This window comes from Lagenorhynchus albirostris, chromosome 19 (genome assembly GCF_949774975.1).
Source record: "Lagenorhynchus albirostris chromosome 19, mLagAlb1.1, whole genome shotgun sequence".
Classification (NCBI taxonomy): Eukaryota; Metazoa; Chordata; class Mammalia; order Artiodactyla; family Delphinidae; genus Lagenorhynchus; species Lagenorhynchus albirostris.
The window spans coordinates 10,434,588-10,551,336 of record NC_083113.1 but is presented as its reverse complement, the minus strand read 5'-3'; the positions used below and the strand labels follow the sequence as shown (position 1 = coordinate 10,551,336).

The following is a 116,749-nucleotide window of genomic DNA, read 5'->3' as shown; positions in this document are numbered from 1 at the left end:
TTTATAGTAAGTTTAAAATTGGGACTTGTGAGTCTCCCAAGAGTGTTCTTTTAAGGATTCTTTGAGGTATTCAGAGTCCCTTGCAATTCCATATGAATTTGAGAATACGCTTTCACATTACTGGAAGAAGGAAAAAAGTCATTGGGGTTTTGCAAGGGATTGCATTGAATCTGTTGATTGCTTTGGGAATAATCTAAACAATATAAATGATAACTGATTTGGGAGATGTGAAGAATATGAATGAGAGAATGGGAGAAATTGTGCTGGGTACTTGGTAAGCAATAGATGATTTTAGAGGTGATTGATGTGACCAAGATCGTTACCATACTAATTTGTTTTGTTGCCATTCTGGACAAAAAGTCCACACTAGATTTTAAGTAGATCTGAGGGAGAGGGGAGTAGTTTTTCCTCTGAGAGAAGCCAGTTGGGATCAGAAGATGAAAGAGCCACTCCCCTGAGGGAGGCTGACAGTGCACATTTTTGCCTATACTTCTTTTTTTTTTTTTTTTTTTTTTTTTGCGGTATGCGGGCCTCTCACTGTTGTGGCCTCTCCCGTTGCAGAGCACAGGCTCCGGATGCACAGGCTCAGCGGCCATGGCTTACGGGCCCAGCCGCTCCGCGACATGTGGGATCCTCCCGGACCGGGGCACGAACCTGCGTCCCCTGCGTCGGCAGGCGGACTCCCAACCACTGCACCACCAGGGAAGCCCGCCTATACTTCTTTTATTTTATTTTATTTTTAAAATTTTTTTTTCTTTACTTCTTTTATTTTTTTAAATTATTTATTTTTGGCTGCATTGGGTCTTCATTTCTGCATGTGGGCTGCTCATAGTGGTGGCTTCTCTTGTTGTGGAACACGGGCTCTAGGTGCGCTGGCTTCAGTAGTTGTGGCTCGCGGGCTCTAGAGCTCAGGCTCAGTAGTTGTGGCGCACGGGCTTAGTTGCTCTGCGGCATGTGGGATCTTCCCAGACCAGGACTCGAACCCCTGTCCCCTGTATTGGCAGGTGGATTCTTAACCACTGCGCTACTAGAGAAGCCACTTGCCTATACTTCTTTTCGCTTTTTTTGAGATGCATGATGCATGTATCTCAAAGATGCATTATGATGTAATGTCTATTTTTCCTAATAGATGCCGCCAGGCAGTCAGTAAAATCAAGAATAGAGAAGATTCTGAGCCCCATCCCAACTTGCTCACTCCTGGCAGGGCCCTGATGCTGTTGGTAGCCTGGGTTTCCAGCCCCCAACACAGGGCTGAGTCCTATGTTTGTGGGGTGGGGAAGCAGGGGAGAGATGGCTGGGAGGGAGATCCTTCTGCAAAGAGGGACCCTGAGGCCTTCCCCAGTGTATGAGATCCCAACAGGCCTTGCTGAGGAGCAATATTACAGGGAGGACAAGGGAGATGTCTGGAGAGAGGGAGAGATTTGAACTTCAGGCGCCAGTTCTCAGTATGTCAGTATGTCACAAAGACGTGTTGAGTTAGATACACACCTCCTTCATCCATTTATGATTTCATTCATTCATTCGTGCATTCTTTCAATATTCCCTGAGCACCTGCTCTGCCACCAGCCTTGTGCTATCTGATGATGGGGACACAGTGGTGACTTAGTCCCAGACCCTTTCCCTCTGACTCCCATGTCCAGTTGGGGCACAGACGATAATGACCCAGAGTGAGCCAAGGGTGATAGGGAGGGCTTCCTGTAGGAGGGCACATCTGAGCTGTGATTTTAAGAATGAGCAAGAATTGTAACTATTTCAGAGGGGGCTCAGCCCTGGGAGGGCAGAGGACAGGACAGGGCGAGTCACCCTGCGGGCCTTGGTGAGGATTCGGGCTTAATCTGAGTGCACTGTGAGCCAAGAACACATGCTAAACAGGGAATGAAAGTGGTGAGACTTGGGTCTGTGGAAAATCCTAGCGTCTGTCTCCTGTGAGGGGGGTGGACAGAAGGGTGGACGGACAGGAAGCAGGAAACCAGAGAGGATGCTTCTGGAGCAGAAATAATCATGCAATTACCAGAGTTCTAAAGAGAGTTCTAAAGAGGTCTACCAGACCTCTCTCAAGGGGGTGGGATGTATACCACACTCGTTTCCCAGAGCCATTTCTTCCCCTGTTCTTCAGGCCTCCCCTCCTCTTAGAGCTGCAGGGTAGAAAAGTGTTCTCCCAACTGTGGGTCCTGACACTCCTTCAGGTTGTAAAACCAATGAAGTTATCTTAATGAGTTCTTTTAAAATGAAAAGAGAATTGATGGAAGATAGAATAGCGTGCACTGCAGAGAATCTTAACTCACATAAGGATGTAATATCTATCTTTCCCAGTGAGTCACATACAATGGTTAATAAACACACACGATTGGAAAGACTCCAGGCACAGGCTTGTCTTCTGCTTTCCTAAGAGCCAGTGACTTAGCTGTCCCATCATGTCTTCCCAAAAAATAGGTTCAGCTCTCACATCCTCCATCCCAGGTGCTTCCTGGAGTGGCTGAAGGTAGGCTTGGCACACAGCCTGGCATCTATACCAAAAAGAGGGCGAGGTAGGTCTGGATACCTGCCAGTTCCAGAGAGAAGCTGGTTGCCCAGGGCAGGCTTGGGGTTGGCATCCCTTGAGGGGAGCCCAGCCCCCTCCCCTCCCCTCATCTGGAGCCTCCTCTCTCCAGGGGGCTGAGTCAGGACCTGGGTGGAAAAGTGAGAGGAGATCAGGGCAGGGCTAGAGGGTGGGTCTCAGAGGCCGTACTGGTGGGAGGACATTGAGGTCCAGGCCAGGGCTCCATGGACACTGAGAACACCAGACTCAACAGTGATGAGGCTTCAGGGTCAGAGAGCCTTGGGTTTGAATTGTTATACTTTCTCAAAGGGCCAAATAGGCCATTTATAGGTAACACTATTCCTGTCCTTGTATAAGAGGAGGACTTGCTTTCTCATATTTGACTCTGGCAGCACTTTTTTTTTTTTGGCTGCTTCGAGTCTTAGCTGTGGCACGCGGGATCTTCATTGAGGCATGTGGGATCTTTCGCTGTGGTGCGTGGGCTTCTCTCTAGTTGTGGCGCACCAGCTCCAGAGCAGGTGGACTCTATAGTTTGTGGCATGTGAACTCTCTAGTTGAGGCGCCTGGGCTCAGTAGTTGTGGCTCGTGGGCTTAGTTGTCCCACGGCATGTGGGATCTTAGTTCCCTGACCAGGGATCGAACCTGTGTCCCCCTGCATTGGAAGGTGGATTCTTTACCACTGGACCACCAGGGAAGTCCCTGAGCTGTTTTTCAGATACTGAAAGCCCCCCCACGTGGAAGAAGTTAACTATTTGCTGACTACAAGCACATAGATCCCAGACCAGTTGGAACCAGAAGGTTGATGGTGTTGACTCCCGATTACCTCACCATCAACCAATCAGAAGAATGCCCATGAGCTGATCACGCACTCTACAACCCCTCTTCCTCACCCTGTCTTTAAAAATCTTTCACTGGAAGCCATTGGGGAGTTTGGGTCTTTCAAGCACTAGCTGCCCATTCTCCTTGCTTGGCGCCCTGCAGTAAACGCTGCACTTTCCTTCATCACAACCTGGTGTCAGTAGATTGGCTTTACTGCACACAGGCGAGCAGGCCCACGTTTGGTTCTGTAACACTAGGCGATGTGAGGACACAGTGCCAACTCAGTAGCAGATCCTGTGCCATCACTGGGGACACAGATCCAGCCTCTGGCTCAGGGAGGTCAGGGCTGGTTGGAAAGCCATAGGTGGGGAAAACCAAGTGTTACCTGGAGAGAGTCTGCGATGATGATACTGGAGAAGCGGCATCTTCCCTGAGATTTCAAGGATGAGTTAGAATTGTGGCTGATTCAGTGAATCTGGAGCCTCTAAGAGCAGAGGGTGGGGCCAGGAGAGGGGCTGGAGGTGGCAGGGCTGGTCATCTCGTGAGGCTTTCAGATACTCTGGGTATGATCCTGAGCTCACGGGACACTGTGGAGGGATCATAAGCAGGGGATGAAGGTGGTCAAATCTGTGTCTGTGGAACTTCCTGGTGTCTGTCTGCTGTGAAGAAGGTGGACAGGAGAGTTAGTAGAAGCAGGAGACCAGGGAGAAGGCTTCTGCAGCAGAAGTCACCACCCTATAGCAGAGAACTGATCACCCCCTTTCTCCTGACAGAGTATGCGGTCATTTCACCTCCTCTTGCAGGACCATTTCCCCCTCTGCTCTCTGGCCCCATCTCTTACAGCAGCAGGTAGAACAATATTTCCCAAGGAAAAGACTGGGGAATCCTGGTAGGATGTAAAACCAATTCACTTGGGCATAAACAATAGTATGTTTTACTTGAATAAGAATAGACTAGAATACAGGAGAGTGTGCTCTGAACAGGATGCTGTGCTATACTGTTTAATGCACTTTCTCCTGTGACTGTGTATAAGCTACATAATGATGTAATATCTAGTGAGTCACAGACAAGTGGTTAGAACACTTGAGAATAGAGAAGGTTTGGGGATCACCTCCTCTTTTCCTACGAATCACTAATGGACTTCCCTGGTGGTGCAGTGGTTAAGAATCCGCCTGCTAGTGCAGGGGACACGGGTTCAAGCCCTGGTCCGGGAAGATCTCACATGCGGCGAAGCAACTAAGCCCGTGCGCCACAACTACTGAGCCTGCGCTCTAGAACCCAAGAGCCACAACTACTGAAGCCCGTGTGCCTAGAGCCCGTGCTCTGCAACAAGAGAAGCCACCGCAGTGAGAAGCCCACGCACCGCAACGAAGACCCAACGCAGCCAAAATAAAATTAAATAAATAAATAAATTAAAAAAAAAAAATAAGAATCACTAACTTACCTGCCCCATCACGTGTTGTAATAAAGGGGTTCGAGAATTCCCTGGGGATCCAGTGGTTAGGTCTCCATGGTTTCTACTGTAGGGGGCACAGCTTCCATCCCCGGTCAGGGAACTAGGATCCTGCATGCTGTGCTGCATGGCCTAAATAAATAAATAAATAAAGGGGTTCATCTCTTTGGTCCTCAGTATCAGGATTTTCCTGGAGGAATGCAAACCTGGTTGTCTCGACCAAAAAGAGAAGTTATGCCAGGACTGGATCCCAGCCAGGGTGAGAGACAGAAGCACAGTCCCCAGGCCAGGGTCAGGGTTAGCATCTCTGTGGAGGGAGGAATCCAGCCCACCCTCCCTGGCCTGGAGTCTGATCTCGCAGGGCAGCTGAGTCAGGCCCTGGGGTAGGAAAGTGGAGAGAGATCCTGACACTGCAGGGCAAACTCAGAGGCTGTGCTGTTAGGAGGGCAGGGGGAACCGGCCAGGGCTCGATGGACGCTGAGAGCCCCTGATTTGACAGTGATGAGGCTTTGTGCTGGCATCCTGCTTCTATCCCTTCTCAAGTGTCATAAAAGCCATTACACACAGCACTATCCAATCTCACCACCAGCTCCCTCAGAGGCCCCATCCTATTCTGCCCACCTTGGTCCTCTCTGTGTGGGAGTGGCTCTGTCTTCTGCTCCTGAGCCCAGCTTCGTGAGGCAGGGCCGAGGCTGCTGGGTGGAAGCTGTCTCAGGTGTTGGGACTCTCTGCTTCTACCATGTCTAAAAGATTCTGGGTTTCTGGACAGTAAGGGTGAAATCAATTGGCCATTTATTGAATTCTCTCAACCTGCTCCCTGGATTCAAGCAAGATAGTGACCTGAGGTCCCATGCTGGTCAGTGATGCAGGATGGAATAGATCTCAGGTCTCCTGAATCCCAGTCCAAGAGCCTCCAAGCCCTCTAGGAAGGACAGGCTGGACCTGGTCAGACACCCCTGAACAAGACCTGGCTTGTCCTTCCCACAGCTTTTAGTCCAGGATGGTGGAGCTGGGCTCCTGGATGTGAAACCCAGGAGGATGCTGTCAGTTCTTGTTTTTTTTAAAAAAAGATACTTATTTATCTATCTAGCTGCGCCAGGTCTTTGTTGCGGCATGTGGGATCTAGTCCCCTGACCAGTGATTGAACCTGGGCCCCTTGTGTTGGGAGCGCAGGGTCTTAACCACTGGACCACCAGAGAAGTCCCCATCAGCTCCTGTCTTCACATACTTCTTCGCTGGATTCCCCTTTGCCCCAGGAATAAATTGATTGAATCTTCCTCCTGGCAGCATCTAGGTGTTATTTTTATCTGGCCACAGGGAACCTCTCCCAGGAAACAGGCAGGAAAGAGGTGGACTTTCAGGATTACAGAGAGAATGTCAGGTGCGTAGGAGGAGGGGTTGGGGGTAGGAAAATGACCTAGAGAAAGGCACTTGTTTTCTAGGATTTACAAAGGCCTTTGAATGCTTTCGTTCGTTTATTTATTTATCATGCCCTTGGGTCTTTGTGTCTGCGCCTGGGCTTTCTCTAGTTGTGGCCAGCAGGGGCTACTCTTCATTTTCAAATTGTATGAAAAACTGGTTAGGATGGCACTAGATATATTTTTATATATTGCAGCATTTTATTTTTTTATTATCAAGGAAATGATATTTTATTTTTTTATTTTAATTGTTTTAACATCTTTATTGGAGTATAATTGCTTTACATTGTTGTGTTAGTTTCTGCTGTGTAACAAAGTGAATATATGTATACATGTATCCCCATATCCCCTCCCTCTCACCCTCCCTATCTCACCCTTCTAGGTGGTCACAAAACACCGAGCTGATCTCCCTGTGCTGTGAAGTTGCTTCCCACTAGCTATCTATTTTACATTTGGTAGTGTATATATGCCAATGCTACTCTCTCACTACGTCCCAGCTTACCCTTCCCCCTCCCTGTGTCCTCAAGTCCATTCTCTACGTCTAGTGCAGCATTTTAAAAAGAAATTCTTCCCATCCAGGAGTATGATCTATTTTACAATATTTGGTAAGTATCTTCCTCAGGGGAGTATTATGTGGTATTGTCTATGGAAGATAAAGTAACAATTGTCTGTCTTTACTTCTGGATTTACACAGAGGACTTTTTAAGAAAGAACTTAATTTGCATAGACATTCCACACCAATGTATGAAAGTAATATCATTTTTTAATCTTTGTATTTTTTAATTTAAATTTTATTTTATATTGGATGGAGTATAGCTGATTTACAATATTGTGTTTGTTTCAGGTGTATGGCAAAGTGATTCAGTTATACATATGCTTATATCCGTTCTTTTTCAGATTCTTTTCTTTCTTTTTTTAAAAAATATTTATTTATTTATTTGGTTGCACTGGGTCTTAGTTGTGGTGGGCTCCTTAGTTGCAGCTCCAGGGCTCCTTAGTTGTGGCAGGCAGGCTCCTTAGTTGTGGCAGGCGGGCTCCTTAGTTGTGGCATGCGAACTCTTAATTGTGGCATGCATGTGGGATCTAGTTCCCTGACCAGGGATGGAACCCAGTCCCCCTGCATTAGGAGCGTGGAGTCTTATCCACTGCGCCACCAGGGAAGTCCCCAGATTCTTTTCCCGTATAGGTTATTACAGAATACTGAGGGACTTCCCTCGTTCAGTGGTTAAGACTTTGCCTTCCAGTGCAGAGGGTGAGGGTTCGATCCCTGGTCAAGGAGCTGAGATCCCACATGCCTCAAGGCCAAAAAACCAAAACATAAAATAGAGACAAATATAAAATAGTAACAAATTCAATAAAGACTTTAAAAATGGTCCACCTCAAAAAAAAACTTTAAAAAAAGGAATATTGAGTAGAGTTCCCTATAGTATACAGTAGGTCCTTGTTGGTTATTTATTTTACATTTAGTAGTGTGCATATGTTAATCCCAAACTCCTAATTTATCCCTCCTCCCCACCTTTCCCCAGTAATATCACTTTGAAGTAAAGTGAGAGGTATTAATAGGCTCAAATTATTAAAAGTAATCAAAGTTAATTTCATGGATAATGAGACAAATCATAATCACGTGTCACTGGAAAGGATGCAATAAGAAGACTGAATCCCTTTTGCGGCATTCCCACCAGAGGTGTATATCCTGTAGTGAATGATGAGAAAACATCAGACAAACCCAAATCGAGGGATGTTCTACAAAATAACTGGCCTGGAACTTCCCTGGTGGTCCAGTGGTTACGACTCCGTGCTTCCACTTCAGGGGACGTGGGATCGATTCCTGGTCCGGGAACTAAGAGCCCACATCCTGCGCGGTGCAGCCAAAAAATAAAATAATAATAATATTAAAATAAATAATAATTGGCCTGCAAGCTTCAAAAGGGTGAAGACCATGAAATTCAAATAAGACATGACAATTAAGTGCAGTGGGTGGTTCTGACTTGGGCCCTGTTGTTATAAAGGGGGACAATTTATGAAAGCCGAATGCAGTCTGAGGCTTAAAAGGTAGTGATGTATCATGTGAATTTCCTGATATTGAAGGTAGTTATGTAGGAAAAGGGGCCCTTGTTTGCAGTAATTACGCACAAAATATTCAAAGGTGAGGTGATGAGGCATTATGTCGGCCACTTACTCTCAATGGCTCTGGAAACCAAAGCGAGGTAATAATATTTATCTGATAGGATAGATGTGAGGATTAAATGATATGATGTGAAATCTTGTAACATTCCTTGGCACATAATATTTCACTAAATTGAAGGTGTTCTTATTATGTAAAATCAAGACACTAAAAATATGTAATCAATGTGACCTTTACCTGTAGCTATTTCTTCACAAACACACACGCACACACTTTTTACGTATGTATGTTTGAGTGTGTATATCATCACATCCACCAGGGGGCGCGTCAGGCTTAGGTTACGGCTTCATTGTTTTTTAGTTTAGGTAGACCACTTGTTCTCAAATGCTTTGGTCTCAGAACGTCTTTATACTCTTAAAAAATGTTGAGGACCCCCCAGAGAGTCTTTGCTTGTGTGGGTAATATACAATATGGTGTACTGTTCAACGAGCCTTCTGAAAAAAATCCATGATATGATGTTTCTATGGTGTAAATACTTCACCATGGCCCATTTCATGCCATCAAAGTTTTAACAACTGGTACACATGATCCTAAATTTAACAATTCACTCTCCCAAGCCAGTAAGGGCTGGCACCAGCACACCACAGGGTAGTTATTCATATTTACCTTATATAAATTTAAACTGATAAATTTTAAAGATTTATTTATTCATTGAAAAGTAGCAATGATAAATCCATTACATGTTAATATCAGAGCAATGATATCATCAGACATCACATAGCTTCTGGAAAACTTTACCTTATAGTAGGAAGAAGAGGAAAGCCAATAACATCTTAGTATTCTTATGAGAATAGTATTGACCTTGTGGAGCTCATGAAAGGATCTCAGAGACTCCCAGGGGTCTGCAGACCATACTTGGGAATCACTGGCTTAGTAATATAATATAAAATAATATAATATAATATACCTTAAATCTATTCAATCCAGTACCCCCTTTAAAAATAATAGATTTTTATAGTATTCCTTTTATTACCAGGAAACAAAATTCATGCACAGCATAACTTATTTGTACATATAATCTCTAACTTAAAATTATTGCAATACATTATCTGTAGTTTAGAAAAGAAAAATACACTCTACAATCCTTTACTAGACATGTGTGTTTAGGAATGAAGCATGTGTTTGGTTTTTAGAAAGGTGGTTTGTGTATATGGCATATATGAGGTCAGCCCAGCTAGGTTCAGGGTGGCTCCTGGAATCAAACAGATCAATATTTCCACAGTGAAATGTGGGCTGTTTATCCCACCACAGTGGGATAAATATAGATTACCAAAATAGCCCGGGTCGGGTCAGGTTTTGCTGTCAAGTACACTAGACAACAATCTCTCCTTATCAGAGCTATTTGGATCCTGGAATTGTGGATGACTGATGGTGAGCCTGTAATCTATGATTAAATATGAAGTGTTCCATTAGGTCAGTGTTCTCAGACACTACAGGGCCCGACGTTCCTGCTTTTGATGAATTATAAGTTTAGATTTAAGGTGAAGAAGACAAGATTCAGTCAGATTTTTATCTTTATATTTGACATTTTGAAATAAGAGCTAAATAAAAAACATTCATATGTCTATTAAGAGAAAAACCAAAACAGGGTGACCAGCTAGATTGTCTGGGATTCAAATACCCTAAGGAGGGAGAATGTCAGTGATATGATTCTCTGACATGGTGAGCACTCGTAATACCAACTTTTGCCCCAAACAGGGTATGATCTTCCCTTGATTCACATGTAGTTGCTTTCCTGGAAAATTCAGAGTATATTAAAATCGTGTAAAATTTTTGCTGTTTATATGTAAAATGGGAGCCGCTGTAGCCTAAGATGATCCTTAACAGATTCTTCCTGCACCTACGAACTCGGGCAGGAACCCAGGAAACCCCTCCTGGTCTGGGCTGCACAGTGCATTGCAAGAATCTGGGTTCCCTGGCCCTGGCCACCAAATACCAGAAGCCCTACAGATTTACATGCATCTCCCGGGACTGCCCCAGCTACTAAGTCTTGCTCACTGAACCCTGAAGGAGGGATGTGCCAGGGAGGTGGGGTCTCAGGGCGCTGGGAGGGGCCTCCTGGCCTCCCAGAGTGGAGCGACAGATTCTCCTGCAGGGGGCGCCAAAGCGCTGAGCACGCGAGCAGGGGACTCCGGCCACAGTGCAGAGCCGGAGCAGTTACCTGCATCTACACCAACATACACATCAGCGTCTGCATAGGGAACCATGACATGCAAGAGACTTTTACATGTGTGTGATTATAGTCGTGCGTGTGTTTCACATGTTTTATTGATGACAGGTGCCCTTATTTACAGAACCCAGATATGTGTCACTATCTGTGTGTGCAACAACATGTATCCACGTGCTAGCATCAACAAACAGGCTCACATCAAGGCATGCCTAATGCCAAGACATATATCTTGACCATGGTATGTACTGACACGTCTATTTGTCAGAATCCACGTGTTGCTACTGACTTGTGTGTTAATGGCAGCCTGTTACATGACACCTATGTGTGTGACATCAAAATGCACATGGACATGTATGCATGTGGACGTGTGGGTAGTGACCGTGCCTGTCTGAGCCTTGTCTGTCCACCCTCCAGGATGGAGCCCCTTGGCTGGCAGGGGAGTGGAGATTCGGAAACAGTCATCCAGTCTACCCCAGGGCATATTATTTTTTTATTAAATGCAGTTTTCAGAAATGACTCTCTGAGCCACAGAGAAGTTAAATAACATGGTCAAGGTCACACAGCTGGCACGTGATGGAGCCCAAAGGCTGTCTCTAGAACCATATATTGAAACCACTAAACTATAGGAAAATAATGGAGCCCACCTAATGGGGCTGTCATGATGTTCCAGTCAAAGCAGAACAGCACTGGGCACAGAACGCTCGCCCTACTTACGTCCATCGTCTGATTCCAGGTTGGCCTTGGCTTGAGTTTGGAGGGATTTTCTGCCCCTGGCCGTGTTCCAGGAATGCCAGCTGACCTTTATAAACCCATACTATGAGGAGTCAGAGCCAGGGGAAGGGAGAGCAGAGAGAAAATCAGATCACAAGAGGCAGCAGTAGAGAGGTTAGGAGCAACTCCCCCCCAGTCTTGGGCAGTAGGGAGGGTGAGTCTTACAGAGGTGAACACCAGCAACTAAAATGTCTGAGCAGATGTACAGAAAACAGTAGCCGGAGATGCTGACTTGTCAGATTGGGTGTGTGCTTGGTTCTGGGGTTTTGTTGCTGAACCCTATTTCCCTGTCAATAAATCCAGCATTTTTTCTCCAATATCCCAAAGCCTAAGACTCTGTCTCCGCGGTGCTGCTCATAGCAGAGCTCCAAGATGTTCTATAAAGAGTGTGGGAGATATTTCTCCAAAATGGCGACAATAATATTTCCAGTTCCACGTGCTCTTCCTGTGGAAGCTTGACCTTTCCCACCAAGAAGTAGAGTCTGGGGACTTCCCTGGTGGTCCAGTGGTTAAGACTCCATGCTTCCAATGCAGGGGGCCTGGGTTCGATCCCTGGTCAGGGAATTAGATCCTGCATGCTGCAACGAAGATCCCGTGTGCCACAACTAAGACCTGGTGCAGCCTAATTAATTAATTATTTTAAAAAAGAAGTAGAGTCTATTTCCCTCCACTGGGCAGGACTTTGTGATTGCCTTGATGAAAAGAAGTGACACTGCATGACTCCCAGGGCTAGGTCATAAAGGAGACACAGCTTCTGCCTGTCTCCTCACTCACTCTCCCTCTCCCTTGGGGCTTGGCTGCCATGATGTGAGGAAGCCCAAGCAGCTACATGGAAAGGTCACATGTAGATGTTCCAGCCACAGCCCCCAGGTGAGGTCTCAGCTGACAGGCAGCATCAACCACCAGGCATGTGACTGAGGAAGCATCAGATCATTCCTGCCGACAGTCTTTAAGCTGCCCCAGCTGATGCCAAGTGGAGCAGAGATGAGTTGTCTCCACTGAGCCCTGCCCAGATTGCAGATTCATGAGCAAAATAAATCTCGTTTGGGTGGTTTGTTTTGTAAATGAGAGAGCTTCCAGTTCTTTCCAACCTGTGGGGAAAGAGGACTTCATTCAGACCTAACTCAGATGTCACTTTCCTGCTGAAAAGCCTTCTATGTTTCTATCTCCCTCAGAGTGAAAGCCAACACAACCTAAAAAAAACTCACCCTGCATGATCTTTCCACACCGCTGTCCACTTCCTCCCCACATCATCTCTCTGATCTCATCTCCCAATCTTCCCATCCATCCCTCTGCTCTAGCCACACTGGTCTCCTTGCTGATCCCTGAACTTACCAGGCAAATCCCACCTCAGGACACTTGCACTGTTTTTTTTCCACCGTAGATTAGCCTTGCCCATTCTGGAACTTCATGGAATTGAAATCACATAGTAATTCTCTTTTGTGTCTGTCTTCTTTCATTCTGCATAATGATTTTAAGATTCATCTGTGTTGTATGTGTATCAATAGTTGATTCTTTTTTCTTACTGAGTAGTATCCATTGTATGGGTGTACCACAGTTTGTTTATCCACATCAGTATAGTAATATGTTGATGTGTGGGTGAACCTCAATATCTTTTCAATCTGTCTCCTCTCCTTTACCCCCATTGCCCCTTCTCTGGCCCAGGCATCTCTTCTTTACACCCAGATCTGCACCCCAGCCTCCCTCCTGTTCTCTGACCTTCAGTCTCACCCCTGTTATCCACTCTCCACATGGCAACCAGAGGAATCTTTTTAAGGCACATATTGTGTTCCTGTCCTGCTCAAAACTCTGCCATGGCTCCCCAGTGCTCCCAGGATATTGCCCAAACTTCTTTCATGGCTCTCAGATCTGGTTTGATCTCACCTGCATGCACCATTCCAGCATCACTGCCCACCTCCTCTCCTTACACTCCACGTTGTAGCCACAGGTACCTTTCAAATATCTCAAGGTCCCAAGCTCTTTTTTTTGCCTCCAAGCCATTGCATTCTCTTCCCTCTGCCCAGAATACTTTTCTCTCTCCCTCTCTCTCTCTCTTTTAATAAATTTATTTATTTTATTTATTTATTTTTGGCTGTGTTGGGTCTTCATTGCGCGGGCTTTCTCTAGTTGCCGCCAGCGGGGGCTACTCTTCCTGGCGATGCGCGGGCTTCTCATTGCGGTGGCTTCTCTTGTTGCAGAGCACGGGCTCTAGGCGTACAGGCTTCAGTAGTTGTGGCTCGCAGGCTCAGTAGTTGTGACGCACGGGCTTAGTTGCTCCACGGCATGTGGGATCTTCCCAGATGAGGGCTTAAACCCGTGTCCCTTGCATTGGCAGGCAGATTCTTAACCACTGCGCCACCAGGGAAGCCCTCTCTTTACCTTCTTCACTCTTATTCATCCTTCAAGTCTCTGTTCAGAGGTCTCCTCCTTAGGAAACCTTCTCGACAACCCCCCCCAGGCTGGGTGAGGTGCCTGCACTGAGCTCCCATAGTTCCTGGTGGCTCGGATCACTCTGCATTTTAATAATGTAAAGCTCTCCCCTAAGCTTCAGCTCCAGGAACAAAACTTGTCTCTCCAGAAAAACAAGAACATATCCCTTTTTTAAAAAAAAAAAAATAATTAATTTATTTAGTTTTGGCTGTGTTGGGTCTTCATTGCTGTGTGCGGGCTTTCTCTAGTTGCAGCGAGCAGGGACTACTCTTCGTTGTGGTGCGCGGGCTTCTCATTGTGGTGGCTTCTCTTGTTGCGGAGCACGGGCTCTAGGCGTGTGGGCTTCAGTAGTTATGGCTCGTGGGCTCTAGAGCGCAGGCTCAGTAGTTGTGGCGCACTGGGCTTAGTTGCTCCGCGGCATACGGGATCTTCCCGGACCGGGGCACAAACCCGTGTCTCCTGCATTGGCAGGCGGATTCTTAACCACTGTGCCACCAGGGAAGCCCCAAACAAGAACATATCCTTTTAGCAAAAATTGGAAATCATTTCGAAAAACACATTTCCCATATCACCTTTGCTGCCAGGAACCATCAAGTGAAGTTTAACACTAACCTAGATCATAGATGCCTGGCACATCTGTGTATATAAGTTTTAGTCCTGTTTTAATGTTTGTTTAACAAATGTCAATTTTCCTTGGGCACCGTAAATCCTCAGATTGGCTATCTGCTATGACTCAGATAGCCTCTGCTTCCTCGGATAGGACCTGCTTCTCCTGCAGCCCTTCCTAATTTTGACCTCTCATTCACATGTCTCTGTACTGAGGCTCAGGAGATATTCTCTCAGTTTGTCAAGATTCTTTTGGGGGTAAGCAGCTGAAATCAACTCAACTAATCTAAGCACAAAGTAAATGAATAAAACAATATTTAACAACAACAGCAACAACCAAAAAACCCATAATGGTTCTAAGATTAAAATGGACTTCAGGTATGGCTGGATCCAGGCACTTAAGTGCTAGTGTTAGGACTGTCTTTTACAAACTTTCATTTCTGCTTTCCTCTGCATTGACATTCAGCATAAAGCCTCTTCTTTCATGGTAACAGAGCCCCATGAGCTCCAGGCTCACATCCCACCAGCTTGGCAACTCCAGTAGAAAGAGAACCTCTTTTGTGATAGTTGCAGCAAGTGTCTCAGGGTTGGTTCTCACTGGGCTAGATTAGGTCATATGCCTTCCCTGAACCAATCACTGTGATCAGAAAAACAGAATAAACTGGCTAGGTCTAGTACCTGGAGCTGGTGAGGGGAGGGTTATGGCCAGCCCTATTCAAATTAAATAGACTGAGAGGGGAGAGAAGTGGTTCCCCAAAAGAAAACTGAGTGGGACACTAGGGTGGGCAAAAACCACAGACTTCTGCTATAGTGTCCTCTTCCCTGCCCAAAGCTGCATCCTGAATATTGGTCTGTTATGGATTAGAACCCAACCACCACCAACACACACACACACACACACACACACACACACACACACACACACACACACACACACCTGTTCCTTATCCAATTGTAACACTTTCACCACTCCTTGGTGACCTTGTGCCTCTCCCTTCTTACTTCATTGGTAGAAAGATCATTTCTCCGCTCTTTTGAAAAGTGGGTGTGATTGAGTTTTACATATTTACTTGACATAAACTTGATCACTCACCAGTGAGAACCTGAAAACGGAGTTAGAGAGGCAAGGAGGTGGGGCTGGGGTACAGAGGGTGCTAGACCGGAGGAGTGGGGAGCAGAGGGATTGGGCACGAGACGGAGGGGTGAAGGTGGAAGGAAGGGGCTCGGGACTGAGAGGGAACGATGGGGTACAGAGGGGGGAGGGATTGTAGAACTGGGGTGGGGTCGGGAGTTGGGGGCGGAGAGGAAAAGCGGAGGACTCAGTGGATAGGGAAGGGGTGGAGGCGGAGCTGGGCGACTCAGGAGGCAGGGCTGGGCCACTGGAGGGGGTGGGATTGGAGGTCGGAGGGGCCCACCCGGGGGTAGGAAATGGAGGAATGAGCCGGGGGTGCGAGTTAGAGGGTGGGGGCTGGAGTGAACTAGGTGGGTTCAGAAGAGTACTGGTGTCGGAACTTGGCGGGAGATACTGGGCCAGAAGGCGCGGCCAGCCGACCTTGCTTGCACCGCGCTGGCGACACTGCTGAGAAGTCCGCGGCAAGGAGTGTGGCTGGGGGGGGGTGTATTCCACTGCACCCGCCCCCTCTACACACACACACACACACACACACACACACACACACACACACACACACACAAACACACACACACCTCTCTCTCTCTCTCTCTCTCTCTCTCTCTCTCCCCCCCCCGCACCCCCCCCACGGCATTCCAAGTCTTCGTCTCTTGTCCCGCCTCTTTCATGGAAGTGACAGACCAGTCAACCAACCAGAGCCGCGGGCCGGGCGCTGCGCAGCCAACCGCTCGGCGGGGGGAGGAGCTGGGGAGGGGGCTCGCAGGGCAGGGGAGGGGGCTAGGGGCCTCGAAGGGCTCCGGAGCGGCGACTGGCGAGTCATGGCGCTGGGGCTACAGCGCGCAAGGTACTGGGCTTTGGGGTCAGGAATGATAAGAATTGGGGGGGCCCCTCTTCCAGCGACCCCTGAGCCGGGTGGGGAAGGCGCGGGTGCAAGCCTAGGGCCACTCGGGCGCGCGGTTGGAGACACATCCCCGCCGCACCCTCCACCCTAGGGGACTGCAGGGGTGGGGGCATTTCCCCAAGTCCAGGCTGCCACGCCCCTCTAGCCAGGAGCGACATCTGGGTCGTGATCCCAGATTTCCTGCTGTTCCGGGTTCGCTTCCCCTCCTGACTGGGGTTGAAACTCGGGGTCCCCGTGGAATCGGGGGTAGTTGCGTTTGAGCAGTTCCCAGGCTTCTGCGGGAGGCATTCTCCCTCCACATACTGACCCTTCTGGCCTCCGAGCCCCCAGAATTGAGGTTGTTCTTTGACACCAGACCCCTAGAGTCCTAGGGGATCCGGGGTACCCCCAAATTGAGCCTTCCCAGATATAGGGAGTCCCTTGGAATGCGGAGTCAGCTTCTGAGTTCAAGAGAAGAGAGAGCCTCTTTAACTGGACCCTCCCTGACAGTCTCCCAAACGTTGAGTTGCCTAGAAATAGGCAGAGATGGTCACCTTCCAGAAGCCACCTTGGGACCCTTCCCAGGGGCCTTTTGGAAGGTAGGGTCACCCCCTTTAAGAACAAGAAAACAGCCTGACCCACTTCCCAAAGTCTAGCCTCTTATCTGACTCCTCCACTCCCACCCAGTCCCTGTGACAGTGGGAAGGGGCACCCAAGCCTTATTTGGGGAAGACTCCAGAGAGGGAGCTGTGCCTGATTCAGTGCAAGCTGTGGGAAGCGCCCCCTGCCGCAGAGCCCAGCTGGGGTCATCCCGGACAGGTGGTGGGTTTCTGTGTTCCCTTCCCAGCAGGTGCAGATTTGCTGGGGCAGCACAGGGAACTCGTGCTCTGGGTCCACTGCCAGGGGGTCCTATCTGGCCATGTTTTCATGGGACCCCGGAAAATATCCCATGCCCTTGGTTTCTCCTGTCCAATCTGAGGCGTCCAGGAAGCCTCACCCCCTTCCCTCCTCCCTGGCTTCGCAGGTCTGATTGGATCCTTCCCCACCCCCATGTTTTCACTCCCCCCACTTATACACCCCCCGATTCTATTCTAGTCTCTGGCTCTGGGCCTGCCAGGGAACTCTATCCCACCCCTTCTAGGCCAACCCTGGTCTAGCCCCTCCCAGCACCCCTTCCTGCCTAGGTGGGGGCCCCTCTTGGCGGAGCTGGGGCGCTCCCCCTTCCCCATCCAAGGCCAGCCCTCTCCTGCGGTGTCATCCGAGCCCACGCACCACCCACTCATAACTCGCACCCAGATCCCGGCCACGCTCCATCCCCTCCTGCACCCCTAGGATGGCGCTAGGGCCAAAGAGGGTCAGGGTGATGGTGAGTGGGCCCCCCATACTCCCTTGCCCACTTCCCTTCTTCCATCCTTGCCATCCCATCCCAGGCAAGGGTGATTCTTGGGAAGTCCCTGATGGGCATTCGGCCCAGGGTGCCCCTCCGGTCAGAGGGTTCCCAGAAAACATAGGGCTTTGGGTACAGGCGCCCCAGAGGATTATCATGTCCTTAGGAAGGAGCAGAGTCAGGGGTAGAGAGACTCCCACCGACCCCCACCCCAAGTCCCTTCTCAAACCCAAACCCTCGCAGGCCACCTTGGCGCAATGCCAAGAGGAGTCCCTGCATGTATTCAACCTAAGCCCCCACCCAAATCCTCTACACTTTTTGCAAGACCCCCAGTACCCAGCTGAATATCAGGAGAGAGAGGCCCAGGAGCAGCCCTGAACGTGGGGAAGGGTGTCCCCGCTTCTCCATGCCTTTGTTCTGGGGTGGCAAGTTCTTCAGGGCAGGGAAGAGGTGGGCTTCTCCCTCTCCTGGTTGGGGGGGGGGCACCAAGCCCTAGTCCCCATTCCCAGGCCTTACCCTGGGGCCTCCCAGCCTGGCTCCACCCCCGTTCTCTACTGGAACTCAGAGGAAGGGTGGCAGGGTTCCAGCTGCACGTCCCAACCTGGGCAGAGTGCCAAGGGGACGGACCAGGGCTGGCATGGGGCCAGCTGGGGAGACTGGCCAGCTGGGGAAACCTGGAGGCAGCAGTGGTGGGACAAGGGGAAGGGCCTGGGGCCAATGGACAGAGGAGGGGCAGGGCAGGGGTCCGTTGGGTGGCATGCCCACCAAGGAATGGCATTTAAGAGCACAGGCCCCCAGATCAGGGTTCAAATTGCAGCTCACCCGCTTCCTGGCTTGTGTGGCTTTGTGCCAGCAATTGCTCTCTGAGCCTTAGTTCTGTAGCCTGGAAAATGAGGCTTATACCTCCCCTCCCCTGCACCCGCTCAAGATGAGAAGCAGTGAGGGGACAGATCTTCGGGGCAGGATACCCGATAGGTGAGCAATAAACTGTGTTCAAGTCCGACAGGGTTCTGGGTAGAAGCAGATACGTGGTTAGACTCACAGAAGCGTTGGGCATGGTTGCGCATTGGTGGAGGGCCCTGGGATTACCAGCTTGGTTACTTGGCTGGGCGATGCAATTGCTCAGAGCCTTGGTTTCTGACTCTGTAAAAGGGAGATCACTTTTCCAGGTTCTTAGGGTTTGTTGAAAGGATTTAATGGGGTCTCTAAGCTCATGAGTGTTTGATCCACCAAAGCTATCATTATTAGTAGTATCACTATGATTTCGTTTTCTTCCCAAGGTGTTGTTTAAATCACGTGTGTACTTGCACACATACACACACCACACCATGGGGTTACCACTGAAGCCCGAGGGTTTCTCCAGTGCCTACGATGCTCCTAAGCCTTCCCTCCCTGATGTGGACAAAGGGGAAATAATAAAAGTTGAACCTTTATATAGCACCAACCAATTGCCGGGCCCGGTTCTAAGCCCTTGACATATATTAACTCATTTAATCTTCACAACAGCCCCATGAGTTTGTGCTGTTCTTAGGCTCAGGGAGGCTGTGCAACTTGTCCAAAGTCACACAGCTATTAAGTAATGGAGTTGAGATTGGAACCCTGCACCAGAGGAACTAGCCCCGACTCTGTTTAAAGGGAAAGGCCAGAGACCAGGCCTCTGTGGAGCAAGTGAGAGGCCACACTTCCTGTCAGAACATCCGGAGAACAGGCTGGGAGCTAGAAGGAGGGTCCCGCTGTAACCACCAGCTAGCTTCTTCTATGGAGGGAGGAGTCATTTGGCCACAGAGAGGATTATAGAGCCCAGCTGCCCAGGAGGTGGGGGGCCAACCCCACCCCCCAACCCCGTTCCTGTTCCTACTCCCTGTTCCCTCTGTCTGGGCCCCCAGCTCAGCGAGGCCCGCCCACCCCCACCCTCTGGGCAGGAAGACAAACAGGGCTGGAACAGAACGGGACAGGAGGACGGAATGTCCCCTGGGCAGAGCGGGACTGGAGGCCCCTGCCCCCCATCAGCCAGGAGGGAGGGGATGAGGGCAACTGCTGGCTCCCTCCACCCAGCTGCCCCCTTCTGTGCCTCCCACCCACTTGCACTGAGGAGTTCCTTCCCATCTGGAGAGTCAGAAGAGTCCACTCCCCTCCCTCCATCATGCCTGTGGGTTGGGCTGCAGGTCTCCTGCTCGGGGGTGAGGTTGATGCCCCAGAAGTGGCCTCTGGCTTTTAGGAAGGGGCAGCTTCCCCTCCTAGAGTTTTGCGTCCATGGACGTCAAAACTCTTGTGGCGGGGACGTCACAAGAAAGGAATTAGAAGAATAAAGGCTTTGGAACGTCACTGCCTGACTTCAAATCCCAGCTCCACCACTTAATGGCTTTGTGACTTTTGGGGCAAAGGACTTCACTTTCCAGAGCCTCAGTTTCCCCTTTGTGAAGTGGAGGTTTAAAGTGCTCTCTGCCTAGGGCTTTCTTAGGGCTGAATGAGTACACATAGGCTGAGTCCTTACTTAGTGCAACGCCAGACGCATAAATGCTTAGCAACTTATAGCTGCTTATTAATGGTTTTACCAATAGTATCAATATAGATAAGATTACACATACTATACTATATGTAAATACTCTATAATTTTCTTCCCCAAAACTATAATTTGGATTCAGACAGACCTGGAGTTTGACTTTTAAGACAGTGGCAGAAACAGGGAGAAGTACTGAAATCTGGAGATAAACCCAGGGCCATACAACAGAGGAAACTGAAGAGTTTAGGAAGACCAGCGTTCAAACGCTGGCTTCACTCCTTGTGGGCAAGCACTGCACCTCTCTGTGCCCGGGCTTCATCTGTTCAACGGGGAAAATGTTACTACCTTCCTTCTAGGGATGTCTGAGCTAAACGGGTTAATGTAAGTTACACACTCGGCACGGGGTCTGACCTAATAGTAAAAGCTGGATAAGTGGTAGATATTTCTGGAAAAAAATGACACTCATCCTCTCCTCCCAACCCCACATGCAGAATTCAGGCATTTGAAGTGGATTAAAGGGCTGAGATGAGTGGTGAGCCGTTGGCCCTGGGGTTGGTTTGCTGTGTCACCCTGGCAGGGCCCCTGTTGGTGGGTCGTTGGACTTTGAGATCTGTACTCCAAGATTCTGAGGACTCAGCTCAGCTGAGGAGGGGAAAGTGCAGAAGAGGGGGTTCTGGGAGGCTGTAGGGCAGGGGGCCTGGGGGGCTGGAGGCATCTTCTTGCGCCCTCCGTTCCCTGGCTCCTGGCCAGCTCTGCCAGCCCCCTCCCAGCCGGAGGCCTCCCTGTTCCCCGGTCTTCCCAAGCCCGGAGAATAAACAGCAGATAAGTCAGGGAGGGGACAGAGCGGCCCTGGGCACGCCTTGGAGAGGAGTGAGGCACCGGAGGGCAGCACGGGCTGGCTGGCGCCGGGACAGATAAAACCTGAGGCAAGGAGCGACTCCACAGTATAATCCACCCAGGCCCAGAGAGCTCCGGCAACTCGCCCGGGCCACACTGCGAGGCCAGCACAGTCGCGGCTCTGCCCTCCCTGAACCCGAGACCCATGTGGCAGCAACCCACGTGCTTGTCCCATCCAACTCTTTCCCTTCCCGGGGCGCCGCCAGTGAACGCTGCCCATGCCCGCAGGTCGAGCACGGAGCTGCGCAAGGAGAAGTCCCGGGATGCAGCCCGCAGCCGGCGCAGCCAGGAGACCGAGGTGCTGTACCAGCTGGCGCACACGCTGCCCTTCGCGCGCGGGGTGAGCGCCCACCTGGACAAAGCCTCCATCATGCGCCTCACCATCAGCTACCTGCGCATGCACCAACTCTGCGCCGCAGGTGAGGCCCGCCCCCGGGAATTCCCACCTCAGCAAGACCCCGCCCTCGGAAAGGTACATCCCAGGGAGGCCCCTCCTCCGGGAAGCCTCATCTCCACAAGACCCCGCCCCCCATGTCTTCCCGGCGAAGCCCCACCCCTCTAGAATCCACTCAGTGGGAGAGGCCCCGCCCCTTCAGGTTCTGGGCCAATCGGAACCAAGTTTCTTAGGAGTCCCCGCCCCCTTAGAAGTCTATCATTTGTGAGGCCCCGCCCATTGGAACGCGCCCTTGGGAAGCTCCGCCTCCTTAGAGTTAGAACCCTAGGGAATAGGAGGCCGGCTAACTCCCTAAGGCACCTGGACCCTTAGGATTTGGTCTCCTGAGAGATCTCGGCTAAGCTTCCTTCCCTTATAATCAATATCCCCAGGAGGCTTCACTGCCCAATATTTAATTACTTGAGAGAGTCCCGCTCCCCCTCCTCAGATCCCTAGTTCTATTGCTTGTCCCCTTAGTAGCCATCTGTAGGACGCCTTTACACACACACACACACACACACACACACACGCACGCACACACACACACACACACACACACACACACACACACACACACACACACACACCCTTGGAATCCCAGGACCCTGAAAAGCTTTTATTATGGGGAAAGTGGACTCATGCTCTGGCAGACTCTGCCCATTAGATGAATTCTGCCTCCTTAGAATTCTGTTGCTTGGGAGTCCCTGCTTCTTTAGAATCCCGCCGATCTGGAAGGTCCTGCTCCAAGAATTCTGAACCCCTGGGAAGCTTGGCCCCCTTGGAATTCTGACTCCTCCTAGGCCCTGGCTTCTTAGAATTTTGACCCCTGGAAATTTCATCCCCTTAAGATTCTGCCCTCCTTAGAGTTCTGTTCCCTTAGGAAACCCCTATCTCCTTAGAATTCTGTACCCCTGGGAGGCTCTGCTCCCTTAGAATTCCAGTCCTTGGTGGTCCTGCCCTCTTCCTTGGACTCCAAGCCACTGGGATGTGCCCCACTCACCTGGAGGTACCTATAAGTTCCTCTGAGTGAAGGAAAGCAGAGGGAGGCTAGCCAGGGTGGCCTTACCGCTGACTAGAGATGCCCCATCCTGGTCCGGACACCAGGGGAGTGGAACCAGGTGGGAGCAGGGGGCGAACCACTGGATGCCTGCTACCTGAAGGCCCTGGAGGGCTTCGTTATGGTGCTCACCGCCGAGGGAGACATGGCTTACTTGTCAGAGAATGTCAGCAAACACCTGGGCCTCAGTCAGGTAAGAGGAGCTGCCTGCTTTGTGCAGGTGATGCTGGGATACAGAGGTGACCAGAACCACCTTAGCCCTATTTTTACAAGGCCCACAGTGCAGAGGGGAGACAAATATGTCACCAGACAGGAAGATTCAGAATGGTCAGGGCTGGGGTGGGGCAGCCTAGGGGGCTGTACAAGCCGGGGGTGGAGGGTGGTACCTGACCCAGCCTGGGTGGGAATTGAGGGCTTCCTGGAGGAGAAGACATCTGAGCTAAAACCTGAAGGGCTTAGCCATTCAAAGGGTATGGCGAATGGATGGGATCAGAGAAGACTGGCAATGTACATGGCCAAGGGAACAGAATATGCAAAGGCACAGATGTGAGATAAAACAGCATTTGGGGGAAATAAAGACATTAATCCAAGCTAGGTGCAGAGTGCAATGGGAGAAAGTGAGAGAGAAAAGGCTAGAGAGGACATAATTTAGGACCAAAATAGAAGGTTTATCTCTAGGGCACTGTGGAGCCATGGAAAGATTTTAAGCAGGGGAGAGGTTGTGTCAGAAAGGTGGAATCAGAATTTCATTTTATTTAGAAAGATCCCTCCAGGTACTGCACAGAGATAGAATTAGAGGGAGTGAGACTAGCGGCTGGAAAATCCATAAGGAAGTGGATGCAGGGCCCCAAGTGGGAGAAAAGAAGTAGGATTAGGGGCCTGGGGATGGGAGGACAAACAAGAGACACTTAGAGAGTAGAACTAATTTCAGCTGATCCTTACAGCAATACCATTCTTCTTCTTCGCTCACATAAATGGGCTCCACAGTTGGCATCCCTTCCTTTCCCCTGCCTTGTTATCCCACTCTTGGTACCAATTTCTCTGTTAGTTTGAGCTCTTGGGCTCAGATAGGTGAATGTCTCAAGATCCCAAAGCTCGGAAGTGGCAGGGCTCGGATTCAAATCCAACTACAAGATCTCACTCCTCCCCTATTCAGCATTAGCTCTGGACTGTGGGCTCTGTGGGTCCCCTTTCATCTGTGTCACCTCCTCCCAGCACCAGTCTCATTTCCTGAATTGAAATAAGGAGTTGGGTCTTCGGCTTGCACAACAAATGGAATTTGAATAGGGTCTCACCTCAGGGCCTTTGCACTTGCTGTTCTCTCTTTCCAGGACACTCTACTCCAGAGAGCCACCTCACTGGCTTTGTTCAGCAATTTGTGTAAATGTCACTTCTTCAAGGAACTGTCCCTGACTACTGCCTCTAAGATAGCGTCCCATCATTTCATCATCTTACCTTGCTTTAGTTTTCTTCATATCACTTAGTATATTGTTTTATGCATGTGTGTTGTTTTGTTTGTTCATTGGCTATCTCCCGCCACTAGCCAGTAAGCTCTGAGAGGCAGGGATTTTGTCTTCATAGCCACTGCTGTGCCCATACCATGTAGAAGAATGCCCAGCAAATTATATGCCAAAGGAAGGAATGAATGAATGAATGAATGAATGAATAAGGAGACTGGGGAAATAATCCAGGCTCATGAATTAGGGCAGGCTGATGAGGATGGGAGGGAGGAGATGGGTCAGAGGCCCTGGTAAAAATGCTTTTCCTCTAAGACACCCCCTGCTTCCCTCCCTCCCAGCTTGAGCTGATCGGACACAGTATCTTTGATTTTGTCCATCCCTGTGACCAAGAGGAGCTTCAGGACGCCCTGACTCCCCGGCAGAGTGAGTCCCTGGAGATCTCTGCCCCCAAATTACAGAAACTGAGGCTCCATCCTTTCTTTTTTTTTTTTTTTTTGCGGTACACGGGCCTCTCACTGATGCGGCCTCTCCCGTTGCGGAGCACAGGCTCCGGACGCGCAGGCTCAGCGGCCATGGCTCACGGGCCCAGCCGCTCCGCAGCATGTGGGATCTTCCCGGACCGGGGCACAAACCCGCGTCCCCTGCATCGGCAGGCAGACTCTCAACCACTGCGCCACCAGGGAAGCCCTCCATTCTTTCTTCAGCATATCTTCTCCCCCTCTGAAATACTGGACTGAGAAAAATGGGATGAGGATGATGTGGCCCTGCCCCAGGGGAATACAGGGACATGGCTGCACCCCGGGGGTCTAAAGGAGCATAGCATACCCCGTGGAGACCCTCTCCGGGTCGGAAGTCTCAATTTTGGGGATGAGGCTGGGGAGAGGTTAGTAACCAGGGTGCTGGAGGGACTGGGCCCTGTCCCAAGCTGCCCGGTGACCTGCTCCTCCCCCCCCACCCCCGGCCCTCCTCAGGCCTGTCCAAAAAGAAGCCGGAGGCCCCCACCGAGCGGTGCTTCTCCTTGCGCATGAAGAGCACCCTCACCAGCCGCGGGCGCACCCTCAACCTCAAGGCGGCCACCTGGAAGGTGGGCAGGGCCTGGCCTGGAGGAGGGCAAGGGACCTGCTGGGGCTGGACCTGAGCCCTAAAGTTCTCACAGCGGGTTGGAGTCCGGGAGACTCCTGGGCCGGGGATCCAGTGCGGTGTTCTCAGGCTGGGTCTAGTGCATCCTTTGGGTACCTAGGAGGTTGGGGATCTGGGGGTCCTTGTATCCTTTCTTAGTCTGGGTCTCTGTGAGCCTGGGGCTGGGGGTCCTCATCATCTTGGGCCTGGAGTCTCCATGGGGTTGGAATCTGGGGTCCTCGGAGCTCCCTGAGTCTTAAGAATCTAGAGATTGCCAGAACCTTCTTAGGTTGGGTCTCTGTGGGGTTGGGGTCTGGGGGTCCTCAGAGCTCCCTGAGCTGGGCCTCTAGAATCCTCAGGGGTTTCTTCTTCTCAGCTCCCTGAGGGGAGGGGCCTACAGGGATATACCTCCCCGCCCCTTGGGTAGCCCTAGGCCCAGGTGCATCATTGCCTCGCTCCCTGCCCACCAGGTACTGCACTGTTCTGGACACATGAGGGCCTACAAGCCCCCTGCACAGTCTTCCCCGGCCGGGAGCCCCCACTTGGAGCCCCCCCTGCAATGCCTGGTGCTAATCTGTGAAGCCATCCCCCACCCTGGCAGCTTGGAGCCCCCGTTGGGCCGGGGGGCCTTCCTCAGCCGCCACAGCCTGGACATGAAGTTCACCTACTGTGATGAGAGGTGGGCAGGAGCCAGGGGCCCACCCACCACCTGCCAGCCTGGCTCCTCTTCTTCCTTTCTGCCCAAGTTCATTCACGTCTCCTCTCCTACCCCCCAGCTGCTCTCTCTGCTCTGTTTCTATCTCTCTGACTCCATCTATCTCTGTCTTTGTGTATCTCTCTGTCTCTGAGTTGTCTGTGGGTCTTCGTATCTGGGTTCAGACTGCTTGGGTTCAAATGCTGGCTGTGCACCCTTGGCCAAATGACTTCACCTCTCTGTGCCACACTTTCCTCATCCGTCCTATGGAGTGATAGCAGAACCTACTTTGAACAGTTGTTCTGAGCATTCAGTGAGTTGCCTGGTACAAAGCACTCTAGAAGTGCCTATTTTTTAAAATCATTATCATCATGATTACTTTTTATTTCTATTCATTCTTTTTTATCTTTCTTTTTGTGACTTTCTTTCTTTCTCTTCCCCTCTCCTATTTCTTTCACGTTCTCTTTTGTCTTTCTTTTTTTTTTTTTTTAAATATTTATTTATTTATTTTTTGGCTGCCTCGGGTCTTAGTTGTGGCACCCGGGATCTTTCACTGTGGTGTGTGGGCTTCTCTCTAGTTGTGGCAGGCGGGCTCCAGAGTGCGTGGGCTCTGTAGTTGCGGCATGCAGGCTCTTTAGTTGTGGCACACAGGCTTAGTTGTTCTGCGCATGTGGGATCCTAGTTCCCCGACCAGGGATCGAACCTGAGTGCCCTGCATTGGAAGACGGATTCTTAACCACTGGACCACCAGGGAAGTCCCCTTTTTTGTTTTTTCTTTTCATCACTCTTCCAATTTTTACCTTCTCTCTCCTCCCCTATTAGTTTCCTATGGCTGCTGTATCATGTTACCACAAACGTAGTGGCTCAAAACAATACAAATTCTCTATCTCAGTGTTCTGGAGGTGAGAAGTCTGAAATGAGTCTTATGAGGCTGAAATCAAGGGCTGTGTTCCTTCTGGAGGCTCCAGGGAAGAATCTGTTTCCTTACCATGAAAGCTTCTGGAGACCTCCTACATTCCTTGGCTTGTGGCCCCTCTCTCTACCTTCACAGAGCATCACTTCAGCTTCTGCCTCCATCATCACATCTAGTCTCACTCTGATCACCTACTCCCCTCCTATAAGGACTCCTGTGATTACACTGGGCCCACCCAGATGATCCAGGATCATCTCTGCATCACAAGATCCTTAACTTCATCACATCTGCAAAGTCCCTTTTGCCATGTAAGGTAGCATATTCACAGGTTCCGGGAATTAGGACGGAGACATCTTCAGGGGCCATTATTCAACTGGCCACACCCCGTTTTCTATTTCTTACTCTCCCTTTCTCTGTTACAACCCTGTCTCTGTCTGTCTTGCTGGCTTCATCCCCGTGTCCCCCTCTCCTTCCTTTCACCCACCCTCCACTTTCGCCAGTTGAACTGACCGGGGTCCACTGCACCCACTTCAGGATTGCGGAGGTTGCTGGCTACAGCCCCGATGACCTGATTGGCTGTTCTGCCTATGAGTACATCCATGCGCTGGACTCAGATGCAGTCGGCCAGAGCATCCATACCTGTACGTGTTCAGGTTCCGTTTCCGGTGCTGCATGGCCCCAGCCAACACCAGCCGCCTGCTTCCCCAAGACCCCCAGAACCTTCTCTTCCCTGGCCCCTTCATACCCAGCGCCCTGCTCCCACGGCCTTCTCTCCCCAGTTGCCCTAACCCCTCCCCATGCCCCTCCCCAGTGCTGAGCAAGGGCCAGGCAGTAACGGGGCAGTACCGCTTCCTGGCCCGGAGTGGTGGCTACCTGTGGACCCAGACCCAGGCCACAGTGGTGTCGGGGGGCCGGGGCCCCCAGTCTGAGAGTATCGTCTGCGTCCATTTCCTGATCAGGTAAGCGGGAATGAGGTGGGGTGGCTGTGCGTGGTTCTCTTCTGGTCTGCATACGTGTGAACAGGTGTGTGTGTGTATATGCACAAGTGTGCATGTGTGTGGTGCACACGTGTGTGAGAGGGTATGTGCACAGGTACACGTATGTAGAACATGTGTGACTGACCACACATGTATCTGCATGTAGACACCAATGTGTGTGAGCGTGTAATTTAAACTAAAAGGATTCTATATTCAAGTTAAAATAAGAAATCTAGCTGAATCTTGGGGGCTTTTCTGTGCTTTTTAAAAATTGATGTGTAATTTACATAGAGAAGTTTCATTCTTTTTGGTATACGCTTCTATGAGTTTCGACAAGTGCATGGAATCGTGTAACCCCGACCATAATCAAGCTATAGAGTAGGGAATTCCCTGGCGGTCCAGTGGTTATGACTCCGCACTCTCACTGCCAGGGGCCTGGGTTCAATCCCTGGTCAGGGAACTAAGATCCTACAAGCCATGCAGCGTGGCCCCCCAAAAAGAGCTATAGTGTAGTTTTATCACCCAAGAAAATTCTTTCATAGTGAACCCCACTCCACCCCCCAGTCATCTCTGGCAACCACTGATCTGTTCTCTGACTCTAGAATTTTGCCTTTTCCAGAATGTCATGTACACGAAATTCTGTAGTATGTAGCCTTTGAGCCTGGCTTCTTTCACATAGCCTAATACATTTAAAATTCATCTACGTTGAGGTGTGTATCAATACGTTCCTTTCTGATGCTAGGTAATCTTCTGTGGTATGAATATGTATGGACCACGGTTTATCCATTCACCAGTTGGAGGGTATTTGGACTGTTGCCTATATTGGGCAATTACAAGAAAAGCTACTGTAGACATTCTTGTCCAGGATTTTTTGAGATCATATGTTTTCGTTTCTCTTGGGCAAACACCTAAGAATGGAATGGATGGGTCATATGGTCAGTGTATGTTTAGCTTCCTAAGAAACTAGCAAACTGCTTTCCAGAGAGGCTGTACCCTCTTGCATTCCCATCAGCAACGTGTGAGGGTTCCAGTTCCTCCACATCTTTGCCAGCATTTGTATTGTCTGTTTCTGTCTTGTTTTGTCTTCATTGGGTGACATTCTAATGGGTGTGTAGCGGTGAATCGTAGTCTTTCCCGCCGCTTCCATCATGCACCTTAGAAGTTTTTCACCATGACAACATTGTGACGGGGGCAGCAAACGATCACCCAAGACGGAGACTTACAGCTTTTCTTTGAAGATTATCTTCCAGGACATGGCATTCATTTCTAAAGCCAGAGGAGTTTCCCTGGGTCTTTTTGATCAAGAACAGATTCTGTTAGAAAACAGAGGTTGGTAACAGGAATATTCATCTAAGTCTTCATACACAAGAAAACAAGGCTGAGCGTCCTTGGAATGTTCTCTCCTTAACACCCTTTCAAATCAGAATCTTTGAATAACTTGTAGCCTTGGGAAGAAGTCTCCTCACTGTGAGAGCTAAGGAGAGGGGACCCGCCCCCATATCTTGCGGCAAGCTCCTTTCATTCATTATGAAGATTTGCCTTTTGGTGGCCAGTCCCTGGAATTTCAATCTGCCTCGAGTTCGGTTTTACTGGCAGAAAATGGGTGAAGAAAGAATAGGTGTTTACTTAGTAACGGTGAGATGAGAAGCATATGGTATGAATCGTGCTTAGTGCTGTGTACATACTGCGTGGCGTGCAGCTGCGTGGCTCTTTGTGCGTGCCCAGGTGCTGACACTTTGTAGAATCCATCCTGCCACACCTAAGCCTCCTTCTGTTGCAGTGAGCACCTGCTCCATAAAAATACAACTCACTTGCACGGGGCACTTACAACATTCCAGGCCCTGGGTTTTGTGTTCACAACCACCCCATGAGGTATAGCAATTATTTCGATCCCCATTTTTGGGGAGAGAAAACTGAGGACCAGAGAGGGGAAGTCATTTGCCTGATGTCACACAGCTAGTAAATGTCAGAGCTGGGTTTTGACCCAAGGTTGGTCAGGAGGCTACACTAATAACCACCAAACCACACAATCTCTTATTTGCTCAAGCCAGAAACCTAGGAGTCTCTCCTGCATCCTTTTTCTCATTCCCTCCTATCCACATCCACTCTATCCACCTCTGGGATAGATCTTGAATTTGTTTCCCTTCTCTCTGTCTCCATGGCCACCACCATCTCACACCTTGTTTATAGCATTAACCTCCTAACTGAGATCTAAAGCTGGTTTGGATTCCACTGATCACACAACTGCCGAGGTCAGGGGGCAGGTTCTGAAATACGAATTGGTTCATGTCTCTCCCCTGCTCAAAGCCCTTCTGTGGTTCTCCAGTATCCAGAAGAGAAAGCCCCAAAACCTTAACATGGCTCTTCAGGCCCCGTGTGACCTGACTCCTGCATGCCTCCCCTTATCACTCCAAACTTCAGGACCTTTGCACATGCGGATTCCTCTGCCAGGATGCTCCTCCCCCTTCCCTCCTCCTCTTTCTCCTGAATGACGCCCACTCATCCTTCTGGTTTCAGGTCAGACATTACTTACTGCGAGACCCTTTCCTGAACCCCTACAGGAGGTCATATCTCCCCTTTTTCCCTCCTGGTCCTGTCCTTTTGCTTCAGAGCAGTTAGAACCATTTGTGTGTTTAACCAGGCCTTCTTCCTTGATGGCCCTTCTCAAAATTGCATATCTCCTTCTTCGCCTTTCTTTCCCCTAATACTTACTGTCCTATAAAAGTGTGACGTGGGAATTCCCTGGTGGTCCAGTGGTTAGGACTCTGCACTTTCACTGCTGAGGGCCCGGGTTTGATCCCAGGTCAGGAAAGTAAAATCCCTCAAGCCAGCCCCGTAGGAAAAAAAAAAAAAAAAAGTGTGACATGAGCCACATATGTTATTTTGAATTTTCTAATAGCCATTAAAAAAGTAAAAAGAGGGGGAAAGTGGGGGGTGAGGGGTGGGGGGTGAGATGAATTGGGAGATTGGGATTGACATCTATTCACTAATATGTATAAAATAGGTAACTAGTGAGAACCTGCTGTATAGCACAGGGAACTCTACGTCACTTCGCTGTGCAGTAGAAACTAACACAATATTGTAAAACAACTATACCCGCCCCCCCCAAAAAAAGTAAAAAGAAACAGGTGAAATTAGTTTCAATAATACTTTATTAAATACAATATCACATCAATAATACATTGTTAAATCAGTAATACATTATTAATTAATGTAATTAATAATACACTATTAAGTGTATTGTACATTGTAATATAGGTATATGTGTGTGTATTCTAATACATCCAAAAATGTCATTTCAACATGTAATCAATATTAAAAATTATTAATGAGATATTTTAGATTCTTTTTCATACTCAATTTTTTCAATCTGGGGTGTATTTTATACTGACAGTACACCTCAATTCCAACCAGCCATGTTTCAAGTGCTTCTTCGTTAGTGGAAATATATATTTTGTAACTAGATAGATACATTTACCAACAAATAATATCTTTTATTGAAGGTCTGTCTTTTCCCCCTAGCATTTAAGCCCCATGAGAGCAGGGAGTTTTGTCTGTCTTGTGCGCTGCTGAATCTCCAGCGCCCAGAACAGTGTCTGGAACACAGTAGTTGCTCAATAAACAATGATGGCAAATACTTACATAGAGCTCACCCCGTGCCAGGCACGGTTCTATGCATTTGACATACACTAACTCATTTAGGCCTCACGACAACCTGGGGAGGAGGTACTATTATTACTCCCTCTTTACAGAAGAGGAAAATGAGGCCCAGAGAGGTCAGCCATATGCTCAAGGTCACACAGCTCATAAGTGGCAGAGCTGGAATTTGAACCCAGGCTGCTGGCTGCAGAGCCCCTGCTCTTAACCACTAAGTATTACTGGTTGTGTAGGAAATGTCTGTGGAATGAATGAACGCGTGCATTTCATGTGGCATGTATGCATATGTGCGAGCCCAAGTGTATAGAACATGTGTGCATATCTGATGTATACACTTGGGTGTATATGGGAGTTCCTGTTTGTGCCTGTGCCGAGGGTGCATACACGTGTGACTGTGCGACCTTATGTTTTTCTAGAGGGGTGGGGTGGCTTTGGATCCAGCCTAAATTGGGATGTTTCCAGCTCAGAAGGGGTGGGTGAGGATGGGGAAGGATCACAGCTTCTCAAAGAGCTGGTAGAAGGACCACCCACATTCTGACCTGGATAGTGTTCTGCAAATGAGATGCAAATGAAGGTCTGGTCCTCCATCCCAGACCCATTCTCCAGAAGCCAATTTGCAGAGAGAACATTTGAGTGGCTTCTGCAGCTACAGACTGGGGAGGGAGGGGGCGGCAGGAAGGCACGAGGGACGTAAGGATGTATTTATAAATTCGTTCCCTTGAATGTGACAAATGCCTATGAATAGAAGCTTCATAAATAAAATCTCTTATTCATAAAAATATATCCCCATAAATTCTTCCTATTTGGCAACATAAGAATACAGTAAGTGCATATTCCTCATCAATACATTTATAAGAAAATATCTATAAAGAGAATATTTAGTTCTCATGCCTTTCACTCTCCCTGCTCTCTGCCCCTCACGGCCCCTCAGACTCTCCTCTCTCTCTCTCCCCAGGCTATGCTAAATGCCAACTCTTTTTTTCTGCCTTTCCTTCCACAGAGGGAGCTTGGGAAGACACACTTCACTTTCTTGTCAATGCTATTATAATAAAAAGCATTCAACAAAATTTAAATCTTTAAAACAAGTCAATGTGGCAAATTATTTTCTGCACAATGCCCACCAGCCCCCGGATGAGACTGCCCTCCTCTAACAGGACATCATATGTGGAGGCTGCCAGGCACCCTCCCTGACTCCCACTCCCCTTTCTGCCCTGTACCCCAGCCGGGTGGAAGAGACCGAAGTGGTGCTGTCCCTGGAGCAAACGGAGCGACACTCTCGCAGACACGTTCAGCGGGGCACCCCCTCTCAGAAGGATGCCCCTAATCCTGGTGACAGCCTTGGTATGGGGTAGGGCTGGGGCTGGGAGGGGTTGTGTCCCCAGGATGCTCGGAAGAAAGCCCAAGTGCCTTAATGCCACTCGCTTGGCCCTGTGTGACCTGCTTCCCTCCCCTTCTTACTCTCTGAGCCACACCAGCCTCCTTAGTGCTCTGGGAACAAACCAAACTCTTTCATGCCTCAGGGCCTTTGCACATGTAGTTTCCTTCGCCCAGAATGCCCTTCTCTCTTCCCTCCTCCCTCTTCTCTGTCCCCAGGATGATTGCTTCAGTCTTGTTGCTCTCTGCTCTGAATCCTGCTGTGGCTTCCAATCGCCCCCACTTTCCATTTGTTCAGTGCTCCCACTTCACTGTTCTTTGGCTTCCGGTAATCTTGACCCTTCCACGTCTGGCTCCTTTCTACCTCTTCCTTCTCCTCTGCTTAACACCCCACCCCCTCCAATCCTGGATGGATGAGTTTCCCTCCCTGTTTGTTCTTCAGGGCCTCACCGTCTCCAAACTGTTGCTGGCAACCCATGCTCCTGGGTGTGGTAATGAGGTCCCCCATCTCCTTTCCTTTTCTGGCTTAGAACTGGCTCAGGGCCACATCTTGACCTCCAGGGACCTTAGAATCTCCTTGAGGATCACGGGCCAGTCTTTTCTCCTAACATGACAGCCCCCCAGGCTGAATGTTATTCTGTGCCACCAGGGAACCGGGTCAGTCACGTGCCATGGTCCAGCCATGTCAATTTTAAATATTAAAACATTTCCCCACCATTGGGCAATTGCTACAGTCCCCAGCCTACTGTGTGCCCTCACCCCACGTTAGCCCCTCCAGGGCAACTGAAGGGACAGCAGAAGTTCTCCAGGACTCGGCAGCACTGTGAACGGGGTCTATGCTGATTACCTAGTCAGCTGTGCTCCCGGGGGTTGGCAGAGGGCTCTGCCCCTCAGCCCTGGGTGACCCTCCTGTGTCCTCCCCATCTTGATGTGTCCTGCAGACACCTCTGGTCCCCGGATCCTAGCCTTCCTGCACCCCCCTGCCCTGAGTGAGGCCGCCCTGGCCGCTGACCCCCGTCGTTTCTGTAGCCCTGACCTCCGTCGCCTCCTGGCACCGATCCTGGATGGGACTTCAGTAGCCGCTACCCCCAGTGCACCCCCAGCCCCACGACGCCCCCGAAGTCCTCTTCCGGTAAGCAGTCCCCTCCACTTCAGCCCTCAGGATCTAGGCTGTTTTGGCCTTTGGCTTGAACCTTGCTATTCTCTGGGCCTCAGTTTCTCCATCTGTGTAGTGGAAAGGCTGGGATGAGATGGAGTCGGGGGTTCCTTCAAGACCTAGATTCCAGATTCTTCAACTGTTATCTGGACCAAAACCTAGGATGTTTGGGACTGGCGTGGGCGACCCCCTCATTGCTTGTGACCAAGCATCCAGGTTTTCTGAGGTTTGAATTCAGAGTCCAGAATGTCTAATGTCTTAAACTGCACAAACCTGGATTCAAATCCTGACTCTGCCATTTATGGCTGTGTTACCCTGGACAAGTGGGGCCTCGGCTTCTTCACCTGTAAAATTCAGATAATAGCAAGTAGCCACCTCACTGGTTATTGTGAGGGTTCAGCAAAATCATTCATGAGAAGCACTCAGAAAGGCTTCAAGAGACCATAACGGTTACTGTTTTCACTTAAGAGTCCAGATAGTCTGACCTTTCACTCAGGGGTCCATATTATCTGGTCTTGAGTTTCCTTATTCCCACCTTTGTGACCCCCCCCCCAGATATCTTCTCTCCACCGGAGAAATAGACTGTGACCTTTGACCTCACCCTTTACCCTTGGGAAGCTGGACCCGGCATTGTTTTCCTCCAGACTCCAAGACATTTAACCCCAGAGGGCCAGAATATCTTGGCCTCAGGCTTTGGTCTTTCGAACCTTTGATGTTTGCTCTGTCAATCTACACCCAGAGGGACTTCCCTGGTGGTGCAGTGGTTAAGAATCCACCTGCCAATGCAGGGGACACTGGTTCGAGCCCTGGTCCAGGAAGATCCCACATGCCACAGAGTAGCTAAGTTTGTGCGCCACAACTACTGAGCCTGTGCTCTAGAGCCCGTGCACCACAACTACTGAGCCCGCGTGCCGCAACTACTGAAGCCCGCACGCCTAGAGCCCGTGCTCCACAACAAGAGAAGCCACCACAATGAGAAGCCCGCGCACCGCAATGAAGTGTAGCCCCCGCTCGCCGCAACTAGAGAAAGCCTGCATGCAGCAACGAAGACCCAACATAGCCAAAAATAAATAAAATTAAATAAATAAATTTATATATAAAAAAAATTTATACCCAGGCACTCAGACTTTTGAACACTCAGGTGCAGAAACTCACATTTGCTATTTGACCCCTTTGGTGTCCCAGCTGGCTGACATTTGACCCTCACTTCTACTCCTGAGGTCAAATGTTTAGACTGCCTTACTGCTTAACATCTCCCAGGCTCAAGATTTCCTTAAGTCTCTTATTCTCTCTCCCCACAGGCTGATCTCCCAGATGAACTACTTGTGGATGTGGAGAATGCACACAAACTCTTCGCCTCTGGGAAAGACCTTGAGGCAGTGGAGACAGATCTAGATATAGCTCAGGTAAGGGCTGGCATGGAAGGAACGGTCTTTACCTCTGGGTTCTGGGTGACATATCTAAGTTTTAGAGAAGGATCGTGGAATGGTTAAGGGGATGAGTGGATGGATGGATAGATGGGTCATTGAATTCACTAGGTGGATGATGGTAGAGAGATGGATGGGTAATGCTTAGGTATTTGGACGATGGATGGATGGACGGATGGATGGATGATGTATGTTTGGATGGGTAGCTGGATAGATAGACCGTTGGATGGATGATAGATGGATAATGTTTGGATGATTGATGGTCTGGAGAGATAAATGACAGTGGCATGGATGTATTAGCTATATATCACTGTGTAACAAATTACCCCAAAACTCAGTACCTTCAAACAAACATTTATGGGACTTCCCTGGCAGTCCAGTGGTTGAGACTTCGCCTTCCAATGCAGGGGGTGCAGGTTCAATCCCTGGTCGGGGAGCTAAGATCCCACATGCCTCGGGGCCGAAAAACCAAAACAGAAAACAGATGCAATATTGCTACATATTCAATAAAGACTTTAAAAATGGTCCACATCAAAAAAAAAAAAACTTAAAAAAAAAACCCCAAACATTTATTAGGTCACACAATTTCTGAGAATCAGGAATCTGGGAGCAGCTTAGCTGGATGGTTTATTCTGAGTCTGTCATGAGGTTGAAGTCAAGCCCTCAGTCAGGGCCACAGTCATCTGGGGCTAGAGGATTCAATTCCAAACTCGCACACATGGCTGTTGGCAGGCCTCGGTCCCTCACTGGCTTTGGCTGGAGGCCTCAGTTCCTCACCATGTGGGCCTGCATAGAGGCTGCCTAAGCAACCTCACAGCATGGCAGCTGGCTTCCCCCAAGGCAAGTAATCCAAGAGACAGAGAGTGAACCTAAGACAGAAGATGCAGTCTTTCATAAGCTAATCTCAGAAGTGACATACCATCACTTCTGCTGTATTGTATTGGTCATACAGACCAACCCTGGTACAATGTGGAAGGCAGCCACAAACAAGTGGGAACACCAAAAGGTCAGGGTCATTGGGATTTATGTCTCTCCTTCACACAAAACTCACTCACCCCCTCCCAAGTCCCCCAAAGTCTCTTCCCACTACAGCATCAACTTTAAGTCCAGAATCTCGTCACCTCAGTCAGGTCTGGGTGTGGCAAAGCACCTCAAATACAGTTCCTCTCAATCTGTTGGTCTGTGAACTAAAGAGACAAGTTGTCTGCCACCCACATACCCAACATCCAGTGATGGGACAGGCATAGAATAACTGCCAAAAACACTCCTATTCAAAAAATAGGGGAAAGGAGAGCACACAGGTATCACTGGTCCACAGCAGTTTTGAAATCCAGTTGGGCAAATATCAAAAGTTCCTTGGTCAGAACCCATTCTGACTCAAAAACGTCCCAGGAGTTTTTCTCCGTGGTTCTTGGCTCCACCCTCTGGGCTCTTGGCAATTCACTCTGAGTCATCCTTCCTTTTTCATAAAAAGGTAACATGTATTTGCAACTGAGTGGTTTTTGTAACCTGCTTCCTGCTTTTAGAACTTTGATGGCCCGAAGGTCTCTTTTCATTTTGTACCATCTCTGTCCCTTTCAGGCCAAGCTGGCAATGCTTCTGTTCATATAATTCTCTTTAAAAAAAAAAAACAAACAACAAAAAACATTGTATGTCTTAAATGAATCTCTTTGGAGTTCACTCCATTAGACAAAAGCCATACCCACAAATCTCTGAGAGAAACCCTTCTCTACCTTGGGCTTCTGTTGAGATGGCAGAGTGACAGTGCCCTGAGGTTTAATAGAAGCCCTATTGTTTGATTGAGAAGACCTGTGAGGCACATCCTTAAACCCTAGAGTACCTTTTGTCTGACTGAGGATATTCTAGGCACCACCTTTTGTCTTTCTGGGGTCTTAACAAGGAATTTTATAAACACACCCTGGGCTTAATCTTTAGACCATGCTTTCCTGAGAGTGCCCTTCTTTGCTCAGAAACCGTTTCTTAATTTTAGCATCACTTGCTATCTGGTTCCCAGAGTCAGCCAAACCCAAGGTGAGGGGCACAGTCCTCCAGACTCTCAAGTCTGCCCAAGACTTCTGACATCAGCCACAAGTTTGGGGGTCCCCAGGGCTACCCTCATTTCAGAGCAGCTGCCTGCAAATTCGGAGACTCTCATGGGCTCCCTCAGGTTTTATAATTTACTAGAACTAGTCATAAAACTAAGGAAAGCACTGTATTTATGATTACAGTCTTATTATAGCAAAAGAATATTATAGCCAAAGGAAGAAATTCATAGGGTAGAATCTGGGACTGGGAAAGTCCCAAGTTCAAAGCTCTCAGGTCCCCAGGGATGGTATTACCCTCCTGTCATTGATGTGTGGAAACATGCATATGGAATACTGCCAGTCCCGGAAGCTCACCCCAGCTTTGGTCTCCAGAGTTTTTATTGAGGTTTCATTGTGTAGGCATGATCAATTGAGTTATTGCCAATGTAGTTGAGTTCCATCTCCATCTCCACCTTCCCCAGCACACACACACATTTTCCTTGGAGGTCAGGCTGATTTCATGGGGCCCAAAGCCCCAGCCCTCAAATCCCATGGTTGGCTTTTCTGGCATGGAGAGTCCCCATCCTCAGTTGTCTTGTCAGAGTAAACTATCAGGTGTGGTCCAAGGGGTCCATCACGAGTAGCCAAGACACACCTATCACTTGGGAAATTCCAAGGGTTTAGATGTCACCTCCCAGGAGCCAGGACAAAGGCCGAACCTCTTCTTGGGTAAAATTCTTCACTGCACAGGGAGGTTGAGAATTTTCAAGCCCTTCAAGCCCCAGCTCCTTCCTGTTTAACATTTCTTCCTTTATCTTTTCTCTCCCTTTGCCTTTCACTCCAAGTAAGCAAGAAGAAATCAGGCAGCCCCTTCAACACTTTGGCTGGAAATCTCCTTAGCTGGATCACCCAGCTTACTAGTTACATTTTCTACTTTCAACAAAACTGCAGGTGACAGTGTTGCTAAACTTTCAGCCACTTCCCAGCAAAAATCTTTCCTCCAGCCTCGGATAACGTGTTCCTCACTTGCCTTCAAGCCCTCAGTGGCAGGCTCCTCGTGGTTCAAATTCTGACTAATGCCTTGTTCAAGGCAATCCAGGCCTCCTCTGACGGGCCCTTCAAAGTCCTCGAGCCCTTGCTCACTGCCCAGTGCAAAAGCCCCTCTCCCATTTTAGGTTTTTGTTACAGCTACACCCCACACTCCTTATCAAAATCTTATTTGCTATCTATTTCTGGATAACAAATTACTGTAAAACTTTGAAGGTTAATACAAGCGTGTATTGCTTCACATACTTTCCGAGGGTCAGGGGTTTGGGAATCACTTAGCTGGGTGGCTTTTGCTCAGCGTCTCTCATGAGGTTGCAGTCAAGATGTCACGCTGGGCTGCAGTCATCTGAAGGCTTGATTGGGACTAGAATATCCACTTCCAAGATCCCTCCCTTGGCTGTTGGCAAGAGGTCTGTTTCTTGCCATGTAGGCCTCTCCAGAGGGCTCCCCTCAAGAGCCAGTGACCTGAGAGAGAGAGAGCACAGCAACAACGGAAGCCACAGTATCGTTACAACCTAATGTTGGAAGTCACACACCATCATCTCCTCAATATCCTATTGTTACCAGGTCAGCCCTAGTCACCATAGTAGGGGAATAACCTAGGGTGTGAATACCAAGAGGTGAGGATCCTTGGGGGCCATCTTGGCAACTGGCTACCACAGAGTCCTTCTACCCATTTTACAGATGAGGAAACTGAGGCTCAGACCCTTGACCTCAGGCACACAACTCAGAAGTGGTGGAGCTGGGACTCTAGCCCGGGTCCACCCAAGGCCAAGGCTCATGCTCTTAACTCCCTCCTGCCCTCCGCAGGACGTCGATGCTCTGGACTTGGAGATGCTGGCCCCCTACATCTCCATGGATGATGACTTCCAGCTCAACTCCAGTGAGCAGCTACCCAGGGCCTACCACAGACCTCCAGGGGCTGTTCCCCGGCCCCGTGCACGGAGCTTCCACGGCATGTCGCCCCCAACCCCTGAGCCCTCCCTGCTGCCCCGCTGGGGGAGCGACCCCCGGCTGAGCTGTTCCAGCCCCTCCAGAGGGGACCCCTCAGCATCCTCCCCCATGGCTGGGGCTCGGAAGAGGTGAGCCACAGTAGAGGTGGGATATAAAGAAGTGTAGAGGGAACTCCCTGGCGGTCCAGTGGTTAGGACGCCACGCTTTGACTGCTGAGGGTGTGGGTTCAATCCCTGGTCGGGGAACTCAGATCCTGTAAGCAGTGGCGTGGCAAAAAAAAAAAAAAAAAAAAGAAGTGTAGAGAAGGTCCCTGACCCCATCTTTCTCCTGCCTCCTACTTCAGCCTCATCCCTCATTATTCCTCCTACCCTGACCTCTGCTCCAGCCAGGCCCGCAGTGTCCCCAGCACATGTCATGTTTGTTTCAAACTTTGTATCTTTGCCTAGGCTGTGCCTTCCTTCTGGAGTGCCCTCCACTGTTCTCATTGTTTATCCAAATCCCACCAATCAACCACGGCCCTCCCCTTTGGAATTTGTTTCTATCTGGCCTAGTAACAATTTTTGTCATAGTTCAGAGGACATTGCCACAGTGTCAGAGAAACTGTCTAGAACTAAGTTCCCTAACACCTTTGAATATCTGTTGAAAGCCATGGACCCTTCCCAAGAAGATTTACATGCACATATAGACACATGATCTCGCGTATAATTTCAGAGGATCCACGTCCCCCTTCCAAAGATGTTACACTACGAATACTCAAGTTTTTGCTCTCCAGATTGTAGGCGTGTGCCCATTTAGTCTCCAGGGTGGTCTCGTTACTATCCTTATAAGGCTTTCATGGATACATCTCATTATTTTCCAAGGCTTTCAGTGGATATACAGTGGGTGCCTAATAAAGAGTTGTGAAGTGAGAGAGGGAGGAAATTAGTGAATCTAGTAGTTGGGTGGATGGATGGATGGATGGATGGATGAGTGGGTGGCTGAGTGGATGGACAGATAGGCGGACGAATGGAAGGATAGACGGATGGTAGTTGTACAGGTGGGTGGGTGGGTGGGTGACGGATCACTGGGTAGATGAATGGGAAGATGGATTGGCAGATGGATGAATGGATGGATTGGTGGGTGTATGAGTAAAGGAATAAATAGGTGCTTGGGGGAGTGAATGAACACTCATCACCTGCTCACATTGGTGCCCACACCTGCCCAGGTTTGCTGGGTTCTGAGATTCTTGCCTGTCTTCCTCCAGGGCCCTGGCCCAGAGCGCAGAGGACGAGGCAGAGGGGGTGGAGCTGCTGGGAGTGAGACCCCCCAAACGGTCCCCCAGCCCAGAACCCGAAAACTTCCTGCTGCCTCCCCTCAGCCTGGTATGTGTGGGGATTCGTGGGATTCTCTGGCCCTCAGAACCCAGCAGGCTTAAACCTAGTTTTTATAGATGGAAAAACAAGAGAGGCAGGGAGGGCCTGGCTGAAGGTCAAATGCACGGTCAGCCATCCAGCTAGGGCTAGGACCTTGATCTGCTGGTTCAGGCGACAGGTATGGAAGGGCTTTGCAAATAGACGTAAGTTGGTGGTAGGTGCTAAGAAGAAAAAATAAGCAGGGTAAGGGGAGAAATGACAAGGGTGAATATCTCTAGGAATCTTCTCTGCTCCCACGGAACACTCCCTCCCAAACCTAGCACAGGTCTTGGCCTTTGATTATTAGTGTAGCTTTAAGAGTACAGACACTAGAGTCAGACTGACTTGGGCTCGAGTCCCAGGTCCGTCACTCAGTAACTGTGAGACCCTGGGTGGGTGACGTCACCTCTCAGCCTCAGTCTCCTCATCTGGGAAGTAGCAGATGGTTACATTTCACAGGACTGGCATGAGACGGCCCTTAGCTGCTCTTAGTGGGCTATTGACAAGTGGGCGTATAAACACCAACCGAACAAGAGCAGCACCTCGGGCTCCTCACTCTGAACAGGGCTGGGTTTTTGTTTGTTTGTTTTGTTTTTTGCGGTACGCGCGCGGGCCTCTCACTGCTGTGGCCTCTCCCGTTGCGGAGCACAGGCTCCGGACGCGCAGGCTCAGCGGCCACGGCTCACGGGCCCAGCCGCTCCGCGGCATGAGGGATCTTCCCGGACCGGGGCACGAACCCGCGTCCCCTGCATCGGCAGGCGGACTCTCAACCACTGCGCCACCAGGGAAGCCCTGAACAGCGCTGTTGGAACATGAGAGTGTGGTTGAGAATATCAACAGCTCTGATTTATTGAGTGCCTACCATGTGCCAGACGCTGACTGCACCAAGTGCCTTGCATGATTATTCAGTCCCTACAGCCACTCTTGAAATATTATTATTATTCACATTCACACACAAGAGGTTAAGCAACTGTATCAGTCAGAGACTGGACAGGAAACAGAGAACATGTTCAAATGGGGTGTTGAGGAGAATTTAGTAACAGGACTGTTGGCAAAGGTGTAGGCATCACCCTGGGGCTAGCAACACCATCCCTAGCCTGAAGGCACAGGGCAGAGGGGTGGTCACTGGATCCTGGAGAGAGTAGGGTCCACCTTGCAAGAGCTGAAACCTTCCATGGAGGGACACAGCCAACCCAAGATGACCCAGCAGGGAAGCAGCTAGAAGATCAAATACCCCTTGTCTTCCTCCTCCCACCTGCTGGTATCTCCCATCATGTGAACCTCAAAGGAACACACAGAGCAAGGTTGCACGTTGGTGGAGTCCACACGCACAGGTCAGCCTGCTGGGGCACTGAAGAAGGGGAGAACAAGGCTCTGGAGGGACCCACAGAGGACATCTGGGACAGTGACTCACCCTAATTCACACAGCCAATAAGCAGCCACTGAACACCACAGTGCCCGTAACCACTGCCCCATCCTGCCTCCTTGGATATGATGATGATGGTGATGATGGTGATGATGATGGCGATGATGATGGTGGCTTTGTCTGTGTCCCCTAGAGTTTCCTTCTGACAGGAGGACCAGCCCCAGAGAGCCAGCAGGATCCCAGCACCCACCTCCTAGAACTGAATGAGCCCCTGGGTGAGTAGCAACCTGGGTAGACAGAGAGGCTCTGGGTCCCCATCTCCTGTGGGAGGTGCCTTAGATGGCTGAGAGAGGGTGGGATGATTCTGAGGCTGGTGGGGGGGTCTGTCTGTGCCTGGACATGACCTTAGTGGAAACAGGCAGCCCCTCCCTCTTCTCGGGGACACTGTGGGAGGAAAGAGAGGCCCTGAGGGAGGCAGGGGCTGGCCAAAGCTGTCCCTTGAGGTGGAAGCTGAGCCCGGGCCTGAGTCTAGGTCTCCCGAAGCCTGTGTCTGATTGTCCCTTGGTCATTCCCAGCTGTGTGGCTTTGGGAGATAGTTTCTGCTTCTGGAGTCTCGGTTTGCCCCTTCTTGTCAGTGGGGGCCTATTTTCCATAAGGAAAAACCCCAACGAACTTTTTGGCCCACCCAATATAAGAGTTCATACTTTAAGGAGATGTTTTGAGGACTTGTGGATATGCTGCCCAGGAAGAGCTTAGCACGAGACCTGTTTCACAATAAATGCTCAAGAAATGTCGCCCTTAAGGTGATGCTGGTCCCAGACCACCCCACCCCCGCAACGCTGCAGAGTATGAGACAAGCTGCTTTGTCTGTGTTGCTCTCATCATCTTCCAGCACAACTATGAATAGCCATAGCTCCATCTGAAACCTGCAGGCACTGGCCATGAGGGAGCTTTCCAAAGCACGAATCTGACCCTGGCCTTCCTCTGCTCAAAGCTCTTCTATGCCTCCCTAGCGCCCTTCAGAGAAAGATCAAGCCCCTCATCTTGGACTCCAGTCTCTGCGGGGTCTGACTGTTGCCTCGTCTCAGACTGCACTCTGCTTCACATCCTCCGTTTCAGCCACAGTCACTATCCTTTAATTCATTCTTTCCTTCATGTGTGTAACAAATATTCACTAAACACACAGTAAGTGCCAGGCACTGTCCTAAGAGCTGAAGACAAAACTGGGAACAAAACACGGAAACCCCTGCCCTCTGACAGGGGTCAGAGCTGACATGCTAGTGAGGGAGACAGTCCAGAACAAAGAAACAAATGCAATAAAGAGTACACGTGATGAAAAATAGTGCTACTTGGGAAAATAATGTGTGCAGAGGAAAAAGGAGTTCTGTGGTGGGGGGATTTCCATTTTAAACAGTATGATTAGGGGTGGTCTCACTGAGAAGGTGCCATTTGAACAAAGACCTTAAGGAGGTGAGGGAGTGAGTTGTGACAATTTCTGGGGGAAGAGCATCTCAGGCAGAGGGAACGGCGAATGCAAAGGTCCTGAGGTGGGAGTGTATCTGTCTTCTATGGGGAAAAATCAGGCCAGTGTGGCTAAAACACAGAGAAGAGAGGAGAGAAGCAGATTCCACAGGGCCACTGTGGGGCATTGTGAAGACTTTGAAGTCATCTTGCTTGAGGAGGCTGCCTCAGGGCCTTTGCATATGCTGATCCCTCTGCCTGGAATGCTTTTCCCTCCATTCTTTGTCTAATTACTACATCCTTTAGATCTCAGATCAAATACGACTCCTTCCACAGAGCCTTCCCTCATTTCCCAAGCTATGGTTTGAAACACTCATCACAGTCCACGTTCACGTAGGAATTTGTAACATTATTTGATTACTGTCTGTCTGCTCCTCACAGGGCAGGGGCCTGGCCTGTCTTGGTCATTGTGCTTCACCGTGTGTGCAAGCCTGGGCACAGAGCAAGGCCTCAGTACATATTTGTAATTGAAGAGCTAACGTTTATCTAGAGCTCATTCTGTGCCAAGCTTTGTGCTCAGTCTGTTACATACGTACATGGTCCAATTGACGTCCCTCACTGGAATGTCAGCCCCACGAGGGCAGGAAGTTTCATTTATCCTGTTCACTACTGTGTCCCCAGTGCCTGGCACACAGTAGGTGCTCAACAAATATTTTTTGAATGAGTGAATTCTCATGAGTGAAGTAGGTCTAAGTATCCCTGTTTCCCAGATGACCACAGCTCACTGGGCGCTGTTCAAAGCGCTTTACGTGGATTCACTCATTTACTCCTCACTGACAGCCCTGTGGGAGGCAGGGGAGGTATTGTTGTTAGCCCATTTTACAGATGAGGTAACTGAGGCACAGAGAGGTAAAGTCACCTGTCCCAGTTCATACAGCAAGTAAATAGCAGAGCCTGGATTCAAACTCAGGTGGCATCTGGCTCCAGGCTTCTTAACATCAGGACACCTGAGATTCAGAGAACAGCACTTGCCCAAGATTTCAGTCCTATTTGAATCCGGGCATGCCTGCCTCACCAGCCATGCTCTTAACTGTCTGAAGACGGGTTGGGGTGATAACTCCCCACTGGTTTACCTTCCATCTTCCCCCACAGGCCTGGGCCCCTCCCTGCTCTCTCTCTACCCGGACGAGGACACCGCCCAGCCCAGGAGCCACTTTCAGCCAGCGGCAGGCTTGGCCCAGGCCAACTGAGCCAGGTCCTCTTCCCACCTCCCTTCTCCCCCCACAAGAAAGGACGTCAATCATACTCCAAGCCGGCAGCCAATGCACAGGACGGAGGTGCCGGGAGAGGGGCTCCCTCTCTCCTCTCGGTGACCCCCGCCCGCCTCAGGCCTACCTCAGTCCCCACCCCTCTGCCCCACCCCCACTGTCTGGGGGTGCTCCGGGGTGGTCTCAGCTCAGTGACCTCTGGGAGGGGGTCCCTGGCCCCCTCCTGCTTCTCTCAGGACTTCCCTTGGGGTTCTCAGTACCGGTTACCTCATCCTTTTCTCCAATTCTCTTGGCTTTATTTTCGGTAATTAGGGGTGGTGGAGTTTGGGGCTCAGGTCTGCGTTTCTGGGCTTGGGGGAGTATTGATAACCAGAAGCACCTTGCTTTCCATCCATCTTTCTTTCATTCTTATTTTTATTTTTGTTGCTTTCATGATATGTTTTTCATCGCTACGAACTGCCTGGGGTCCACAAGAATGTGGGACCCTGATCTTCCCACCAACTCAGGTGTCAATGGGGACGGCAGGCCTCTGGGCCAGACCTCACCCCTGGCGACTCCTGATTGAGCCCTTAGCCTCCCAAGCGGCCACCCAGCTCTGCCCACCCCTCCGCTCTGGACTTCTGCTGGCTCCTGCCTGACCTGGACCCCGACTCCATAGGTGGTCTTCCTATCCCAGGTGTAGCTTCCGACCTCTGCTTCCAGACCATACCACCTCCAACCCTTTCTGGTTCTAGACCTTGCATCCTCCAAACCGCTGTGATTCCGGATCTCACCGTCTTCTCCTTCTGGACCCCACAATCTCCAACTCTGTCTATCTTTCTACTTCATGCTTTCTAAAGTTGTCTGGTTCTAGGCCTCACAACCTCCAACTCCCTCAGGCCTAGGACCACCAGAACCCTCTGGTTCTAGAGCTCACTCTCCGCCTTGCTCTGGTTCTAGAGCTCACTCTCCGCCTTGCTCTGGTTCTAGAGCTCACGCTCCACCTTCCTCTGGTTCTAGAGCTCACTCTCTGCCTTCCTCTGGTTCTAGAGCTCACTCTCCGCCTTCCTCTGGTTCTAGAGCTCACTCTCCGCCTTCCTCTGGTTCTAGAGCTCTCCCCACAGGTCTCCCTTCTTCTCAATGGCACATGCTCCTACTCCTGCTGATTCCAGCTCTTACAACCAGATTTCTTCTGATTTTGGAACCCCACATCCCCAAGCTTGGAATTGGTTCTAGTCTTCCTGATCTGTAACGCATTTCGTTCCAAATCTAGACTTCGTGATGTCTCAATCATTTTGATTCACGATGCCCAGCTCATCCCTTTTCAACTCTACACTCGAGACTTGCTTCTCCCATCAAAAAGAAGTAAAATGGGTTTCATGTCTTGACCTTATGGGTTTCGTGTCTGGACCTTTCAGAACCAGACACAATGTTCCAGTTCTCTTTTGCTCTCGACCTCATCATCGCTACCACTGGCTGGTCCTGGACTATACAACCTTTACACTTTGCAGTTTCCAGGGCCCTCTGATTCCAGATCTGATGATCTCCCTTTCTTCTGGTTCTAGTAATGGGCTTCAAATGTCTTCTGATTCCAGACCTCGTCCTATAAATTTCCTTGATTCTAGACCTCACAATCTCCAATTGCCCCTCATTCCACATCTTATGACTCCAAACTACCACGTATCTAGAACTCAGCCTTCAAACATCTTCTGATTACAGACCTTGCCTTATAAATTTTTCTGGTTCTAGACCTTACAGCTTTAAATTCCTGATTCTAGACCTTACAACTCCCAAATCCCTCTGGTCCTAGAACTTGGTCTTCAGACTTTTTCAAATTCTAGTCCTTACTCTGTATCTCTGGTTCTAGACCTCACAGCATCCAAGTGCCTCTATTTCAGATCCACATTGTTTTGGCTCTAGAACTCAGCCTCCAAAGGCTTCTGATTTTAGAATCTGGACCTTGCCCTGTAGATTCCTCTAGTTCTGAATCTTAAGACCTCTGACTCCCTCACTCCAGACCCCACCCTCCTAACTCTATTCTGGGCTTCCCGCCCAACTCAACTTGCTCTAATTACTACTCTCTGCCTTAAGTCTTCCCATCCCAGATCCCTACCCTCCAGGTCCTTGAGCTAGTGGACTTCATGTTCAAGCCTTTCCATTCTCAGTCTCATATCCCTAAAAGTTCTCTGTCCTAGAACCCCCTCCCTCCCCACCTCAGCCCTCAGATATGTACTTACTATTACTTAACCCCAGGTATCTGGGGAACCTGGGGCTCCCTCACAATCCAGGTGACTTCCCCAGCCGCACAGGCACACGCACAGCCCTATCTGCATATCATGGGGTGGGGAGAGAGGCCAGGACTCCTCAGTACTCCACCACCACCTATGTGTCCCCGTCCCCTTCCCCCAACCTTCTTTCGACGATGGTGCTATTCTCGGTCTCCCACAGGAAAAGGCCTCCCTCTCTCAACCCAATTCACCCCCTTTATGGAAGGCACTTCTCACTGTTTTGTCAAGGGATGGCCTGTCCAGATCGGTGCTATGAGGGGAAGGGTCTGACCCCTCCCTCTCTCAGCAGGTGACCTAGGCCCTCTATGGAGGGAACTGTGGGGGCTGGGGGAGGGGAAGGGACTGGACCAGCCATGCTGGCTGTGAAACCCACTGATCTCTAAACCCCCATAAAGATCTCACCTTGGTAGGCACCAGAGCTCTGTGTGTTGACTCATCTGTGGGGTCGCTTCAGGGGGTGGGGGTGCACCGGCTGACTGGGTGTCCATGTCACTTTGTGATATAGGTCTATGTAACGTTGTGTGTCTGGTGATGTTTTCATTCTGTGTGGGTCATTGTGACATAATTCTGTGAACCTGTGTGTGGGGAGGGTTGTAATTCCTCCTACATGTGTTACTGTCTGGGTGAAATGGTTCAGCCTTATGTGTGTTTCTCATTACTGTGGATTTCTGTGTTCCTGAGTGTAGGAGGCATTGCGATTTTTTTTTTTTGTACCTGTGTGTTGTCTGTGTGGTGGTGTGATTCTAGATGCACGTATGGGACTGTGTGACAGTATAATTCTGTGTATTGTCTCTGTGACATGATTCTCTGTACTTGAGTTTGTGTGTGTGTGCGCGTGCGCACGTGCCAAAGAGAGATTTTGTGTCTACAGCTTCCTGTGTGGACGGGTGTGCCTGTTCTGTCATGTCACCCTCATAACCCCTCTCCTATGTTCCACAAAGTAATCTTTTCAAAGGAAGAAAACCACTTTTAGGAACTCCCTGGTGGTCCAGTGATTAGGACTTGGCACTTTCACTGCCATTGCCCGGGTTCAATCCCTGCTTGGGGTGAACTAAGATCCCGCAAGCCACACGGCGTGGCAATAAATAAATAAATAAATAAAAATTAAAAAAAAGAAAAGAAAGCCACTTTTAAGCCTTCGCACTTGCTGTTCCCTCTGCCTTAAATGCCCTTCTCTCTTCTCCCCTCTCTTCACCTGATTATCTCCTACTCATACATTAGATCTTGGTTCAGACATCCCCTCCTCCAAGAAGTCTTCCCTGCCTACCTCAGCTGGGTGAGGTCCTCCCACAACCTGAGAGCTGCCCGCCCCACCCCCCCATCAGCTCTAGGTACTCTGTCCCACTTTGAGTACTTCGGGGTGGATATAAAAAGTACTTACACTGTGTCAGGCCCTCTGTCACTTTACTTACGTGATCTTATCAAACTCTCCTCTAATCCTATACAATAGGCAGTTCTTATCCCCATTTTGCAGTGAATGAAACTGAGGTTCAAAGAGGATGATCACTTGCCCGAGGTCACACAGCAGGGAAGGGCTGTGCTGGACTCCAATCCAGGATTCAAATCCATTATGGCATTCTTCCCACACACACCAAAAAAAAAAAAAAAAAAAAAAAATCTAACCTCCAGCGTAGGCTCTGGAGCACACAGGAACAGTAGAGTAGGAATTAAGAGCACAGGAATTAGGTGGGACAGGTTCAAGTTCTGGCTCTGCCACTTTCTTATTGTATGACCTTGGGCAAATACGTTGACCTCTGCAAATCTCAGTGTCCTTATCTGTAAAGTGGAGACGATACTAGTATTTACCTTCTCGGGTGATTGTCGGATGTGGTAGGGTCAGATTGCCAGGACAAGAAGTTTTGGGGGTGGGAGAGCTTGTGCTATCTCCAGGAGGGGAGCCAGAGCAGGGCCTTAAAGGATTTAGTGCTACAGTTCGGTATTGAGTAGCGGCTGTGGGTTTAGGAAGGATAGTCGGGAATGGTGTACCGTGAATGAAGATTGGGGTTGGGAGTGGCATCTGGAGATGTTGCCTGAGGCTAAACTACTCAGGGTCTCTTAGGTCATCAGAAAAAGTCTGGGTTTTCTCCTAAGGGCACTGAGGAGCCATGGAAGGCTTGGTGACTGGGGCGTGAGGAAGGAGAAAGGAGATGGTGCAACAAACTTCTAAGCCTAGCTCAGGGCTAGGGGATCCAGGGCACCTTTAATTAATAACTTAGAAACACTGGCCCTTTCTGGTGTTGGTTTGAGAAACCGCCCATTTTTCAGAGAGGGGTAAGTGAGGCCCTAGAGAGGAAGGGAAGATTTCTTTGTTTAAGGTCACGCAGGTAAACTGACAGAAGGGCTTGACCCCCGGCTCCGGTTCCGCGTTGGGCATGGTGGTGCCTCGCAGAAAAGCCACACCCACCAGCAGCATTCGCAACCCACCTACCAACGGGAGAAGACGGCAGGGAAATCCCACTTTAAGACCCCGAGAAACTTCTGCGGCTCGGAACATGGAACTTTGGGAGACGGGGCCACGCCGGGCCTTTTTTGCCCGCGCGCCCCTTTTCGCCTTCCCCATTGGCTCATGCTAGGAAGGGCGCCGTCAGGGGGCCCTCTGGTCGCCTTCTCCGCGCGCTCTATGGCTAAAGCGCCCTGCGCAGGCGCGCGAAGGGAGCCTTCAGGGCCCGCGCTTTACGACACTTGTGCAGCAGCGGCAGCGGCAACTCGGCACTCCTTCGCGACGATTCGGCCGGGTGCCGCTGGCCGCGGTTGCCAGGGTGGGGGGTCGCTTTGCGGCATGGCGATGGCGGAGGGCGAGCGGACTGAGTGTGCTGAGCCCCCCCGGGACGAGCCCCCGGCTGATGGCGCTCTGAAGCGGGCAGAGGAGCTCAAGACGCAGGCCAACGACTACTTCAAAGGTACGCCCGCCCTGGAGGGAGCGAAGGAGGGTGGAGAGCGGCCCAGGTCAAGGGGTGCCGGGCCCGCGCGGAACCATGGCAACGAGGAGCGCCAGCCTGGGCGCGGGGCAGGCACTACCAAGTGACTGGGCGTGGGGAGGCCGAGGATGGCGCTACCAAGGGGCGACAGAGGGGCCTTCTGAGAGAAGGGGTGACATCTAGAAGTGGCGTACGGAGCGGGTGCTAAGTGGGGAGACTGAGGAAGGCGCTTCCAAGTATGAAACGGGAGGGGGACGGGAATGAGGGCACTACCAAATGTGAGACCCCAGAGGTGCCAGCTTATGGTGAGACCTGAAGAGGGCGCTACCAAGTAGTGACATGGGGCGGAGCAGTGATGGCGCTACCAAGTGGAGAGACACCAAGTGGGGGGGAGGGGGGAACTGTCCCAATAGAGCAGGAAATCATGGGAGTGGAGGATAGATAATTAGATGGGAGGGAAAGGAAGTAGGAGATTTGGGGTTACACCAGGAGAAAGGTTCTGGGAGTAGAGGTGAGGCAATCCCAAGAATAGTATGACTTAGGATCTTGGGAAAGAAAGGTGTGGGGGCACCCATTCATTCATTCATTCATTCATTACGTTTATTGAGCATCTGCTATGTGCTAAGGACCATGCTCGACGTTAGGGATGTAGCAGTAGATGAGACAGATGTAGCCCTACCCTTATATAGCTTGTAGTTTAGCAGAAGACTCAGACATTGAGTAAACACACAGATAAATATTAAAATACTTAGAAGCTGTGATGAGTCCTTTGGAAAAACCCCAACGTAGTGTGAAGTAGAGAATAAGGGTTAGAGGCTAGTACTTTAGAGAGGGCGGTCAAGGACGATCGTACTGAGGAAAAGGCATTTAAGTTGAGAAAGAGAATTGGGAAGGAGTGTCCCAGGTGGGTGGAGCTGCCTGTGCAAAGGCCCTGAGGTTGGGAATGAAAAGAGACTGGCTGGCTTGGCTGGAGATTTAACGAGTTAGTAGGGAAACAGGTACAAGATAAGCTTAGGACAGGGGCCAGTTCCTGTAGGGTGTCACAAGTCACTGCATAGATTAGTGTGGATTTGACTCTGCTATCCAAGAGGAGACATTGAGTAGGTAGACGGGCCAGTCTGGAAGTCTTTGGAGAGGGATTTGGGTATGATCAGCCTATGGGTGGACTGGAACACCCTGGGAATGGATGAGGTCACCTCAGAAGAGAAGGGGCCTAGTACGGAACCTCAAGGGATTCTAATGTTTAGGACAGAAGAGGCTGAGTAAGAGTGGTCAGTGAGGTGGAAGGAAAATCAGGAAAGTTGAGAGAAGAGAGTGCATCTAGAAGGAGGGGCTCTACCTGAGGTCGGATGCTGCCAAAGCGAGCACCGAGCATTGACCATTGGATTTGCCTCCATAACATGTTGGTGGTCGCCTTGACCAGAGCAGTTTCTAGGGGATGATAGCGATGGTAGCCAGAGGGAAGGGCGCTGAAGAGTGAATGGGAAATGAGGAAGTGGAGACAGCAATTGTTGACAAGGGTTTTGAGAATTTTGGTTCTGAGGGGGAGTGGAGAAATGGGGGGAGGGTGCTTTTTTTTTAAGAGTAAAAGAGACTAAGAGTATGGTCCTACAGAGAGAGTTGATCTTGCAGGAGAGAGAGGAGACCTACAGCAGCAGAGCCCTGGAGGAGGGGTGGGGCATGGGAGGAATCCAGAGCATTAGTGGAGAGCTGTCCTCTGGTGGGAGCACGAACAGATTTTAAGAGTGGGAAAGTCAGGTCAGGCCAGAGCAGCGAGAAGGAGGTGGGGCTGGTGAGAGGTGAGGCTGGAAGGTAGAGCCCTGGAGGCAGGTCAGGGACGTGATCCCAAGGGTGGTAGGAAGCCAACGAAGGTTTGAAGAGAGGAGCAACACTGTCTGATTAGTGCGTTTGAAGGCGATCCCCCAGCGGCCTTGTAGAGACTGGACCCAAGGGCAAGGCTGGAGACCAGGAAGGAGACTAGAATGGAGGACAGGTGAGTGGGGAGGGGGGTGGTGCCCGCTAGGCTGGAGAGACGGAAATCGACTCAAGAAATGTTTCAGAGGGAGAATGACAGCGGCCGCCTGGAGAGAGGGAGGAGGGAACCCCAGGCAGGAAGAGCTGGATGACAAAGGCCCAGAGGTGAGCCTGGCACCAAGGAAGTGAGTGGGGCTGGAGTGTAAGGGGCCAGAGGAGTTTATGGTGAGGCTGCAGGCAGGAGCCCGAGCTTTCCACCTGAGGACCCCGAGGAGCCGTGGCTGGTTCTGAGTGGGGAAGGACTGGATTGGGTTTGTGCTTCAGGAAGGCCCCTCGGGAGCGGCAGGAGGGGGCGTACGCTGGGAGAGCTGGGAGGAGGCTGGGGCAGGAACCTGGGCAGGAGAGGGTGAAGGCCAGACCAGGGCAGAGAGGGGTTCTCAGGGTGGAAGTGAGAGAATGGATTTGAGGGATGTTCCGGAGGCTGACATGACAGAACAGGGTGACTGCCTGGCTTTGGGGCTGGAGGGATCAGGTGTCCAGGACAGGGTCCAGTCTCCAGCTGGGGGTGGTGTGCAAGGTGGGGCTGTTCCTGCAGTGGGGCTCGAGAGGAGCAGCAAGTATGGGGGTGATGCTGTGGCGAGGGAAGAATTCTGGGAAACAGTAGGCCGTCGGGAAGGGCTCCTTGCCCTCCAGGACCTGGGATCTGAGCTCTTAGGAGGCCTGAGACTGGGCAGGTAGCCAGCGGTCCTGGCACTGAGCTGGAACGGAGGGGAATGCCCCTTCTGGTCCAGGTCCCTCGCTGTTTGGCAGGCAGCTGCAGGCGCAGAGCCCCAGTCTCCACGGCTGGGGGAATAGCAATGAAAAGAATAATTACAGCTCGCCTGAATTGAGCCCCCGTGGTGGCCAGGTACACCACTTTGTTTAATCCTCCCCCAGGTACTAGGTAGGAGCGGGCCTGTTTGTTTATAGAGGAAGCTGAGGCTCTGAGAAGTGAAACCGCTTGCCCAAGGTCAGGGTGTGTGAGCAGCACAGCCCGGATATCCCCCTTCCTCACCACGTGCTTGGCACCCACGTTCAGAGTCCTTAGCCACAGCCTCACCTGGAGCCGTCCTGGCCCCAGTGGGAGAAGAGGGGCCCCAGGGGCTCAACATGGTGGGAGAAGAGGGACCCAGGGGCTCAACATGGTGGGAGAAGAGGGGGCCCAGGGGCTCAACATGGTGGGAGAAGAGGGGGCCCAGGGGCTCAACATGGTGGGAGAAGAGGGGCCCAGGGGCTCAACATGGTGGGAGAAGAGGGGCCCCAGGCCCCCCGCCCCCATCAGCATGGCTGGATCACTTCTGTGAACTCAGGCCCATTCCAGAGGCCCTGGTGGGGCAGAGCCTGATCCCCAATGTCGTTCAGCTCTCTTCCCCTCTTTCTGGGCCTCATTGCCCCCCACCCCCTTCTGTAAAAAGAGAGGGGTTCTGTGTGACCCCCCAGGAGGCCTCTGAGTCTAAGAGTTTGTAGACAGGCTTAAGAGCTCAGGCTGCCTGGGTTCAAATCTTGTTTCTTCCTCTTACCTGCTGTGTGGCCCCTGGGCAAACCTTAACTTCTCTGCGCCTCAGTCTCGGCCTCTAAAATGGGGCCTCTCCTGAGGATTACATGCGTTCGTATTTGTCGAGCACACAGAGCAGGGCTGGGATCCGGTGCCGCTGGGTGTGTGCGAAGCACAGGCCCCTCCTGGTTGCTCTAGTCTCTTCTTCCTTTCATCTGGTCGTTTATTCACTTCTTTTACAAGCCTCCGCTGACCTCTTTCTCTGCTGTAGCCGCATTTCAGCCAGGAGTTCCTTTCACCCTCACAACCAGCCCATGAGGCAGGGCCGATTGTGGTTCCCGCAGTTCAGATGAGCACGCTGAGGCTGAGAGCGGGGAGGCTGTCTGCCCACGGTCTCGTGGTCGGGATCCTCAGAGCCAGATGTCCGGCTCCGAGACACCAGGCTCCCCACCGCATGCCGAACGGCCCGGCAAGAGCGCTGGCCAGTCTGCCTCTGGAGCCCAGCCGGGAGGCTGGAAGGAGCCCTCGAAGGTGTTGGTGTTCCAGGGAGGGTCAGTCAGACTTGGGCTGCCTGCTTCTGCCCTTGCGTGTTTCTGGGAAGTCCTGGGCTGCCCTCCAGCGCTCACCATCCTGGGGGACACACCCATCACCTAACGGTGCCTACCCAGAGGGGGCAGGGCTGGCATAGGGAAGCCCAGGAGCCGAGGCAGCCGGAGAGGTGCCTGATCCAGCCTGGGTGTCAAGGGAGGCTTCCCAAAGGAGGTGACACCCGAGCCATTTGAAAGATTGCCAGACGTCAGCCTGCAGGAGGAATCGCTGTTATGTTGTTCCTGGCATCTCCCAGCACCTGGCTTCTTTCTCTAGTGTAGGTGTGTCCTGTCTTTCTCTTTCTTTCATTCCTTCCTGCCTTCATTCAGGAACCATTCATGAAGCCTGGAATCCTCTTCTTCCATTCTTTTCACCTGGCGCACTCTTTCTCCTTCTCCAGGTCTCAGTTCCAGCATCCCCTCTGGGTTGCCCCAGTTGTAAAACACTCTGGGTCATCACTGCCTGGGGGTGGATCTGTGTGTGCTGTGTCACTCCCACCCCGCAACTGGACTGTGAGCCCAGGAGGGCAGGGCTGGGGGCTGCTGTGTCCTCAGACAGGGCAAGGGTTCAAAGAAGTAAGACAATCAGGGCCCCTGCCCTTATGGGGCTTAGGTTCAAATTGGGATGATGGATTATAAGCAAACAAAGGAAGCCATGGTTTATCAGATGGCTCTGGAGAAAAGACTAGTAGAAGTTAGGGCAGGAATTTTCATTTTAGGCTCAGTGTCTGGAGGACTCTGAAACTTTAGACCAGAGAGGGCACATAAGTTGCCCAAGGACACACGGCTAGTAAGGAGTGGAGCCAGCAATTGGGCCCAGGCTACCTGCCCCTGTGTCTGTGCCTGTCTCTATGCCAGGCTCCCACTGAGAGGCCACCTGGTACGGAGGATGAGAGTGGGAGCATTTGGGTCTTGGCCTGGCTCACAATTCCTGCCTGCCACTTTGTGTGTTGGGGTTTCCCTCTCAGAGCCACGCCTGGAAAATGGGGCTAATGCAGCTGTCCTCGGGGTTGCCGTGAGGGTTCGGTGAGGCGACTCATGCACCAAGAGCCCCACGTGGCACCTGGCACGTCATGGCCTCCGCAGTTCGGGCACACCTCCTAGCTGCGGCCTCCTGCCTGTTGAGTGGCCGTATGGGCAGGACCCAAGACAGCTCTGCAGATACAGACTGAGTGTTTGACCTTGAGCAAGACCTCTGTGGCTTGCTGTAAAGTGAGCACCAGACGGTGCTTATGCCGTGGGGATGTGAGGATTCCACAGGCTGAGATGTAACGTGCAAGGCATGGCCGTAGCTCATTTCAAATAAAATTGACCTTTCCCCTTGGCCAGATGTCACATCCTGTCACTCCACACTTAGAACATTGATGTCCACACCCAGCTCTGGCTGTGGTCTTTGGGATCTGTCCTGCCAGCCTCCCTGCCCTCATATCCTGCCCTCCCCCAGCTCACTCCACCCCAGCCACACCACCCTCTTGCTGGTCCTGGAACATAATGCGCTCTCCCCCCTTCCCTCGCCCCCCCAGGACCTTTGCACCTGCTGTTCCTTCTGTTGGGAATGCTCTTCCTCTGGTCTGGTTTGTCGCTTCCTTTGGGTCTCTGCTGAAGTGTCCCCTTCTTGAGACCTAAGTAGGTTCCTTTTCCTTCCCCACTTCCTGTTCTCCTACTGGAACCCCTCTTTGGGCTTGTTTACTTGCTTGGGGGGCTGGACAACCAGGGGGCTCAGGGAAGACTCACACTTGCTGGTTCACAGCCCAGGTCTGGCACTCAGTAGCATATCCTCTCCAGGCCATGGGGAACATTCAGTAAGACCCTCCTGAAGTCCTGGAAGAAGTATTGTCCACCTGGGGCCTTGGGGGGTGATGGTTGGGTGGGTGGGTGGGTGTGTGGAAGTGATTTGGGGTCTTAGGGATTTGGGCCTGAGGAGATAAGGCCTGTGCTAGGGTGGGACAGGTCAGGACAGGGAAGAGACGTTTCTGAGCTCAGCTGTGGACCTCAGTTTCCCCATTTGTAAATTGGGAAACTGGGCGAGTACCCAGCCCAGGGCCTCTTCTGGCTGGGCGGTGGCAGCCTTGCCTCATGCTTCTCCTCCATCTTCACAGCCAAGGACTATGAGAACGCGATCAAGTTCTACAGCCAGGCCATCGAGCTGAACCCCAGCCATGCCATCTACTATGGCAACCGCAGCCTGGCCTACCTGCGCACTGAGTGCTATGGCTACGCGCTGGCCGACGCCACGCGGGCCATCGAGATGGACAAGAAGTACATCAAGGGTTACTACCGCCGGGCCGCCAGCAACATGGCATTGGGCAAGTTCCGGGCCGCCCTGCGCGACTATGAGACGGTGAGCCAGGCCTCGGGGGGTGAGCCAGCTCCCAGCTTCTGAGCCAGGCGGGTGCTGAGGGCCGGGTGGGGGCAGGCTGGGGGAGGACGGCCTCTGTGTGTGCAGCTGGACTAGACGGGGAAGGTATGAGGGGGCCATTCACATGTTTACTTGCCGCTTGCTCATCCAACAGATGCCAGCCGGGCTCGTAGCCCAGCTCTGCCATCGTCGCCTGGTGACCTGGGACAAATTACCTGGCCTCTCTGTGCCTCCTTTCCCACATCTGTGAAATGGGAGGACAGTAAGACCTACCTCTCAGGGTTGCCGTGAAGAATAAATGAGCCTCTGCTTTCCAAGTGTTTAGAACTGCCCCTAGCATGTAGTCAGTGTTCTGTAATAATTAACTATTATGATAATTGTTGCTGTTATTGTTGGTGAACAAGAGGCACACAGCTCTCCTGGTGGAGCTTATAACTCGGAGGAGGGCAAAAAGCAAAGCCGTCATTGTGAGGGTACACAGAATCGTTGCAGGTGAGGATATGGGCCTGGGAGAAAATAGACGAGGGTGATATGCTGTAGAGGGAGCAAACGGGGGGTGTGTTTTAACGAGGTGACAAGGGAGGGGACCTAGAGGATGGCAAGAATTCACCAGTTCACTTGCTCATCTGCCACCCCATCACTGTAACTGCTCTGATGATAACGACAGTGGTAAGGACTCCCAGAGCACACGCCTTCGGGCCAGGCATGTTCGATACCCTTCTCGTCAGCTGGCTGAGGGACTCGTGAGGCAGCCCTGTGAGGTGGGAACTGTGATTACTCCCATCGTACAGATGGGGTGACTGAGGCCCAGAAGGCTCAAGTCCCCTGCCCACCAGCACGCGCAGGCGAACGGCAGAGCTGGGATCTGAACGCAGGCAGCCCGGCCCTCCGGCCCACTCTTTCCCCGCTGGAGAGAGTCGCTCCTCGAGAGCAGGGGTTTTGTTTATTCTGGTCATTGGGACGGTGCTTGGCATCCAACAGGGGCTTAGTGTTCGTTGAATGAATGATCACTCTGCCCCCGTCCCCGCAACGCACCCGGCACTCCCTCCTTTCATTGCATTTGTCACGCACTCTGAGCAGCTTCTGTTGTGTCGGGAGAGGCAGCAGGGAAGGCTGAGAGCCACAGGCTGCAGTTGGAGGGAGCCAGGGCAGACGGTTGGGGCTGGCTGCTGGCCCGGAGAGGAGGGCGGCTGTCAGGCCAAGTGCAGCCTCCAGCCAGGCGCTGGGCCGGGGGCACCTGTGTCAGGGTCGGGCAGAGGCCTGAAGGAAGAGATAATTGAGAGACTGAGGGGCAGAATGGAGGAGGGGGCTGGGGTGACCCCCCGGGAGGAGGACGGAGGAAGGAGCAGCAGAACAGAGCCCTTGCAAGCGTGGGCTCCCAGGCCGTTCCCCAGCCAAACCTCTCCCTCGTCCCTTGGCGTCCTCATTTGGAGAAGGGTGACAAGAGGAGTGGCCACCTCCTGGGCGGCTGTTGGGCTCTGGTGAGGTGGTGTGCATAACGATCATAGGGCTGGAGGGCTCTGTAGTGAGTAACTCGGAAGACAGGTGGGGTTGGATGGGGACAGGGCTTTCCTGCAGGTCCCCAAATGGGGGGAGGGGCCTGGAGGAGATGGGAGGGGGCAGGAGATGAGAGGAACCCCAAGCACAGGTCTGCGGCACAGCTCTGGCCCAAACTGGGGCCTCGCCCCACATGTTCCATGAGGCTGAGAGGTCACTTGCAGCCGTCTTGTGGGCGTACTGCATCTGAGTCTTCTCCCGGGCCTTGCGGATGCCCTGGGGGCCGGGTCACGGCCCATTTCCCTGTGAGGGCTTTGCCAGCAGCCCTGGGGAGCCCCTGCACGAGCCTGAGATCCTTGTCCACCTGGGCCAGCCGCCCGCCTGCAGGCCGTCCTTTCTGACACGTTTCATCCGACTCTGGGTGCAGGGCAGAGGGCTGGGCCCTGGGGTGGCTCCCCATCCAGTCTCTGCCTCCAGGGCTACCTTGGGACGTGCTGGAGTTTCACGGAGGATGTGCCCAGGCCCCCTCTTAGGTCATGGCATCCTCGGAGGCGGAACCAAGATGTGACCGTGGTTAAACGAAGAGCCTGAGGCTGTGTCTCACAGCAGCCTGGGCCCTCGGGTGAAGGACCCTTCTTTTCTCAGCCTCAGTTTCCTCACCTGCATACTTACTGTGGGCCTAGCTCTGCTGTGAGCTCTTGACGTGCTTTTTACAAGAAGGAAAATGCGTTCAATCCATTCTGCAAGAAGGAAAAAGAGGTCTAGAGAGAGGAAGTCCCTCCTCCGAGGTCACCCAGCAGCGAAGTGGCAGGGCTGAGACTTGAACCCATAGTCCACGCTCGTAATGGTTAGTGGGCCGTGAAGTCAGTGTAACAGTTTGAGACCAGCACTTCTGTCTTCATCAAATAGAATAGAGAAGAAGACAGCAGTTCATTGTTTGGAGGAAGTACGTATATATTTGTGAAAGAGTATTTTTCATTTATGTGACTACGGATGCGTATTAGGTGTGATAAAATATATACTTCTTACTGTGAGTCATAGTCTCAAATTCTGAAGGTCACTCATGCAGGGGCTGGAGGCGCCGGCTCCGCGGTCAGGACGCCCGGCTATGAGCTGTGTATCTCTGAGAGCTTTGGACCTTCGGCCTCAGTGTCCTCATCTGTAAACGGAAGAGAACAGCAGAGCCTGCCTCAGTGGCCTTGTGAGGATTCGGCAAGAGTAGTACGTTCAGAGTAGGGCCTGCCCCTGCTCAGTACTGGGTGCGCTTTCTCCTGGGGGTGTCTGGGGAGAGGCTGCGGCCCCCAGGAAGGGCCGTGTGCAGGCACAGGGCCTTGTTAGGGGGCGGGGACGTGGGGGCGCCTGTCTTCTGCTCTCCCTCCAGGGCAGGAGCTGATCTCCCCTTTCCATGGGTCCATGTTGAATCCCCCCACCAATGCCCCTCATCTCCAAGCTCATCCTTTCCGGGGGACTCTGGCTCCAGGATTCCCCGCCCCCTCATTGGGTCCTCTTCTCAGAAGATTCCACCTGTGTTCTTTCCCGTCTGTGGCTGGAACTCAGGTGGTGACTCACACGGGCCCGGGCCGGATCTGGGGGACTCCTTCAGCACTCCTCACCCTCTCCTGGGATTTTTGGGGTTTGGTTTGTAATATGGTTTGCATTTGGGTTTCTTCTTACAGCATAGCCCAGCACAGTCAGTTAGCAGTGCGTTTTGCCTCGCTAGCCTGTACGAACGCCCGTTCCCCTAAGGTGTGGACGTATGATAGTAACAGGAACGGTCACAGCTGACACCTGACACGGCGCTCTCAGGGGCCGGGTGCGCTGGTGACCTTCGTGCTGTGAAAACTCATGTGATCTTCATGACAACCCTACGCAGTGGGGACTCTTACTATCCCTGATTTACAGGTGAGAAGACCAAGGCCCAGAGAGTAGTCACTGCCCCAAGGTCCCGCAGCCAGGAAGGGACAGCCTGGTCCCAGACTTGGTGGCATAATCATCGCCCTTAGCTCAGGCAGCGTACTCCGATGGTCTCACCCTGATTTATTATGGAAGGAGTGCTGGTGTGACCTCCTAGATGAATTCACTGGAGGGTCTCGACCCATGGGGTGAAAACCCTAGTGTCCTGCTTCCCACTGCCTCCCCCAGACCCCTGGCTTCCTTGGTTGCCCATGTGCCACTGGCAGGCGTGGCCTCTCTCTGGGCTGCATCCCATCACCTCTACATTGGAAATAGTCATAATGGCTCACAACCCATTGTCACGTGGGTCCCCTGAAGTGAGCTCTTGCTCCTTCACCTCAGTTGTAAACCCGAGCCGTTGTGAAAAATAGTCTGGTAAGTTTGGGCAACTCGTTTGGGGGCAAAATCTCATCTGAACTGATAGGCCGTTGGTGGTCTTGTTTGCCCCCATGTAGTGCGACTAGAAGTTTCACCGCAGAAACGGGAGTGTGTGTGGTTACCGGGTGCCACCCGGACTTGCTGGAGGTGTCCTGTAACATACAGCACGCGGGTGCACTGTGTCACCTTTCTAAAATCCGAAGAGTTCCCAATTCCCAAACACACGCAGCCCCCGTGGCTTCACGTGGGGATCACAAGCCTATGTTATCATTTCATTGATTCGAGTCGTTGTAGTTACTGCCTGTGAATACTCCCAGCTGAAAATACCACTTTTTAAAAGCAGCTTTTTATTTTGAGAACGTTGTAGCTTCACACGCAGCCGTGAGAGGTAATACAGAGATCCCACTCTCCCAGTTTTCCCCAGTGACGTATCTGGCATCACTATCAGAATCTGGATACTGACACGGATACAACCCAGATCCCACTTTTTTTTTTTTTTTTTTTTTTTTTGCGGTACGCGGGCCTCTCACTGTTGTGGCCTCTCCCGTTGCGGAGCACAGGCTCCGGACGCACAGGCTCAGCGCCCATGGCTTACGGGCCCAGCCACTCCGCGGCATGTGGGATCTTCCCGGACCGGGGCACGGACCTGTGTCCCCTGCATCGGCAGGCGGACTCTCAACCACTGTGCCACCAGGGAAGCCCCCAGATCCCACTTTTTAAAGAAAAGTCCAGCATTCGCTTCTGACCCAACAGGCCTTGGGACCCACTAGGCCCCTCCAACCTGGAGCAAACGACCTTCCCCAGGAGCGGGAGCCTGGCAGGGTCACTTCCCTTTCCCAGCCAGGCAGCCAGTTATAGTAGCAGTCGCAGCAGCCCCAGGCCCTGGCACAGGCGCTCGCTCGCTGCTGAGCCCTGTGATGGGCCTGATGTTAAATTCTCACAGCTACCCTCCACCTCTCCAGCCTCCCTCGCTTTCTAGAAGCTGAGGGAGGCTGGAGAAGTAGGGCTGCCTGCCCTGGAAGGCCTGGATACAGACCCTGGAGGCCTGGCCCCAGAGCCTGCACTCATGACCACGACGGTGTCTCCCTGGAGGCCGCGCAGGGCACCGTGGGGACGGTGGCAGCGGTAGGGAGGGGAGCACATCCCAGCGTGCTGGGGGAGCAGGATCTCAAGCAGCAAGAGAGCTGAATCCTGGCTTCTCGGTCAGTGACCTCACCTCTCTGGGCCTCAGTTTCCTAATCTGTCAAGTGGAGATGTGATAACATCACATAGAGCTGCTCTAGGATACAGTGAGCAAGGTAATTGCTCACAACATCAGCCGCGTGATGAGCGTTCGAACACTTAGCTGTGTCCCGGTGCCGCTGCTGCTGTCGCTGCTCCCGCCCCTCTGTTCCCGGGATCGTCGGCGTTTGCCTGCATCCCGCACCCCAGCCTCTGAGCTGTCTGCGAACAGGGTAGTGGCTCAGAGGGAATGCTTAGTGGGGCATCCATCCACTCCGGGCATTCGTTCACAGCTGGGACTCGGCCTCAGCCCTGCCCTCGTGGCCATGGCCGCCTTGCAGTGGGGAGGCAGACCCATCTCCAGCAGTGCTCCGGGCTGGGGCGGGCGGGGGGAGCCCAGGGCCCTGTGTGAGCCCAGAGCGGGTGCCTGACCCAGCCTGGGGGAGAGGGGAAAGGGGAGCTGAGACCTGGAGGAGGAGGAGGGACTAGAAAGTTGCTGGAGGTAGAAATGAGGTGCTCTGGGCCAGGGGCAGCCTGTACGAGGCCTGGAGTTGAGAAGGAGCTGGTGCTTGGGGACTTGGGAGTTTGGTCTGGCTGGTAGTGCTGGGCAAACAGAGAACGTGGAGGGGTGGGCGGGCCTGTGGGCCAGGCCCAGTGGTGGTTGGGACTTCGTTCTGCGGTGTGGACTCGTAAGGTCTCCTTGGTGGGGAGGACTCCAGGGAAGGTCTGGTGCTGCCTTTCTCCCAAGCCTCGCACTGCACCCCTACCCTGGGTGGAGCTGCCTGGCAGGGTGCCCTAGCCTGAGCCTGCCCCGAACCAGCTTCCTGCCCCGCTCCTGGCCTGCACACCCATTCTCAGGGGCGTGAGCCACACTGACCCTCAGGGGTTGTTAGCAGATGCCTTTTCCCAGGCTTCTGACTCACTCTGCCAGGCTTTCCAACCGGGGGGCATCCCTGCCCTTGAGGGCCAGCCCTGGCACACCGCTTTCGGCCCCCCCGGCACAGGAGCTGTGGGAGTCCGCTCCTGGGGAGGCCAACGGGGTGCGCAGGTCAGGCAGGGTCCACTAATAGTTACAGGAACAGTTACAGATAACTAAACTGAGGCTCAGAGGGGTGAATTCACTTGCCCAGGGTCACCCAGCAAGTAAGTAGCAGAGCTGGGATCTGAATGCAGCCCTGCCTGCCTCTCAGCTTGGAGGATCAGAGCTTTTAGGAAGCGGGGTAGAAGGTAAGGAGAGCGGAGAGGACAGGCTCCTTTTCCTGAGAGCTGAGTGTGTCCCAAAGCCGTATGCCTGCCGCTTCCTCCTTACGATCTCATTTAATGAATGCAGCAGCCCACGAGAGGGGGCATTGAAGAGCAGCCTACGCTAATGTGGACTTGACTCACGCCTGGCACCGCTGCACACACTTCACAAGTGTTCACTTGTTTAGTCCTCCCAGCCCCCAGGGTAGAAACACTGTCACCTCTACCTTACACAGGAGGAAACTGAGGGAACTCACTTGTCCTGGGTCTCCCCAGAGCCCAAGATTGAACAAGGGCCACATCACCACGAGGTGCCCGCTGCTGCCCACAGAGCCCAGGCTGCATGCCAGGCCCTGTGTATCACCCCCAACAGCCCTGGCAGGTGGAGCCTGTCATCTCCCCCATCTTGCAGATGAGAAAACTTAGGCTCAGCGAGTCCGGGTTATCCAGCAAGTCATTGCCTCTTCAGATGAGTCTGGGCTGTAAATTATGACTTTGGATCCGGCCCACCCTTTCCTGTCAATCCCACCCTCCTTGGTATTGACTGTAACGGTATCAGTAAAGTGCATCTCAGCCCGCTCTGATTCCAATGAGGAGGCTGAAGTGGGGCCAGTTTTATTCTGATGATGGTCAGAGCTAAGATTTATTAAGAGCATCTGCGTGGGTTGGCACGTTTACCCACCCGGCAGCCCTGTGTGGGCAGCTCTGTCAGGCCCAGTTTGGGGATGCAGAAGCTGAGGGCCAGAGGTGAAGCGAGCCCAGGCTTGCACCCCTAGTGCACCCGGCACGGGTGCTCTGCTCAGCAGTCGTGAAGCCCCGGGCCAGGCAGGCCGAGGGCAGCCGCGGCGTCCCCGTCTCCCTATGGCCCCGACCCCGGCCTGGGTGTTGATGCCTCTTTCCTTCCCTCCCCTCTCACCCACCCACGCACCCAGGTGGTGAAGGTGAAGCCCCACGACAAGGATGCCAAGATGAAATACCAGGAATGCAACAAGATCGTGAAGCAGAAGGCCTTCGAGCGGGCCATCGCAGGTGACGAGCACAAGCGCTCCGTCGTGGACTCACTCGACATCGAGAGCATGAGTAAGTCAGGCCTGGGTGCCCCGCTGTGCCCATCCCAGAGCATTCCTCGTCTTTGCCTGAGCCCTCCATTCCCAGTGCATGCTGGGGCGCAGGGGGGATGGGGCTCAGTGGTGCCTCTGGTGCCCGTCCCCACACGCTGTCTGTTGCTCCTTCGCCTGCGCTTCTGGGGACTCCACAGTCCAGAGCTGGGTCTGGAGGTTCCGGATTCGGGCGAGCTTCCCTGCTGTACCACCCACCCTGCCCTCCACAGTTGCATTCACCCGTCACGGGCCTCCTGTGTCTGGTTTGTCCGTAGGTCCTCTGGGCGCTCAGCTGAGTCTGTCATTCATTCCACAGATGGTTATTGGGCACCTAATAGGTGCCACTGTTCTAGGCACTGGGGACACAGCTGAGAACAAAACAGCCCCTGCCCTCCTGGAGCTGGTGTCCTAGTGGGGAGAGAGGATTGACTAGTCAGTTAACAGTGTCAAGTGCTATCAAGTCCAGTCGAGGAGAGGGCCTTTGAGCTGACCTGAACGGAAGGAGCGGGCCATGAGAGGACCCGGCCGGGGAGTGGCATCTTCTCTCACTCCATCCCCCTCTCAACCTGTGTGTCCAGCGCCATCTGCCCCGTGCCTGGGAGCCAGGCCCCACTTCCCACCCTCACAGTGGCCATGGCCACTGACTCTCATCCCCCCATTCACACACCAGCCATCGAGGATGAGTACAGCGGACCCAAGCTTGAGGACGGCAAAGTGACAATCACTTTCATGAAAGAGCTCATGCAGTGGTACAAGGACCAGAAGAAACTGCACCGGAAATGCGCCTACCAGGTAACGCCCCTGTCGAGGGCTGAACGCGCCTGTGACCCCAGGATAGCATCACAGCCGGGCCTGAACCCCATCACAGGGCACGAGAGGAGAAGGGTGGTACCGGCAGCGAACACTTGCTGAGCCCGTGGTGTGCCTGGCGCCCTGCAAATGCATTCTTTATTTCTAGCATTTCCATTGGGTTATTTTTTTCAGTAGCTTTCATCTCTCTGCCCCATATGTTCATGCATGTCATTTACCTTTTCTGCTAGATCCTTTAACACATTTTTTTCATAGTTATTTTAAAGTCTCTGTCTGGATGTTCCCCCATCTCTGGGTCTGCTTCCGTCGTGTGCTCTCTGCGTCTTATAATTTTTTATTGTGTGCCAGACAGCTTGTGTAAAAGAGTAGTAGCGACTGAGGCAAAACTTCCCTTCAGGAAACGGCAGGGCCTGATTCTGTCGGGCTGCTATTGTGAGGGTCTGTGTCCATCTCATCTGCAGTTTAGGGGCAGGTCTTATTGGACTTAGTTCACCGCCGGTTTCAGGTGTCTTCAGAGTGGAAGCAGGACTCTCCCGTCAGCAGGGCTTGGGATCTCAGCCCTGGCAAAATCCCAGGGATGTCTTTATGCTGTAAAGTCTCCAGCTTTTGGAACTGGAGGAAAGCGCTCTGATTTTCAGCCCCGCTGCCAAGATGGGGTGGCTGGGGAGTTCTCTGCCTTCCGGTCTCACCCCCACTTTCGTGCCTCAGATGGCCTCTCTCCACCACGCCGCCTTGCGCCTCGCCTTCTGGGTGGCTGTGGGAGAGAATCCGAGGGCGAGGGTGGAGGCCTGCGGCGGGGCCCCTCAGGGCTCTGTAATGCCAGCCCACGCAGGCACGAGGGTTCTGCTGGCTTCCCCTCAGCCTTGAAGGGTCTTGCCCTCCTGGCGCGCTGCCAGGAGGGATGCAGTCATGGTCCCTTTCTCCCAGGGAAGGGTTTCTCACCGTTACTGCCTGCAGTTTGATTAATTTAGGTTTCTTTGTGTCCTTGCTCTCAGATGTTTCAGGGGGTTTTTTGTTTGTTCCTTTGTTTTTGTTTCTTTTTTGGCTTGTTCTCGTCATTAGGGCAAGAATGACAGTCTTGCACAAACTCTTTACATTCTGACCTGAAGTGGGCATCGCCTACTTTTTTTTTTTTTTTCCCAGGCCCTGCTGTGCAGCTTGTGGGATTCTTAATTCCCCGACCGGGGATTGAACCCAGGCCCTGGCAGTGAAAGTGCCAAGTCCTAACCACTGGACCACCAAGGAATTCCCTCCTCTTCTCTTTAACACTCTGTTTTCCCAGCTTTGTATTTAGAAAATTGTCAAGCCTACAGAAGAGTCAAAAGAACAGTGTGGTTAACATCATACCCCTTTCACACCTAGGTTCACCGTTAACGTTTTGACACATTCACTTCATCTTTCTATGTATATGGGTGTGTAGATACACATACACTTCCTTCTTTTTCCTGAACCATTTGAGAATAAGTTGCATCATAATCTGTATCCCCTAAAAACAGGACATTCTCCTACGTGACTATGATTTAGTCATCCCACCTTAGTAATTTAGTACCAATACAATAATACTGACTAATGCAAACAGTCCACAGGCTGTCCATAAGATTTGCAAACACTGTCAGGTGTACATGACATTGTCAAGGTCATCTTCAATCTGAAAGAACTAATACTCTGTGTTTCTAGACAAATATTTTAATTTTCCCCAGTTTTTTCCCCCCAGACATTCTTTTTAGCTGTTTTTAAAAAAAAAAAAAAAAAAAAAATCCAAAATCCGGGGAATTCCCTGGCAGTCCAGTGGTTAGGACTCTGTGCTTTCACTGCCGAGGACCTGTGTTCAATCCCTGGTTGGGGAGCTAAGAATCCCACAAGCTGTGTGGTGTGGCCAAAAATAATAATAATAAAATATAAAATAAAATCCAGAATCCACTGAAGGATCAGTTACTGCATATGACCTGCCTTTTTAACCTTTTTTTCATCTAGAGCAGTCTCAAGCCTTTGTGGGAGATTTTCGTGACATTGACATTTAGACGTTTCCAAGCCAGTTGTTTTATAAAATGTTCCACATCTGGCTTCATCCTATGTGTTTCTTCATGATGCTGATTGTTTTTGGTTTTTTTTTAACATTTTTATTGGAGTGTCATTGCTTTACAATGGTGTGTTAGTTTCTGCTTTATAACAAAGTGAACCAGCTATACATATACATATATCCCCATATCTCCTTCCTCTTGCGTCTCCCTCCCACCCTCCCTATCCCACCCCTCTAAGGTGGTCACAAAGCACCGAGCTGATCTCCCTGTGCTATGCGGCTGCTTCCCACTAGCTATCTATTTTACATTTGGTAGTATATATAAGTCCATGCCACTCTCTCACTTCGTCCCAGCTTACCCTTCCCCCTCCCTGTGTCCTCAGGTCCCTTCTCTATGTCTGCATCTTTATTCCTGTCCTGCCCCCAGGTTCTTCAGAACCAATTTTTTTTTTTTAGATTCCATATATATGTGTTAGCATACGGTATTTATTTTTCTCTTTCTGACTTACTTCACTCTGTATGACAGTCTCTAGGTCCATCCATGCTGATTGTTTTAAGAGAAACCAAGAATCTAGGTTTTCCCATGAAATAATCCTGATGTTTAAATACCGCATGAGACACTCAGGTCACAGCTTGGGGGCCGCCTCTGTTCCCGGCCAGCACCCGCGCAGCCAGGCCTCCCCTGCCCCTTCCTCTCCTCTCCCCTCCCCGCCTCTCCCTCACCCTCAGCCCAGCAGCGTCTCCTGGCCAGTACAGTCTCTCTGGGGCTGGGGTGGGCGGCAGGCCCTCCAGCTGGCCCCACTCACAGCCTGCCCTGCCTTCCAGATTCTGGTACAGGTCAAAGAGGTCCTCTCCAAGCTGAGCACACTCGTGGAGACCACGCTCAAAGAGGTGCGCGCTGGGGGCAGTGTGCGGGCAGGCGGGCCGGGGCGGGTGGCTCCCTGGCTGGGGAGGGGCCACGGAGCTCAGAAACTCACAGACCCACCGGGCTTGGTCTGCCTTCTCTCTCCCTGACGTCTGCCCTCCTCACCCACCCTGTCTCTCTCCTCCTGGCTGTCTCTCTCCTCCCCTCTTCATTTCTGTGCCTTACGCCTGTGTGTTCTGCACGGTTCTTCTCGGTCTGCTGTGACCTCTCACCCCTCCCCTCGCTCCTCCCCCCTCCCCACATCTCTCTCTGGGCCCCTCCCTCTCCGGTGGCCTCTTTTCTTCCAGACAGAGAAGATTACAGTGTGCGGGGACACCCACGGCCAGTTCTATGACCTCCTCAACATATTTGAGCTCAACGGTTTACCCTCGGACACCAACCCCTACGTATCCTTCCTCGGAAGGGCAGGCCCCTCCCCTGCCCCGCCTCCCGGGTATGGGGTGCAGGAGGGAGAGGACCCCCTGCCTGGGAAACAGGCGTGGGCCTGAGGAGGGAGAGAGGCCTGAGTGCTTGCTCTGACACTGAGCGGGGGCGGAGCGGCTGGCGGCCTTGCGCTCCGGGCTCTGGGACCAGACCGGTCAGGGCCAGTCCCCGCCTGCTGTGTGACCTGGGCAGGTGGCCAGTGTGTCCGAGCCCCAGCTTCTCCCCAGCGTGAAAGAGGGCTGGATGTGTGTGTTACAAGAGCATATACGTGGGGCGCCTGGCCCAGCCCACACCTGGCTTCCCTCTTGGTTGTGCCGTTTTCCAGCTATGGCTGTGGCAGGTCACTTCACCTCGCAGTTCCTCGGGTTCCTCGTTTGTAAAATGGGGAGAAGAGATAGTGGTAAAGTGGGCTTCCCTCATCGGGCTGCTGAGAGGAATAGTGTGTTAACACCTGTGACGTGCTCAGTGGCCCACGGTCCATGCTGAATAAGTATTTGCTCGTGTTATAACTGCCTGATGAATGGCCACTGGGTGGGGCTACCAGGCCTGTGCAGTGTCGGCTGGGAGGGCCTGTGTCCCATTTGCCCTATGGCTTTGGGCCTATACTGGGGGGAGAGCTGAAGCCGGCTGACCACCTGGGGTCTCCCCCCTGCCATCAGTTTCCCTGAGGAGCAGACGAGGTTGGAGATCTTAGTACCATCCCGAGGCTCGGAGAGGCCAAGCTGCTGGGCCAGACCTATGCAGTGAGGAGAGACGAAAGCCCAGATGCCCCAAGCCCTGCTGGCATTCTCGACCCCAGGGCAGTGCCTACAGGAGCCGGGGTGGAGGGGCTGAGGAGGGAGCAGTCCCCCCCACCCTTGTTTTCCTTAGCAGAGCAGATATTTAATGGCGACTTCGTGGACCGCGGCTCCTTCTCCGTAGAAGTGATCCTCACCCTTTTCGGCTTTAAGCTCCTGTACCCTGATCACTTTCACCTACTTCGAGGTGAGCTGGGAGGCAGCAGGGTCTGGGGTCAGTGTGGGGACCTGGGCAGAGCCCTCGCTTTTTCCTCTGTGAGCCTCCTATTTCTTATTTAAGAAGTGGGGATACCGGTTGCAGGTGTGTTTGTTTTGTATCTTCACTGAGATCATGCACGGGCCTGCCCTGTAAGGTTGGGCAGGTTGTGCACTGTGCAGTGGCATCACGTTAATGGAGCTCTGTGGGCCCTGGTGAGGACTTGGTCATGGGAGGGCTCTGAGCAGAGGAGGGTCAGGGGCTCTCTCTGGTGTTGAGAGGATCCCTTGGGCCTCTGTGTGGGGAACAAACCAAGGGCTGAGAGTGGGAGCAGGGAGACTGGTGGTGGCTGGACCCGGGTGGGAACAGTGGTTGGATTGGGGCGCACTTTTCAAAGTAGAACCCAGAGTGTTTGCCAGTGGGCTGGATGAGGGTGTGAGAGAAAGAAGGGGTCAAAGGGGGTACTCCAAGGTTTTGACTGGAGCATCTGGAGGGCTGTGGCTGCCACTGACAGATGCGGGGACAGGAAGAGCAGGATGTAGGCTGAAAGATGGGGAGCTTGGCTCTGGATGTGGCTGTGAGACTGAGAGATGTCTGGGGGCACCCGGGGGCTGTAAAGTGTGGGTTCCTCAGCGTACATGTGGTATTGGGCAGGATGAGCTCACCAGGGAGTGAGGGCCGCCGGCGGAGGACCTGCCCGCTGAGAGGTGGGGCGGTGAGCGGAAGGTGCAGCCAGGAGAGGGGGAGAACCAGGAGGAAGTGAGGGCAGCGGGCTGGGTTGGGGGCTCCTGGGGGCACGAGTGCTGACAGCGGGCAGGTTCACAGCCAGGTTTGGGGGGTTCTTGCAGCAGGACCTGGCATGTGGCAGATGCTCGATGAGCGCCTGCTGCAGCCTTGGGGGCCTGGCAGCTTCCTTGTCTCCCCCAAGCCCCGGGAGGGAGGAATGAGATTGCGGGTGGGAAGATAAAAGCACGGCGTGGGGCTGGCCCACAGCAGGCATTCTGCAGGGGGCCTCTTCTTTGTCAATACCTCCCCCTCCTTGGTACTTCCTGCCCAAAACGTACGGCAGGTCCTTCAAGAAGGAGCCCAAGGCTCACAGGGGCAAGGGACAGGCCTCTGGTCACTTGGGATCGGGGCCAGGGCTGAACCCAGGCCTCACCCACTCCGTGATGATCAGTGCAGGCCTGGGCCTTGTGGCCATGTGCCTTCTCAGCCCGTTTGCCCCTCTAGAAAGGGGCCGGGTTTCTGGGAGGGACCAGTGAGCTGCTGTGTGGATGCCATTGGCTTGGGGCCACCAGGCTGTCCTCAGCCTTGGCCGGGGTCTGAGCCAGAGGGCACCCAGCGGTGCTGAGGTTTCTCTTTGTCCTGCTGTCGGCCAGGCAACCATGAGACAGACAACATGAACCAGATCTACGGCTTTGAGGGTGAGGTGAAGGCCAAGTACACAGCCCAGATGTACGAGCTCTTCAGCGAGGTGTTCGAGTGGCTCCCGCTGGCCCAGTGTATCAATGGCAGAGTGCTGGTGAGGCAGGCCCGCCCCCGCCGCCGCTATGAGGTGCAGCGAGTCAGAGGGCTGAGGTGTGGCTGGCCCCTGCCCTCACGCTGCTGTTCCCACCTGAACCCCAGATCATGCACGGGGGCTTGTTCAGTGAAGACGGCGTCACCCTGGACGACATCAGGAAGATCGAGCGGAGTCGGCAGCCCCCAGATTCAGGTGACTGGGGAAGGCTGGGGACAGCCCCTCCCTCCTGGGGCTCGGGGGCTCCAGCCCTGCCCCGATGGGCTTTGCGCCCTCGGCAAGAGACAGCAAGGCTGAGCCTCAGTTTCCTGACCTGTAACTTGGGTCAGTGCACCTCCCTCGTGAGGCAGTGCTGGCCGGGGAGCATGAGTGTCCGCAGCACACGGCGGTCATTTATTTATTTATTTGTGAGTTCACCTGCTGCCCCTGGAGTGATGTGATGGGGACAGACAGCAGAGTGTTAGCCACACACAGCTGTGGGGAGAGGGTGTGTGTGGAGTGGTGAGGTAGCGGGCGGTGGGAGGGCCTCCTGGGGACACCACGCGAACACCGACAGGGCAGGAGGAGGAGGTGCCTTCTCGCAGGAGTGCGGCCGGGCAAGTGCGGGGCGCAGAGGGGCTGGTGAGGCCAGAGCCTGTCCGGCCTCACAGGTCCGGGTGAAGAGCTTGGTCTTTGTTCCTAGGGCAGTGGGAGCCACAGAGGCTTGAGCAACAGAGGGACCTGGTCAGAACTGCAGTGTTAAAAGCTCCCTCCAGGGACTTCCCTGGCCCCAGGGCGGTCCAGTGGTTGGGACTCCGCGCTCCACTGTAGGGGGCTCGGGTTGCATCCCTGGTGGGGGAACTATGATCCTGCATGCTGCGTGGTGCGGCTAAAAAAAAACAACAACAAAGAAACGCTCCCTCCAGCTTTGGGGCCCTAATGGATTGAATGGGGTCTGGTCCCGGGGGAAGGTCAGCGGGGAGGCGAGCAGCGGCTCAGAGTCCTGTCTCACGTGCCCCACGCCTGCCCCGCGGCGGACGGCCCCTCCCCTGCCCTCCGTCAGGCCCCGACGCTCCCCTCTGCTCCCTTCCAGGTCCCATGTGCGACCTGCTCTGGTCGGACCCTCAGCCGCAGGTCAGTCTGCCCGGGGCCGTGGCCAGCAGGTGCGGGCTGTGGGCAGAGCGGGCGGGTTGGAGCAGCAGGCACCCTGAGCTCCCTGTCTCCCCAGAACGGGCGCTCGGTCAGCAAGCGGGGTGTGAGTTGCCAGTTCGGGCCCGACGTCACCAAGGCCTTCCTAGAGGAGAACAACCTGGACTACATCATCCGTAGCCATGAGGTCAAGGCCGAGGGCTATGAGGTGGCACACGGCGGGCGCTGCGTCACCGTCTTCTCTGCCCCCAACTACTGGTACGTCCCCACCTGCCCCACCCATCTGGTGGTTTTCTTTTTTTAACTTTTTGTGATAGAAAATTCCAAGGATACATAAGAGTAGATAAAATAGTATGATGAACGCCCACGTACCTGTCACCCAGGTTCAACAGTTACCAGCTCTCACCACCCCTCCCGTGGGCTATTGTAAAGCAAACCCCAGGCATTCTCGCTTCTACCCGTTGTTGCCCTAGTATATTTCTGAAAGAAGGAAGTCTTCTTTTCTGTGTGTAATTGTGATACCACTGTCACACCTTCTAAAGAGGTCACCTGAACCCAGCCAGAGTTCCATTTCCCCACGTCTCTCATCAACGTCTCATTTTAGTCGATTTCTTCCAAGCAGGACCCAAACAAGGGCCACGTTTTCAGTCTCCTGATCTTCGAGTTGCCTGTTCTTCTTGCCCTCCCCCTTGCTGGTTTTTGGTTGAAGAAACCAGAGTCTCTTGTGCTCTGGCCGTTCCATCCCCGGGTGGCCGGACACCACGTTCCTCTGTCCCCTGTGTTTCCTGTTGACTAGAGCCGGGGCATGGTCAGCCTGGAGACCAGGTTTTGGCAAGAGTCCTGCCTCTGTGGGGCTGCCCGTGCCCTCTGCCCATCCTGTCAGGAAGGCCCTCTGCCGGCCCTGCTCCCTGGGCCCTCTCCTCCCCGCCCCCGGCTCCCACGTGGCCCTCTCTCCCCCTCATCCCCACGCCTCCTGCCTCGGCCCCCTGGGCCCCTCTTCACCTGGATTCCTCTCTCTTGCCTGGTGAGCCTCTGTCCGTCCGTGTCCTTGACTCTGTCCAGGGCTCTTCTCCCTCCCTCTCCCTGCCCCGCCTCCTCCTTGATGCCCCAGGCCCACCCAGCCTCTGATGGACCACACCGGCCCTTCTGCCCTTGTCCCCGCAGCGACCAGATGGGGAACAAAGCTGCCTACATCCACCTCCGGGGCTCTGACCTGCGGCCCCAGTTCCACCAGTTCACAGCAGTGGTGAGTCACCCCCTTGGGTCCCCTGCTCTCCCTGGCCTGGGCCCCGGGGGGAAGAGGCTCTTACGAGTGCATAACGGCTCTCAGGGGTAGGGCTGGTTTCTGCATCTGGTGCTCAGAAGACCCTCCTCCACGCGCCGGCCCATTTCTGTCTGTGTCTAACCTGTGTGCCTCTGGTTTCTCAGCCTCATCCCGACGTCAAGCCCATGGCCTATGCCAGCACGCTGCTGCAGTTAGGGATGATGTGAGGCCCACGTGGCAGGGGCCCTGCTCCCCATCCGACCCCAGGCCCGGCCCAGGGCAACGTTGGAACCCCCTTTTACTTTGTAAAGTTTGTATTTATTCCCCTTTAGGTTTGCAGAGGGGGTGGGGGGCTGGCCAGATGGTCTGCTCCCTGGACAAAGAAGAAGGAGGTGGAGAGGCGGAGGGTGGGGCACCGAGCCGGCATTCTGGAGGGAGGCCAGCACTGCTGGGGGGGGCGGGGCCCAGAGGCTTCCCCGCCCCCTTGCTTGCGTGGCCCCTCCCCTGCTAAAGCAATAGGTCCCCGCCGTGGGAAGACCCCTGGAAGGAGGGTCATCAGGGAGGCCTCACCTGCACCTCACCCGCTCCTGGCAGCCCCAGGGCGGGGCTAGGCTGGGGCTCACCCCCTTCCCGGCTCTTTTATGTCTGTAATTAATTATGTTAAAATAAAGTCATTATTGTAAGTCAGCTTGTCTCCGATGGTGGAGCCTCGGGAGCTGCTGGGATGGGGGTGACCGCTTCATAAAGTCCTGTCCCCTCATCTCTCATCTCCCTGGGGCACCCTGGAGCTGGACAGGCCGGTCTTGGGGCCAGCCAGCCAAGCAGCCCCTTTGCCCATCATAGTGGGCTCCTGAGGGAGAGTTCTGCTGCCTGGGACAGAGAACCCCCATCAGCGGCTCACGTGCAGGTGGGGAGACCAGGGCAGAGCAGAAGCTCCTCCTTCCCTCTGCCGATCCCCGTCAGCAAGTGTTCACTGAGGCTGCTCACAGCCCAGCGGGGCAGAGCCCTCTTGGGCAGGCCAGCCTCGGTCCTTACATCACGCAACGAAGCAGACGTCTCCACCCGCCATGGAAGACTGGAGGTATTTTCTACCACTTCCCCTTTTATTCTCCATCAGAGGTTACCGTTGAACCCCATTCAGGCTGCTCTCCCGGGCTTGGGCCACTGGAGAGATGTCTGTTTTTAAGTCTGAGCTCTTTTGGATCCACCTTTTCCAGATGACAGCAGATGGAGGGGTGGAGTCCGGGTGAGTACCTTGACCCCTCAGGTGCCCCCCCCCCCCGGCCCGGGGGACAGAAATGAGGTGATCTCAGTCCTAATTCTGTTTCGGCATTCAGAGAGGTCCTGCGGGTAGGTCCTCTTCTCCACGGCAAGTCAGTGTTGCAGTGGATGTGAATGAACCACCTTCCAGCGGGTATGCACTGGGCTGTCCTGAGGAAAATAGGCACGAGTCCCAGTGTGCCAGGTGCATTTACTTCCCATGGGAAACAAGTGTTCTGAGGAGCCCTTCAGACCTCCAGGGGGAATTCCAGCGGGCGGGGCGCCCGGCATCCGGGTGTTGTGATTACTCCTGCTGGTAACCCAGGAGTTCAGGAGTCCCCAGGCCCACCCTCATGTTCAGTCATTTGCTAGAAGAACTCACAGAACCCAGAAAAGCTGTTACACGCACGGTTAGTTTGTCACAGCAAGGAAAAAAAAATCAGCAAAGAGAAGAGGCACACAGGGCGGAGCCCAGGAGAGATCAGCCGCGGGTTTCCGGTTGTCTCTGCCAGTGAAGTCACACGGATAGCGCTGCTTTCTCCCAGCAGCCATGTGACAGCACGCACAGGGAAGGTCACCTGGGCCTTGGTTTTCAGGGTCTGTACTGGGCTTGGTCACGTTGGCCACCCATCCCACATGGCGGACCTTAGTCTCCAGAGAGACTAGCCGATGCCGTGTGGCCCAGGGTCCCCAGCATAAATCTCGGGTATAGGCCACCTGGATAAAAAAAGACCCTTATCTGGGAGGATGTTCCCAGGGCTTAGAGCCCCGCCTTGGCCAGACCTTTCTTTGGGCGAGGTGAATCCTTTACTGCATAGCAAACCCTAAAACTCACTTTAAACACACACATACACACCCCTCCCCCCACCCCCGTCTTTTCTGTTTCATGGGTTGACAGGGCGGCCGTGCAGTTCTCACTTGAAGTCTCAGGCATTTGTGGTCGGTCAGGTGGCCTCTGGGCCTGGACTCACCTGAAGACTGGCCTGGCTGGATGTCCAGGATGGCTCACTCCCACGCCTGGCGGCTGGGGCAGGCTACTGGCTGGGAACTGTGGCTGGAGTGCCCACACTGGCCTTCCCTGTGGCCCGGGCTTCTCACAGCACGGCAGCCGGGGCCCACCAGGGAGCATCCTGGATGCCCAGAGAGAAGCCGCAGGACCTCACGACCCGGTCTCGGAAGTCCCGATGCATCCCCTCCCCCACATCGTGTCCATCGACCACGTCATCTAGACCGACCCAGATTCCAGGGGCTGGGGAAACAGGTGGGGGCACTGTACCAGTCCCCTCCCCGGAACACTGCCTGCCACGCGAGGCCTCACCGAGGCCCATGTGGACAGCACCTTCAGGGGAAGTTTTTTAACAATTTACTTAAATTTCTGATTAAAAGTCAATTTATTGGTTGGTCTCAAGTTGCTTAGAATTAACTTTAAGCCCAGAGATGCGGTTATTCCTATAGAAAGAGGCGCATAGCTCGCGTTTACTTTGTCAGCTGTTCGGTGTGGCTTTTTAGTTTAAGGATGACTCGATTCCAGACTGCGTGCTGCTGGCAGTCCTCTTAAAATACCGACGGTTCCTTTTTTTCTTTTTTAACTTTGTATTTGGAAACAACTTTAAAGGTAAAAAGTTGCAAAAAGGTCCGAAGAACACCCCTGTGTACCGTTTACCTAGACTCACCTATCACAGAACACTTTGTTCCATTTGCTTGCACTGGTGTGTGTGTGTCTCTGTATGTATCACACACACACTTTTTTCTGAGTCGAGAGTAAATTGCGTGGCATACCTCATGATCCTTTATCCTTATGCACTTCAGTGTGTTTTAACTAAGATTAAGGGTGCTTTCACATAATCACACTACAGTTATCCACTAGTAAATTTAACATGGCTGTGCTATTTGTATTTATCCTACTAACTGTATTCCAGTTGTATCTGTTGACCCGATCAATAATGCCCTGGGTTACATTTAGTCCTCCTGTCTCTTTGGTCTCTAATCGGAAACATTTCCTCAGCCTCTTTATCTTTTATGATATTGACATTTGTGAAGAAGACAATCCTCCCCATCCTCTTTGTTTAAAGAATGTTTATTTGGGGTCCGTCTGGTGTTTCTGCCTGATCAGACTCTGGTTGTGGATCTCCAGGCAGAACAGTACATAGTGAGGTACTAAAAGGCCCTGTATTTGTCATGTGTGTTGCAAATAATTTTCTCCCTCCTGCCTTTTTTTTTAATACTAGTATTATGGTAAAAAAAAAAAAAAAATCACATCACGTAAAATTTACTCTGTCCCAACCTGTCTTTTATCTTTAGGCTTTGCTTGTGGTGGTTTTGCCATGTAAAAGTTTACTTATTTATTTTTTTATTTTTCACCGCGCAGCTTGTGGGATCTTAGTTCCCCAACCAGGGATTGAACCCAGGCCCCCGGCAGTAAAAGTGACAAGCCCTAACCACTGGACCACCAGGGAATTCCCTATTTGTAAGAAATCAAATGTATTGGTTTTTCTTTGATTGCTTCTGCCTTGTGAGTCAGAGTTAGAACGCCTTTCCCTCCACCCAGATTTCAGGGAAATTCCCTCAGGTTTCCTTCTGGTGTTTGCACGAAGAGGGTGAGGAAACTGAGGCCACTTGCCCGGAGCACACAGAATAAGCAAGGAGTCAGGATTTGGACCCCCAGGTCTGCCTACATCCAGAGTTAATATGACCACAGGGCTAGAGGCCCAAAGAATGAGGGAGCCCGCTTGAGGCATTGGAGAATGAACATGGGCAGAAGCAATTAAAGCCTGAGAGTGTCGGGAAGGCTGGGGCGAGCGCCCATCTTGGGATGACTAAAGGGGCAGCCTCAGGGGGCCTCATGCTTTGCAGCCTGTACTTTAAAAACAAACAGTCACGGGGACATTGCAACCCTCCCATGTTCGTAGTGGGAATGGAAACCGCCACTGCCGCTGTGGCACACCGTTTAGTAGTTGCTCGAGAGGTTAAACAGAATTACCATTCCCAGGTACAGTCCTGACGCACAGCAATTCCACCCCTAGGTATATGCCTGAAGGAAGTGAAAACAGGTGTTCAAGCAAAAACTAGTACACGAATGTGCATAGCAGCATTATTCACTATAGCCAAAAGGCAGAAATTACCCAAATGCCCACCAACAGATGAATGGATTAAGAAAGGTGGTCTGTTCATACAACGGAATATCAACTCAGCCTTAAAAAGAAATGAAGTTCTGATCCATGTTACAACAGAACCTTTGAAAACATGATGCTAACTGAAGAAGCTGGACACAAAAGGCCACATACTGTACGATTCCATTGATCTGAAATGTCCAGAAGAGGCAAATCCGTAGAGACGGAAAGATGAGTGGTTGCCAGGGCCTGGAGGGCAGGGAGAAAGGGGAGTGACTACTTAACGGATACGAGGGTTTTTTAAGGGTGGAAATATTTTGGAACTAGATAGACATGAAAGTTGCACAACACAGTGAATGTACTAAGTGCACTTGAATTGTGCACTTTAAAATGGTTTAAATGGTAAATTGGATGTTATGTGTTTTTTCCACAATAAAAAACGCATTCACTTTAAAAACAGATGCGGGATGCAAATGTGGTGGGAAAGAAGGAAGGGCAGGGGTGGGGGGCGGGGGGGGGGGATACCACCCACCTTGGCCTCGCAGAGACCCTGGGCAGGATAGCAATCAGGATAGCAACCTTCAAGGAAAGGCTTGCATCTGTGCAAGCTTCAGTTTCCTCACCTATAAAATGGACACCTTTTCAGGCAACTCATAAAGTAACTGCTACGTAGCCGGCTCTAAGTACTTTACATGCATGAACATTTAATTCTTATGCCAACGCTATGAATAGACGCAGTTTTTAAAAAATGTTGAAGTATAGTTGATTTACAATGTGTTAATTTCTGCTGTACAGCAAAGTAATTCAGTTATACATATATATATATTCTTTTTCATATTCTTTTCCATTATGATTTATCGCAGGGTATTGAATATAGTTCCCTGTGCTATGCAGAAGGACCTTGTTTATCCATCCTATATATACTAGTTTGCATCTGCTAATCCCAATCCCAAATCCTTCCCTCCCCCCCCCACCGCCTTGGCAACCACAAGTCTGTTCTCTATGTCTGTGAGTCTGTTTCTGTTCCATAGATAAGTTCATTTGTGTGGATAGACATGCTTTTTGATGCCCATTTTACAGATAAGCAAATTGAAGGACAGAGAGGTTAAGTTATGTGTCCCAGATCACACAGCCAGCAAGCAGCAGAGCTGGAACTTGAACACAGAGCTGGGCTCAAGTCTGTGCCTTTAACCAGTCTGCAGTAATATTGAGCACTCCCTGTGTCAGGCGTATTGCAGGCATGAACACATTGGCTCCTCATAACAAGAATCGCCATTTTACAGATGAGGAAACTGAGGCACAGAGTCAGGCAGCAGTTTACCTGAGGACAGCTAGGAAGGGGCAGAGCTTCTTGAATGGGAGACAATAAGACCTTTGACGCGAATGCTAAAAGCAGAACATTTGGGGGAAAGCTTTTGACCCCTTTCAGCAAACAAAACAGACTAAATTTTCACGATGATGAGACACAGAATACATAAAGATTTAAGTTAAGTAAGAATTCATCCCACCTGGGTGATCTCTTTTTTCTCCTTTTAGGACAGATGGTTTGCAGTCTTACCGCGGATAATAAAGGCTCATAAATCCCTCAGAGCTTTGCAATTCTCAAAGCATTTTTGTTAACCATCTGTCCTTTCAAGATTTCTCATTAGATACTTTTGTGACTGTCTATTCTACAGCTCTAGGGGGCGCTGTTAACGTCGTGGTGTTCTATATTCATTACAACGCCGTTCCAGCAGATGGCAGTAAAGTACCGGGGTAAAGGGAGTACCTCTTCTCTATTCCGCATTTTTCCCCCTAATCATTTGTATGACAGACATATTTCTAATTTGCATCACTTGGTTTCAACTACCAATTTTAACTGAGCCTGAATCAAAGTATTTGGCATTTACCCTTTTCTATGTCCCCTCCTATCTGGGCCTGTTTTCCTGTCCCTAAAACAGGGATGTTTAAAGGAGTTTTCTTGGGACCTCTTTCCCAGAGCTGCCCCAACGCTCATTTGGAGCTGGTTTAAAGGCGCTGGCTGCTGGATCCCCAAGCGGCTTGGTGGGCACTCCCCTCCTGACTTTCCCTAGGGGCCCAGCGCCCCCTCTCTCAGCCCTTTCTAGCTCCCTCTTCTTTCCTGGGCTCCAAACCCCTGTGTCTAACTTAAAGAGAGTTATCAGCGTGGGAAGGGGAGGCAGATGGCCTTGGACTACTGTCAGTGCATAAAGGCAAAACGGGATTTATACGAGAAAGATAAGAGAAAGCTTCAGATGGTTTGGGGACGAGTATTGCTTCTACACTTTGGTGGTGGGGGGCAAAATGATTATCTAGCAACTAGAAAAGAGCAGGCTTTCTGGGGCCATTAAAGAAAGCCATTTCAGATATTTGGGATTCTCCAGAAAACCTTGAGAGTTTGGCTGCGGAGCATTTGTGGGAGGCTGTGTCTGTGACATCTGCGGTGGCCTCCCTCTGGCAGTGCCCCCATGGTTAGCCCAGGTTGGCTCCATTCCTGTATCAGGGTTTCCTCAAGATCTGTGTTATCTCTGTCTCTGTCTGTAGGTTTCCGTCTAAGTACATCTGCATCCATATCTACACTGACAGCTGTATCCTTATCTAGAGCTACAGTCGTATCTACAGCTGCGTCCTTATCTGTATGTATGTCTACAATGATATCCAAAGCCAATCTATGTCCAGATTTGTGTTAGTTTCCTAAGGCTGCCGTAACAAATGCCCACAAACTGGGTGGCTTAAAACAACAGAAATGTATTCTCTCACAATTCTGGAGGCTGGAAGTTTGAAATCAAGGTGTCAGCAGGGCTCTAGGGGAGACTTCTTCTTCGCCTCTTCCAGCTTCTCTCTCCTGGCATTTCTTGGCTCCAGTCTCTGCCTCCATCTTTACATGGGGTTCTCCTCTTCTTTCTCTCATAATAACACTTGTCATTGGATTTAGGGCCCACTTGAATAATTCAGGGTAATCTCATCTTTTTTTTGCGGTACGCGGGCCTCTCACTGCCGCGGCCTCTCCCGCTGCGGAGCACAGGCTCCGGACGCGCAGGCTCAGCAGCCATGGCTCACAGGCCCAGCCGCTCCGCGGCATGTGGGATCCTCCCGGACCGGGGCACGAATCCTTGTCCTCTGCATCGGCAGGCGGACTCTCAACCACTGCGCTACCAGGGAAGCCCGATTATTTCATTTTTAGACTTGAAAAAAAAAAAAAAAAAACACCCTCTGCGCCGCATGCCCTGTCTATATGCATGCATTTGGATATAAATATTAAATATGAGGGAAAGGGGATGCATGGAATTCATCAAATTAAAACTGAAACCAAAAAACAAAAAGAAAAAGAAACCTGAAACCAACCCGAACATTAAAAAATAGTACATGGTAACTGGAGAAATGAATAAGGACAAAAAGATAAACCTGAGGTAGCAAGAGTGGCCCAACATCACTGATCTGAAATATCTGTAAAAACTCAAATAAGTGTTTGGAGATTCAAGCAACAAAATCATCTGCTCTGACTTGGTCAGATTTCCCAGAGTCCCTGCTGAGTTTCAGCCCAGGAGCCAGCACTCACACAGCAACTTGTGAATCCTCTTCCACACTCAGGCATGTCTTCTGGTGAACACTGGAAAGGCTGCCCTCTGGAGAGGCACTTGCAGTGCCTTTTTGTGTGTGTGGAGCAAAAGATTCCACAGTCACTGCCATTTTTCTGTTGTGGAATACACTTCGTAACATCAGTCTGCCAACCCTGAAAAAATTCAGGTCTTCTTCCTCTGGCTTCAGACAGCAAGTACTTTCTTATATTCTGCACACAAAACTTAAAATGAGTATCTTGGGAATCATCAAATGAAATAATTTGATTAGAGAGTGTCACAGGAATGACAGATGATAGACTTCTAGGTGAATGGAATCAAGAGGACTCCTTTTAAACAAATCCACCTTTTACGGTCCGTCTTTTTGCTCCATGCTATCCTTTGGTTACCAGCTGTCTATGAAAAAAAAAGTTGTTGAAGAAGTGACCATGGTTCCCAGAAGATTCTGTTCCAAATTTTCCTTACAGGGACTTCCATAGCGGTCCAGTGGTTAAGACTCCGCGCTTCCACTGCAGGGAGCGCGGGTTCCATCCCTGGTCTGGGAACTAAGATCCCGTATGCTGCGCAGTGCGGCAAAAAAAAAAAAAAAAAGAACTTACGGCTGTGACCTGTAGTCAGAACTCTTCTCTCAACAGATTCTTATTCAAGCCAACACCTTCCCACGATTTATTACCTGCCCCTGACAGATGCTCACACTGGGGTCAGGAAGGTGGAGTTAGTCGTGTCCACTCTGAGTGGAGCAGGGCAAACAGACTCCGGCCTCTTCTCTGCCAGCCGCCGCCAGAGGGCGCACGGCGGAGAATTGTCTCCAAAATGGCCAGTATCAATTCTTTCCCTCCCTGTCTATGCCTGGTATTTCTCCCATCAAGAGGTGGAGTCTGTTTCCCCTCCGCTTGAATCTGGGCTGGCCTTATGACCTGGCTTGATTAAGAAGTCAAGTCCAGTCAATCACTCCCTTCCCCAAACCCTCGAATGGCTTCCAATGTCAATTAAGGTCAAAGCCACAGACCTTACGGTGGTCTAGACCTGCTCTGTCCAATAGTGTAACCAATGGCCACAAGGGGCAATTTAAACGTAATTAAAATTAAATAAGATTGAACATCCATTTCCTCAGCCATACCAGCCACATTACACGTGCTCAAAAGCCACAACGTGGCCATGGCTACCATACCAGGCAAGTATAGAAAGTTCTCTTGGACAGCACTGGTCTACTCACTCTGTCCGTACGTCCCGTCTCTGCTTCATTGTCCACCACTCTCACGTGACTTCAGCCACCCAGGTATCCATGCTGTTAGGGAACACGCCAGGCATATTCCTGCCTCAGAGCCTTTGCACTTGCTGTTCCTGCTGCCTGGAGTGCCCTTCCCCAGCATATTGGCAGGGCTCTGTCCTTCACTTCGTGTGGGTCTTTCTTCGAATGCCACATTCCTAGGAGGGCTTCCCTGACCACCCTGTTAAAAATGTAACCCTCCCCGCACATCCCCACTTTATTTCAGACCTCTGATTGTCACTTGGCACACTTATTCGTTTCTAAACAGTGCACTGACTCTGCTTGTCTGGGGGGTTAATAGAGGGCATTGAGGACACGGGTATTGAAGGCAAAGAGCAAAAAGGGGAAGGTCAGGTTGCCCAAAGATCAGAAATGCAGCCGCTGCTCCCGTAGCCCCTGTCCCACGTCACTGCTGCTGCCACCACAGCCTGAGTCCCCCTCCTCCCGCTTCCAACTGCCACCGGTGTCCATGGGCCAGCAGCGGCGGCGCAGCTGGCAGAGGACTCGGGACGGTGGCTGAGGCCGAGGGGCCTCTGTGAGGGGGGAAGGGCAGCAGAGCCGCTCAGGCTCCGCGCGGCGGCCAGGGCGGCTCTGAGGTCCGTCGGGTCCCCCCGGCCCTCGCCGCGTCTCCAGTGCCGTCACGGTGCCCGCCCACGTGGCCGCGCAGATTCTGGTTGTTGAGTGACTGACGGAAGGCGTGAACCGCGCGGACTTGGCAACCCGAGCCCAGATGCGCCGGGCGAGGAAGGTGCTAGAACGCTACGCGGGGGTGGGAGCCAGCCGAGGGGGCGCGGGGAGGAGCGTCTCCCGCCGTCTCCGCGCGTCAAAGTCTTACGCTCCCGCCTGGACAGCGCGGCGCGCGGAGCCCGCAGAGGCCCTGCAGCAGCGGGTTGGTCCCCGAGAGGGAAGCCCCGGAGCTGCCGCGGGCCCCGAGGAGGACGGAGGAGACGCGGCGGCCTCTGGCGGGAAAAGAAGGCGGCGTCCCGGGAAAGGCCCGAGGGAGCCGCGGATCCAGGCCCCGCCGGGGCTGCGGCAGGAAGCGGGACGGACAAGCACAGACCCTCGCGGAGCATCATCGGGGAACAAATCATAAGCTTCCTAGACAAGTACAAGCTTCTCCCCTGTGCTGTGGTGACTGCAGACCAGAAAAATCAGGAGGGCAGGGGCCTGAGGAAGCTGGGGCGGGAGAGGGTTCGCGGTCATGACCTAGTTAAGGTTGTTCAGAGAAGCCCTCACTAAAATGTAGGTGGCTTCTGAGCAAAGACCCGAAGGAGGGGAGGGGTGAGGCCGGAGGATGCAGGAGGGAACCGCACTCAGGAGGCAGGAACAGCTGGTGCAAAAGGCCCGAGCCGGGGCCGTAGTGATCGGGATTTATTCACATGTAATCCCTGACCCCTCTGGTGCCAGGATTCATTGCTTGCAGAGGTCCCTGGGGTAGGGGGCAGGTCGCGGCGTGCAGATAGGCCGGGAGCGTGCCCCAGGCTCGAACCTCGAAGAGGCACTGGATCAAACAGACGGGGGCGCCCTGAGACTCCCAGGGATGTGACTTGGTCCTAGAAGAGCCGGAGTGAGAAGCCAGGACTCCAGGAACAGAAAAGAACCCCCCTTTCCTGCCATCAGGTTCCCCAAAGCCTTATGCCCACAAGGCCCCGCCTTCCTCATTGCTGGCCCCGCCCCTCACACAGGACGCCTCGCCTCTCCTTCGTCTAGGCCTGCGGAGACGGTGTCAACTCAGGCAAGTTGCCGTAGCCCGACTATCCACCAGGTGGCGCTCCAAGACCGATGGTTAAAATCGCGCCCGCGGTGGCTCTCAGGGTGCGCCCACGGTCCCCACCAGGAGGCGCTCTAGGACTGACGGTTAAAATCATGAGGTTGATGGCGTTTCCTGAGCGCTCAAGGTGTGCGGAGCACTAGCTGCCGTCTTAAGCTCCAAAGCTCCGCCTGTGTTTTGTTTCGTTAATTAATTAATTAGTTTTTTGCCTGTGTTGGGTCTTCGTTGCTGTGCGCGGGCAGGGGCTACTCCTTGTTGCAGAGCACAGGCTCTAGGCACGGGGGATGCAGTAGTTGTGGCATGCAGCTCAGTAGTTGTGGCTCACGGGCTCTAGAGCGAAGGCTCAGTAGTTGTGGCACATGGGCTTAGTTGCTCTGGGGCATGTGGGATCTTCCCGGCTCAAACCCATGTCCCCTTCGTTGGCAGGCAGATTCTTAACCACTGCACCCCAAGGGAAGTCCCTCCGCCTGTGTTTTGAATGCCAGGCTGCAGAAAGTGGACTTTCCTCTAGGGCAGTGGTTCTCAAAGTCAGATCCTGAGATCAGCTGCATCAACTTAGAAATGCATATTCTCGGGCCCACCTCCAACGTACAGAATCAGAAACCTTGAGGGAGGTGCCCAACAATCTGTGTTTTAAAAGGCTCCCCAGGGCTTCCCTGGTGGCGCAGTGGTTGAGAGTCCACCTGCCGATGCAGGGGACACGGGTTCGTGCCCTGGTCCAGGAAGATCCCACATGCCGCAGAGCGGCTAGGCCCATAAGCCATGGCCGCTGAGCCAGCATGTCCGGAGCCTGTGCTCCGCAACGAGAGAGGCCACGACAGTGAGAGGCCCACATAACGCAAAAAAAAAAAAAAAAAAAAAAAAAAAAGGCTCTCCAGGTGATTCTGATGCACGACCTGTTTGAGAACGCCTGCTGTGGGGTCTGAATCTCCCCTGGAACCCTAGGGTAGCGGTTCTCAGCCCCTGGTACACTGACACAGTATCTTCTTCAATCCTTACATCTGAACTGAGAGGAAAGCTCTATTATGATCCCCCTTTCAGATGAGTAAGTGGAGGCCCAGAGAGGTTAAGTAATCAGCCCAGGGTCACACAGCTTATAATTGGCAGTGCCAGGGGTGAGCCAGGCTCCAAGTCTCTCTTCCAGAAATCCCTCTTCATCTTATCCCCCCAACGACTTCCTCTTTTCCTGTCACACCACCCTGGGCCCTGGGGTGGGGGACTCAGGAGGTCTTCACCTGTCACAGGGTGGTATCTATCCCCTCCACGTCTGTGATTCACTGTTCTTCTCCGTGGTGATAGTTGAATGGCGGCTAGGTCAGTCCAGATAAGCGCTGGTTTGGAGTCAAAACTCCAGTTCTGGGGCTTCTGCCCTGAAAATCTTGGCACATTTGAAACCACAGCCTGGAAGGCACCAACAGGCTGCATTTGGGGACTGGGCCCTGCTGGTGACATTTGAAGCCCCCTTGGATTAAAAGTAATAGTGAAAGCCCTGTCTCAGGTTACCCAAGGGACCTCCCACCTTGGGGGTCTCACTGGATCCTCGTGCTGGGGACACAGGATGGCTGGGCAGGGAAGCCTGTGTCCACTCAAAGGAGGGACAGACACTCAGTAAGGGACAAATTTGTCCAGAGTCTCAGGGCTACTCAGAGGGGGCGTGAAGATGAGAACCTTGTGTGTGATTTGACAAGTGTGTCTCTGAGTGTGTGTTTGCACGTGTTTGTGGTGGGTGAAACTGCGTGTGCATACGTCAGTGCCCCAGTGTGGATGCCAGCGTGGGTTTGTGTCTCAACCATTAGGTGTATGTGGGTGCGTGTGTCCATGTGAATGTGTGTTTGTGAGTGTGTGTATGAGTGGGTGTGTATGTCTACCCAGAGAATTGTGTGGGTGTATGTATAGATCTGTGTTGATTGTAGGCTCGTGTGTGTGTGTGTGTGTGTGTGTGTGTATCTGGGCTGATGGGTGTTGGTGCATGGTATATTATTTCATTTCATTTCATTTTTTATTTTATTTTATTCTATTCTATTTTATTTTTCTTCAACCAGATAAAGGGCATCTGATAAAACAAAATACTATATCATAAACTTCATCATACTTGAAGTGTTTCCTCCTAGGATTGTGAACAAGGCAACATGCCCAATCTCCCCACATCTATTTAACATTGTATTGAAAGTCCTAGCAGGTGCCTGGTGTTTTAAAAGGTGGGTAATGGTTTGTGAATTTGTGAATGAGTCTTTATGCCTTGGTGTGTGTCTGCATGTCTGTGGCTGTGTGAATGCCTGTGTGTGTTTGTGATTGTGGGTGTGTAGGTGTGAGGGAGGGAGTAAACAGTCTCCTCAGGGAGAACAGTTTCGAGATTAACAAGGGTGGGTCTGTTCATGTGACCAAGGCACAAAAGGACACTCAGCTGGCTTTGAGCAGGGTTTACTGGAAACTGCTATAGCATGAGTTCCTCTCTGAGCTCCTTGGGGCAGTGGTCCCTGATCTCAGCTCCCTGAACTCCTCCCAGGGTCTCTCCCCATCTCTGCTTCTCCCACACCCTCCCACCTTGCAGATTCCCAAATAGGTGAGGCCTCCTGAGTCTGTGGCAAGCAGTTTCCCTCCCTCCAATCCTGGCACTCAAGCCTCCTCTCTGTAGGCTCCAGAGATGGTCCCTGTGCGGTAAGGGGTTAACTCAGTGGGCTTGGCCCGTGCACTTTCAAAAAAAAGAACTGGCCTCCTGGGAGGGAACGTCTAAGCCCTTGGAATGTACTGCCTGATAAGAATGTCTTTGTTTCCCCTGGGGCCTTGGGGCAGAGAGTCTATGCTAACAACGCGATTTATGCTGAATGCCTGTTTTTGTTCATGGGAGGCTTGGGCCAGGCTGCTGAGTTTGATCCCTGGAGGGGCTGGAGACTGAGTAACCAGGCTTACGTGACCAACCCCCAATAAAAACCATAGACAGGGCTTCCCTGGTGGCGCAGTGGTTGAGAATCTGCCTGCTAAGGCAGGGGACACGGGTTCGAGCTCTGGTCTGGGAGGATCCCACATGCCGCGGAGCAACTAGGCCCGTGAGCCACAAGTACTGAGCCTGCGCGTCTGGAGCCTGTGCTCCGCAACAAGAGAGGCCGCGATAGTGAGAGGCCCGCGCACCGCGATGAAGAGTGGCCCCCGCTCTCCGCAACTGGAGAAAGCCCTCGCACAGAAACGAAGACCCAACACAGCAAAAATAAATAAATTAATTAATAAACTCCTACCCACCAACATCTTCTTTAAAAAAAAAAAAAAAAAAAACATAGACACCAAGGCTCAGGCAAACTCTTCAGGATACCTCTCACCCCCTAGAAAAGTCAGAATCACGTCGCAGTTTTTAAAAAGTCCCCTAGTTCATTAAAAAAATGAAGATGTGCCCGGGAGTTCCCTGGTGGTCTGGTGGTTAGGACTCAGCACTTTCACTGCCATGGCCCGGGTTCCGTCCCTGGCGGGGGAACTGAGATCCCACAAACCGTGCGGCCAAAAAAAAAAAAAAAAAGAAGAAGATGTGTCCAAACATTCTGAACACACCACTAAACAGTGGTCTAATTTGACCAGTTACATTTAAGGAAGGAAGACTTGAGTACACACGACAAATAAAGACAATCACTGATGTGCACAAGACAATTAGTAGGCTCAGAAAAAAGTGAGGATTTCTAGTGCAATGCAGGTTGGCCTGGGGCTTGGGTTTCAAGCCTCAGGGTGGCTTACCTGCGTGGGCAGCACATCAGAAACACCAGAAATGCCATTGCTGGGAGAGTGGCTGAAAATGATGGTGCAACACCACGCTGGTGTCTTATGCACCCGGAATGTATGGACTGGGGTCCTTTGGAGTAAGCACAGAGAGAGGCAAGAAAAGTTGTATGTCATAGGATTTCCTTTTTTTTTTTTTTTTTGTCAAAAATAAAATACTGCAAATAACCTCTGTATCTCTGTGAGTCCATGAACAATGAGAAAATGTGACCGGCTGTGTCAGGCTATAAAGGTGAGGGTTACAGCGTAGCCAAATCTTGGCTCTGGGACTTGTGTGAACTCAGGTGACCTCTCTGGGCCTCAGTTTCCTCATCTGTAAAATGGAGACAATAGTATCTGCCTTGCAGGGTGACTGGGAGACATGTAAAGGGCTTCTAGTAGCTCCTGGCCCACAGTAAGTGCTCAATAAGTACACAAGTCCCTAGTTAACCTGGTTATGCAGGGAAAAGGGGCATTTATAGGGGAATGGGGTGGGGTGGGGGGTGGACCTAAACCACAAAGGGCACAAAGGGTCACCACCTATGCGATCATGTTTATCCAGTCATGTAAAGTGATGTGTGTGCAGAAGGAAATTAAGCAGAACTACTTTTTAAAAGAAAAATTGTAGGATGATCCTCTTCTTGTCAAGCTGTCAGAGTCTCTCTGAGCCCACTTCTGAAACTTCCAACAAAGCCTTTTCTGCTTAAGGCGGTGTATTGGGCTGAAGAGTGTCTTTTAAAAATTCAGGTCCAGGGAGTTCCCTAGCGGCCCAGTGGTTAGGGCTCTGAGGTTTCACTGCCGAGAGTTCGATCCCTGGTTGGGAAACTAAGATCCTGCAAGCCACGCAGTGCGGCCAAGGAAAAAAATTCAGGTCCACCCAGTACCTTGGAGCGCAACGTTGTTTGGAAATAGGGTGTTTGTGGATGTAATTCTTTTTGGTTTTTTTTCATTTATTTATTTATGGCTGCGTTGGGCCTTTGTTGCTGCGTGTGGGCTTTCTCTAGTTGCAGTGAGCGGGGATTACTCTTCGTTGTGGTGCGCGTGGGCTTCTCATTGCGGTGGCTTCTCTTGTTGCGGAGCATAGGCTCTAGGTGTGCGGGCTTCAGTAGTTGTGGCACGTGGGCTCAGTAGTTGTGGCTCGCAGGCTCTAGAGCACAGGATCAGTAGTCGTGGTGCACCGGCCTAGCTGCTCCACGGCAAGTGGGATCTTCCTGGACCGGGGTTTGAACCTGTGTCCCCTGCATTGGCAGGCGGATTCTTAACCTCTGTGCCGCCAGGGAAGCCCTGCGGCTGTAATCCTTTAAGGATCTCTAGATGGGCTCCAAATCCAATATGACTGGTGTCTTTATAAAGGGAGGAGACGGGAATTTGGGCACAGTGAGACACAGAGGAGACAGCCACGTGAAGACAGAGGCAGAGATGGGGTGATGCTGCCACAAGCCCAGGACCACCTGGGGCCACCAGAAGCTGGTGTGCTGGTCACAGCCAATCACAGAAGCAATGGCTCTGGCCACCTGTCATAAATTGGGTGGCTTAAGACAACAGAAATGTATTCGCTTACAGTTCTGGAGGCTGGAAGTCTGAAATCAAGATGTTGTCAGGGGGCTTCCCTGGTGGCGCAGTGGTTGAGAGTCCGCCTGCCGATGCAGGGGACACAGGTTCGTGCCCCGGTCCGGGAAGATCCCACATGCCGCGGAGCGGCTGGGCCCGTGAGCCATGGCCGCTTAGCCTGCGCGTCCGGAGCCTGTGCTCCGCAACGGGAGAGGCCACAGCAGTGAGAGGCCCGTGTACCGCAAAAAAAAAAAAAAAAAAAAAAAAAAGTTGGATTGGATACATGGATAGATGATAGAACAAAAGTATTGTTTACTGAAAATGGCAAGTGTAGAACAGTGCTTGCCATCTCCTTTTGCATCATCTGGGAGCTGGTTAAACAGCAGACACCAGGCGCCAGCCTAGAACTACTGCCTCAGGATCTGCATTTTAACCGAGGTGACCTGGATGCACATTACCATTTGCGCATTACCATCTGAATTAGCAAAAAAAGAGAAAATATGTGTATGGATGAACAAAGGATCTCGTTTGCATTGTATTCCTGTAAAAAGAAGAGAACAGCACGTGGGACTTCCCTGGTGGCACAGTGGTTAAGAACCCGCCTTCCAATGCAGGGGACACAAGTTCGAGCCCTGGTCTGGGAAGATCCCACATACCGCAGAGCAACTAAGCCCGTGAGCCACAACTACTGAAGCCCACGCGCCTAGAGCCCATGCTCCGCAACAAGAGAAGCCACCGCACTGAGAAGCCCTCGCACCGCAACAAAGAGTAGCACCCGCTCACCGCAACTAGAGAAAGCCCGGGCGCAGCAATGAAGACCCAACACAGCCAAAAATAAATTAATTATTTTTTTTAAAAAAAGAGAGAGAAAACAGCACGAGTGGCCAAGGGTCTAATCTCTGGAGGCCTGATCTGGGTTCAAGTGCTAAGCTCCGAACTCCTAGGCTGTGTGAACTTAGACAAGTCATTCAGCTCCATGGGCCTCAGCTTCCACATCTGAAAATGGGGTGATTCTGGATGCAGCCCTTTCCCCGCTGGTCGCTGTGAAGTTTTAGTCCTCAGCACAGAGGACTCAGAGTACCCAGCCCAGAGCAAGGTCTGCCCGTTCCTTGTGCCACTTACATTTTGTAATCATGTATAAATGTACTCACACAATGTAACACCTCTGTCATAAAGGGGCCAACTCCCCACCAACCACTTGGCCAGGCCACGCGCTTGTGTGAGATCTTAGTTCCCCAACCAGGGGTCCACCCGGGCCCTCCGCAGTAAAAGAGTGGAGTCCTAACCACTGGACCTCCAGGGAAGTCCCCCGACTTTCTTTTTGAGGTTTGACCATCCACAGCGTTTAGATCACCCGCCCCATGTCTGGGAAAGCTCATAGAAAAGCCCACTCCCTCCTGTCCTTGGCAATGGTGTGAAGGTCAAGGCTTACAACCCCCAGCCCCACCTACCGTAAAGACCCAACTCACTCCAATTCTGTTCAAGCCACCAGACTGCCTTGTGCCTGCCCTGGACTCTCCAGAAAGATCCATCCTGTGAGTAAGAAACCTTTTCCTACCCTCTTGGTGCTTGTGGTATCATAAGTCTCGACATCCCAACTGATTTGGGGTGTGTTTGATCCACCAACCACAAAACCACCTTTTATGGGGCAACCACAAGAGGACTTCACTATTAAAAACGTGTTGTCATCCAGGAATCATTTGCTTTTAATTGACATATATTTGATTTACAATGTCATGTTCATTTCTGCTGTACAGCAAAGTGACTCAGTTATACATGTATCTGTATTCTATTTCTTACTCTTTTCCATGATGTTTTATTGCAAGATACTGAATATAGTTCCCTGTGCTTTACCGTAGGACCTTGTTGTTTATCCATCCTATATAAAGTAGTTGGCATCCGCTAATCCCAGACTCCCAATCCTTCTCGGTTTTGTTTATAATGACCAGAGACTCATCAACTTGTAGGATGTCACAGCAGGGAGAGAGTTAACTAACATCTACGGCAGTGATTCTCAAGGTGTGTTCCTTGGAGCAGCTGCAGTAGCCTGGGTTCTCTCCTCCCTGGAAACTACTGACTCAGAACCCCAGATAAAGGATGATTAAAAGATGATGACGGTGATTCTTTTCATGTATTTATTTATTGTTGGCTGCACTGTGTGGCTTGTGGGAATCTCAGTTCCCCAACCAGGGACTGAACTAGGGCCACAGCAGTGAAAGCCCGGAATCCTAACCACTAGGCCACCAGAGAACTCCCGGGATGGTGATTCTTAACCTTGGCTCCTCATTGGAGTTCCCTGGGGAGCATTTTAAACATCGGAATGCCCTGGCCACATCCCCAGAGAGTTTGAACCTGTTGATCTGGGATGGGGCGTAGGCATCGTAATTGGAAAAGCTCTCCAGGTGACCCTAACGTGTGACCAGGGCTTCGAACCGTTTCTGCTGCAATCCTCCAATTTCAGAGGCAAAACGCTGAAGCCAGATAAGGGGAGGATCTTGCTAAGGTCACAGGGCAAGTTGGTGACAGAGAAGGAGAAGAACGCAGGAGTCCTGATTCCCCCTCAAAGCTTCCTTTCATTCTATATGGCGGCCCTGGGCCCTGTCGGTGGTGGTGCTGTTTTAAAAGTAATAATAATTTTTATGTGCCATGGGGAGACTGATATGGCTTACTTTGAAGTCTCCTACATTCTTTTTTTTTTTTAAGATTTTTTTTTGATGTGGACCATTTTTTTTTTTTTTTGATGTGGACCATTTTTAAAGTCTTTATTGAATCTGTTACAATGTTGCTTCTGTTTTATGTTTTGTTTTTTTGGCCCCGAGGCATGTGGGATGTGGGATCTTAGCTCCCCTACCAGGGCTCAAACCCACACCCCCTGCCTTGGAAGGCAAAGTCTTAACCACTGGACTGCCAGGGAAGTCCCCAAAAGGCTTCTACGTTCTTTGAATTAAAACCAATAATCTAACTTTAGTAAGCAAAATGTTCCACAGCAAAATGTTTAAATGGTGTATACGTGGCAAAACGATGGCTCATTTTTCCATGTTTATCGAGGTTTTTCTATAGTAATCATATATTACTTACATCGTTAGATAAAGAATGTCTATAGAAATGACACTGAGGGTAAAAAAAACAAAAACAAGTAACTAGGGTGAGGCGGCCACGGAGCATTTTAATGGAAACGCCAGCTCTAGCCAGGAAAAAAAAAAAGAAAAATGTACAAATGATTCATTTTTTCCTTCAACCTCTAAGCTCAAAACCTTCCTGGTGTGTGAGTGGGTGGCCCTGGAGGGTGGCCTCATTCCTGCATAAACCTTATTTCAGTTGGAATAAAATCTCTCTAGTCGTGGGTCAGACGTATGTGCCTCATTACCACGACCCCTCTCCTAATGTCCTCCATAGCCCAATTCCTTGCATTTAGGGCTTAAATATATGTCATTTTTAAAAACCATTTTTAATGAAAGTATAGCTAATTTACAGTGCTGTGTTAGCTTCAGGTGTACAGCAAAGTGATTCATATATATATATGAATATTCATATATATATTCATATATATGTATTCTTTTCCATTATAGGTTATTACAAAACATTGAATATAGTTCCCTTTGCTGTACAGTAGGTCTTTGTTGTTTATCTCTTTTTTTTTTTTTTTGGCGGTATGCAGGCCTCTCACTGCTGTGGCCTCTCCCGCTGCGGAGCACAGGCTCCGGACGCGCAGGCTCAGCGGCCATGGCTCACGGGCCCAGCCGCTCCGCGGCATGTGGGATCTTCCCGGACCGGGGCATGAACCCGTGTCCTCTGCATCGGCAGGCGGACTCTCAGCCACTGCGCCACCAGGGAAGCCCTGTTTATCTCTTTTATACATAGTAGTGTGTATGTGTTAATCCCAAACTCTTAATTTATCTCCCCCTCCCACCTCCCGCTATCCCCCCGGTAACCATAAGTTTGTTTTCTATGTCTGTGAGTCTATTTCTATTTTGTAAATAAGTTTATTTATATCATTTTTTTTTAGATTCCACATATAAATGATATCTTATGATATTTGTCTTTCTCTGTCTCACATGCTTCACTTGATATGATAATCTCCAGGTCCATCCATTTTGCTGCAAATAGCATTCTTTTTATGGCTGAGTGATATTCCATTATATATATATCTTCTTTATCCATTCATCTGTTGATGGACATTTAGGTGGCTTCCACATCTTGGCTATTGTAAATAGTGCTGCTATGAACATTGGGGTGCATGTATCTTTTCGAATTAGAATTTTCTCCAGATATATGCCCAAGAGTGGGATTGCTGGATCATATGGTAACTCTATTTTTTGTTTTTTAAGGACCCTCCATACTCTTATCTATAGTGGCTGCACCAATTTACATTCCCAGCAACAGTGTAAGAGGACACACCCAAAGATATGTGATTTTTCCCTCCATGTGATATCTTTCAGGCCCACAAGGGAATATGATCTACCTCTCTTCATGTTGTTTATTAAATTTGGTTTACCAGTTGTCTTTCTGCTGTGTTGCCATCTTCAAGTAGATATTTATAATGTTTGGCAAACGTAAACATAATTTAGTATTCAAAGAATTTGAAGACAACGATACACATCTTCTTTCAGAAAAATAAATAAAATAGTTTATTCTCTTTTGTCCTTTAGTTAAAGGCTTCAGACAAAAACGCAGGATTAGTCACCAGCCAAGACGACTATTCTCACCACGTGACACTTTCCAGACACCAGGAAGAAATATGATCAGTGTCCACAACATAAACGAGAGAAGCTTCGCCTGACTGTTTTGTGCATTTGGTCTTTTTAAAATGCGCACTTGTACCGCTGGGTTCAGATTTTCATCCATGGAACATTCTAGAAAGTAGACATAACATTCATTCCATTGCTGTACCTGAATGAGTAGCTGCTTGTAAAAAACATTTTTTAAAGTCATGGAATATGTATCATGCATACAGACATGTGCCCCAAACACAGTTTAACAAAAAACATAGCAAACTCCATGGTCCTATGACCCATCAAGAAACGGTCAGTCCAGAAGCCCCACGTGTCCTGCTCATCACAAATTCCTCCCTCCCCCCAGGGTAAATCATACCCTGCTTTGTGATAAACACTTCCTTGCTTTTCTATAGATATGTATGTTTATTACCAAGCTATGCATCTCTCAACACTATAGATCTGACTAGTTTTGAATGTTATATTCATGCAATCCTACTGTATAGATTATTTTGCTGTGTGGCTGATTTTCAGGAAAAATAACTTAAGCAAAGGAAAAGAACATGGGGCCTCCCAGTTTCCTGGCCATGTTTCCTCCCTTGGAACCTTGTTCCTTCCCTTTAGAGAGTGGAGACAGCTGCTGGGTATTTTTTTGTCAGGAGAAAGTTCAGGGCCTGCAGCTGGTGGCTGTAACCTGAGCCCCAGCTCAGATGAGAACACATCTCTCCCCGCAACACATAATCCCAAGGTTTTGTCGATTATTTCCAGAGAGGAAGAGAGAGAGAACTCAGAATGGCCCTGGGAGGGGATAGAGTTGCCAGTTCCGTGGTATTGAAGCATGAGGCCGTATTTTATTTTATTTTTAAATTTTTTTATTTTGATGTGGACCATTTTTAAAGTCTTTATTGAATTTGTTACAATATTGCTTCTGTTTTTTGGTTGTTTTTTTTTTGTGGTATGTGGGCCTCTCACTGTTGTGGCCTCTCCCGTTGCGGAGCACAGGCTCCGGATGTGCAGGCTCAGCGGCCATGGCTCATGGGCCCAGCCGCTCCACAGCATGTGGGATCTTCCCGGACTGGGGCACGAACCCGTTTCCCCTGCATCGGCAGGCGGACTCTCAACCACTGCGCCACCAGGGAAGCCCTGCTTCCGTTTTATGTTTTAGTTTTTTGGCCCCGAGGCATGTGGGATCTTAGCTCCCCAACCAGGGATTGAACCCGCATCCCCTGCATTGGAAGGCAAAGTCTTAACCACTGGACCACCAGGGAAGTCCCAAGGCTGTATTTTAGATTCCTGTTCCATGCAATGAAAATGTACAAACCAGACGCAGTGACTTTGGAAAAGCATCATCGTCTCAAACAAGTTGAAAAGTCACATCTGATTTCAAGCAACGTAGAAACAAAACCTACCCAATGACTCTGCTCAGCCCTCCATTTGAAATAGCAAAACAAATCAGCAAAAAACACCCTACCTATCCATCCATAGGGGAGTAGCTAATTAACCTATGTCAGTGGCTGTCACACGTCACTGACCATGATCCATGGTAAGAAATGCATTTTACAGTGACCCAGAAAACACACACACACACACACACACACACACACACACACACACACACATATGCCCTATAGAAAATAAAGCTTCCTGAAACATATTACTACACAAGATGAATTCAGATATTTTGTATTCTGTTGTTTCTGTTGGGAAAAATTGTGCAAGACCTTGAAATGTATTAAAAAGCTGACTGGGGCTTTCCTGGTGGCGCAGTGGTTGAGAGTCTGCCTGCTGATGCAGGGGACGCAGGTTCGTGCCCTGGTCTGGGAGGATCCCACATGCCGTGGAGCGGCTGGGCCCGTGAGCCATGGCCGCTGAGCCTGTGTGTCCGGAGCCTGTGCTCCGCAACGGGAGAGGCCACAACAGTGAGAGGCCCGCGTACCGAAAAAAAAAAAAAAAATAGCTGACTGGTGTCTTTGCCGGAAAATTCCGGGTTGTCCGGCACTCTTTTTTGGGTTTTCAGATTCCATGGGGTCTCCGAATCCTTGAGTGCTTTACTCCTCTGTAAATTGCAGATAACAAAACAATGCAAATGATTGTTGCCCATAGACAGTAAGTGAATTTTGTCTTGGAGAACAAATTATTTCCCTCTCCTGCTGGGGGAAAAGCTGGTTTTCTATATACAAAGGAAGTTCATTTAAGCTTTCCTAATGGCTTCCCTGTGTGCCTGCCCTGTGGCTTTTTCCTTTGGAGCTGGTTGTACTATTTTACCGAGGTATTTGATGAGTTAAATAAAATATTTGGCGTGTGTCCATTTTATGGTTGTATGAGAGTTGAGATTTTTACCTTTAAAAAGATGGTCATGAGGTTCTCCATGCAGCATGAATTTGTGGGAGTTTTATTTTTTTTATTTTTTTATTTTTTCGGTATGCGGGCCTCTCACTGTTGTGGCCTCTCCCGTTGCAGAGCACAGGCTCCGGATGCGCAGGCTCAGCGGCCGTGGCTCACGGGCCCAGCCGCGCCGCGGCATGTGGGATCCTCCCAGACCGGGGCACGAACCTGTGTCCCCTGCACCGGCAGGCGGGCTCTCAACCACTGCACCACCAGGGAAGCCCTGTGGGAGATTTTTATTGTCCTCTTTTCAGTATGTTCTTTCATAATAGCTATCTATTGCTCTTTTTTGGTGTTCTATAATCAGATTAAGACACTTATTCATGCTTGCCCCCCTCACACAAATTAGGAAAAGATAAAATAAGTGCTTGTCCAGAAAACCATTCATTTCCCCATCTTGGATAATAATAGTGATGAAAGCTATGTGCTGAGTGAGTTCTAGGTGCCAGGCCCTGAGATTCATATGTAACATCCCCAGAATCCTCCCAACACCCCATTTTGCAAACAGAGAAGCTGAGGCTCAGAAAGATGGAGTGATGTGCTCAAGGTTTCCCAGCTCTGAGGTCATGAGCCTGACCCAAGATGACCATCACTTTAAACGTCCTCCCCTCTTGCATTAGTGTCTTTGAAGAATTTATGGCAAATCCCTCCAACAAACATATTCCCCAAGCCCTTCCTCTGTGTTCGGCCTGTGCTGGGGACACAGAGGTGACCAATGACAGCCCCAGCTCTGACCCCCCAGGATTCACAATCCAGTGGGGGAGACAGACCCATCTCCAGGCAGTGATGACCCAGAGTGTGCAGAGTTGGGACGAAGGAGCCTCAAGGGGGCGCTGGACCCATCTTGGGCAGTCAGGGAGGGCTTCTTGGAGGAAGCTGAGCCCTGAAGGACAAGGAGGTGTGATCCAGGTCAAGTGTGACCAAGGCTTTGCAGGGAGAAGCCCAGGGCACTGTGAGACTCCAGAAAAACTTACAGTGAGTGGAGGAATCCAAGCTGAACAAGACAGGTAAATTCCAGATCCTCCCCAGAACTGCTCTTGGATAATCACATATCTTAGGACTGGCCATGAGGTTTGGTCTCTGGTTGGCAGGTGATGGAACAGAGGAGGAGGGTCTCTGATGAGAGCAGCTGGCAGTCTCTTCCAGGCCCAGCCCTACTCAGGGAGCTCTGTGGATCTCTACTCTGCTCAGTTCCAGAGCCAGGGTCACCAGGCTGCCCTTATCCTCTTTGTTTGGGGTCCAAGTCCCCGGTCAGGGACACAGCAAGCCAGACAGATGTAAGTTCAAATCCTGACTCCCGGGACTTCTCTGGTGGTCCAGCGGTTAAGACTCCATGCTTCCACTGCAGGGGTCTCTGGTTCGATCTCTGGTCCAGGAACTAAGATCCCACATGCCACATGGTGTGGCCAAAATATTTTTTTAAAAATCTCACCAAATCCTGGCTCCCTACAAAGTGGATGTGTGGTTTCTGAGCCTCAGTGTCCTCATCTATATAATGGGTTGATAATCTCTAGTCCATGTGCCTGTTGTGAGGGTTAAATTCATATCAGATCACACCTCTGCTCAGAACCCCATGGTGTCTCCCATGTTCCTCTGAGAAAAAGCCAAGTCCTCCCAAGACCTCAGTCCCTCTCTGATCACAACTCCCACCTTCTCCCCCTCCCTCCCTCTGCACCAGTCACACTAGGCTCCTTGCTGCTCCTCAGACATCTCACGATCTCCAGCCCCTGGGCCTTTGCACTGGCTGTTTCCTTGTCTGGAAAGACTCTACTCCATCTATCTGCAAGGCTCATGGATTTTACCTGTTTTGTTCACTGCTGTATAAACAGTACTAGAACCATGCTTAATCATAATAATAGTAACTTTATATTATATTATATTAATATAACAATGATATCAGTGATGATCATAATTATTACAAGAGCCCCTAGGCATATTCAAGTGCTCAGCTCCATCCCTGAGGTTACCTTGTTACCAAGTCTAAGCTTGTACTGCTTACTGAATGACAGGTCAATAAGTCGAGAGATGAACTGTTGAGGCAAGAAATAGCAACTTTATTTGGAAAGCCAGCAGACTGAGAAGATGGTGGACTAGTGTCCCAAAGAACCACCTTGCCTGGGGTGGATGTTAGTTTCTTCTATAAAACAAAGAGGGGGAGGTAAGGAGGTAAAGTATAAAAGGTGATAAGTTATTGTATTTCCTGGTTCCAGCCAGATTCCAGAGGGGATGTGTTCATTTCTTCCTTCCTGCAGCCATTCACAGGTAAGTCTGGTCAGGATGTTTCCTGTGAGCTAAACAAAGGTACTTTAGCTTAACGCTCAGGCATGGGAGACAGAGTTCCTGGAGATGGGCTATTATGTATACTTTAAGCTTATAGGCAACATCCCTTTAGTGAATAACTTATAGCAAAAGCAATAAAATACAAAGGTTAAAATAAAAGAAACAGATCCAGTATGGAGTCAGATTTGTTCTTCCTGATTACAACCCCCCTACCTCTGGCCCTCACTTTCTCTGGGTCTCAACATGCACGACAGTCAGGCCAACAGGGGTTGTCCTAGAAGATGGCTCTCATTGGCTCTGACCATCTGATGGTTCTTTTAGCTGGACCAACAAGGAGAGGGAATTCGAGAAATCCACTGGGAAAGCTGGCCAGGATAAAAAGTAAATTTTTGTGGTAAGGCCTGTTAACAAGCAGTGGAGATTTTTGAAAATGTACATGTGAAGAGTAATGGAGGGTGGTGGTGAGAAGGGGACTTGAGCTGTGAATACTCCAACCTTGATTTGACTAGGGGGACCTGAGCTTAGAGAGAAGAGGCAGAGAGAGTACAGGTTGAAAAGTTTCCCTGGAATGGCCACCCACAGGATTTATGGCCACCTGGAGTGACTGGCGTCATTGACTGTCATCAAGAAAAAATATCACCCTCTAAGGCAGGGGAGGGCGGGCGTCTCTCTTGTGGAGTTTACTATTTACCTGTCTACACTGATGAATAAGCACTCCTTTGTTCTGGCTCCCTTCCCAGCACTGCAGACAGAGGCAACCCTCTTTCTTTTGTCTTATTTATTTATTTTTAAAGAGAGTGTCTCACTCTCTGGCTTCAGAGTTCCAGTGGTTGTCCAAATGGCCGGCTCCATTTCCAACCCAGGACAGTCAATGGATGCAGTCATTTATTCATTCAGTAAAGAATGATTAAATGTCCCTCTATGGCGAACACTGTCTAGATTCTGGGAATCTGATGGTGAAAAAGACAGGGAAGGTGCCTACCCTTGGGGGCTTCTGTTGTCATGGGGAGTACAAATTTAGATAGTGCATGTATTATCTTTAAACCACTTTGGAAATTGTTTGTTACGCAGTGATGCTAACTGATACACTAATAAGCCAACGTGATGTGATAGTGATTTTTGTGAGTGTGTGTGAAAGAGAAACTCCTGCAGTTAGGTAGAATCTGGTAAGGCTTCTTAGAGGAGGTGACATATGGACCAAGGCTTGAAGGGCAAGGAGGGAACCACATAGGGAACAGCAAGTACAAACATCCTAAGGTGAGAATAGTGGAAGATCATGGCTGAAAAAGACGTAAATGAACATGGAAATGATTCAGTTCTTAAGCTGGGGGTGGGGTGGTGGGTAAACTGGCATGCAGGCACTCATTCTATTATTGTATATACCTTTTTTCATATATCTAAATATTTAATAATGACAGTTTTCTAAAATTATGAGAATAATTATTTAAATAGAGAACAGGGTATATATTTATTTGGTTAAATATTTCAACAAAACAAGGACAGATAGGATGACTCTTTCTAACCAGTTAACAATATGAATTTTACCTTTTAAAAGTTGTAGTATCAGATATTATGAGAACAGTTAGGATTAAAACAATAAAATCCTGTGGGGATGCATTTTACTCTTTCTGTTAGCAAGAAAAATGAAAAATAAAATACCAAAGATAGAAGACATTTTCTTTCTTTCCTTAAAAAAAAATTCATGGAAATTAAAAAATGTAAACGACAGTAGTGAGAATAGTATAATTACCTCCATCTATAACAATTTTTTTTCAGGGTCAACTCACAGCCAATCTTGTTCCTTCTATCCCCCTACCCTCTTGTTTTTTCTGGAGTATTTTAACAATAATTTTTTTCAAACTATATGGGTATTTGGAAATAGCCTGTGTATTTTTTTTTTTTTTGCCACACTGCACAGCTTGTGGGATCTTAATTCCCTCTGCAGTGGAAGCGTGGAGGCCTAACCACTGGACCACCAGGGAATTCCCTATAGTCTGTGTATTTTTAATGATTATATGAGATGGAGAAATATATGTGCAGACTCACATCAGTTGCTGAGGTTAGCAGTCTGGGGGTTAGCATTGACGGGGAAAGCCATGTCAGAGGACCTTTAGAAAGTACAAATTGAAGAAACTCTGGAGCAAGAAGGAGCTCTCACAGCACAAACCGGATAGAACAAGTCAGATGAGTCACAGAACCACCACAGTGGGTTATTACAACTTACTCAGGAGGGGAAATCTGGGTGGGAGCCCAGAGCCCCTGGACCTCAGTATTCATGGAAATTCTGTGTGTTCTCATTTAAAGTACACAAGAAGACAAAATAAAAACCTAAAGGTGAAACAGAGAGGAAGAGGATGCAGAGGTAACCCTAAAGTGCCAAGATGGGTGAAAGTGTTGGGGCGGCATGGACGCGTTGTCATGGAAACTGCAGTTGGAAGTGTTGTCATGGAAACCACAGCCAGGGCTCCTACCAAAGTTGCTTCAAAACTATTTTTAGATCCACTGGTAATCATCGGTGGTTCACTGTTGGGAGAAGGGACAGGCAGCTGATTCCACTTACACACACACATACACACTCACACACATATATATACACATGCATATATACATATGTACAAATATATGTTTATAATTACCTATACATATAATTGTATATTGTATATGTAATTATAAATATTTGTTTGCTCATCTATAAATAACAAATTCAAAGTTTTTCTCTCTCACGCATTTATTTATCTCTTTACTATTTTGGAATGCTTAATTAACTCAATCTACTTCTCTGATTGAACCCTGACTGAAACACTCTTAGGCATCCGTGTAGTGAAGAGTTAACTCAACAGGTCTGGGTTGTCCAAACCCCATACCTTTTAAAGAATCAGCTAGCCCTTCTCTGACTCCTGGGTAACCTCTGAGCCTTAGAGGATCCCGTACTAATAATGCAATTTATGGTGGTGGCCTTGTGCCACGCAGCATCACTTTGACCTCTGGAGATGCTGATGGCTGAGTAACTAAAGTCAGTCACATGTGTGCTCCATGCCTACATGACTGACCCAGAAAAAAAAATCCTGGACACTAAGGCTCAGGTGAGCTTCCCTGGTTGGCAATACTCTGTATGTGTTATCACACACTGTTGCTGGGAAAAGTAAGTGCTGTCCATGTAACTCCACTGGGAGAGGACGACTGGAAGCTGACACCTGGTCTCTCCCAGACTCTGCCTTAGGCACCTTTTCCCTTTGCTGATTTGAAACTGTATCCTTTTCTTGTAATAAAGTATAATTGTGAGTACAATCATTTTTCTGAGTCCCAGGAAGACTCCCAGCAAATCATTGAAACTGAGGGTGGTCTTGTGACCCTCAACCCAGTATCTCAAATTCATCATGGCCCAAACTAAACTTCTGATTCACCCTCTCCCTTCTTTCCCAAGTCTGTTCTCCATCAAACCTTCCCCGTATAAAACTAAGTGCCGTCATGCCCCTTCTAGTTACTCGTTCCAAAACCCTGGGGTCACATTTGCTTAGTTTACCTTGCACCCTACGTCTAATCAATCAGCAAAACAGCGAAGACTGGTATGAAATATTTACAGAAAAGGGCACATATCATAGGCATATAACATGTTGAATTTTCACAATCGGAATACACCTATAACCGACAACCGGAACAAGAAACAGAGCGGGAGGGAGACACATTTCAAGTCATTAGACATTCCACAGGAAACAACTCTCCCGACTTCTAAAAACATGGTTAATTTTGCCTGTTTTTGTACTTCATATAAATGGTATGATACAGTATGTGCTCTTGTGTATCTGGTTTCTTTTGCTCAAGATTTTGCAGGATTCATTTATATTGTTGCGTGTCATTGTAGATCATTCATTCTAATTGTTTAGTATTTTATTGTGTGAACATTCTACAGTTTATCCGCTCTTCTGTTGATTGGTGTTTGGGTAGCTTCTAGATTTTGGCTACTAGGAACTATGCTGCAATGAATATCCTTGTCTATAGTTTTAGTGAACACATTTCTGTTGGGTACATACATAGCTAGGCGTGGGGTTCCTAAGTTGTAGGGCTAGCATCTGCTTTCCTTTAGTGGATACAGCCAAAGCATTTCCAAAATACACATACACAGGACGTGTACACGTATTACACGTATGAGAGTTCCAGTCAATCTTCTCCTCATCAACACTTGGCATTTTTTGACCTTTTAATTTTATCCATTTTCCATCAGCAAATTTACAACAGCGCCCTTGTGCTACCACTGGATTTTAGTACAACTTGCTACACTCTTCTAACAAGAACATCCCATTTGGTAGACATTATGCTACCAATCTTCTTGTTACTTTCCTGGACCCAATGGTTCAACCATCCCAGAACAAACTCCAGGTCAATGGAAAGATGGTATAAGAAGAATTCCACTCAACAGTGGGAGGGGGGCTTCCCTGGTGGCACAGTAGGTGAGAGTCCGCCTGCCGATGCAGGGGACACGGGTTCATGCCCCGGTCCGGGAGGATCCCACATGCCGCGGAGCGGCTGGGCCCGTGAACCATGGCCGCTGAGCCTGCGCGTCCGGAGCCTGCGCATCCGGAGCCTGTGCTCCGCAACGGGAGAGGCCACAACAGTGAGAGGCCCACGTACCGCAAAAAAAAAAAAAAAAAAAACAGTGGGAGGACTCCTGGAACTCTTGCCTTTACAATAATAACAGTTTACTATGTGTCAGGACCAAATACACATTGTTTACTTATTTATTTTTGGCTGCGCTGGGTCTTCGTTGCTGTGTGTGGGCTTTCTCTAGTTGTGGAGAGCGGGGCTACTTTTCGTTGCAGTGTGCAGGCTTCTCATTGCAGTGGCTTCTCCTGCTGCGGAGCACGGGCTGGTGCACAGGCTTCAGTAGTTGTGGTACATGGGCTTAGTTCCTCCGTGGCATGTGGGAGCTTCCTGGGTCAGGGATGGAACCCATGTCTCCCACATTGGCAGGAGGATTCTTAACCACTGAGCCACCAGGAAAGCTCCAAATTCACATATTTTATTTTATTTTTTGGCTGCATTGGGTCTTCGTTGCTGCTCACGGGCTTTTTCTAGTTGCGGCCAGCGGGGTCTACTCTTCATTGCGGTGTGTGGGCTTCTCATTGCTTCGCATTGGCAGGTGGATTCTTAACCACTGAGCCACCAGGAAAGCCCCCAAATACACATTTTTTATTTTATTTTATTTTATTTTATTTTATTTTATTTTTTGGCTGCATTGGGTCTTCATTGCTGCTCACGGGCTTTCTCTAGTTGAGGCCAACGGGGTCTACTCTTCGTTGCGGTGTGCGGGCTTCTCATTGCGGTGGCTTCTCGTTGCAGAGCACAGGCTCTAGGTGCTCAGACTTCAGTAGTTGTGGTGCACAGGCTTAGTTGCTCTGTGGCACATGGGATCTTCCCGGATCAGGGATGAAACCCGCCTCCCCGCATTGGCAGGTGGATTCTTAACAACTGCACCACCAGGGAAGCCCCCAAATACACATTTTTTAAAATAAAACGTTGAATGCTGAGTACTTGGTCACAGGCAAAAATCACCATCATAGAATGAACTTTAGAGAATAAAAGAATAAATCTGAAATTCTATCAAATTCAAAATTTTTTTATTACAATTTTATTTTTTAAATTTAGTACCCAATTTTTTCTTAAGTTTGGGTGTATAATCTTGTAGCAAAGTCAGCTACAACTTGCTCTTTTGGCGACTCTACTTTATGATACTAAATGGATGAAGAAGAAACAAGACATATTTGACCAGCTCAGCTGATGGTGACACTTACCCAACTATCAACCTTTCCTTCCTTGCTAAAAGTAACTGATTAACGTAGAAGATTTATTGTCTCATCATCTGAGAAACTGGAGGATCTTGTTGATAGTAATGATGGTATATCATTGAAACAAACCCATGAAGTGAAACTCGGTGCACTGCTAGAAAAAGCTACTTTGGGGAATCTTTTCAGGGACCAAAGATCGTTGCTCTCTGCGTCTTTTGAAGTGATGTCAATCATCACCAATCCTAGACGCATTCTACTTTTGCAATATCTTCTTTTTTTTTTTTTGCGGTACGCGGGCCTCTCCCCGTTGTGGCCTCTCGCTATTGTGGCCTCTCGCGTTGCGGAGCACAGGCTCCGGACGCGCAGGCTCAGCGGCCATGGCCCACGGGCCCAGCCGCTCCGCGGCACGCGGGATCCTCCCAGACCAGGGCATGAACCCGTGTCCCCTGCATCGGCAGGCAGACTCTCAATCACTGCGCCACCAGGGAAGCCCCTGCAATATCTTCTTGTTATCACTTGCTGCATAATAAGCCATCCCCAAACTTAGCGGCATAGAACAACTGTTTGTTATACGCACTGATTCTATGGGTCAGGAATTTACACAGGGTAAAGCAATGATGGTTTGTTTTTGCTACGCCATGTCTAGCCCTCAACTGGGATGATGTAAGTGGTTAGGGAGTGACTCAAGTGGTTGAGGGGTAGAATCATCTACAAGTTTCTTTACTCCCATGTGTGGTGCCTGGACTGCGATCACTTGAAGGCTGGGCTGAGCTGGGAATCGTTGACTGGAGCACACACATGTGGCTTCTCCACGTGGCTTGGGCTTCCTCACAGCATGGCAGCCAGAGGCTAGTTGAACTTCTTACTTGGATGCTCAAAGATCCAAGGATGAGATTGTCCCAATGAACAAGGAAGAAGTTGCGGGGCTTCCCTGGTGGCGCAGTGGTTGAGAGTCCGCCTGCCGATGCAGGGGACACGGGTTCGTGCCCCAGTCCGGGAAGATCCCACATGCTGCGGGGTGGCTGGGCCCGTGAGCCATGGCCGCTGAGCCCGCGCGTCTGGAGCCTGTGCTCCACAACGGGAGAGGCCACAACAGTGAGAGGCCCGTGTACCGCAAAAAAAAAAAAAAAAAAAAAAAAAAGGAAGAAGTTGCATGGCCTCCTAGCCTGAGGAGTCACATAGCTTCCCTTCCATGATACTATTGGTTCAATCATTTCCTTTCTACCACACTCGCTATTGGTTAATGCAGTTACAAGTCTGCTCAGATTCAAGAGGAGGGGACATAGATCCCCACCTCTCTGTAGAAGGAATGTTAAAGAATTTATGGCAACGTTTTAAAACCACTGCATAGTGACATACATTCATTCTTCAGCTGATTCATAGAATTTCAACATGTTAAACACTTGAGATTTTAAAACTCTAGTTATGGGCTTCCCTGGTGGCGCAGTGTTTAAGAATCTGCCTGCCAATGCAGGGGACACGGGTTTGAGCCCTGGTTCAGGAAGATCCCACATGCCGTGGAGCAACTAAGCTCGTGTGCCACAACTACTGAGCCTGCGCTCTAGAGCCCTCGAGCCATAACTACTGAGTCCACACACCACAACTACTGAAGCCCACGCACCTAGAGCCCATGCTCCACAACAAGAGAAGCCACCGCAATAAGAAGCCTGTGCACCGCAACAAAGACCCAACACAGCCAAAAATAAAATAAATAAATTTTAAAAACTAATAAAGCTTTAGTTATAGCTAGAGTGTTTGTCTTTACTGGAATGTGAATATTCAAATTTAGCAATTTGAATGATGTCTAAAATATGATGGCAGCTCGGGCAATCAATCACACAAATATTGATCATGCCCAAGTTCAGGGATATCAGAGAGGAAAGTGAAATGGATACCTGGCTATTTGGTCTTGCAAAGGCCAATTCCAAAATGGAATCCAAACAACAGATTTTGGTTGAACACCCAGGCCCACTGCATTTTTCATATGTGATCTCCCCCAATCTTCAAAATTTCCAGATCAGGAAAGTTTTTATTGGTATTCCTATTGTGAAGAAGAGGAAGGAGCTCAGAGAGCTCAAATTTCTCGTTTAAGATCGCACAGTTAGGAAGCCACATTGATAGATGTATCAGTGAGGGCCGGACAGGAAACATGGCAACTCAACCTGAGTCACTGAGGACTGTTTCATTAACTATTAACAAAGGTGTTACCTGTAGGCAGTGAGTTGAGGAAACCAGCAAGGAAAGGTGAGGCACTATCCCCAGGCTTGAAGGGGGTGGAAAATCGAGAAGTTTCTAGAAACTTCTGGAAATTTCTGGAACAAGGAACTGTAGCTAACCTAGAAGGCTCTCAACAAGAGCTGTGGCTTTTATTAGGGGAACTCAGGGGGACTGAAGCTGCTGTTTCCTTGCGCCCTCTGCTTTCTGTTGTCTCCTAGGAGTCTTGTTGGCTCAACCGAACAGGAAGGCTGAGGGTAAGAAGGGTAGTTGGTGCGGCCACAGAAGTCAGCACCCCCCACCCCCGTCCCGGAGGCCCATGTTGAGTAGAGAAAGGTGGAAAGACCGGGTCCGGGAGGGCAATCAGAGAACATGCAGACCTCGGGCTCGGTGAATAGGTGAACAGTCGCACTCCCACGCGATTCCCCAGGCCCAGTTGCACAGCCCACGCGCTAGCTTGCAACCACCGGTTGCCATGGAGACCGCGGGTACTACGCGGGAGCAAGTGCGCAAGCGCGCCCTGGGACGTCGGCCTCGGCTCAGCGCAGCTGCCTGGACCCAGGCGAGACGCCACCTGACGCGCCCTGTCCGAGCGGGGGCGGACGCTGTCGTCTCGGGCACTTGGCCCAGAGCATCCGTGCCGGCTTGGCCCGAGCTGGCACCTGGCGAGCCGGCTGCATCCCGGCGGCCTCTCCTTGGCCCGTCTGGGCGGTCAGAGGCGGGGCTGCCGCTTCCCTGACGGGCTGGCCGAGAGCCAGGCCCCGGGGAGGCCGCTCGCGGTTTTCGGCGATTCCAGGACACGTGTGAGCACCCGGGGCCCGGTATGGGGAGGAAGACCTTGGGAAAGCGCGAGGCCTCCTGCAGGCCAGCCTTGGAGGGGGCAGCTGAGAGCTCTGAGCCTGGCCTTGTTCCCGGGAATTTGACCTCCCTCTCCTGTCACCTTACAGGATTGCTGTTTAGGGACCACTGCAGCCCCGGTCCACGTCGTAGACTCTTCAGCACACGTGGGAATCGAGCTGCCAGGTGTCCACGACCATGGCGGTGAACCTTTTGGAGGACTGGTGCCGGGGGATGGAAGTGGACATCCACAGGTGCCTGTTGGTCACAGGCATCCCGGAGGACTGTGGCCAAGTGGAAATTGAGGAGACCTTGAATGGGGTCCTCTCTCCGCTGGGTCCATACTTTGTGCTCAACAAGATTTTTTTGAGGGAAGAGAATGCCAAAGCTGCCCTCGTTGAGGTAGGCGAGGGTGTGAATCTGAGGGCCGTACCCCGGGAATTCCCAGGAAGGGGGGGCATCTGGAGAGTGGTCAGTAGGGACCCCACCCAGGATGCTGAGTTTTTAAAAAACCTGAGTGAATTCCTGGCTGCAGAGGGGCGCACCCGGGAGGATGTGGTCCGCCTGCTGCAGCTCAGCCAGTCCCCACCACCCCAGAACCGGAATCAGCCCCCAGAGGACTGGGCAGAAGCTTTGGGGGTGCTTCTGGGGGCGGTGGTGCAAATCATCTTCTGCATGGATGGCGAGATCCGCAGCCGGGAGGAAGCTAGGGCTCGAGAGGTTGCTGAAGCCCAAGCAGTGGCATCCTTGACTTTGGCAACAGCGAGGAAGGTCAAGAAGGAGCCAGGGTGGGCTGCAGAGGTGGGCTCTGCCTTGAAGGTGGAGAACCTGGACGGCTGGAATGACGTGGAAGATGAGGGTGACCCTCTTGAACCTCTGGTTCAAAAGGCTGGAGCTAAGACTTTCCCCAGGAGAAAGAAGCAGAAAAAAACTCCCAAGCAGGAACCAGTGCCCTGGAAGAAATCCAGAGGCAGCCATTCCCACAGCTCGGCCTTGTTGGAGGATCGTGAAGCTGATGATGCTGAAAATATGGAGTTGTCAGAATACATCAGGAGCAGCAGAAAGCCCTGTGTGAAGCGGGAGGGGTCAGCTTTGAAGAAGGCCCTAGCGAAATGTGCCTGGAAGTCTCCCAGCAACCCGCCCCACGATGCCCAGGCAGAAGCTGCGAGCCCTGGAGTTGCCTCTGAGTCAGACCAAGACGGCGGTCCAGAGGGTCCACAAAAGAAGAATACCATGGTCTGGGCCTCGGCAAAGAGCCCTGCTCCCACGAGGAAGAAGAAGAAGGTGAGCTTGGGCCCCGTCTCTTATGTCCTTGTCGATTCGGAAAACACCAGGAAGAAGCCAGAGATTCCAAACAAAGGGCAAGGCTCGAGAAGGGATGCGTTGGATCAGAAGGCCCTTCAGAGCCCACAGCCCGCTGAGCCACCAGCCTCAACCTCCCAGGGTCCAAAGGCCAAGCCACAAGGCTCTCCTCATGCCTCCAGTGGTGAGAATGACAGCAGAAGTCATTTGGGTTGTGTCAACAAGTGGCTGAAGGGGGAGGAACAGCACGGGCAGGTGGGGACGGAGGAACCCAAGGGGACAGAGGGTCCAATGGTCGTTGAGGAGGACCCCAGTGCAGTGGAGGGAGTGGGTGACACACCAGTTGAGGTTTTAGAGGCTGGGAGCCCTGACGCCCCTCCTAGGAGCCCCTGAGGCCAACATTGGGGATACCTGTGGGGACAGGAGGTGGCAGAGCAAACCCACTGACCTATCTTTTGTTGGTGAGTGTCTCCGTGGTATTCTCCGGTCATCTGACACTTCATCTGATCCATCTCCCTCAGTAAGAATTGAATCATTTGGGGTTATATATTGTTTGTCAGAGTAGGTGGCTTTCAGGGTGGAGTTTTCTGGAGGCCTGTTTGGGAGATGGAAATGTTCAAGGACTTAGAAGTTCCAAGGAAGTGAAAAAACTTTCCAGGGACACCTCTCCCTGCTTCCCCTCTCGAGCTGTTCTAATTTATCCACAGAACCCAGAAAACTTAGATTTCCGTCTGCACCTGAGCAGTCGAAAAAAGACCAAGGAAGAAGTTCCAAGCGGGGAACAACGTTTCTCTTGTCGTCAACTTTTCACTGTTTTAGGGACCCACCCAGTTCGTAGAGATCCAGCTCTCAGAGGTAAATGGTATGTGAGATGTAGGTGGGAGGAATTAGGGTAAGGAGGCGTACCCCTGTGCCTTTTCTCTGCCAGGCCTGCTTTTTCACCTCCTCCTAGACTCACCTTCAGAGGTTGGAGAGTCACTAAGCAGACTGGGAAGACTCTAAAACGTTCACCTTGGCACATGGGCAAGGTCACTGTTACGTTCATTCACGTTCGGCCTTTCTCCCCCATCCCCTGCTTCCTTTTCTGGATACTCAGCCACCCTCTGCAGGGCCTGGCATTGTAAAGGGCGGGGCGACCGCTCGCTCCCTCCTTCCCTTTCTCTGCTTCGACCACCGGGTAGGTTAAGCGAAGATCTTTGCTGCGGACCTGACTTCCTTGCTGCTACTGGTCTGCAATATCCGTCCTCCAGTTCTCTAACCAGAGGATGTTAAGGTCCAAGCATCGGTCTGGGGGGAAGAAGATTGTCCACTTAGGCCTTGAAGTGTTTGGTTTTCGGTCCTGTTAATAAAAATGGGACTTGGATTCCCATTTGGGGTGAAACCCTTGCAGGAAGCATGTGGGAGCAATGGGTAGGAAAGGACTCTGGCCTTCCTGGCTCCCTGGCTCTAATTCCATCCAATACCCCCAAACTCTTTTTGAGGCTGAAGACCAAATCTCACATTCTGGGAAGAGAGAGAAAAACATTCTTTAAAACTTGGCTGTGAATTTCTGCTCTCTGACTAGACCAGAACGCCATGTGTCCTGGATGTGCAGGAGTCGGGGGAGGGGCGGGTTCCCTGAGCTCAGTGGTTTCCAGATTGTATCCCGGGGAAGCCCGAGCTGTGCTTAAAGAAGTAATCCGAATCTATTTTTTCATGTATTTAAAAAACAACAGCAACTGAAAGATGACTACTTGAAGGTGTCGTAAGTCAAACAAGTCACATCAGAGACTATCAAAATAGGACCTTGTGTTCACCCGTTAGCTTGTTTTGGTACAGGTATCCAATTCGTTCATTCCACCACCTATTTGCCTATAATTGAATTTCTTGTAAATGTGACTGATAGGAAAAGTTCCAAGTGGGAGAAGTTGGTCCTGCGCATGGCCTGTCGTAGAACACTCCGAAAGAAGTTTCCCTTTGTAATTCACATCCTCTTGTCCTGCTGTGATGCTCAATTGTGTGATGGTAGATGTATCAGTACGGCACGCAGTAATTCATATTCTATCCGAGAGAGCTTTAGGGTCTCTCTTCTGGCTTCAGTTTTTGTGATGAAGAACGTGAACAGTTGTTAGATGTTGTTGGTGATTCAACTTGGAAAACAGATTTCTTGTTGACGATTCATTTCAAAAGCCTGGATGAGTCTGAGGATGCAGGAAGAAAGGAGATGGTTTCCGTTTGTAGCTCTTCACCTGCGTGCGTCACGGTTTTCCTTGGGTCCGAGCAAAACAAAACAGAGGCGTGAATTGGCCTTTCGAGGTGACGAAAGCCTCCAGCTCTCCAGCTCCTAATTTCAGAATCAGGTCCATTAGGGCTTCGTTGTGTTAACAGATTGACACCATGATTAGTACATGTAAATGTATATGCTGTAAAATAAAGTTTAGCAAACTAAGTATCTGTTGAGTCTCTTATAGGTGCCAGTGGTATGGACTGTTTAATTTGAGAAAAGGGTTCCCCCCCCCACGCTGAACGATACACACTGTCCTAGACACCCAGCCCAGCTGTTGCAGACCTGGGTTCAAGCTGGAAGGGTCGTCAATTTCCTGTGAGAGAAGAAGTCATCAAGATGTCTCTCATTGCTACATGGCCTGCCACCAACGTGAAAGCCTTCCCCAGACAGCCTGCGTTTTTTAGAAGTTTCTAGAACAGGTACCTGGTGTTGTGAATTAACCTGAGAAGGCGAGTTTATTTTTAAAAGCAGCTTCCCCTCAGACAGAAGCTGAGGTGTTTCAAGAAAAATTCGAGTTAAGTTTCCTCCTGACCAAGCCCCTCCCCTGCTTGGGACGCCTGAACCAGGGGGCCACCGCATCAGAGTGCACCCCTGATGCACAGGAGACCGAAGGGGAAGCTGGACTTTGAGGACGGGGGAGCTAATTAGGCACTGGAGTGTACACACATAAAAACCCAGGTCAGAGGTTAGTTTACTGGGTCCTTTACTTCGCCCCTCTATGGGAAAAGCCACGTTTGGCCAAGATCTTTATGCACCTCCCATGACCAGCCACTCCCTCCAGTTTGCACCCAGTCTGTCAGGAAAGGCTGGAAGTGGGGGAACATGGCCGGAAGTGGGAGGAGATCCAGGGATGGGGCTCCGAGGGGTACAGGGGAAGTCAGCCGTCCAAGGAAACCCCTCAGACCGCTGCTTGGACGGGGCAGCATTCTGTTCAGGGGTGGGCCTCAGAGCAAGGCCTGGCCGCAGGGGCCTCCAGGGCAGGGCACACGGTGCTGAGGAGAGGGTTGCACGCCACCAGGAGGACCTGAAGGTAAAGTTTGCTCATCCATTCGTGCTTCTGTTTAGCCAGAATTTATCGAGCATCTACCATGGGACAGCCAGGAACAAGACAGAGCCCTACCCCCCGGGAGCTGACATTGCAGCAGGGAGGTGGACGATATGCATAGATATATGACGGCGGGTAAGGGTTGGTGAGTACTGTGACAAGGTATAAAGCAGGAGAGGGTCGAGGTGAGTGTGTGTGCGAGAGAGAAGAGAGAGTTGGCTGTTTTACACAGTGGTCAGGGAGCGCCTCTCTTAGGAGGTGACGTTTGAACAGACCTGAAGGAGGTGAAGGGTGACACAGACCACCGGCTGGTGGGACAGCATCCCAAGCAGAGGGAACAATCGGTGTGAAAGGAGGCACGAGGGTGCCTGGTCTGAGAAAAAGGCCGGCGTGGCTGCAGTGGAGGGAAGCAAGGAAGAAGTGAGGAAACGACTCAGGAAGGATGGACTTCGGCTTTAGTCTGAGCGAGTCAGGAGAGGGGAGCGTCGTGATCCAGCTACGGTGTTCACAGGCTCCCTTCCCCGGTCCAATTCTCCATCCAGCTGTTACTCTGAGGAGGAGATTTCTCCGCTCGTGGTTGGACATACGGGCTGTAAAGTGTAATCCTTGATCTGAAGAAGTGATGCTCCGCCGTCCAAACTGGTCCAGTATCTTGTGGCTCTTTTATAGGACTCTGGGCACTTGCATCTTCCGCTGAGTGAGAAAAGCCTAGTCTGGAGTCAGTTTCCACTTCCGTCAACCTCCGTTTGGAGCCCCGCCTCCCCGGGCTAGCGGCGTCAGCCTCACGTGCCGGCTACGTACGATCAGGCCTTCCCACCAGAGGGTTTGCCGCACAGCCATGTGCAGTCTCTGTCTCTCGTTGCCAGATCCAGCAGTTCTTACTGGCATTTTGTGCCTCAGAGGGTGCAAGAGGACTGTGTCTGGCTTCAGCCCCTCTCTGTATTGCTGCAGTGCCCCCATAGCCACTCATTCCATGGCCCCAGGTGACCAACTCAAGGGACCACATGGGGCTATCTGCTTGTGGATTCCAGTCACCTTCCAAACCTGGGAGTTCTGAAAGGCACCGACATGTCCTACTTTAACGCACCTCCTAAATTCCCCTAGTGATTTCCACAGGGCTGTGCCCCATATGGGCATCCCTTTATTTATTTATTTATCTTTGTCTGTGTTGAGTCTCTGTTGCAGCGCGGGCTTTCTCCAGTTGCGTTGAGTGGGGGCCACTCTTTGTTGCGGTGCCCCGGCTTCTCGTTGCGCTGGCTTCTCTTGTTGTGGAGCATGGGCTCTAGGTGCGTGGGCTTCAGTAGTTGTGGCAGGTGGACTCAGTAGTTGTGGCACATGGACTCAGTAGTTGTGGCTTGCGGGCTCCAGAGCGCAGGCTCAGCAGTTGTGGCGCACGGGCTTAGTTGCTCTGCGGCATGTGTGATCTTCCCAGACCAGGGCTTGAACCCGCGTCCCCTGCACTGGCAGGCGGATTCTCAACCACTGAGCCACCAGGGAAGCCCCTGGGCATCCCTTTAAAGGCCAGATTTCCCATGGCCAGGCCATTGACCATCACTCATGAGTCAGTAAAAACCAAAGCGGATTTTACCACTTTAATTCTTCCACCACCGTTGGGGAAACAGCATGCATTTCAGCCCACTGAGCTGATTTGTTTTTACGTCCTTCCACTCTCTTCTGGAGTTCCCTACTAGTAGAATGTAAACTACTGGATGTAAAAGACCAGTAGATAAGGGCTTCCCTGGTGGCGCAGTGGTTGAGAGTCCGCCTGCTGATGCAGGGGACACGGGTTCGTGCCCCAGTCCGGGAAGATCCCACATGCCGCGGAGCGGCTGGGCCCGTGGGCCACGGCTGCTGAGCCTGCGCGTCCGGAGCCTGTGCTCCGCAACGGGAGAGGCCACAAAAGTGAGAGGCCCGCGTACTGCAAAAAAAAACCAAAAAAACAAAAAAAAACCAGACCAATAGATGCTGATGGAGGTCATCTTGCCACCATGTATCAGGAAGTGCAAAGGCCCTGAGGCAGGAGTATTTCTTGTGTCGGGGAAGCCAGTGCAGCTGGAACAGAGTGAGCAGAAGGGGAAATAGGAGGTGAGGTCAGAGTGGGTAGACTTTCTGAACCCAAGGCAATACAGAGGAAAGCAGATGCAGAGGAGAGAAAAAGAGAATATTGTTTGTATTAAGTGAGAGCCTGGCTCCAGCCTTGCCTGAAAGCCAGACTCTTGGACTTTGGGGTTACATGAATCAATAAATACCTTACTTTTTCTTTTCTTTCTCTTGCCTTTGCCTATCCTCTCCCCCCCAACAAGCAATCTGAATTAGCTTATTTCACGCCTGACAGTTTCCTGATTAATGAAACTAGGAAAAGGAGTACAATGAAAACTAAATCACCCATCCACCCTAGATTCCAGAGTTTAGTGGTTTCTTTTGTGTCCTTCCAGAGATGCTCTATGTAGATGAAAGATTTACAGCATTTATATGCAGATATATTTTCATCCTCTTTTTCACTCAAATGTAAGAATACTATGCACATTATTCTGGACCTTGTTTTTTCACCTAATATATCTTAGAGAATGTTCCAGTTTTCATCATCTGGCTGCCTAGTGTCTGGGTTAATGGCTTCAGGTACGTTTGTATCCAGCTGCTCAAAGACAAGTCTCAGGAATCTGGCTCCCCGGCCACTCTAAGCTCTTTCCTGTGTGTTGGTTTCCTTCTCAGGCCAGCCTCTCCATGGCGACAAAGGTAGCTACCAGCAGTGTAAAGCTATTTGATCCTGAAAGCTCCCAGTAAAAATGGGTGTGTTTTCCGATGGTTCCAGATACTGTCTCAGGGAAGACTTCTGATAGCCCCCCCACCCCCCATAACATGTCTAGCTCCAAACCAGAGTGGCTATGGGAACATAGTGCCCTGATTGGCCAGCCTGGGTCACATATCCCTGTGACAGTGGGTGTAGTCCCTTTGATAGACAGCCAGCCCCTCCAGATATCAGTGGAAGAAGGGAGGGACCGGTTTTCAAGAGGGATGCAGAGAGGACAAAATAGATACCGAATGACTCCTATTCAGGACAAATCTTTAGTTCTCCAGCTCAGAGTAAAGCCTTGGAGAGACCCTAGAGGGCAGGCCACAGGATGGGCCTGGGGGAGACACAGCCTAGGGGAGTGGGTAAGGGAGACAACCTGCTTGAGTTTGAATCCCAGCTCCACTCTCTGACTGTGTGACCTTGGGCAGGTCCCTTCCCCTTCATTTCTTTACCTGTAAAATGGGGCCTATCAACTTCACAGAGTCCTCCCAAGGCGGGAGACTCTACAGTAATGGGTAAGGCTGTTGGGTCTTTAAAATCCTTTATGATAAGCACCATAACTAGAAGGTAAGTAAGAAATATTTTAAACGGGGGGTGTCTTTGGGGAGAGGGATGAGAAGGTGATGGGGAGAGAAGAATTTCTTTTTCATTTTGTTCCTTTTTTGTACCTTTTGCGTTTTTGGCCTTGCCCATGAATTCTTTTTACTTCTGTAAGATGTCAGTAGGGCTGTTTTCTGAGAGGTGGGATGACAGGCCATTTTTTTCCTCCCCAATATTTGTGTTCTATAACCTAAAGCACATTGACTAAGGTTGCCGAGATAACTTGTTTTTCTAGAGGTTTTGGAATAAAGATTCCTTTGAGATACGCACATATATTTGACATCGTGTTAAATGTGCCACGGGTAGGTGAATTGGTAGCTTTGTGCTGCCTTTGAAAAAAATTGTGGTAAAATACACATAACATAAAATGTAGCAGTTGAACCGTTTGTTTTCAGTGTACAGTCCAGTGGCATTAAGTACATTCACGTGGCTGTGCAGTCATCACCCCCATCCATCCATAGAATCTTTTCATCTTGTAAAACTGAAACTCGAACCGATAACAATAACTCCATGGCATCCTCCCTCCAGTGTCCAGCAACCACCATAGAAGTGGAATCACTTTCTATGACTGGCTTGCATCACCTAGAATAATGTCCTCAAGGTTCATCTCTGTCATAGCATGTGTCAGAATTTTCTTCCTTTTAAAAAAGAAGAATGTTCTTCCCCAATAATATCCCATTGTATGTGTGTATCACATTTTGTTTATCCGTTCATCCACTGATGGACACTTGGGTTGCTTCCACCTTTTGGCTGTTGCAAATAGTGCTGCTATCAACGTGGGCGTATAAATATCTCTTTCACTCCCTGCTTTCAATTCTCTCAGGTATATACCCAGAAGTGGAATTGCTGGATCATATGGTAATTCTATTTTTAATTTTTTGAGGAACTGCCATACTGTTTTCCATCCTGCTCCCTTGATTTTTTTGTTTTGTTTTGGTTCTTTGTTTTCATTTTTGTTTTGTTTTGTTTTTGGCTGCATCAGGTCTTAGTTGCAGCACAGGGGATCTTCACTGTGGCATGCGGGATCCTCCACTGCAGCACGCAGGCTCAGTAGTTGCGGCATGCGGGCTCTCTAGTTGTGGCTCGCGTGCTGAGTAATTGTGGCGCGCGGGTTGCCCCGTGGATGTGGGATCTTAGTTCTCCGACCAGGGATCGAACCCACGTCCCCTGCTT

General features: G+C 50.9%; 3 protein-coding genes and 2 non-coding genes across 6 annotated transcripts; 4 read left to right on the top strand and 1 right to left on the bottom strand.

Moving 5' to 3' along the window:
* The first annotated feature begins 11,846 nt into the window (after positions 1-11,846).
* Positions 11,847-11,919, top strand: TRNAW-CCA (transfer RNA tryptophan (anticodon CCA)). The gene has a single exon. It is a non-coding gene; the product is annotated as a tRNA-Trp (tRNA).
* A 4,389-nt stretch (positions 11,920-16,308) lies between these two features.
* On the top strand, positions 16,309-45,039 carry HIF3A (hypoxia inducible factor 3 subunit alpha). 2 transcript variants are annotated; one of them, XM_060132477.1, is made up of 15 exons: positions 16,309-16,367; positions 21,419-21,609; positions 22,728-22,873; positions 24,479-24,563; positions 25,112-25,224; positions 25,730-25,938; positions 27,401-27,507; positions 27,678-27,825; positions 32,723-32,841; positions 33,816-34,006; positions 35,332-35,436; positions 39,339-39,610; positions 40,726-40,843; positions 42,433-42,514; positions 44,853-45,039. In XM_060132477.1, the coding sequence occupies exons 1-15, from the start codon at positions 16,342-16,344 to the stop codon at positions 44,948-44,950; spliced, it is 2,010 nt and encodes a 669-aa protein (XP_059988460.1). In that variant the 5' UTR covers positions 16,309-16,341; the 3' UTR covers positions 44,951-45,039. The 2 variants fall into 2 exon arrangements, with proteins under 2 accessions (XP_059988460.1, XP_059988459.1); XM_060132476.1 differs by lacking the exon at positions 16,309-16,367 and having other exon boundaries at positions 21,336-21,609.
* A 4,884-nt stretch (positions 45,040-49,923) lies between these two features.
* On the top strand, positions 49,924-73,767 carry PPP5C (protein phosphatase 5 catalytic subunit). The gene is made up of 13 exons (XM_060132478.1): positions 49,924-50,135; positions 56,348-56,589; positions 63,831-63,978; positions 64,669-64,790; positions 67,654-67,719; positions 68,041-68,139; positions 69,055-69,160; positions 70,549-70,691; positions 70,796-70,883; positions 71,761-71,801; positions 71,896-72,074; positions 72,981-73,062; positions 73,245-73,767. The coding sequence occupies exons 1-13, from the start codon at positions 50,015-50,017 to the stop codon at positions 73,305-73,307; spliced, it is 1,500 nt and encodes a 499-aa protein (XP_059988461.1). The 5' UTR covers positions 49,924-50,014; the 3' UTR covers positions 73,308-73,767.
* Positions 65,982-66,053, bottom strand: TRNAE-UUC (transfer RNA glutamic acid (anticodon UUC)). Its single transcript has one exon. It is a non-coding gene; the product is annotated as a tRNA-Glu (tRNA).
* A 143-nt stretch (positions 73,768-73,910) lies between the features above and the next one.
* On the top strand, positions 73,911-111,299 carry PNMA8A (PNMA family member 8A). Its single transcript, XM_060132479.1, has 2 exons — positions 73,911-74,161; positions 107,680-111,299. The coding sequence occupies exon 2, from the start codon at positions 107,768-107,770 to the stop codon at positions 109,262-109,264; it is 1,497 nt and encodes a 498-aa protein (XP_059988462.1). The 5' UTR covers positions 73,911-74,161; positions 107,680-107,767; the 3' UTR covers positions 109,265-111,299.
* Positions 111,300-116,749: the final 5,450 nt, after the last annotated feature.

Coding starts and splice junctions, on each gene's coding strand:
- PPP5C (XM_060132478.1), top strand. CDS start 50,015: ATGGCGATGGCGGAGGGCGAGCGGACTGAGTGTGCTGAGCCCCCCCGG. Junction 50,136..56,347: donor GGCCAACGACTACTTCAAAG/GTACGCCCGCCC, acceptor CCATCTTCACAG/CCAAGGACTATGAGAACGCG. Junction 64,791..67,653: donor ACCGGAAATGCGCCTACCAG/GTAACGCCCCTG, acceptor CCTGCCTTCCAG/ATTCTGGTACAGGTCAAAGA.
- HIF3A (XM_060132476.1), top strand. CDS start 21,336: ATGTGGCAGCAACCCACGTGCTTGTCCCATCCAACTCTTTCCCTTCCC. Junction 25,225..25,729: donor TCAAGGCGGCCACCTGGAAG/GTGGGCAGGGCC, acceptor CCTGCCCACCAG/GTACTGCACTGTTCTGGACA. Junction 35,437..39,338: donor CAGATCTAGATATAGCTCAG/GTAAGGGCTGGC, acceptor TGCCCTCCGCAG/GACGTCGATGCTCTGGACTT.
- PNMA8A (XM_060132479.1), top strand. CDS start 107,768: ATGGCGGTGAACCTTTTGGAGGACTGGTGCCGGGGGATGGAAGTGGAC.